The sequence below is a fragment of the Dipodomys merriami genome, unplaced genomic scaffold (assembly GCF_024711535.1).
Source record: "Dipodomys merriami isolate MVZ:Mamm:240054 unplaced genomic scaffold, mDipMer1.0.p SCAF_27, whole genome shotgun sequence".
Classification (NCBI taxonomy): Eukaryota; Metazoa; Chordata; class Mammalia; order Rodentia; family Heteromyidae; genus Dipodomys; species Dipodomys merriami.
In genome coordinates, this window is record NW_027204159.1 from 9135911 (window position 1) to 9257893 (window position 121983).

General features: G+C 41.6%; 2 protein-coding genes and 1 long non-coding RNA gene across 11 annotated transcripts; 2 read left to right on the forward strand and 1 right to left on the reverse strand.

The window, feature by feature from the left end:
• Positions 1 to 8336: 8336 nt before the first annotated feature.
• Positions 8337 to 35191, forward strand: Rnf14 (ring finger protein 14). Of its 6 annotated transcripts, none has more exons than XM_070036278.1 (9): positions 8337 to 8418; positions 15693 to 15854; positions 17894 to 18055; positions 19090 to 19241; positions 25393 to 25920; positions 27131 to 27359; positions 29024 to 29196; positions 31272 to 31402; positions 32814 to 35191. In XM_070036278.1, exons 3-9 carry the CDS (start codon positions 17902 to 17904, stop codon positions 32869 to 32871), a joined length of 1425 nt encoding a protein of 474 aa, XP_069892379.1. In that variant the 5' UTR covers positions 8337 to 8418; positions 15693 to 15854; positions 17894 to 17901; the 3' UTR covers positions 32872 to 35191. The 6 variants fall into 6 exon arrangements, with proteins under 6 accessions (XP_069892379.1, XP_069892377.1, XP_069892380.1 ...); XM_070036276.1 differs by lacking the exon at positions 8337 to 8418 and adding an exon at positions 12877 to 13024; XM_070036279.1 differs by lacking the exon at positions 8337 to 8418 and adding an exon at positions 12877 to 13024 and having other exon boundaries at positions 15751 to 15854.
• Positions 35192 to 43703: 8512 nt separating this feature from the next.
• On the reverse strand, positions 43704 to 56443 carry Gnpda1 (glucosamine-6-phosphate deaminase 1). 2 transcript variants are annotated; one of them, XM_070036282.1, is made up of 7 exons: positions 56374 to 56443; positions 55440 to 55569; positions 51479 to 51580; positions 49303 to 49485; positions 47955 to 48139; positions 46405 to 46579; positions 43704 to 46151 (listed from the first exon to the last, which is right to left on the reverse strand). In XM_070036282.1, the coding sequence occupies exons 2-7, from the start codon at positions 55561 to 55563 to the stop codon at positions 46051 to 46053; spliced, it is 870 nt and encodes a 289-aa protein (XP_069892383.1). In that variant the 5' UTR covers positions 55564 to 55569; positions 56374 to 56443; the 3' UTR covers positions 43704 to 46050. The 2 variants fall into 2 exon arrangements, with proteins under 2 accessions (XP_069892383.1, XP_069892385.1); XM_070036284.1 differs by lacking the exon at positions 56374 to 56443 and adding an exon at positions 56047 to 56163.
• A 60-nt stretch (positions 56444 to 56503) lies between these two features.
• On the forward strand, positions 56504 to 115536 carry LOC138837456 (uncharacterized). Of its 3 annotated transcripts, XR_011375316.1 has the most exons (7): positions 65242 to 65310; positions 65433 to 65580; positions 68193 to 68337; positions 72220 to 72400; positions 75198 to 75264; positions 112280 to 112416; positions 113745 to 115536. It is a non-coding gene; the product is annotated as an uncharacterized lncRNA (long non-coding RNA). The 3 variants fall into 3 exon arrangements; XR_011375318.1 differs by lacking the exons at positions 65242 to 65310; positions 65433 to 65580 and adding an exon at positions 56504 to 56724; XR_011375317.1 differs by lacking the exons at positions 65242 to 65310; positions 65433 to 65580 and adding an exon at positions 56801 to 57053.
• The last annotated feature ends 6447 nt before the right edge of the window (positions 115537 to 121983 follow it).

Genomic DNA, 121983 nt, shown 5'->3' on the forward strand with positions numbered 1-121983 from the left:
TAGCCCCTTCTAGCCCCTCCTAAACCTCCTAGGTTATATAGGTCACCCCAGACAATAGCTGTTGCTTCTTCTCATGCCTCCCTTGTGAGGAGTCTTGCCGGCCCCCCTCTCCTGGCAATAAACCTTTCTTTGTTCTATTTACCTGGATGTCTGAGTGGTTCTCTGGCCAAGTCTATTAATCTTACTTTTGCTAACATCCTGCCTTCCAACTGTCTTCTTAGTTCCATAGCCATCTCATTTAATGAGTAAGCCATAGCAAGAGAGCTGAATGTATGGGGTCATTTTCTATGGCACAACTTGGGGGATACCAGATCCTGAAACTCTGAGAGATTACATAGATGTCTTACCTCTCAGAACCTCAATGTTCCTCTCTGAGAACATGCTGCCACTCCTATCATGAGGTTATGGTGATGACAAATGAGATGATGTGTATTAAGGCTTCAGTGCAGGACCTGGAGATACTGCTCAGCCCAGGGAGATAAGGTTTTCCCTTTCAGTGACTTCCAGGTTTTATGTCTCAAATGTGATTGTGAAGATGGTGTGCATTTATTTGTCTGCACTTTTTCCTCTGATTCCTTGACCAGGAATGATGCTTACTTTACCTCAGATCAAAGTGGAAAAGCTGCTGCTGCACCCCAAAAGAGAGCCAAGGGATCGCTCAGAGTTCAGGGACATAATAGGGACACCTTACCTTCTGATGACAGCCAACCCATGTAACAGCTCTGGAGAAGACCCCATTTAAGAAGATCAAGGGTTAAGAGGAGTGTGGAGGTGATCCAAGCTGAAAATGAAAAGAAAAACAGAAAACCAAAAAACAGGCCATTGAGAGGCATAAATAAGTCAGATGTGCAAAATGGACCAGAATGAATGTAGACGTGAAGACTGAGCTTTCAAGATGTTCTCGCACGTAAGATGTTCAAATCATGCTCAAAAAAAAAAAAAAAAAAAAAAGAGAGAGAGAGAGAGAAAAGCCTTTCAATGGGCCATGAGAAGGAAGATAACCAATCAGTAAAGTCCCAATGACCCCATAAAAGCTTGTCCCCAGACTCATATTGATGTAGCAGCAGCAGCACTATGCTCCTTTATTTATCTGCCTGCCATTTTTCTATAATATCATCCTAATGATTAACCTTTGTTTCTTCTATTCTCTTGTCTTCATAAATTCTTTCACCAACCTGCTTCTCCAAAGGAAACCACAATAAACAACAACAACAACAACAAAATCCACCCAAATGACCCCATACTGGCTTTCATCAGTCCTGGTATGTTGCTTAGCAGGGAGCTTGTGATCTAAGGCAGGGTTGGGGAAATGAAAGGAATGAGCCTATTGCTGTAGGCCTGGGGTGTTAGGGGAGCACCTCATGATGGTGCTTTCTGAATCACAATGGATAGGAGAGTTAGCTATAGGGAAGAGGCAAAGCAGGTGGAAGGAGCAGAGTGGTCAAAGGCTCTGAGGTAAGCAAGCTGGCTCCTTGCAATACTTCAGGAGGACCCATGTGGTAAAGTGGGAAGGAGGAAGATGGGACTGGGAACAAAGCAGGGGTCATCAGATGTGGAGGAACACTAGATAAGGATTTGATGCCTGCCCTGAGGACCTTTAGAAAGGCTCACAGCAGTGACATGCCAGGACTTGTCCTGCATGCTTTCCCATGTTCTCTTGTGTCACTGAAGAAGCTGAGCAGGAAAGAGTTGGGAAACTGGACCAAGATCAGGCAGAGTTGTTCTCTGGAAAGCCCTTTGGGCTTCATTCTGTTAAATGAACTGGAAGGGAGCAGAGAGAAGGGAGGGGGGCAGCTGAGAGTCCTGCAAAGGAGCTTGGGTGCAGAAAACACTAGTGGTGGGAATGTTTCCAGAATGCCATCTGGTGGCCAAAGGCAGAGAAAATGACACAGATGCACCGAGCAGGGGCTAGCTACCAGGACAGGAAAATTCATAAAACAGTGATGCACCAAAGAACACAAAGAAAGAAGTTATACTCACGTGACAAACAGTACCTTTTAGTTGAAAATCTAATGTGGACTAATGCCCCAGAAGGGACAAATAGAGTTGATGATTTTACCTGTGATGTTTATATTCTTGAAAAGACATTACATGTATATGTAATGAAGGTATAGGTATAACCCGTTATGGGATATATAATACATATAATAATTATGCATAATAAAATAATGTATGTGTAGGTACACACATGTGTGTTAAGACTGTGGATACAAACAAACGGGAACAGGTCATGAGACCGTTTAAATTTGGATTGTGAATGTGGGTTTCATTTTTGAAACAAGGTCTCTATGTTTTCCAGTCAATCCAGGAATCATCCCAGTCAATTTTGGATCTTCCTTCCTTAGTCTTCAAACACTGGGATTACAAGTATGCCCCCACCGAGCCTAACTTTTCATGTGTAGAATTTTTGTGTTGTTGTGTTTGTTTCATTCATATTGGGGCATGAAGCTAAGCCACTCTTTCAAAACTTCAAAACTAGCAAACAAGGCACTAGACTTAGTCATTTTCTCTCTCCCCTTTGGGCTATAGTCATCAGCTGACCATTAGCAAACAAATGTCAAGGGTGAATGGGGCTATCACTCGAGTTTGTTATTTTCCTCAGTTTTGAAAACAGGTTTGGAGGAGCAAATGCACCTCCTCCCTAAAAGTGCAAGATATGTTAAAAAGAGGGTAGATTAGGATTGTTGCTTGAGCTTTGCTTAATTTCAAGCTTGAGGTGAATCTCTGGCCATAGAGGTGAGGTAAGGAGGGTGAGAGTTGAGAGAATCTCCTCAAAATACTTGGAATCAGGGTTGGGAGCACAGCTCAAGTAGTAGAGTACTTGCCCATCAAACTTGAGGACCTGAGTTCAAGCCCCAGTGCTGTCAAAAACAAAACAAAACAAAATGCTTGGTGTGTGTGTGTGTGTGTGTGTGTGTGTGTGTGTGTGTGTGTGTGTGTGTGTGTGTGTGTGTGTGTGTGTGTGTGTGTGTGTGTGTGTGTGTGTGTGTGTGTGTGTGAGTGACAGTATTGGGGCTTGAATTTAGGATCTCACACTCTGGCTGGCTTTTTCTACTCTCAGCTGGTGTCTACCACTCAAGCCACACCTTCCGTTCTGACCTTTTTGCTAGCTAATTGGAGTTGAGTCTTTTCGACTATTCTGTCCAGACTAGTTTTGAATAGCAGTCCTCAAAACTCAGCCTCATGAGTAGCTAAGGATTACAAGTGTGAGCTATTGGTGTCCAGGCAAACTGTTTAAAATCTTGAGGAACCATTGGGACTAAGAACATCAGACTGCAACTCTGCCCCTTGGGAGATTCACAGGCCAGCTGGATGAAAGCTAAGATAATATACTACCAATGTCTTGCTAGGATGGGTGTACAACCCAAATCATGGGTCTTCTGGGCTGGGTCTTTCTGGATCTGCCCAGCAGCTGCCATAGCACCACCAAGGCTGAGAAACAACATCCTCAAGGGCATTCTTTTTGGGAAGGTGTCCAGAACATTCACATTTCCCATCCTTCTTCAGCCTTGCCTTGTTGAAGTTAGAGCCAATCTAGCCAGGAATCTTCACAGGGTATTTAGCTCAATGTTCTGGGTCATCTGCTTCTGGTACAGCCATTGGTGAACTTAGTTGGGACAGGAGATGGCCACTTCTACAAACACTGCTTTCTGAGTGTGATGCAGAAAGAAGAATGCATTTTGTGAGGAACTTTCCATAAAAAATAGGACTTTTCAAGAAATGAAAAGGCTTTCTGTCTTGATTAATCACAATCATTCTCAAAAGGGGCTATCAGCATCATTGGGAAAGTTTTGTAAATTACCAGGGGATAAGGTAATTTCATCATTTTTTCTTTCCCAGCCTACTAAAGACTATTCCCCAATTTCCAGCTCAATTTTCCTCCCTTCTGAAAGCCCTCATCTTTTAGATCATTTGGGGCAGGTTTGGAGAAGTTGGTTGGAGCTTTTGGCAGGAAAGAGCTGCTAAATTGATCTAGACAATAAATTTTTTTTTTTAAAAGATGAAGGGTTGGAAGCATGGCTTAATGGTAGGTCACTTGCCTAACAAGTGTTAGGCCTGATTTTAAAACTCCAGTACTGACAAAAGAAAAAAATAGATGAAAGGAGGGGAGTTGCTAAAAGTTGAAGAAATTATGAAGAGGGCTATTCTAGAGAAAATAGAGGCTGCAAAGAAAGGTGGCTAGTGATGAACTGTTGAGAAAGCAGAGCTGTAGCTCATGTGGTATAGCACTAGCTTTGAGCAGTAAGCCTCAGGAACAGCATCCATACCCTGAGTTTAAGCCCCAGGACCAGCACCCCCACCAAGTCTCCCCCAGAATGAATGAGTAAGTCATGAAGTATGTGGTATTATTTTAGGGCTGTGGTTTATAGCTCAAGTGGTAGAACACTTGTCTGGAAAGCCTGAAGTTCTGCATTCAAAAAAATAGTTTGATGTTATTTTTAAAGGTTATTTTGGGCTTTGGTCATCATATCAGTCCCCAAAATGGACATCACCAGATCTGGATTATAAACACATCTCTTGCAACACCCTTGAGTATTCACCTAGTTCTCTTCCCATATTTGTGCATACTCCTCTATCTACTTTTTAGACTCATCCTTTGCTTTCCTTCCTTTTTCTCTGTCCAATAGTAAGTTTTGAACTCAGAACCTCATGCTCTTGCTTGCTTTTTCTCCTCAAGGTTGGCACTCTAAACTTGAGTCACCCTCCATTTCCAGCATTTTACTAGCTCATTGCAGATTGGAATCTCACAGACTTTTCTTCCCAGGCTGGCTTTGAACAGGTATTCTCATATCTCAGCCTCCCGAATAGCTAGATTGCAAGGCATGAACTCTCCTTCCTTCTGACTCCTGGCTACAAGCATATCCCCTAGATAAATGTCCTCAATCTTGCCTTTCTGAAGCAAGAAGAGAATTAGGCTGATTTGATTTTATAGGAAGAAAAAAAGGGCAAAAAAAAAGGAAACCCAAATACATAGTTTAGAGGAAGGGAAAAATGTGTTATTGGCTCAAATATAGGCCTTTAGACTTAATACATAATAATACAGGGTGTCCAGTTAAGTTAGAATTCCTCATAAACAATAAATCTTCCTTGTGGCATTCAGAAATAACATATGCTCTCAATTCGCTTCTTTCCCCACCCCCACCACCTCTGCCTAAACTTTGGTTTACACAGTGAAGTTGAAAATGTATCAGTAAACACCAAAATCAAACATATTGACTGGGCGCATCATCTGTGCATGAATATTCAGAAGCTGCCTCTGTTGATTGGCCTTGTTATATACTCAGCATTTCTGGGTCATTCCAGTATTGAATTGTTCTCACACTGAAAGAACCGCCCCAGAGGAAGCCTGCATCACACTCAGTCATTAAATCATTCCATCATCCAATCACTCATTTATTTGGTGGAATTCAGCATGTTCACTGTTTACAAGGTCAACATTTTCTGGCAAGGGAAGTAAGCTCAAGTTGACCCACATTTTTCCCTTCCTCTAAACCATGGGTTTGGGTTTCTTTTCTTTTTTGTTTTGTCTTTTTTTCTTCCTATAGAATCAAATCAGCCTAATTCTCTTCTTGCTTCAGAAAGGCTCTTGCAGGAAGGAAAATGAGTCTTCCCACCGTTACATAAATTCTCATGGGACTTCCCTTCACAAGTTTATGACAGCCAGGAGTTGAGCCTCGAGCTCTGAGAGAAAAGCCGTGCACTGATTTATGATGGCAGCTATTGCTAAATCTCACACTCTTGCCTTCCTACAGAACCATGTTACCTTGGGGTTACAAAACTCTTTTCACTGTTATTCAGGGGAATAATAATAAAATGCCAGGTTGCAAGTATAAACATGATCATTCTGTGCCTATTATTGTAAATCAAATTTTACCTCACATCAGAAGCACAGAGAATGTTTTTAGGCTGCCAGCCACCTCCAGCCTTTGTAAAGGTCTCTCTTTACATCACCCTGGGATGACCTGTAGTGTTGTTTGGGCTGCACTGACCAGAGAAGCTGGTCCCACCAATGGTCTGTCTGTTCCCTTCTTATGAATGCAACTAATTGATCACTTACCAGGAGAAAAGTGTTGACTTGGTCCCAGGATAGCATTGCAATTAATGGTAGGGGCACACTGATGGCCTGGGTTTAAAACTTGGCTCTGTAATTTAAAATCTGTGAGACAATGACAAGCCAGTATTAGTTCTTTATGACCAGTTAGTGTAGCTTTAAAATAAGTGTGATGGTGACCAGGATAATGATGATGAAGATGATGACTGTAAGGTTTCTGTAAGGTTTAACTTAGTGGAAACACAACATTTAGTTCCAAAGCGACACGGCTAGCACCATACATATTATTATTATTATTTTGTCGGTAGTGGGGCTTGAACTCTGGGCCTGGGCGCTGTCCCTCAGCTCTTCAGCTCAAGGCGAGTGCTCTACCACTTGAGCTACAGCGCCACTTCCGGTTTTCTGGTGGTTTATTGGAGATAGGAGTCTCACGGTCTCTCCTGCCCAGGCTGGCTTTGAACCGCGATCCTCAGATCTCAGCCTCCTGAGTAGCTAGGATTACAGGCGTGAGCCACCAGCGCCCGGCTACCATACATATTATTTATAATTGGGCTTTTAGTGTCATAGCTTGGCAAGCTTCATTTGTAGAATGAAACCTCCATTTAAACAATCCACTGAGTTTTCAGATTTCCACATGACAATAGACATTTTGTGTGTATCCGTGCCAGTATTGGTTCTTGAACTCAGGACCTCACACTCTTGCTTAGCTTTTTCTGCTTAAGGCTGAGGTTTTACCACTTGAGCCACACCTCTACTTCCAGCTTTTTGCTGGTTAGTTGATGATAAGAGTTTCTGCCAAGGCTGGCTTTGAATTGCAATCCTCATATTTCAACTTCCTGATTAGCTAAGATTACAGGCATGAGCTACTGGTGCCCAGCAACTTTTAAGATCTACTTGGGAAGACAAACGCATCATGGCAAGTGACCTACAAGAATCACTGGTAGTTCTGTGCTGGGTGGACTCACCGCTATACAGAATATTAAGAGTTTGGCAGGGCTCTCCTCTCCATACTGCTGTTACTCTATGTATCTTTGGGCTTAGCTTAGGGGTACTTGTGAATGATGACCACTGAAAAGGAGGCTGTGCCCACAGGGAACACAGGATAAGCTCAGTAGACTCTGGATACTTGCTGGGTGCCTGTGACAGGGAAAAGTGGAAGGTCTGTTGACCTCTGTACTAACAAGCCCTACTTTGTGCCTTGTTTCTATTCTCTAATCCACGGACTGATTTCCTCACTTCTGGTGTAGCACACACGTCATCCTCTTCTTGCATTAGGCCCTGTTATCTGGGGACAAGGGATGAATTTGGTCTCTTTCTCTCTGTTTATTCACATTATAACCTGTCTATGTCTTAAACCTTATAGTCATTCCCTTAGGTTCTTTTAATTATCCAGGCCAGAACTGTTTTTCTCTGTGTGTATTTGCTGCTGCAAACTATAATTCTTTTACAAGCTACTGCAGAGGGTCAGACTTATGAGAAATTGATCCTACTAATTCCTGGCTCATATCACTTTGTCATGCTTCAGTTTCTTCCTCTGTCAAATATTATCAAAGTCATGGGGTCCCGGGCATAAATGAGATAATGCTTATGTAGTAGAGGGTGGACACAAGAGAAAAGCTCAACTTAAAAGACTATCCAGGGCTGAGAAGGTGGCTCAGTGGTAGAGCGCTTGCCTTGCATGCCTGAGGCCTTGGGTTTGATTCCTCAGCACCACATAAGAAAAAAACTGGAAGTGGTGCTGTAGCTCAAGTGGTAGAGCGCTAGCCTTGAGCTGAAGAGCTGAGGGACAGCGCCCAGGCCCAGAGTTCAGGCCCCATGACCGGACCCCAAAAAAGAAAAAAAAGACTATCCAGGCACACATGCTCTCTCACACACATTTTTTCTCTCTATCTCTGTCTCTGTCTCTCTCTGCCTCTCTATCTCTGTCTCTGTCTCTCTGTCTGTCTGTCTCTCTCTCTCTCTCTCACACACACACACAGAAAACTCCAAAGACATAAAGGTCTGCAATTTTCAGAGTCTAAAGGCAAAATTTATTAGTGTGTACCACTGCTGCATTTGTTCACCATTTAAAGACAAAATTTATTTAAAAAAGGACTCTTTGTAGCCAATTATTTCCTTAAAACCAGACAAATTTTAATTCACCTTTAACATCCTCTAAGTTATTAATACTGCTTTGAAATGCCTTCTTCTTTTCTTTCTTTCCTGTGACCTCTGCCATGAGGTCATGACATGATGTCACAATTCACTTTCTGCTTTCAACTTTGTGAGACTTTCTTGAGCTGCTTCATGAGTCCCCTGGCCCCCACAACTTTTGCATCTGAGAGGTCTCTGGGAGATGTCTGGTCTCAGCTCTCTGAGCACCTGAGGTAGGGTTGCCGGGCATTATGGTCTCGGTTTTATTCCTTTGGCTGAATAGGAATACCAATATTGGTGAATGGCTTTGGAGATTCTTCTTCCTCCCTTTGCATTTTTAAGGGGCATGTTTCTGGTTTTGCTTTCTGTTTCAGGGCTAGTTACCTTTCTCTTCAATGACAATAGATTTATAGTATAGAAAATTAGGAGCGATGATTAGGTTTTCAGGTTGTCTCTCTGCAGCAGCCAGGTAAATACTGGCTTAAATAATTTGCAGCTGCTAGGGTAAAATAAAAATGCAGAGTGTCATGCTCATAAATTATGAAGAACTTCAAGATGGCGACAGCACAACATCAATCAAAAGCAGAGCCCTTCTAAGCATGTGGCTCTTCTATGTGACTGCACAGGTTGCTGGCCTGTGAAGCTAGTCCTGCCTGAAGGCAGGTAGATAAGAACTCTAGAATCCTATCGGTTTGGGTTGGAGTTAAAGCTTTGTACCTTATATTTTTGGGACAAGAAATACAGGATGAGGAGGACACAGGAGCTAATTTAGAATGTTAGAGGCCCTTCAGTTTGAGGCTTCCAGAAATAGGAATGTTTCTATATTCCATTCAAGTTCTGAGAACAATGCTTTGTATCCCCTTCCAACTGAATTGATATAACTCACATATGATAAAAGCAACCCTTTAGAAGTATACAATGCAGGGTTGGATGCTGGTGAGTTAACACCTGTAATCCTAGCTACTTAGCAGTCTGAAATATGAGAATCAAAGCCAGCCTGGGCAGACAAATCCAAGAGATTCTTACTTCCAACTAACCAGCAAAAAGCTGGAAGTAGAGGTGTGGCTCAAGTGGTAAAGAGCCAGCCTTGAACAAAAAAGATAAGCAAGAGTGTGAGGGCCTGGTTCATGTCAGAGTATCTGTGTGTGTGTGTGTGTGTGTGTGTGAGCATGCGCATACACACACAAAGTATACAATCCAATGGGTTTTCAAAGTACCTTCTTAAAATAATTCAACTATCACCTCTATAATTCCACAATGTTTTCATCCACTTACAAAGCTAGGTGTTGGTGGCTCATACCTGTAATCCTAGATACTCAAGTGGCTGATATCTGAGGATCAAAATTTGAAGTCAGACCAGGAAAGAAAGCCCATGAGACTCTTACTTACAGTTAACTACCAAAAGAAAAATCCAGAAATGGAGCTATGGCTCAAGTAGCTGAGTGTTAGCCTTCACCAAAAATGTTCAGAAACAGCAACTGGGCCCTGAGTTCAAGCCCCAGGACATACATACACACACACACACACACACACACACACACACACACACACACACACACAATACCCATTAACAGCCCCTGCCTCAGCCCCCTGCCAACCACTAATCTACTCACTGTTGCTATGAACTTCCCTATTCTGGATGTTTAATATAAATGCAAAATATACCATGTGGCCTTGTATGTCTTAATATCTTTCACTTGACATAATGTTTTTAAGGTTCGTCCATGTTGGAAAATGCATCATCTTTTTTATTATTGAATAATACTCCACTGTTAGATATAGCGTTCTGTTTATCTGTTCATTAGTAGAGATTTGATCTTTTTCCCTTTTGGGGCTCTTGCACGTATTGCTGCTAGGAATATTCATATACAAGCTTTTTGTGCGGCATATGTTCCATGAGAACATCAATTCTGTTGGGTATGTACCTAGGAGTAGAATTGCTGAATATTATTGTAAATCTACATTGAACTTGTTGAAGAACCATTAACTATTAGAGTGAGGGGATGGGAGACCCAGGCGCTGGTAGCTCACGCCTGTAATCCTAGCTACTCAGGAGGCTGAGATATGAGGGTTGTGATTCAAAGCCAGCCTGTGCAGGAAAGTGGAGACTCTTATCTCCAATTGTCCAGCAAAAAGCCAGAAGTGGAAGTGTGGCTCAAGTGGTAAAGCACCAACTTGAACAAAAAAAGCCAAACAAGAGTATGAGGCCCTGAGTTCAAGCCCCAGTACTGACACAAAACAAAACAAACAACAACAACAACAACAACAAAAACCAAAATGGCAGCCGGGCGCTGGTGGCTCACGCCTGTAATCCTAGCTACTCAGGAGGCTGAGATCTGACGATCGCGGTTCAAAGCCAGCCCGGGCAGGAGAGGCCGTGAGACCGTGAGACTCCTATCTCCAATAAACCACCAGAAAACCGGAAGTGGCGCTGTAGCTCAAGTGGTAGAGCGCTCGCCTTGAGCTGAAGAGCTGAGGGACAGCGCCCAGGCCCAGAGATTAAGCCCCACGACCGACAAAAAAAAAAAACAAAAAAAAAAAACCAAAATGGCTCTAGCACTTTAAATTCTAGTCAGCTGTATATGAAGGTACCAATTTCTCTACATCTCCCTATTTTGGTGGGGGAAGGTGGGAGATACTGGAGATTGAATTCAGGATCTTGTGCTTAGTAGCAAGCACTCTACCACTTGAGCTATGCCCCTAGTCCTTTTAATTTTAGTTGTATTTTTTAGCTGAGATCTTGATTCTGGCAGAAATGTTTTGACTTCTGCTTCTTGAATAAGTAGGATTATAGACATGCACTACCACATTTGGCTCATTGTTGAGACAGAGTCTTGCTAACTTTTGCTCAGGTCGGCCTTAAACCATCAGCTTCCTATTCCTGTCTCCAAAGGTTGAATTTTTTTTTTTTTTTTTTTTGTCGATTGTGGGGCTTGAACTCTGGACCTGACCACTGTCCGTCAGCTCTTCAGCTCAAGGCTAGCGCTCCACCACTTGAGCTACAGCACCACTTCTGGTTTTCTGGTGGTTTATTGGAGATGAGTTTCATGGACTTTCCTGCCCAGGCTGGCTTTGAACCACAATCCTCAGATCTCAGCCTCCTGAGTAGCTAGGATTACAGGCGTGAGCCACTGGCACACAGCTTTAAAGCTTATGTTAGTTATACAGGGGGTGGTTTTTTTTGTTACATATCCACATATTTACACTATATTTCTTTCTTTCTTTCTTTCTTTCTTTCTTTCTTTTTTTTTTTTTGTGGTGCTGGGGACTAAACTCAGGACCCCAAGTGCTCAGCAAGCAAGCACTTTTCCACTGAGCTACACGCCCAATCCAGTTTATACTGTATTTCAGTCACTCACTATCTCTATCACTCTACTTTTCCCCATCACCCCCTAAAACATCCCCAACATGTTTTGTTATTCTATTTTCACAGTTGTAAATAATTTGTTTCAATAGTGCTCAACCTTCTTTATTCTTTCTACCAGACCAGCCCCCTCCCCCTAGTACCTACCCACCAATAGAAGACTCTCTTTCCCCCATCTTCCATCTCTCTATAGTCAACAGCTTTCATTTAGTTGTTTTTTGTTTGTTTGTTTTTGTCAGTCATGGGGCTTGAACTCAGGGCCTGGGAACTGTCCCTGAGCTTTTTCATTCAAGACTAGCATTCTACCACTTTGAGCCAAAGCACCACTTCCAGTTTTGTGGTGATTAATTGGAGATCAGACTTTCCTGCCTGGGATGGCTTTGAACCTCGATTCTCAGAGCTCAGCCTCCTGAGTAACTAGGATTACAGGTGGGAGCCACTGGTGCCTGGCTTGAGTTTTTCTATGCTGCCCTCGTACATACCCCTCCTTTCTCCTAAATGGTCTCTTAGTTTAATTCATGTTCTATGTTTAACCATATAAATAAGTATATATGTATGTATTTATACACCAATGTACATGTCCACTAGTATGTATATCTTTTAGGTCTAGCTTCCACGTATGAATGAAAACATACAGTATTTTGTTTTTTGATCTTGGCTTTTCCACTCAATATGATGTCCTCTAACTGCATACATTTTCCTGCAAATGCCACGATTCCACTTTTCATTATGGTTGTATTTCATTATATCCATCTTTCCACTTACACAATCGGAATGTGTATATTGTGTAATATAATGAAATATATAATAAAATATATTATAGAATACACATATATCACATTCTCTTTATCCATTAATTTGTTGCTGGACACTTCAGTTGATTCTATTGTTTGGCATAAACATAGATATGCAACCCTCCCTCCCTCCCTTCGTTCCCTCCATCCTTCCTTCCTTCCGTGAACTCTGCCAACCCCTTATGTGGGTTATTTTTTGAGATAGTGTCTTGTTGTATGCTTGGGGCCAGCAGGGGCTGCCATCCTTCTTTTTGTGTTTCCCTTTGTCAACGGGATTACAGACGTGTACCACTGCACGCATCCGTTGTGCTTCCCCCAAGCTTGGGACTCCAGATACTCTCCTGGGCACAGTGCTCCAGAGCCTGCATTTGCATCAAATTCTCTAGAAGGGTACATCGCCTCGCAGCGGTGAGGGTGAGCCGCACATACGGTTCCACGTATGGCCTGCAGAGGGCGCATGGAGACCAGATGATGGCCACTGCGGCTGCGCATAGCGCTACCCAGCCCCAGGGGCGGCCCCTCAGCATCCGCCCCTCTCAGCTGACAGCTGTTGGAACGGAAGAGGCGGTGCACGGATTTGAGTCTGGAGTCTCTAGGCCTGGCGGGCTAGTGTTGGTGCGGGGCTCCGGACAGGCGCAGAGAGCGGAACTTTAGGACCCAGCCCGGCGGGACGGCCGGAAGGTACAGTGGGGGCAGCGTTATAGCGCTGTGGGCGCGCGAGGCCGAGAGGGTCGGCCGGACCAAGCCTGGTCGGTCCGTGGACCCTCGGTCCCCCCCCCACCCGGAGCCGGCAGCCCGGCCCGGTTCCTCCTGGCGCGCCGGGGAAAGAGGGCGGTCCAAGCCCCGCTGGGCGCCCACGGTGCCGGCGCCGGGCGGGTAGCGGGACTTGGGCCCGCGCGGGGTGCGGTGAGCCGCACGCCGTGCGGCTCCGGGCCAGGCCGACCGCCCTGGCGTGCGGGGAGTCCAGGGCGGAGTCCACGCCGGGGTGGCGGGGCAGCGGGAGCAGGCTCTTCCCGGCCGGGAGGGCCTTCCCCCGCTGCGGGCGCGGCTTCCGGTGTGCAGCTGCTAAGATTACATTTGAACGTCTTCTGTAGTCATGTCAGGCTGTATTCTTGTTCCCGTGGCACGGATGAAGAAACCGGGCGTGGTAAATGCATGTTTAGCCTCGTCTCGTGCATGGAAAGGGCTTAGCACCATGTCTGACCCTGGGTAAGAGCTAATTGTTACTGTTCTTACTGTTACTGTGACAACCTACCCAACGTCCGGCTTCTGATCCTATATAGCGACTGGTTACTGAACACTGTGCACCTGCCTGGCCCCTCCTTCCAGCGTGTTCCAGCGCACTGCATTTCACCCCGGCTCAGTTACAATATTTCCAGGTGTCAAGGGCAAGGTGCAGCCAGATGCTGAGAACAGTAAGCAGATGGAAAAAGACTCATTAGTCCCTCACCCTTGAGAAACTTGTAGGCTAGCAGGATAGAAAGCGCAAATTTCATAACCCAATTCAAGATGGCAAGTGTACTAGGAAAATTGGGCTGGAATTTAATGACATGATGTCTAATAGGAAAGTGTTGTCTGGAGTAGGGTCTATGGAATGGATTTAGAAGGCTGTTGAGTGGGTAGAATCAGAAGGACCTAGATACTAGCTAAGTGCAACCTGGAAACTAAACTCACTGGCAGCTTCAGAAGCCAGATCGTTTTGAAGGGCTGTTCAAGGGAGACATTGATTGGTATAGATATTGGATACAGAGTAAAATGATCTGGAGAGCTTGAAAAACAATTGCTTGGGATGTGAGGTAGGAATTAGGATCTTAAAAAAGTAGCTCCTTGGGAGATCCAGTATTCAGACAATTTGGAGATAGCTAACTTAAAGCCGTTAACTCTCATACTGTCTGCAACTGTTTTAACACAGAAAATTAATTGTGTTTGTGCCTGTTTGAACTCAAGGCCTGAATCCTGTTCCTGTGCTTTTTTGCTCAAGACTTGTACTCTACCACTAGAGCCACAGCTCCATTCTACTTTTTTTGGTGGTTAATTGAGATAAGAGTCTCATAGACTTTCCTGTCCCAGCTGGCTTTGAACCTCCATTCTCAAATCTCAGCATCCTAGCCAGGCGCCAGTAGCTCTCGCCTATAATCCTAGCTACTGAGGAGGCTGAGATCTGAGGGTCACAGTTCAAAGCCACCTGGGCAGAAAAGTCTGAGACACTCTTATCTCCAATTAACCACTAGAAAACCGGAAGTGGTGCTGTGGCTCGAAAGGTAGTTGAAGAGAGCAGGGATAGGTCCCAAGCCCAGAGTTCAAGTCCCATGACCGACAAAAAAAAAAAAAAAAATCAAATCTCAGCCTCCTGAGTAGCTATGATTAATTACAGGTGTGACTCACCACTGCCCAGCAAAACTTAATCCTTTTATCACTACCTACTACCACTTGTTAAAATGATTGAAAATTCAGGAAGGTAAATGGGAAAGGACCTACTACAGTACACAGTAGGTACTCAATAAATATGCATTGATTTTGCATATTTACTTATTATTAGCTTATTTAAGAATCACAAATGTGAGAATCTAGTTTGCAGTTTATGATTGAATACAATAGTTTTGTATATAATTACTCCACAACCCTCCGTACTTCCCCTTCTCATAAATGCCAATGTAGAAATCTGGCTCTAAAGCTTTTAGAATCAAACTTAAAAGTTTGTTTTGCTTTAAAATATTCGGTCATCAAAGTTAACCTAACCTTGAGTGTCTCAGGTTAGGTTAATTTATGAACAAAAGTAAGAACTGGAGGGAAGTAGGAAATGAAGGAGTAAAAGAAACAGAAGAGGAGGGCTGGGAAGGTGGCTTAGTGGTAGAGTGCTTGCCTTGCATGCCTGAGGCCCTGGGTTCGATTCCTCAGCACCACATAAGCAAAAAGAAAAAAAGCCGGAAGTGGCGCTGTGGCTCAAGTGGTAGAGGGCTAGCCTTGAGCTGAATTGCTGAGGGACAGTGCCCAGGCCCAGAGTTCAGGCCCCCTGACTGGACACCCCCCTCCCCCCAAAAAAAAGAAGAGGAAAAGAAGAAAACTGAGATGTTTATTTTGGGGTGTGGTGTCCTGCCCTCCCTGTGACCTTGGTGCTCCTCTGTTCTAGGGCTGCAGACTGTCAGATAAGAAGGCCTCCATCATGGCTGGGAACATGCCAGTCTCTGACCTAGAGCTATGACTCTGAATCATGACTCAGACTGTCTTAGGGGAGACACATGTAGCTGTAGATTAAGATTAGCCATATGTTAGGGTGTGGTAGAACGGCAATTCAGAATTTACATTTGGAGAGAGTCCTAACACCACTTTTCATGTTTTTTCTCTGCAGATGGTGGGATTTCCATAGTGTATCTAATATGAGTCTCATATCTTGGCCTCTTCTCCAGCTTCAGCAGTCTCAGCTCCACAGGCTGGAGAATAAATGGGATTTGTACAAATTGCAAACGGAACTGCAGTGTTGATATCTTTTTCTTCTGGTTGTTATTAACAGGTACTAACTGACCTTAAGTAGAACATGTTACTGTGTCTCAGGCATGCAGCATAAAATGGGACATTTACTTGTGCTGGGAAAATATATTTTCTGACTGTGGAATCATCTTTTTGAGAGCTTGTCTGGAGGTTTTAGTAGGGGAGTGCAGCTACTCGTATACCCTTGACTGAAGACCCGTCCTCTTCTATCAGGGATGGTTGTCCTCTTTGACCGGTAGTGCAGCTGCTGGAGGGATGCGTGTGGAGTGGTAAGGGAGGAAAGGGACACCCACCTAGCCAGCCAGAGCAGCTGAATCAACCCTGGTCATCAATGAGGTGACAGATGTTGCAGCCGGATCGCCCTCACATCCTTGAATGTGGAATCATCTTAAATGGATTTGTTTAAATTATATAATGTGAAAAACTATACCCTAAACTTTGAATTTTGTACATTTGGACTCTAGGCCTTCAACTCTCCCTTTCTACTGGCTCTACCACTTGAGCCATGCCTCAACCTTTGGCTTTTTGCTAGTTAATGGGGATACAGCTCAGCTTTATCTGCCCCAGCTAACTCCAAACCTCATTTCTCCAATCTTGCTGAATAGCTAGGATTATAGGCACACCTAGCTGTGCATTTCAAGTCTTTAAAGTTGATAATTGTGAGGAACAACTGTAGTTACAGTCTCAACATTTTAATTAACAGAGTGATTAAAAAAAAATTAAATACAGGGTCTAGTTCTGTAGCACAGGATGGTCTTGAACTTTCTATCCTTTTTTTGGCCTGGGCTTGAACTCAGGGCCTGGGCACTGTTCCTGAGCTTCTTTTTGCTCAAGGCTTGCATTTGAACCACAGTAACACTTGTGGTTTTTTCACTTTATGTGGTACTGAGGAATCGAACCCAGGCCTTCATCTATTTTAGGGAAGCACTACAAGTTTTGGGGTTACAGGCATGTGCTACCATGCTAAACTATATTTTTGTTTTATTAAGGTAGGTTTCATAGATTTTCATGTATATGTTATCTCTTTTTTTTTTGGTCGATCGTGAGGCTTGAACTCTGGGCCTGGGCGCTATCCTTCAGCTCTTCAGCTCAAGGAGAATACTCTACCACTTGAGCTACAGAGCCACTTCCGGTTTTCTGGTGGTTTATTGGAGATAGGAGTCTCACAGTCTTTCCTGCCCATGGCTTTGAACCGTGATCCTCAGATCTCAGCCTCCTGAGTAGCTAGGATTACAGGTGTGAGCCACCAGCGCCCGGCTATGTTATCTCTTTAAATGATGAAATTGTATTTTTTTCAGTCTCTGCAGTTACAAAAGCATTCATATTTTTATTATATCATGTTTTCATTCTTTTCTTTTTTTGACCCCCCACTTTTGTTTTGCTTGTCCTGGGGCTTGAACTCAGGTCCTGATGCTGTCCCTGAGCTTTACTGCTCAAAGCTAGCACCCTACCACTTGAGCCTCAGCTTTACTCTGAGCTTTTTGGTGACTAATTGGTGATAACAGTTTCATGGACTTTCCCACTGAGGCTGGCTTCAAACTGCAGTTCTCACAACTCAGCCTCCTGGGTAGCTAGGATTACAGGCATGAGCCACTAGTGCTCAGCCATGTTTTTATTCTTAGTGCTATTGAAAATAATCATCTTAAAGTTGATAACATCTTATATCTGATGACATTTAAAATTACTGCTTACACTTTATCTAACTTTCTTACATATAACATCTGTGCCTGTAGCATCATTTAGAATGTGATTTGTGCATGTAATCCCAACACTTGGTTGGCTTAGGCAGGAGGATTGTGAGTTAGAGGCCAGCCTACTCTATAAGTAAGTTCTAGATCATCCTGGGCTTTAGATGAGACAGTGTCTCAAAAAAAGATTTTTAATTGTGAAGGTGTCTTAATCCAAAGCTAATAGTATGCTAGATAGAACTGTCATTTTTTAGTATAGTATAGCACAGAAGTGACAGTATTGACTAGTACCTTGCAGCAGTACCATTAAACTTCCCCCAAATCTGCCCTTTGTACTCTTAACTGATTTGAATTATTGTCTTCAATTTCTTAGAAAGTTAAATGTCGTCAGAAGATCGAGAAGCTCAGGAGGATGAATTGCTGGCTCTGGCAAGCATTTATGATGGAGATGAATTCAGAAAAGCAGAGTCTGTCCAAGGTGGAGAAACCAGGATCTATTTGGATTTGCCACAGAATTTCAAGATATTTGTGAGCGGTTAGTTAACAATATTCTCTTACAGAGATTTTTCTAAGAGAAAACTATTCGCAGTTTTCTAGTATATTCTAAACTCTTGGTCATTTTGCATTTATAGATAATAGTATTACAGGATAGTATTGCAAAGTTAGTGCCAGTTTTAAAAGAATGTTAGAATCAAAGTAAACAATTGGTAATTTGATTCTGACTTTTGCCCACAAAATTAGGATATTATCTTAGATATTTCATGCAGCTACTCTTCTAATTAGCAGTTTATTGGCATGGGTCATTAGTAGTTAAAAAAAAAAAACCAAAGAGAAAATGAAATGGATATACAGTGTAATACAGAATCATTTCAGCTACCATAAACAGATGGCATATGTTATTACTCTGACCTTTTGCTTCAGAGAAACAAAACTTCTTTTTATATAATTAAGACTTCAGTGCACATGTTCTCAAATTGTTAATACTGTATAGCTATAAAGCACCAAACACTATTTCTCACACATTCATTTTTGCATGCCATAGAATAATAACAAGCTAGTTAAAAAAGTGTGTTCTATAGAGGCATTGAGCAAAGAACTGGCCATTCAGATGAAACCTTGATCATGTTATGTGCTGTATCATATCTGCATGATATGAATCCATTTGGCATTCATAGGTACTGGAACATACTAGTTTAAGTCAGTAATGGTTGTTTGATAAAAAGAAACATCTTTTTCTCTAAATTATGTCTTTGATCATCTACTCTAAGCCAACAACAAGACAAAACATTGTGTATTCCTAACAATAGATTGTTAGGACTTGTACTGAGAAGGGTATACAAAAATAAGTTGTCTGTCTTCTCAAACATTTCATGGTGCTTGATAGATTTTTCAAGAGCTTACAAGATTTTTTTTTTAAGGTGGTGGCTACGAAGTTAATATTAGGGAGTAGAAAATGCTTTGGGGGAGGGTTTTATGCCTTCCCCTAAAGCATTAAGTCTTTCTTGAGCACTGCTCAACAATAACAGACACTCAATTGTTGATCCTTTCTAATTTTTGTTTTTGGTTCAGGCAATTCAAATGAGTGTCTCCCGAATAGTGGCTTTGAATACACCATTTGCTTTCTGCCTCCACTTGTGCTGAACTTTGAACTGCCACCAGATTATCCATCTTCCTCCCCACCTTCATTCACACTTAGTGGCAAATGGCTGTCACCAACTCAGGTAGACCTGAAACTTACTTTCTCCTATCCATTTGTAGCAGCTTACAGAATCACCTGTAATTGAAGACTAACTTGGTGATCTTAAATTTAGTGCATGAAGAATAAATGGCTTTGATTTTGTAATTTTTCCCTTTGCCTTCATAAATCTTAATATTAATGAACTGAAAATGCTTGACACAGTAAAGGCAGTGACTGAAATGCTTAATCACTATGAATTGCAGTAGCAGTAATTTTTAATCAAGTCTGTTTCTTTGCTTTTCCTTCTGCTTTTCCATTTAATCTGTTTCATAATGGAGACTATCAGGTCTTCATTTTCCTTAGATGTTGATATTACTCTTTTTCTTAGTTTCTTACCCATTCTTTTTTTTTTTATTTAATTTTATTGTAAAGATGCTGTACAGAAGGGTTACCGTTACATGAGTAAGGCAATGAGTACATTTCTTGTCGAGCATTGTTAACCCTCTCCCTTGTTGTTCTCCCACTATCCCTTCCCTCCCCCACCCTCACTCCTTCCCCCCACAAGTTGTAAAGTTCATTTCCAATATTTTGTCTTGTGTCTTACCCATTCTGTAAGTGAAAGATTTAATTGGAATTAGAACTGAAAATTGAGCTAAGATAGTTACAAATTCCCTGTGTAAATGTATTAAGTGCTTTTCTTCATGGTAATGTCTACATTAGTAACAAATAATTGTTGTCTGGTGTTATATAGTTGTAATCTTTTAGAGACAGGTCTTGCTGTATTGCCCAAGCTGGCATTGAACTTGAGATCCTTCTAAGTTTTCCAAGTCTTGGGATTACAACTAATATGTATAGAAATTAGCTGCAGATCTGGCTTGATCATACAGTTTTTATTTCCCTGCCTTTTAGATATATTATTTTGTGAAATTGAGATTGTGAGTTTTAAAGAATATTAAACTAAAGAAAGGATAACACCTATAGAGAAAGGAATGGTCGGGACTGGGAAGGTGGCTCAGCGGTAGAGTGCTTGCCCCTCATGCATGAGGCGCTGGATTCGATTCCTCAGCACCACATAAACAGAAAAGGCTGGAATTGGCACTGTGGCTCAAGTGGTAGAGCGCTAGCCTTGAACTGAAGAGCTCAAGGACAGTGCCCAGACCTAGAGTTCAAGCCCTATGACTGACCAAAAATGTTCCTTTACCTTGTAGCATCTGTACCTGAAACAACAGATGCAAAGCAACTAATTCATTGCCCAGGAATATCAAGAGTGTTTTACAGTGAAACCACCGATTTTTAAAAATGTATTTATGTATATTTTCATTATCTTTAGATAGTTGTACAAAGAGGCTTAAATTTAGCATGTTAGTTTATGAATACAATGCATCTTGATCAGTGTCACCCTTTCCTCTCTGTAAAACTCATGACCCATGCATGTGTGTATGTACCCATACATGCACAAAAAAGGTTCAGATTAACTGGATATGTGGTTGTACTTTATAGCATCTACTTAATCCTGGTCTTTAGTAGGCTGTTGGTGAAGATTCATTATTTTATGTTTTACAGCTAAACTTACAGTAGGTTTCTTCCTTCCTTCCTTCCTTCCTTTCTTCCTTCCTTCCTTCCTTCCTTTCTTTCTTTCTCTCTTTTCTTTCTTTTTGAAGTTTTAGCAAGGATTTATTCTAGTATAACGGGCAGAGTAGGGAGAAATGAAAGAGAAAAACATTTTCTACTTCCCATGCAGGAAATAGAACTTAAAGACTCTACAGTAAGACTCTTTATATCAAGTTTTTACACATATAATCTACATTTTAATTAGTCTCTTATATTCCTCCTTGGTCCAATTCTTGTTGGATGCTACACCCTGACTTCATGGCTTTATGAATTTCATTGTTGATAGTAAAATTGACACATGAACCTGTCATTCACTGAACTAGGGTAAGTAAATAGGATTTAGGAGCAGTTTCAATTTTCCAGTATTTTCTATTTTCTTCCCCAGTATACAAACCCAGTAACCTTTGCTGTTTTCCTCTCCAACTCTCCATTCATGTTTACTTGAACCCTGCTGCCTCTTTGGGGAAGAAAGGGAGTAGAGAAGTAAGGATGGAAGAGAATGGATTTTATCATTGGACTTGGTGCTTACACGAATAAGCAGAACTTCTCTTTAAGTATTTATTACATTTTTCAGGTTTTAAGCATACTCTAAAGTATGGTTGATAAGCATCTTTAAGCAAGTGTGAAAAGGCATGAGTTGTTAATCAGTAAGTATCTAAATTAGTGTCTGTGCAGGGCTTAGTCAATAGCACTACACAGAGCAAGGGACTTCAGAAAAATATGGTTGGTTTTCACTTGCTATTTAAATTTACAAAATTTATTTCCAGCTGGCAGGCTTATTTTTGGTTATTTACCTAAAAGGAAAAGCAGCTTATAATTCTTGTGCTCTACTTACAAATATTTTACATTTCTAATGGAAAATCCTCTTATGTTTGTCTTTCAAATGAAACAGAGCACTTTAAAAGAAAAAAAATCAAAATAATTTAACTTTGGTTGTTTAGTTTAGAGAAGTGTACTTTCTCAGTGGCAGCCAAACCAGGAGGGCTGGTACTTATGTGAGAGTTGATTTCAGTCTGCTTCCCAGATGTAATGTAATCTGATGTAAACCCATATTCACAGTAAAAAAATAGCTTGTAAATCTGAATAACAAGGACTCTTGAGGTTAAATTCAGCTAGTGATTCCTTCAGTTAAGTCTTTGATGAGACTGAAAGTTAAAATTAATTCTAAAACTTTGATGTTTACATCTTTCTGGAGGTAAATAGGGTATGCATTGTCTGTGTACACTGTGCAGTGTTTAGGACTGGACAACAAATGCTTTTTTACCATCAGGGTAAGCATACCTCACTCTTCAGACATTTTACCTTTTTTTATGGTGAAAACATTCAAAAACTTTTCTTCTGGCTCCCCCCCCTTCAAGCTTTTTGAAATGTATAGTTCATTATTAGTTTTTTTGGTTTTGTTTTGTTGTTATTTGTTTGGGACCAGTACTGGGGCTTGAATTCAGGGCCATGTGCTCTTGTTTGGCTTTTTCCACTCAAGGTTGGCACTCTACCACTTGAGCCATGCCTCCAGTTCTGGCTTTTAACTAGTTAACTGGATTGAAGTGTTTAACTGATTTTTTTTTCTGTTTGGGCTGGCTTTGAACTGTGATCCTCAATTATCAGACCCCTGAGTAACTAGAAGTACAGGCTAAAACATGAGCTGGGTTCTCAGCTAATAATACATTATTGTTTTTATAGGCACTCTACTCTGCAATCATACACCAGAACTTCTTGCTCTTAACTAACTGTCACTTAATATGTACTCACCAACTTTTTCTTATTCTGTTCTCTCTCCTACTCTCCCCAGGTTTTGGCAACCACCATTCTACTCCCAACTTGTATCCACTTGATTTAAAAAATTTTTAATTTTGATTTTTGGTGGTACTGGGTTTTAAACTCAGGGCTTTATATTAGCTAGGCAAAGCATTCTGTCATCTGAGCCATACCTCTTGTCATTTTTCGCTTTAGTTTATTTTTTAGATGGATTCTTATGCTATTCCCAGGGACAGGCCCTAGCTGAGATTATAGGAGCATGCTATCACAACCAGATTGGCTGATGAGATTAGAGACTCACTAACATTTTGTCTGGGCTGGCCTCAAACCTTGAACATTCTGTTCTGCCTCTTACATAACTGGGATTTCAGAAACATTCCACCAACCTCAGCCTGAGATTAACTTTTTAATATTACATATATTAGTATGATCATGTAATACTTGTCTTTTTGTGCCTGGTTTGTTTTTTTTTAATCAATATGCATCATGTGCAGGTACCTCATTATTCTTTCCTTTTGATGGAAATTTAGGTTGTTTCACTTCTTGGCAATAATGAATAGTGCTACAATAAACACGGGATTGAAGATAAACACACACACACACACACATACACACACATACAATACACACACACACAGTAGGGTAAAAGCTAGGTTATATTGTGGTTCTGTTTTTAATTTTTAATTTTCATTTTTGTCAGTTGTGGGGCTTGAACTCAGGGCCTGGGTGCTATCAGTTCCCTGAGCTTTACCACTTTGAGCCACAGTTCCACTTCTGGTTTTCTGGTGGTTAATTGGAGATAAGAGTCTCATGAACTTTCCTGCCCAGGCTTGCTTTGACTACAATTCTCAGATCTCAGCCTCCTGAGTAGCTAAGATTGCATGTGAGCCACTGGCACCCAGTTTGTTTTAACTTTTTGAAGTGTTTCCCATAGTGGATATATTGACCTATATATACATTCCTACCAACACTATGTAAGTGTTCCCTTTTCTCCATATCTTTGCCAGCATTTAGGCTTTTATTATAGCCATTCTTAGTGGGATGAGGTAGTTTTGATATAGCATTTCCCTGATAAGTAATATTGAGCATTTTCTCATGTGTCTTGTTAGCTATTTGTATGTCTTCTTTTGAGAAATGTCTTTTAGGTTTATTGCTCCTTTTGGGGGGATAGAGGGTACTGGGGATTGAACCCAAGGCTTTTTGTATGTTAAACAAGCATTCCCACTGAATTGTACTTCCAACCCCTTGTTGCTTATTTTAAAGTCAAGATTATATGGAGTGGGGGTTGCTACTGAGTTTTGGGTTCCTTATTATCTGAATTTTTAACCTCTTACCAGATGTATACATTGTAAATACTTTGCCCATTCTGTAGATGGTTTCTATACTTGGTTGTTTACTCTGCAGTGCAGACGACTTAGTAAGATGTAACACCATTTGTCTATTTTTGCTTCTGTTTCCTATGCCTTTGGGATGGTGTACAAAAATCTGTGTCCATTCCAATGTTCAAAGCATTTCTCTTGTGCTTTCTTCTAGTAGTTTCATAATTTCAGGTGTTACATTAAAGTCTTTTAATTCATTCTGTTTATTTTTGTAACTGGTGAAAGACAGGGGTCTAACTTCATTCTTCTGCTTGTGGATGTACAACTTCACAGTACCATATATTGAAAAGACTGACTTGTCCTTTCTTGGGTGTTCTTTTGTTTTTCTCAAAGTGTTAGGGATCAAACTCATGGCTTTATGCATGGTAGAAAGCACCCTACCACTGAGTTCTATCACTAGATGGTATTTTAAACTATTTTTTTTCTAACCATTATTCCACGGTATCTGCAGGTCTAGGACTTTGAAAGGAAAAAAAAGTAATAGTTCATTTTAGAACTAGGTGTCTTTCTCATACATGAGAAATAGAACAATGCTAAAACAAGATACAGAACAAAGCCCTGAAAGCAGCTCCAATGCAAATCTAGTTAAAACAGTTTAGGGAGTTTTGCCATTTCTCCTGTCATTGTGGAACTTCTAGTGTCTGAGCTTGAGTTTTATTCTGGCTGCTGTTGCTAAATACCTTAAGAAGTACTTTAGAGGTAGCTGGGAATGTGGCTTAGTGGTAGAGTTCTTGCCTAGCATGCATGAAGCCCTAGGTTTGATTCCTGAGTACCACATACAGGGGGAAAAAGTGCTGGAAGTGGTATTTGGCTCAAGTAGTAGAATGCTAGCCTTGAGCAAAATAAGCTCAGGGCATAATGCCTAGGCCCTGAGTTCAAGCATCAGGACTGGCAAAAAAAAGAAAAAGAAAGAAAGAAAAGAATTAGGTCTGGGAAGGTGGCTCAGCGGTAGAGTGCTTGCCTTGCATGCCCGAGGCCATGGGTTTGATTCATCAGCACCACATAAACAGAAAAGGTGGGAAGTGGCTCTGTGGCTCAAGTGGTAGAGCACTAGCCTTGAGCTGAAGAGCTGAGGGACAGTGCCCAGGTGTAGAGTTCAGACCCCACCACCAACCAAAAACAACAACAACAACAACAACAACAAAAAAGAAGTACTTTAGTAAGAACATTGAACTTTGATACTGTTTTGTAGTGTAGGTTATCACAGTAAAAAAAAAATGTCAGGAAGTAGAAGTGGTGCTGTGGCTCAAAGTAGTAAAGTGGTAAAGTGCTAGCTTTGAGCAGGAGCTCAGGGACATTGCCCTGAGTTCAAGCCCTACAATGGAATAACTACAATAAAAAAAGGAAGTATAATGGCCTAACTTATGCATTTAAAAAGACTCAAGGAATATCAGGAGTTGGTGTTGTCATCTTTCCAGACTCACAGCATCCTTATGTGCTTTCTCCTAGCTCTCTGCTCTCTGCAAGCACTTAGACAACCTGTGGGAAGAACACCGAGGCAGCGTGGTCCTGTTTGCTTGGATGCAGTTTCTTAAGGAAGAGACCCTAGCGTATCTGAATATTGTTTCTCCTTTTGAACTCAAGATGGATCCTCAGAAAAAAGTACAGAGAAGGATGGCTCAGGCCTCTTCCAACACAGAGCTAGATTTTGGAGGAGCCACAGGATCTGATGTAAACCAAGAGGAAGCTGTAGATGAGAGAGCTGTTCAGGATGTTGAATCATTGTCAAGTCTTATCCAGGAAATCTTGGACTTTGATCAAGCTCAGCAGATGAAATGCTTCAATAGTAAATTATTCCTGTGCAATATCTGTTTCTGTGAGAAACTGGGTAGTGAATGCATGTACTTTCTGGAATGCAGGCATGTGTATTGCAAAGCCTGTCTGAAGGACTACTTTGAAATCCAGATCAAAGATGGCCAAGTTCAATGCCTCAACTGCCCAGAACCAAAGTGCCCTTCAGTGGCCACTCCTGGTCAGGTAACTCTTCTGTTAATGGTAGTTTCTCAGTTTTCTTTCACAAAAGGAGTCATCTTCTCAGGAACTTCATGGTGTGTGTGTGTGTGTGTGTGTGTGTGTGTGTGGTGTGTGTGTGTGTGTGTGTGTGTGTGTGTGTGTGTGTGTGTATTTGAGTGCACATGCGTGTGCTTGGGAAACAAGCTGGCCTTAAACGTCTGATTATCCTGTCTCTGATTCTCAAGTGCTTGGATTGCAAACATCCACTGCAATGCTCATCACAAGAATTTAAAAATATTTGCTGATTGATTGCAGTGCTGGGGGTTCAAATCTGGGGCCTCACATGCTAGACAAGTGTTCTACCACCAGGATCTCAAGATCATCCTTGATAGGGATCCATGGGGTAATCTAAAGCTCTGGAACCAGTCCCCAAGGTTTTTACTGTATCCATTCAGAATGCTATGGTCTTATTCTACCATTCAAACAAATGTGACTGTTTGCTAGCTTTGGACTGAGCAGTCTTAGACTGATTAAAAAAAAAAAGTAATAATTAATCCTGAGGGTATATTCTGTCTGCTAGGAATCCATCAGCCCTGGCAAATCGTAAGTCTTTCTTGGTGTGAGGTTGGGACCTGAAAGGGATGGCCCTTGGAATAATTAAATGCATCATTCACAGATGTTACTATAACTACAATGTACTTGTTTTTATTAAATAATTATACAAAGAGGGTACTATTCCTTAAATCAGATTATGAGTGCGATGCTTCTTGATCAGTGTCACCCTTTTTTCTTCATTCTCTCTTGTTTTCTGCCTCCCATTCCTATCCTCAAGTTATATAATTCAATGACTGCATTTGCTCACCCTTCATTTGTTTCTCCCTCTTTGCCCTCCCTCTACAACATGTTTCCACTTCTTAGTATTCACTAAATTCTTCAGAAGAGTTACACTTTTGGACTCCTCCTTTACTTCTTTTTTAAAGTTAACTTTATTAAGATACAACATAAAATTCACTGAACCCACTTAAATTACACAGTTTATATTTGACAGATGTGTAGATTCATGTAATCACTACTTGTCAGGATAACAGACTATTGTAATATTTGGTTTGATTCTGAAATGAGATGAGTTTTAATTTCTGTGATCATCTATTTTACACCATCCTCCTAAGAATCTCTTTAGGATTGGAAATGGTTAGGGAAACTCAAACCTATGCTGTTTTATATTTCCCTCCAGGTCAAAGAACTAGTGGAAGCAGAGTTATTTGCTCGTTATGACCGTCTTCTTCTCCAATCTACGTTGGACCTGATGGCAGATGTGGTGTACTGCCCCCGCCCTTGTTGCCAGCTACCTGTGATGCAGGAGCCTGGCTGTACCATGGCTATCTGCTCCAGCTGCAATTTTGCCTTCTGTACCTTGTGTAGATTGACCTACCATGGTGTTTCTCCATGTAAGGTGACTGCAGGTATGTTTTAATCACATGAATTTCAGCAGTATCCATTATCTATCCCTCCTCATAAATGCTTAGGACTTCAGTTTATAAATTTAGAAGTACTCATCATTCAACAGGTATTTCTGTGTTAGTTTTTATACTGGGTTCTGGGGATATTGTAGTCACCAGAAGAGACAAAATTTTTGCCCCGTGGGACTTAATCTTATGATGGTAACAGTCAAGCAAAGTAAACGTAGATTATTAGGTGGTAGTAGGTGCTAAGGAGGAAATGTAGGCAAGCACAGGGACAAGATGTGAAATTCGAAGGGAGAGAGGACTTGGGCTTTTACTTAGGCAAATCAGGAGAAACCCCACGGCAGAATGGTTTAAAAACTTGAAGGAAGCCAGACATTGGTGTCTCATGCCTGTAATCCTAGCTATACAGGAGACTGAGATCTGAGGATCTGTTTGAAGCCAACCTGGACAGAAAGGTCTGTGAGACTCATCTCCACCCCTATACCAGAAGTAGAGCTATGGCTCAAAGTGGTAGAGCACTAGCTTTAGAGGTAAAAGCTCAGGGACAATGCCTAGGCTCTGAGTTCAAGCCACATAGACTGACCAAAAAGAAAAAAAAAAGAAAAAAAAAACACAAAAATTTGAAGGAAGCAAGGAAAAACATGAAGACATTCAGGATGGCATTCCAGAAAAAGAAATGGTAAGGTAATTTCTACCTGTGAACACAGAATAATGTAGATCCTTGATAACAAATGTTGGGAATCTTACCTCTTATTTCCTCTGCATGTATGTGTGATCAGTAATCAAATGTTTTCTCATTGAGCCCAGAGAGGCCATGGAATCTCCCTTCCTATGGTGTTTCAGAAATAAAAGGTTGCCTTTTCCATTTCAGTTAGGTGGTAGAGCACTAGAAGCCTGGTGAAAAGCTTCCAGGAAGAACTTTTTAACACGTGTAACAAGCATAGTAATAAATATGAGGGTAATAAATATGATTTACTGATTATGTACAGAATTGAACAGTTTAGTCAGTCTTTACCCTAATCCAAAGTTACCTTGTATTGGTAAAATTTGTTCATTATCAAATGGTGAATAAAGGTGACTTAGTGAAAAATCAGTGTCCAAATTTTTGACTTAGTGAAAAATCAGTGTCCAGGTTTTTGTGTCTATCTGTTTATTTTCTGGTGTGGTGCAGGGGTTGAATATAGGGCCTTCTACACACTAGGCAAATTCTTTGTCACTGTAATACATCAAAAGGCCCTCTATGTCTTTTATCTGTGCTACCAGTTGCATAAACATTATCAACACTAAGAAATCAAAGGAAAGAACCTTCTATTGGCATTAGCAACTAATTGGGGAATTGTTTCCCCTCCTTTGTCATTTGTACATGTGTAAAATTTTCATGTAGTTGTAAGTTTTTTTTTTCTGGATTCTGTAATGAAGTTTGAGTCAGGGTAGTAGGTATCCTAATTATAAGTTTCTAATAACTAAATATTACGTCATCAAATGACTTTTGATGAATTATTTCCTTGGAAATGTGTTAAATGCATCTCCATGTAAATGACTTTAGGCTGTGTTCTTCTGCTAAAGACCAAGAATAACATTGAACAAAGATTATGATCATTTTAATGACTTTTAGCATTGCAAAGTTACATGAAAGTTACTTTTCTATTTCAACTTTCTAGAGAAACTAATAGACTTACGAAATGAATACCTGCAAGCAGATGAAGCCAATAAAAGATTTTTAGAACAGAGGTATGGTAAGAGGGTGATTCAGAAGGCTCTGGAAGAGATGGAAAGTAAGGAATGGCTGGAAAAGAACTCAAAGAGCTGCCCCTGCTGTGGGACTCCCATAGAGGTGAATGCTTTGGAACACACTTGGAAGCAAACACATTTGAAAGCATGTGATGATTACTTTAGGAAATCTAGTAGTCAGTCTTATGACATGCATTTTAATATTTACTAAACCTTCCTACTTGGAATATGCAAAGTTCACAACTAAATATTATTATTGACCTTTAATGTACATAGACTTCTTTTTCAAAGTGCTTTTGTATGGAAGCAATTGTCTTCACATTATATCCACCTCAAAATGGAGAGGATTATTCTTTAGCCTATTTCTATTGCTAAAAAAGCAATAATAGACATAGACTGGTTAAGTTACAAGGATAAAAACAATTCTTTCAGCCATGTTATGGTCCAAGGTTGAAGGGCACCATTTGGTATTGTCACCATGGTGATAGCCTTGCTGGCAGGTCTGAGGCAGTACAGAATATTACATGGTGAGAGACAGGAGAGTGAGTGTGATCTTGGTCTGCTCTCTCTTTCTCTCCCTCCCCTCCCCTCTCTCTCCCACCCCTCTCCCCTCTTCCCCTCCCCTCTTCCCCTGCCACTCTACTGTCCCTCTCTCTCCCTTTCCCTCTCCCCCTCCCTCCCTCCCTCCTTCTCCCTCTTTCCTTAATAAGCCATCACTATCCAGTCAAAGCTCCCCCTATACCATGACTATCTAATCCTAATCTCATCCCAAAGGTCCTACTTCTAAAAACCATAGTTGGATAACATTTCAACCTTTTTAATATCTCATGAGGAGAATTAAATTCTTAACAAGAGTTTCTGAGGATTCAAACTATAGCAGGTTATAGGGGAGCATCCCAAAGCTGCAATCAACTCTGAACTCTTCTATGTGATTAACAAAAAGTGTATCTGACTTCCTAGAAGTATTTATCCTGGAAGACAGCACATCTGTTTAACCAATACACTCAAGAAGTAGAGTCATGTTTTTCATTGATTTGTAGAAAGTAATTAGACACATCTATTGCTTGTTCCCAAAATTTTAACGTTTTAGAATTAGAATGTATCTTTGCATTTGATTCTACCTTTCTGATCCTTTGTGTCTGAACTGAACTGATTCCTGTTACCTTAGTATTGTGTACATTCATTTATTTTATTCATTTATTTATTTATATTGTGAAAATACTGTACAGAGGGGTTACAATTACATGGGCAAGATAGTGAATACATTTCTTATCAAGGATTGTAGCCTCCTCCTTTGTTTACCCTTCCCATTCCTTCCCAGCCTCCCTCTGCCCCCCTCAGTCCTCCCCCCCAATCCTTCCTCCCCCCCCATTCATTTATTTTTAAAAAATGTTTACTTATTTACTTGGACTCAAGGCTTCTCATTCTTGCTTGGCTTTTTCACTCATGGCTAACTCTTAGCACTTCAGCGATGCCTCCATTTCTTTTTTCTCGTTAATTGGAAATAATCTCACAGACTTGACTGGATTTAAAGGTGTTTTCAGAGCTCAGCATTCTGTATAGCTAGGATTAGATGTGTGAGCCACCAACACTCAGCTCTGACTTTAATTTACTGATGACATGGCTTAGCTCTGAGACTTGATACCAAATATTTAGATTTATGTAAAAAATTTAGTACTAAGCTAAACTACATGTTCCAGTCATCAATGTTTGAGTTGTATCCACTATTTATCAGAAAAGATTTTGCTGGGTATCATCTAGTTGTAGGAATTTCATATTTTTTCTGTATTTTATTAGTAATATAAAATATTAAGCATTACTTTTCAGTATGCCTCATGCATGCTTCAATTTTTCATGAGAAAGGGGAAGCTGAGTGCTGTGGCTACTCAGGAGGCTGAGATTTGAGGTTGGAAACCAGTTTGGGTAGGAAAGTCCATGAGATTCTTATCTCTAATTAAGCACCAAAAAAGCCACGAGTGGAGCTATGACTCAAGTGGTATAATGCTAGCCTTGAGCCAAAGCAGCTCAGGGACAGTGGGTAGGCCCTGAGTTCAAGCCCCAGGACCAACCCAAAGAAAAATAAGGGAGAAGATTGAGACTATTATACTGAATCTTTTGGTTTGTGTGTTTCACTTCTACTTTCACATCCTTGAAATCTTTTTTTCTCTCTCCTATCAGAAACTAGATGGGTGTAACAAGATGACGTGTACTGGCTGTATGCAGTATTTCTGCTGGATTTGCATGGGTTCTCTGTCCAGGGCAAACCCTTACAAACACTTCACTGATCCTGATTCCCCATGTTTCAACAGGTATGTATAAATAGACTTCTTAGACTCTGCAGCAAAATTTTAATATCTGATTTGTAAACAAAAGTCTTTTTTTCCCCCAACATTTTGGCTGATCTACCTGAAGATAAATTGGAGTTAGGATAATACTTCAACCCTTAATACTTCCATATGTGTCTCCTGAGATAATATATTACTAAGGGCTAATAGAACTCACTATAGTATGTGTGCTTATTAGCATATGCAAGGGATGGGTTCAGTCTCCAGGGCCTTCCTTCTTCCCCATTCCTTCAAAAAAAAAAAATGCTTCTATATAATGACAATACTTTTTGTTATACTAGGTGTGAACAGAGAGCCAGATGCTCTACCCCTTGAGCCATATGCTCAGCCCATGATAATACTTAAAAAAGATTAATGATAATTCATGATGCTATCATCTAATAAATATCATATTTAAAACTTCCCAGTTATCTGTCAAAATTCCTATTTAAGGTCATTTTATTGAGCCAAGAGCTAACCAAGTCCAGTCAATATAATTGGTTCTGTCTCTTGTCTCATGATACAGAAAAATTTGGGGCTACCTTATTTATTGAGGTGAACATTGGGCTTTTTGAAGAATCCGTATGATATCATGCTTTCTAGAGTGTTCTGTTCCTTTGTGATGTGTTTTAGCTTGTTTCTATTTGCTTTCAACTGGAAGTTAGGTTTCAATGAAGTTTGATTAGATGTAGAGTACCATGTTTGACAAGAATACTTAAGGGATGATTGGAAGCCTATCTGTCTCTTTTTGTTCTATCATTTGCTTCAAAGGGAAGTGTTCCCTTTGTTATTAGTAAGTAAAATCTGTGGAATGATTCCTTGATACAGTGTAGATATTCTGTTCCTTAACAGTGCTCTAATTTTACCATCAGTTGATAGGCTCCTGTTAGAGAAGTAATCCCTACCCTTGAATAAGCTTTTCCCAGTGTTGGAAATTATATACATTTTAGGTAGTATAGGGGAAGAAAGACAAATTGGCAACCACAAGAGATTCTACCAGTGAGGCTACAAAGACTGTGAAGATAATGGAAGGATTAGTATGGAATAGAGTTAGTGTCTTGAAAGTGTTCAGCTTCTTCTCCCATACCGGACTCCTCAGTCTTGGCTTATTCCATACATTGTATATATTGGGTATCAATTTTGTAATACTCATTCTCCATATTGTTTATCCTTGGCTCTAAATAATTTGTCTGGATCCTAAAAGGAATGTTCTTATATATTTTAAGGTAGCTTATTCAGAGGGACTCAAATTTCAGCCCTCTTCAATGGAATGATTAAAAGATACATGAAGATATTATCAGAAGAGTACAGAAAGTGTTTTTTTGAGAGAAAGAAAGGCAGATTATCTTTAGTTTTGTCCAAATTCATAAATTTATACTGTATTTTTTACTTCTAGGTTATTCCATGCTGTAGATGTTAATGGAGATGTATGGGAAGATGAGATTGAAGACTAGTTCACTTCTGCTTATGATATGGAAGTGGAATGGTTTGCCCTAATCTTCTGTCAAGTATACAAAGTAACCTTGCAGGATATTTAGGGTGCCATACATTCACTCCTGTGAAGAAGATAAGAAAGAACAAGGTTTATATTTTCATTGATACTACTGATTAAGGCACATTCATACATTTTTCCATGTAACATAAATTGATAAAATTATAAGCCAAAGGTTCAGAAAGTGAAAAACTATAGGATATTAAATATTATAATGTGCCCAGAGCTCTGAATAGTTAAAAAGTATTTATTTTCTTTCCCAAGCCTTAGGTAGGGAGAAGGGTCAAACTTAGACCAGTCTCAGGAAAGCATCCCTCTGAGACATTCTGTTAGGGCTCACTCCTCACAACTAAGGTGGATAAGCCTTGAGAACATTGTACCAAGAGCTCCCTCTCATTCATGCTACTCACATTCCTTCCAACCCCAGTTTCTGTAATAATCTCTTTGGATGAAACCATCTACTCTCTAATTGATTGGATGGCCTGGTGTCATTTCAATCTCCTTTTCCAAATATTTATAATGGTTTTAAAAATGTTTTTAATATCACAAACACTAGCTCACTAGATTATTCATGAGTGGTATACATAGTCCATGGATTGTGAGCCAATTCTAGAAATTAGTGAAACTGGCTCAGAAGAATTTTAGCCCTTTCCCACTTTCCTGAATAATAGAGCTTAGACTAAAAATGTGTCTTTGTTACCTCATTCCACATTTTCTCCCTTTCCCCAACCTGCCTTGTTGGAAAGGACAGCAGCACGTTTTTATTTCCTCTGCTGAAACAGGAGAAAGCCTAGTATTTCCAAACCAAGCTGAATAAATTATATGTTCTTTCAGTACCTGGGTTTGAACCTGTACACAGCACTATAGTTCTAGTCCTAACTTTCTGAATGCTTTTTAAAGATCTTTAATGGCTTGTGGGAATTTGGCTTCTTACTGTTTCTTGCAACCACAGTATTTTGGGTGATAATTTTAGCTTGATACCTAGATTCTTGTTTTCTGGTTTGGTTGGCTTTTTGGAAAATTGTCTTTTCCTCATGGTTTAGCAAGTGGCTTGCTAGCCACTTGGTCAATAATTTTGAAAAAGAGGACAGAAGAATTCAACTGCACCTTGTGAACATGTTTTTTTCAACCTAACATTGAAAATTAAGGAATCCTTTTTAACTGTCAGCAAGGATTGTGTTTCTGGATTGTCAATGAGGACAATTAATCTTAAAAATAAAAGTGATTTTTAAAACCATCTTATGATTAGAACAGAGTTGCTGCTATTTATTTGTTCCGTCACCAGGACAACCTATAACATTTTTAAAACTAACTTTTGGGGGGAGCTGGGGATTGAACCCAGGGCCTCAAGCAATATGAGCATGTGCTTTTTTTTTTTTTTTGTGCTGAGCTACATTCCCAGCCATATAACTTAAAAAATGGCTAGATGAGCATTATTAATATTGTTCTAACTAGTCTGGTGCATTTTTCACATTATGTATCATTATTACCTGGGCTTGTGACTGAGCTTAGATTTTAGGGTTCACATTCTTTTTAAACAACTTAGTTTCATGGGCTTCCATTGATCATATTTATATAAGATCTGAAGTTAATTTAAGTAATAAGTTGATAAGAATTAAAAATACTTAAGGAGAGTGACATTTGTGCTTGAACAGAACTTTGTTTTGGATTTTTTTTCTAATAGTGGCCAAGATTTTATTTTAGCTGTTACAGATGATGATAATGATAACGATGATGATGATGTCATAGAAATAAGAAGAAACCTCTGTAATAAAGTATTTCAAAATAAGTAGGAGGGATTTTTTTCCACTTAACATTTTAAAAAACCCAACAAGGGGATAAGTTTAAAAGACTTGCTTATTTGCCTGTTTCTTTCTTTCTTAGGTACAAATTGTTCATCCTTTTATCAGGGACAATGGGGCTTGTAAAACATTGTTTTTAAGACTTGGGCTAATTTTAAGATGGCACAGTTTTGTCTCTGGGTAAAAGGGAATATTTGAGTAACCCTAACTATCCTTTGCAGTACATGAGGTTGCTGTGTCAAAAAAGTACCAGATGTAATCAACAGTTCTGTAACCAGCTTAATTTCTTGAGAGTCTACTTTATATATGAGCTTAGATTTGACGCAAATTGACATGAACCTCATGGGTCCTTTGGTAATCATTTAAAGAGGACATGTCTTGATTTTTATAACAGATTTGTGGGTCTAAAACTAATAAGTGAGATAAACTTCCAGTAACTTTTTCCCCCTTAAATCAAAATAAAAGCTCTGTGACTTTGAAGGTTTGTGTTTGCTATAATTTAAGGGACTGCATTTGTCATTTGAAATGTATCGTGTTTAAAAAGAATCTAAATTTTAGACAGTGCAAAACTGCAAAGATAAAGCAGTTCCTCAACATCCCACACCCAGTTTTCACACTCATGAACCAACACATTTATCAGCCCCAGTCCATATTTTATTCAGATTTCCTTAGTTTTTTCCTTTTTCCTATCTCTATTCCAGGATACCACATTATTACATTTAGTTATGTCTCCTGAATTCCTGTCTCTGTTGTCTAATCCATTATTTTTCCAGCATGAACTCAAGATCTTGTAATCTTTTGTTTTTTCTTTTTTTCCACTCAAGGCTGGTATTCTACCTCTTGAGTCAGGCCTCTACTCCTGGCTTTTGGTTGGTTTTTTGGAAATAGTCTCAAGTTTGTCTGCCCAGGCTAACTCTGAACTGAGATTCTGAGATCTCAAATCTCCCAGGTAACTAGAATTACAGGTGTGAGCCATCCATTTTTGGTAATGTTTGTAATATGTATTGCATCTTGATAGACTGAATTGTCTGGGAGCCAAAAAACTTGTCAAGATAATCCCAGTATGCACAGCAAATCAATGATTGATTGACTGGTGGTGGTGGTGGTGTGTGTGAATCCCAGTATGCCCAGCAAATCAATGATTGACTACTGGTGGGGGTGGTGAGGGTGGTGGTGGGGGTGGTGGTGGGTGTGAGGGTGGTGGTGGTGGTGGGTGGTGGTGGTGGTTGTGTGTGTGTGTGTGCTGGTCCTGGTGATTGATCTTGGTGCGGGTAGTCCCTGAAATTTTGTGCCCAAGCCTAGTGCTCTATGATGAGCCCACTGCTGCGCTTCTAGCTTTTTGGTGGTTAATTGGGGGTAAGAGTCTCATGGACTATACTGCCTGTTCTGGCTTCTAACCAAGACCTGTAGATCTCACAGCCTCTTGAGTAGCTAGGATTATAGGTTTGAGCCACTGATGTCTGGCTTGAAATTATTTTTGAAGTTTTTCTGTAACTTTAGTAAATCATATATTTTTCAGGACACTTCGCTTACTGCCTATGCAGTTTTAGGCTGTTTACCTGAGTTATTTTCTAGCCCATGAAAATTGAAACATCAAACACTGGACAAGTTGATCAAACTTTTTATTTTTTTGGTCTGAGATGAGGACTCTTAACTTGCTGATTCTTTTTTTTTTTTTTTTTTTGGGTCCGGTCGTGGGGCCTAAACTCTGGGCCTGGGCACTGTCCCTCAGCTCTTCAGCTCAAGGTTAGCACTCTACCACTTGAGCCACAGCGCCACTTCCGGCTCTTTTCTTTTTGCTTATGTGGTGTTGAGGAATCGAACCCAGGGCCTCAGGCATGCAAGGCAAGCGCTCTACCACTGAGCCAACTTCCCAGCCCAACTTGCTGATTCTTGCTTTTACTCACTGGCCACATCTCCAACCCATGATCAGACTATACAGACTATCTTCTTGGGTCAGTAGGACCCACCCCCCATTAAATCCTGAGATGGCAGATAGAAGACTTGGAAGTTATCTTCCCAGACCTTTAAGCATGTTCAGTAAGGTCATTTTTTAGGAGAGGAGTCTATCATAATTATTTTTTCTGTCTAGTTTTTCTTTTTTCTTCTATAATTAAGCTGTGTGTGATGGCTCATGCCTTTACTTCTAAACCAGCTCTGGGGAAAGTCTGCGATCCTCATCTCAGTCAATAACAAAGTGTTCCTGGGAATGGTGATACACATCTGTCATATCTCAGCTACAGTAACAGGCATAAATAGGACTTGTGGCCTAGCCTGATATTGGCAAAACCTAGTTAACCAGGTCTTAAAGGCTAGAGGTGCGACTCAAATGATAGAGGACTTGCCTAGCAAGCACAAAACTCTCTTGAGTTTAAATTCCAACACTACCATATTGGGGAATCATGAAGCTGTTCACAAAGTCATTTCAATTTTTTTTTGCATTTGGAGCTGTCATAACATCACCAGCAGGTGGCAGCAGTTCCCATGTTATGAAAACTAAATCTCCACACTCTGGAAACTGAGACAAGAGGTCTGGTGTATGACCAGTAGTTCCAGACCAGCCTGAATGATACAGCAAAACTCTGTCTTAAGAAACAAAAAATACTAGTTAAGCCAGGAATAGCATTTTGTTACAGAACCTGATTTAATCCTGGGATTTAATTTTTCCTCTCTGTATTTCATTACAGTCTCTTACACCTTGATAAACAGAATATAACAATATTAGCAAGTAGGAACAGCAGTGTTAACAAAGCTTTTAAGGCTATTTAAAAGTATATTTGATCATAGTTGATGGCTTATGCAATTGTTGCATAGCAAAGTGCCACACCTGATAGCTGGATTGATCTTTAGCCACTGACTAATTGAGTTATATATGAAGCTCCTAAGTAGAGCCAAGGAATTGGAATGCTATTATGCCACCAATAATGGCAATAATAGTCAACAATCTGTTCCTTAAACTTCACTTTGAAGTCAGGCGCCAGTGGCTCACGCCTGTAATCCTAGTTACTCAGGAGACGAAGATCTGAGGATCACAGTTCAAAGCCAGCATGGGCAGGAAAGGCCATGATACACTTATCTCCAATTAACCACCAGAAAATCGGAAGCTGTGGTTCAAATGGTAGAGCACTCAGCCTTGAGCTGAACACTCAGCCTTAAGCTGAAGAGCTCAGGACAGTGCCCAGGCCAAGAGTTCAAGCCCCACAACTGACAAAACAAAAAACTTGGTTGAGTAAACGTTAGCTAGCAGGTCAGGCTGAGGGTGTGTGGTCAGAAAGCAGATATTAAGGATGTTCTTAACCCATTAGCACCCATAGTCTAGACTTTGTACTTATTCTACTGGCCTGAAGATTTACTACCCCAAGGATCTCCAAAGTTCTCCCAAGCCGGAGGAGGCTTTGGTTAATTAGATACATTGAAAACTTAGTGCTTTGGCCTCAGAGCTTCACTGAATCCAAAGCCAGCACAGCCACTCTCTTTGCTTGGAAGAAAACAAGAAAATAAATTTGTACAACATAAATACAAAGCAATGGGGAGGGACTATACTAATAATTGTGCTTGCATGCTTAGCTAACATTCTACCACTTGAACCCATTCCTCCAACTCAGGTTTTTGCTGGCTGATTGGACTTTTCTGCCTGGGCTGGCTGTAAATTTCAGTCTTCCAGGTCTCAGCCTCCTGAGTAACTAGGATTATATATAGACAGGAGCCACTGGCTCTGCATAGTTGCATAGTAATTTTTTTTGTTGGTCATGGGACTTGAACTCTGGGCCTGGGAGCTGTCTCTGAGCTCTTCGGCTCAAGGTTGAGTTCTCTACCACATGAACCATCACACCACTTCCAGTTTTCTGGTGGTTTATTGGAGGTAAGAATTTCATGGCCTTTGAACTGTGATCCTCAGATCTCAGCCTCCTGAGTAGCTAGGATTAAGGTGTGAGCCACTAGCGCCCGGCTTGCATAGTAATTTTTTTTTTTTTTTTGTCTGTCGTGGGGCTTGAACTCTGGGCTTGGGCGTTGTCCCTGTGCTCTTCAGCTCCAGACAAGTACTCTATCTACTGCATGAGCCACAGCACTACTTCCGGTTTTCTAGTGGTTTATTGGAGAGTCTTATGGACTTTCCTGCCCAGGCTGGCTTTGAACTGTGATCCTCAGATCTCAGAGTAGCTAAGATTACAGGCGTAAGCCACCAGCACCTAGCTCTGCATAGTAATTTTTAAAGTGATGTATCTTACCCTTAACCCTCTTCTACTTTTTGAAACTTATTGTACTTGAATAGAGCTTACTCATACAAGAAATATTTAACAAGCAACTTGCAGTAGTTCTTACTATTTTTCTAGGTGCTGAGACTAGCAATGAATTTAACAGACATGATCTTCTTGCCCTTTTGGACTTAAATTCTGATGGAAAGAGACAAATACTAAGCAAACTCTATGCATCACTAGTAGATAATGTGTCATGGGGAGAAGTCAGGGGAAGAAATAGGGAGTTGTGGTGGGGAGGGTGCAGAGTAGTACTACAGTTTTAAAGAGGGGGGGAAATTTCATTATGCTTACACTTATCAAAGGTTTGGCATGGTAGGAGTGATCCTGGGAGGAAAGGATTCTGGCAGAGGGACAGCCGAGGTGAAGACCTTTGGAATTAGGAACATGTTAGAGGGCTCCAGGAAAAGGTTGGTAGCCTGTAAAGGCCAAAGCAGACTGAGCTCAAGAGAATAAGAAGAGATGGAATGTGAGAGGGTAGGACTGTCCAGGCCTTGTATAAACTTCGGCTTCTGTTTTGAGATTTAGAGTTCTGTGCAGAAGAGTGGTAGGGTCTTATTCTTTTGGTATTTTTAGTAGCCCAATGGAGAGGGACTCCACTGCAACCCCAATGGCTGGGGTTATGGTACAGTGAGTGAGTGTACATGCCTGTCATCCTAAGGGAAGCACAATGACTGGGAGCAGTGGGACACACTTGTCCTCCCATGACAAAGGGAAACACAAATAGGAGTACAGAAGTCAAGGCTGGTCTGTGTGTAAACCAAGACTCAAAAATAACCAATGCAAAAATGGGACTAGTAGAGTGGCTCTAGTGGTTAGGAACCTGACTGGTAAGCATGAGGCTTTGGGTTCAAATGAGAGAAAAAAACAGGATTTCTGGATGTTTTTATCAGAGCATTTGAGATGGACATAAGCATGGACAGATGTAAGTTTGAGATGCCTGGATCTTATTTCTTTGGAGTATGGAAGACAATATATAGATAGCCTTTAAAGCCGTGAAATTAGATGACAATATCAAAGGCATAAACCTCATCTTTGTGTATGTAGAGAAAGGTCCAAGGATTGAGGAATGTTGGGTCTCTTTACTCCAAAAGCTAAGAGGCCAAGGAGATGAGAGGAACCGGCAAAGTAGACAGGAAGAGCTAATAAGTTAAGAAAACCAGTGATGTATGGTATAAAATCCAAACCAACTTTGAAGGAGTAGTCTTTGTCCAGTGCTTGCATATAGGTCAATAATTGGAGTTCTAACAGTAGCCCTAAACATTCAATGTTAAGGTCACTGGAGGCTTTGACAAGTGCTGCCTGAATGGAAGGGAGATGAAAAATCTGGCATGTGTTTGAGAAACAATTGTATATTCCCTTATAATGGGAGGGAAAAATGCTGAGCAAACAAAATTAGCAATTTTTTTTAGATCCGTTAGAGAGTTGAGGTCATAGGTTAATGACCAGAAAAAACTAAATGGACAGAAAGAGACACATAGCAGCTTATCTAAAGAAGATACTATTGGAGCCAGTAACTACAATTTAAACCAACTGTTAGGGACTGAGTGTGAAATGGGGCTGAGCCAGATACTAGTGGCATATGCCTATAATCCTTGCTACTTAGTAGTCTGAGATCTGATGTTGTGGTTCAAAGCCAGCCAGGGAAGAGAAATCTTTAAGATTCTTATCTCCAATTACCCATCAAAAGGCCAGAAGTGGAGGTATAGCTCAAAAGGTAGAGTTCCATTCATGATGTAAAAAAAAATCTGAGTTCAAACTACAGTACCTGCACACACAAAACAAACAAAAAAACCTCAAAACCCTAGGGTCTTAAGGGACCCTCACACTTTCATAGACTACCTCCAGGAACCCCAGCAAGTTCTCACTGTGGAGATGGGAAAACAAAACAAAACAATAACACCTCTGTACTCTGGACAGGAAGAAGGAAAATTAGAAAGTAACCCCAGACTTCCTGTTCTCAAGGTAGAAGGGTCCATACTTGGGGAAAATTATTTCCTAAATCCTTTTTTGTTCTACTGGAAAGGCAATTGAATGGCTCTAGGCCTCTGATCCTGTCTTGCATCAGGGAAACAAAAAACATGGAAATTTAATTCGGATGGTCCCAAGCCCAAGGGACTCACCATCTGGGGTGGGGAAAGACAACAGATTTAATCATGAGATTTTAGAATGCTTCCCCTCCCCAATACTTACCATCAGTAGGTCTCATGAATAACAGTGGATTTCCACTGAGGGAGCTGCAAGACACAGACTGTATTTTAAGGAGTTTCTAGGGAAACCCCAAAACAATAGGGGAGACCAAAACAAGAAAAGTGAGCTCTCTAACACTGCTACAGCAAACATTAAACACACCCTGATTGTTGTCAGGTAAACATTTACAATAAAGGTTTTGTTTTGTTGTTGTTGTTGTTGTTTTGTGTTTTTTTTTTTTTTTTTTTTTTTTTTTTGCCAGTCCTGGGGCTTGAACTCTGGGCTTGGGCTCTCAGGAAACTGGAAGTGGTGCTGTGGCTGAAGTAGTAGAGCACTCACCTTGAGCTGAAGAGTTGAGGGACAGCACTCAGGCCCAAAGTTCAGGCCCCATGACCACCACCACCAACAACAACAAAAAGAGTATGTCACAGAATTTCCTGCCTGGGCTGGTTTCAAACTGGGATCCTCAGATCTCAGCCTCCTGAGTAGTTAGGATTACAGGTGTGAGCCACCAGTGCCTGGGTCCGCTTTCCATTTTAAAAAGTGCAAGGCATGATACAAAGCAAGCATCAGAACCAGACTCAGATGATAAGATTTGGGAGTTATTGGACTGACAAATTATTTTTCATTTGGGGTCTGGTAAAGTCAAGGCCCTAAGATAACTAATGCAAAAAATGGCTAGAGAGTGGCTTAGGTAATGAGTGCCATCTGACAAGCATGAGGCCTTGAGTTCAACCCCCAGTAACACACACACACACACACACACACACACACTTTGCGATGTGTAGGGGGAACGCTAGTATGCTGATGGGAGTGGTTTGATGGGCAGTTTGATGCTGCATGTCAGAGGGGAAGACTTGCTGGAGCAGTACTCTGGAGCAAGAGAGGATGGGAGGTAGAGGGCTCAGCCAAAGGGCAGGTGATGACGGTAGTGTGAGAGCTGAGCTGGCGCAGTTTGTGTGATGGCACTGGACATTGAATTCAAGGTCTTTGTGCATGTTAGGCACTCTACCACTAAGCCACACCCCCAGCCACATTCTTTTCTAATTGTTTTCATTTTCAAGGTTCAGCCAAGGGAAATGCTGAGGTGGAGGCATTTCAGCCTTGAGGCTTTTGAAGACAGTAAATGGACTAGCTGTGATTAATGGTTTGGTATGATTGCCACTGGTGTCAGGCTTCTTTGAGGTGCAGGTGACTATGTTGTATTCTATTTTGCTTGCCTTTTGTAACTTAAAGATCTCTCAAAGTATACAGAGTTAGAACGTGGCTTCACTTCATCACCTCAACGATATTGGCTCCTAGGAAACAGGCATGAACTTCACAAAGTTAGATCTCCTCTATAGGCTAAAGTAATTCATCATATAATATGCTGCTATTTTTCCTTGGTTATCTCCCTTGGGGAGAATGATCTGGCTTATCACTCAACAAGTAGTGAGGTTTTTTGATGCACTGTTATAAGGTAGGATTGGGCAGAATTTAGCAAACCATTTGTGTATATTGCCACTTTTTACTGAATGTAGAACTTTGTTTCTTCTACTCTTCCTGAAATAAACTCTGAATACATTTATATTACCTTTTCTTTTCTTTTTTTTTTTTTTTTTTTGGGTCCAGTCGTGGGGCCTGAACTCTGGGCCTGGGCGCTGTCCCTCAGCTCTTCAGCTCAAGGCTAGCACTCTACCACTTGAGCCACAGCGCCATTTCCGGCTCTTTTCTTTTTGCTTACGTGGTGCTGAGGAATCGAACCCAGGGCCTCATGCATGCAAGGCAAGCACTCTACCACTGAGCCACCTTCCCAGTCCCTACCTTTTCATTTCTATCAAGATTGTTTCACAAAGTCAGCTATGGCTGACTCTTTTGCCCAAATTGTCATAGCCTGGCCAGGGAAAATTCATTGAACTGGCTGCTTTGTGTTCTCAACAGTCTTAGACATCTTGGAAAACATTCTTCTAACAACAATGTTTTAGAACCAACCACCTGTGAGCCCTGTCCCAAAATGTATACAGATCCAAAAGCCCAGGTAGATACCCCAACCTTGATCTGCAGAAGTACACTGCTGTTGGGCTACAAGGAAAACAGACCTGAGGAATCAGATCTTTTCAAGGTTCCAAGTTCATAGTCTCTACTTTAGTTCACTAAATCCTATTTCATTTCATTCTAATGTTTTTTTCATAATAGACCACCTTAAAATTGAAACCCTTCTTGAGCAGACAAACAAAATTTAATCACACAGTGGAATACTAAGCAAGCAAAGGAATGGACTATTGGATACTGGTGGCTCACACCTAAAATCCTAGCTTCTCAGAAGGCTGAGATCTGAGGATCACAGTTTGAAGCCAGCCCAGGCAGGAAAGCTCATGAGATTCTTATCTCAACACCAAAAATCCAGAAGTAGAGCTGTGATTCAAATGGTAGAGCACCAGACTTGAGCAAAAGAGTACACACACACACACTCTCTCTCTCTCTCTCTCTCTCTCTCTCTCTCTCTCTCTCTCTCTCTACTGCTATGTGGATGAGCAAAGACAGGCTTAATGAAAGAAGCCAGACACTAGAGAGGTCACATAATCCCACTATATGAAATGTCTAGTTGGGAGTGAGGGTGTAAGTTCATGTTATGGCATGTGATTAGCATGTGCAAGATCTTAGGTTTAATCTCAAGCAAACACTTCCCCAAAACAAAAAAGTCAAAGGAAGGAATCTATAGACTATGAAAAAAATGGAAACAAGTCAGTGATTACATGGGGCTGGTGTAGAACCCAGGAACTTTTTGAAGTGGTAGAAATGGACAGGAAGGAGTCACAGCTCCATAAACTTAAAAAAATCATTACATTTCCATTTAAAATGGGTAGATTTCATGGGCATATATATTGTACCTCAATAAAAGTTAAAATTTGGGGCTGGGAAGGTAGCTCAGTGGTAGAGTGCTTGCCTTGCATGGATGAGGCCCTGGGTTCGATTCCTCAGCACCACTTAAGCAGAAAAAGCTGGAAGTGGCGCTGTGGCTCAAGTGGTAGAGCGCTAGCTTTGAGCTGAAGAGCTGAGGGACAGCGCCCAGGCTGAGTTCAGGCCCCATGATGACCACCACCATCACCACCACCAACAAAATAATTATTTTAAAAATTAAAAAGTTAAAAGTTAAATTTTCCCATCTCCTTACTTGTACCTTATAATTGGTTATTTTGACTCAAGATACTCTACTGCATTGATTTTAAACAACTGAAAAACTTTTCCCATACTTTGCAGTTATTATTACTGGTATTATTACAACGCTGGGGAGACAACCAGGCCTTGTGAATACTAGGCAAGCACTCTACCACTGAGCTACATGCCCACACCTTGCCTTATTCTTTGCACAGCTATATCCCTGTTCAGATTACAAGTATAGCCAAAACATCACAATTGATTGCTCATCTGTTCATTCCCACCTTTTTCCACATAGGTGCTTCTTTTGTAGAAAGTCTTTTTTTATCCTGATGCTTGAAGGAGAGATCAACAGATGGTTGGTATCCCTGTCACCTTCTTGCAAGGTCTTTTAAGGATGGAGTGTGAAGCTTTTCTAACTGGCTATTTCCAAAATAGATGTTTTAAGAAGATAGTCTTCCACACTCTGAGAGTGGGAACCCACACATGACATTTCATTTGAAAATACTGAATTTAATACAAAATTTCACCTTGTAAACAAACTCATTGAAACCATTAGTTTAACACAGAACATCACAATTGTGTATAAAAGCTAACGACAAAATGCTGGTACCAAACAGTACTTAGAGAGGCCTGGAAAAACCTTTTCTAGAAATAGGCAGCAGTAGCTTCAAACAGGCACAAGAACAGAGAGGAGGCAGCAACCACTCCACAAAGACTTACAGGGTAAAAGGAAGGCAGAGCAGTGGACCATGTTAGGAACAAGGGCTGAAGGAAGGTTGTATTTCCTGACATTCAGAAAGGTCCACACAATATGGACCTGAAAAGGCTGCAGGAATGGGATACTTTAAGTGGAGAAACAATAATAGAAGCATTTGGAGTGTGGCCTTGGCACTCAACTCTATAGGAAGCAGGAAAGGCGAGCATGGCACTTGTGTTCAGCCAACTGCTTGCCAGCCTGTCACCCTGGCTGAACACTGAAACCGTGGCAGTGTGTTGCTCCATTGCATCTCCTCTTACTGATAACTACAAAGGAGACCTTTAACAAAACACAAAACTGTGGGGAAAGGGTCCCAGGATCCATAGGAAGAAAACTGTTTGGTGTGATGGTTGGGTACCTTGAAGGCTTCTCCTCACCCACCCAAATCCTCCCCACGGAGGCCTCCTAGATTGTGGGAAGGCCAGCTGTGAGAGCAGAACAGAACCAGCCAGGGAAAGGGAACAAGGAACAACATTCTTCCTGCAGTACTGGGTACTCACCGGAGGAACAGCTTCCTTGTATACAATTAGGGTACTGAAAGAGTTTGTTCCTTAATCTGGAATAAATCTTAACTAAAGAGCAGGCCTGCTCAAGAGGAGCACTCACAGTTCTTCAAAGAACTTACTCCAAAATACACAAGCCCCTGAATCCTGCCCACAAGTGCACATGTAGAAAGAAATTCCTGATGGGAGTGTGTTGTACTTGTGAAAACTGGCTGAGGCAGATCAAAAGCTAAAAAAACTAACTTAGGTGTGGCAGACACTAACATGATAGTATACACTTTTCATAGATTTTTTTTTCTAATTAAGTTACAAACAAGTCATTTTCACTATAGCTAAACTCCCTGACTAGGCTCCACGTCTCACAGACAAGAACCATAAGGTCATGTATTTATCTGTGGAAAACATTCTGAATTAAGAATTCCATTTGAAAGACAATTTTCAGAAGAACCTGCCTGTCCCTATGAGGTACTTGATACTAGTTTCCAATGCAGGCTAATCGCTGTACAGTTTCTTAGAAGGCTGGCTTTTCTCAATTTCTTTCTCCTTGATACTGTACAGAGGGTCCACCAATTTATTATGAACAAGCATTAAACCTAAAAAAAAAAGAAGATACCAAAAGTAGTTAATGTAAGGGAAAGAGTTTTGCCATTCTCAACAGTAACATCCAGTGGCTGGGGTTGTGGCTACAGTGATAGACTGCTTCTATCACCTGTTAATTCTAGCACTTGGGAGGCTATGGTAGGAGGATTTTGAGGTTAAGGCCAGCCAGGGCTACATAGAGATACCCTGTCTCAAAACAAGTCACTCCTCCTAGAACACCTGAACATGCCATCCCTGCCCCCTCACCTTTGAAATACTTGACAGTCTTCACTTTTAGCTCCAAGGTGGCATCCTCATCACATACAAACACAGAGCGGGGATGCTGCTGGAAGGCAGACACAGTCCACATATGGTTCACTCCCTCCTCAATGGCCTTGTATAGAGCAAATGCCTTGTGAGCACCTGTGATGAGGATCATCACCTGTGGATCAGAAAACAAGCCCATAAAGGAAAAGTCCTTACTTCAATTCTAGTACAGGCATACCACATGGTGGTACAGATTATTGTTTTAGTGTCACATAAGTGGTTATCCTGCAACATCCTGTGTTTGGTGTTTGTTCCATATACTTTATCACACAAATAACCAGAGGTAAATAGCATCATTTCCCCAAAGTTTTGGGACAAGGAAATGGGGTCTCCTAACAGTAACCCTGCTTCCAAGCCAAACCTTTTCTCCCAACAGCTAAGTACTCACTTCAGTCTGGGAGGCAGGGGAGCCTTCAGCAGTCTTCAGAAGCAATGTGGTTGTTATCTGTGAATCTCTAAGGCTAAATCTCAGCAAGGCTGCCAGTTAAGGTAAACCCTGTCAGTTCAGAGCATTTAATGTGTTAAAGTGCCTTGGTGTGGTTTTCTGTTTCCATAAACCAAAAGCAGAGTTTTCTCTAACAGTTAAAGTATCAAGGATGTTAACTGCTGGAGAGTGAGCCTAAAAAAACATTTCTACTATTATTAGGTCAGAATGTCTCAACAAATCAGAGCTCATGTTGGAAAGTTTCCTTTACCTCCCCAGATAAAGATGGTTCCTAAACCATTGTCTTTACAAACAACAAGTAGAGCAGCCTCTAAGGTACTGATTCAAGGTTACCTAATGGAAATCTGGGTGCCAGTGCTCATTTCACAAAAGCTCCCTTTATAAATAAAGAACTTTTCCCTGATTTAGATACTTATTTACAGACTTAAGCAAAGAAATATGAAGGTAAAATACCTGAATATGCCTCAGAAAGCAAGAAGAAAATGCTTCTAAAATTTAAGCAGAAGGAGTAAAGACACTGGAGCTACAAAAAACTTATATTGAAATGATATCCATTTTTCTAGGTGACAATTCCCTAAGTTCAAATTAAGACCTAATACAACCACACCTCACCACATTTACCACCCTTGGGCACAAGGATGGTAACCACAGCATCTCTGGGTTGTAGGTAGGGCATCCTTTCAAATAGTGACCACCTATAAAGATAGAGGGCACCTCCCAATATATAAATTCACATTAGTGGTGCTGTGCTGCTCTCTGGCACATAGCAGAGGACAGAGAGACTGCAGTGGAAAATTGTGTAGAAGATTTACCTCACCCTAGAAATAATGGTTATTTCCCAAAGCAGAAGGCTTGTATGGTACAACTTGCTGGAATTTTAGCCTTTCTTACAGTTTCTCCATTTTCAGTAAGAATGTACTTTAGGAGGTACCTGTATAATTAAAATTACAAACAAAAGACACCCATCCCCAACTTCATAATTAAAATTACAAACAAAAGACACCCATCCCCAACTTCATAAAGGCTAATACCCTCATACTCTTACCTCTCTAGCATCCATGACAGTGCCCACACCCACTGTCAGGGCCATAGTGGGCACCTTGGCAAGATCACCATCAAAGAACCTAGCATTGGCCAGGATGGTGTCCATGGCCAGTGTCTTCACACGAGTCCTAGACACCAGACTGGAGCCCGGTTCATTGAAGGCAATGTGTCCATCGGGCCCGATACCTGCAGAGAGACAGGCAGAGCAGCCATGTGAAATTTATAAGAGAACATCTTTCCAACTAATGTTGAAGAAAAAAAAATCCTAAAAATGGTCTTTTCTCTTTTGTACTCGAAGATAGTTACACCTTCAGCACATGATCTGCCCCCTCCCAACTGCTGCTACCTGATATTGTTAACTTGCTATCACTCAAAAACCCAAGGAGCACTCAAGCTGTTTCTGCCTCCCTAGTCTGTTGGGAAGTATAAGTTTTTTGTCTTTCAAACTTGGAGTTGGGATCCTATTCTTGGGATAGAGTTGCAATGAATAAAACACACACAAATACCAAGGCAGAGGCTGCCATGTTTATATGATCTTAGACTATGCAAGTTCCTACACTCCTTTGCCCTAGTGTGCTGGGCACCAGTCCCTCATGCTTGTAATTCTAGCTACTCAGGAGGCTGAGATTGAATATAGTAGTTTGAAGCAGGAAAGTCCGGAGACATCTCTAATTAACCAGGAAATACCTGTAAGTTGAGCTGTGGCTCAAGTGGTAGAATGCTAGCCTTGAGGAAAAAAAATCAGGGATAGCACCCAGGCCCTGAGTTTCAAGCCCCAGAACTGGCACCAAAAAACAAACAAAAAAGAAAGGTTATCCAACTAAATACCTCCATGGGTGGCTCCCCAGGCAGCAACAAACCCAGAGCTGGCAGCCTAAATCTGAGAAGTCAACACTATGGGTTCCTGACTACTCACCACTGCTCCTGGCTAGATGATCTTGGAGAGTCATAATACAGAGAAACTGTGCTTCAGCTGGCTACTGATAGCATGCAAGAGGCTGTATAGAACCTTCTGGAATGACATGAGGTCCATGATTTAAAATGTTTTAGATGTTATATTGACTAATCGGTAAAGCCTTAAGAGTAGAGAGTATAGAATCTCAAGAGTTCAAATCCACAAAGTATTAAAGTTCAGAAAGAGATGTCCACACTTATAGTTCCTGAGCTGCAGGGCCAGGATAGGAACCCAGAGCACCCAGTCTCTCTGCCTTCCCTGCCCCCACATGGTGTTAGATGACCCCAGTGTCAGGAGCAGAGGGCACATGCAGACATGGTAGTGTCTTGTTCTTCCAATGCATGCCTGTCCTCAAGTCTTGTCCTGGTCATATGCAGGACAGCACCAAGCTCACCTCCAACAAACAGCTCAATGCCCCCTGCAGCATTGATCTTCTTCTCAAAGGCATCACATTCGGCCTGCAAGTCTGCAGCATTCCCATCCAGAATGTGTGTGTTTTCTGGTTGGATGTCAATGTGCTTGAAGAAGTTGTTCCACATGAAGGAGTGGTAGCTCTCTGGGTGTTCTCGAGGAAGACCTAGAGGCCATAGGACACTCAGTCAAATCAAAGCTGAGCTAGAGCCCATTTCACAAGTAGGACACCAAGCCAACCCACAAGGACAATCAGGGGACTGACATCAGGGATCTTTAGGCACTAGCCATCTGACCCCTAACTATGTAAGGTAGGCTGAGATGGTATCAATGAGTGTCTAATCAGTTACAGCCACTCTGTTACCACAGAGCTGGGCTGGAAGAGCTAACCCCTAGAGCCTGGAAGTCTCATTCTATCACCTCCTCACAAGGGAATGACCACAGGCTGGAGGCTTGGCCCACTCTTGGCTTTTGGAGGTAGCCTGGCCACTTGGGGTAACACCAGACCCTTCGGGGAAAGTAGCTAATACAATGGGGCTAATATAGCTGACTCAGTGGACTATATGCATTAACTGATGAGAGATGTGGGTGCCTCTCATCTCACCATTCACTTACAGTTGTACTGCACTCAAGCTGAACCCCAGCTTAAAATATTAGGTGGCTGAGAACAACTATCTCAGTATTTATCAATGGACTTTTCAGGCACAAAGAAAAAGAATGTTAATAGTAAATACTCAGAAAATTTAAAACCAGTCTTAAAATGAAATTCTGACAAATATTACAATATGCATGCACCCTGAAGTCTTTTTTTTTTTTTTTTTTGGGTTGTGGGGCCAGAACTCTGGGCCTAGCACTGTCCCTCAGCTCTTCAGCTCAAGACTAGTGCTCTACCACTGGAGCCACAGCACCACTTCCAGCTTTTTCTGCTTATGTGGTGCTGAGGAATCGAACCCAGGGCTTCATGCATGCAAGGCAAGCACTCTACCACTGAGCCAACTTCCCAGCCCCAGAAGTCATTATATTAAGTGGTCACAAAAAGTTAAATACTTCATGATTCCACTTTTATGAGATACAGAGAGGAGTCAAATTCATGGAAACATAAAATGGTAGTTTCCAGAGCCCAGGAAGAAAAGATAGGAGCTGTGGGTTGATGTTTATAGTCTTTACAAGATGAAAATTCTGCAGCTTAGCTAGTACAACAATGTGAATGAATGTACCTAACATTAATGAGCTGTATATATAAAAATGGGTCTTTTTTTTTCTTTGAGCCACAAGTTTTGTTATGTTGTTCAAGCTGGCCTTGATCACCTGGTTTAAGTGATCCTCCTGCCTCAGCTTCTTGAGTACCTCACAAACCACACCCTTTGATTTAGTAAATCTGATATTTATATGTATTTTACAACAATTTTGAGAAATGTATGTTAAAACTGAGGCCATTAAAAATGATTGGGGGACAGAATGAAGTGACAGAAAGCTAGAATTTCAGCAGTAGAAAGTCTAGGAGTCTCAGTGCCCCTCCAAGTATACATGGCAAAAAGTAGAGCTAACGGATGCATACTGGAGAGAAAATTCAGACCCAGATCCTGAAGACACACCTAGGGAGAGCTCCATTTATAAGAATATGAACCAGAAAGAAATGGAAGCAGGGAACTGGGGGCCCATATTTGTGATTTTAGCTACTCAGGAAACTGAGATCCAGGGGATGGGTTTGAGGCCAGCTATGTAGAGAAGTCCAAAAGACTTTATTTCCAATTAACCAGCAAAAAAGTTGGGCCAGAGGCATGACTCAAGCCGTAGAGCACCGTCTAAGCAAGCCAAGCAGCCAACGTGAGCAAGTGTGAGGGCCCCTGAGTTCAAAACTTTGTATCAGGGAAAAAAATTTGGTGAGCTGGGCAGGCAGAGGGGAAGGAGGTACCTTAGATTCATTAAAGGTTCATTAGTTACAAAATGCTCTCAGGTCCATCTCATTTAATGCTTACAATCCATGAGGACAGTTTTATTAGCCCTATCTTACAACTCTATGAACCAAGGCTGGAAGAGATAGGTATTGATAACTGAGCCTATCACCACCGATCACTGGCTCTCTGTGACATATCCATTCCTCTCCAGAGCTAGGCCTGTAACAGGCAAAGCTTGACAGCTAGACTCAAGATACTCACCCACATACTCGTCCATATTGAAGGTCTTCACATATTTAAAGGACAGGTCTCCATTCTTATAGTACTCAATTAGTTTCTTGTAGCAGCCAAGTGGGGTGCTCCCTGTAAGAGAGACCTTAGCTATAAACACCACCACAGCCACGAATGCCTCTTTAGCACCAAGCTTCTGTAATGCCAGGAGTAAGTTGGGGCTGCTCCACACAGAGAACTTGCCAGGCCTGCAGTCCTTCCCCATACTTCAATTCCAACTGACACTCATCTGCTACTTGCTTGTACAATATCTACTATGTCCCAGACTATTTACCTATGCCCAAGAGCAGGGCTGTGTCTGTCTTGCTGCCAATTCCCCAATGCTTGACATACTGATGACTGAAATCACTCTGATCAGTATGTGAATGAACATCAGACTTACCTACTGACATGATATTCTTTGAGCAACAAAGTGCTAGGGCACAAGGCCATGGATGGGGGTTCAGAAGAGAGATAGCAGTCACCCTAGAAGGTACTGTTGTCTAGAAATGGGGACAAAGAGCAAGACTATCCCCAATTATGGAATTACCCTATACTTCAGGGATCAGGAAAGACATCCCAATCCAATTCCTGAGGTGAGTCCCTTAGCAATTGAATACCATAGGACATACAAAAGGCATCACAGTAGATTAAAAGACTAGCTGGGCGCTGATGGCTCATGCCTGCAATCCTATCTACTTAGGAGGCTGAGAAATGAGGATCTTGGTTTGAAGCCAACCTGGGCAGGAAAGGCCCTGAGACTCTTATCTCCAACTACCTACCTTAAAAACAAAAAACAAGGGCTGGGAAGGTGGCCCAGTGGTAGAGTGCTTGCCTTGCATGCATGAGGCCCTGGGTTCGATTCCTCAGCACCACATAAGCAAAAAGCCGGAAGTGGCACTGTGGCTCAAGTGGTAGAGCGCTAGCCTTGAGCTGAAGAGCTGAGGGACAGTGCCCAGGCCCAGAGTTCAGGCCCCACAACCGGACCCCAAAAAAAAAACAAAAACAAAAACAAAAACAAAAAACAAAAAACAAAACAACCCCCCCCCCCCGCACAAAAACAGAAGTACAACTGTAGCTCAAAGTGGTAGAGTGCAGCCTTGAGCAAAAAAAAAAAAGTGCTCAGGGACAGTGTTCAGGCCCTGAGGTCAAGCCCCATAAACCTCCTCCCCCCCCCCAAAAAAAAGATGGAGGTGGGTATTAGTGGTAAAGTACCTGTCTAGCATTCACAGGGCCCTAACACAACAAAACAAAACAAAAAGTTCAAGATGCAAGGACCCTGACTGACTGGATATTGGATTAGCTTAAAAAGTAACTATCCATAAATGATAAATGTGGGGAATAAGGACATTTTTTTTTTGTTGGTCATGGGGCTTGAACTGTGAACTGAGCGCTGTTTCTGAGCTCTTCAGCTCAAGGGTAGCACTCTACCATTTGAGCCACAGCATCACTTCCAGTTTTCTGGTGGTTAATTGGAGATAAGAGTCTCATGAACTTTCCTGCCCAGGCTGGCTTTGAACCGTGATCCTCAGATCTCAGCCTCCTGAGTAGCTAGGATTACAGGTGTGAGCCAGTGGTACCCTGCAGGAAAATTTTTGAATATAGCTTATAGATGGTATTGTAGAAGGAGATGGTATACCTATTCTTAGGTCTATGATGGTTAGACAATGCTTTCATTCTCAGGAGATAAGTGTTGAAAGATATATAGAGAGGTAAAAATGTCAGAACTTTTCAGTGGTTTAAAAAAAATTATGCATGTACAGATAGCCTATGAATCAGAGAAAAAGAAAACCATAGAAAAAATTGGTAAATCTAGGTGAATGGTACTACACCGTTAGTTCAATTTTTCCAAATATACATTTTTTTGGGGGTGGGTCCGGTCATGGGGCCTGAACTCTGGGCCTGGGCGCTGTCCCTCAGCTTTTCAGCTCAAGGCTAGCACTCTACCACTTGAGCCACAGCACCACTTCTGGCTTTTTGCTTTTTGTTTATGTGGTGCTGAGGAATTGAACCCAGAGCCTCATGCATGCAAGGCAAGTGCTCTACCACTGAGCCACTTTCCCAGCCCTCAAATATACATTTTTTAATGGAAGGAAAAAACAAACAAACCTGCTCAAGTAAGACCATGTCACTCCTCTTTTCAAAACCTATCAAGAACTTTTCATTTCATTCTCTAATAACCAGTCCTTAGTGATACACCCTGTAATTGGGTCTCTGACTACCCCTCTGCTCTCCTTATCTTGCACTGGGCACTTCATCTCAGGGCTTTTGCACCTGTTTTTCCTCTCTATCAGTAATCTTCTTCCTTTAAGTGTCCAACTCACCTCTCAGGTCTTACTTTAAGTATCATTTTCGGAGAGACTTTCCCTGACACCAACATATCAAATAGTGCAACCTTCTTACCTTCTTTCCTGATTCATGTTTCCTTTTCTATCTTACAACCATCTAACATACTCAGATTTTTATCAATCATCTTGTTTATTATGTCACTCCCAATGTAATTGAAGCTTTTGAAGGCAGGATTTATACCCTTTGTTTGTTGCTTTATCTCCAAAGTCAATAACTGTATAGCTTACAGACATCACTTAATAAATCTCTATTGAATGTGTGAAGGTGGTAGGTAGTGCCACTCTCCCCCCCCCACCCACACACACAAAAAAACAGCCAGTCCCTGTGATGAGACCCTAGCCATGCCTAAGCTGGACAATTTACTCCTTTTCTTCCATTTCCCGAACAGCTTTCCCACAAATTCTGTGAGCTCCCCACAATGAACTACTTTTCTGCTTAACTCAGCTGGTTGGTTTCTGTGCTTTCTACCCAGAACCATGTTCCTATTCCCTGGTGCTACATCTAACAGAAGCAAACAATTCTAGCTCTGCAGGCTGAAGCTTGAGTGACAGGGAGAAGCTGGGTCTTGAAGAGCCTCTCTGAGGAGCTTGTATCTGATTCTGCCAATGGGAAGTAAGGAGTAGTTACAGTAGAACCCAACTCTGACATGGTGAAAGCTGGGTGGCTCTAGTTAGGAGAAACTCTGTTTATGCAGCCGAGACACTGGTGGATTTACAAGTACAGGAAGACAATGCTCCTGCAAGCTTTTTCTGGTACAGATCTAAACAAACTTTGGCTATAAATGGAGCCTATTACTGGTTTCTGTAAAGCTCATGAGTTGTTTAGTTTTACAACTTTAATTTTTAAAAATCAAAAGAATATTTTATGAAATAAAACTTGCATGTGAGTTCAAACTCTGGTGTCCGTAAATTAAGTTTTATCTGTAGTTACTTTCACTGCTACAAAAGCAGAGTTGAGGAGTTGTAGCAGTGAGGCATAAAACATTTACTGTTTAATCACTTACTGAAAAAAGGTCAAGTCTGTAGTGGATGGGACAGTTAAGATCACTGGTGCAAATCCGTCCACCTGTGAATTTATTCAGAACATTTACCAGGAGACACTAGGTCCAAAACATGCTCCTATAAATGCAACATTCTGCCCTTTTCCAGAGGAAACTGGGGCTGTTTTTTCATTTATTTTTTGTGCCTAATTAAACCATATAGAAAATTATTTGAGTGACTGTCTACCTCAAGTCTTCCAAGAATAGTGCTTAGCAAGTATTCCTCAAAATACACAATGAGGAGAGAATAATTGATTTCACAAAATGAGTATTTTAAGGCACAAGGCTAATTCTTTTAAGAAACTCTGGATGATGAGGCCAGAGATATAACCTAAAAATCAATTTTTCCTGTCTAACCAAGATTCCATCTGTTCCATGATTCCAGTGGAATAGGCAGCAACTAAACCAACACATAAAAGAAGCCTAGTTCCTTCCCAGGAAGGACCCTGCTGTTGTCTCCTAGTACCTGAAACCCTTCTTTCAAATCTCCTTAGCCCCTTAAACTCCACTTATGCCTATTCTCTCTACTCCTATTCACAGCACCCCCTCCACACCACGACATACCAGTGGGGAGACCCAGGGTGAAGTACTTGTCTGGCCCTGGATGAAACTGGATAATGCGGTTCCTGATGTATTTGGCTGCCCACTCGCTGGCCTGCAAATAGTTTTCCAGGATGATGAGCTTCATCTTGTCCTGACAAAAGGAATCAATGGTAAGGAGGGGCAGCAACAATCTCTTTCCCAAATGGACAAGGGAAAGGCCTTGTCTTTCAGCTCACAGAGGAACTAAGAACTGAGGCCGAGAGGCCCCATCACCACCAGGAGGCACTACTGTGGAACAGACCTGGGTGGTAATCTCAGCATCCCCATTTACAAGCTCGAGGACCTCAAGAGCACCAGAGTTCTCTGGGACCCTCTTGGCCGGTTTCCTCCTATGTCAAAGGGGGGACAGTACTATCTCCCCGGTCTAACTCGGGGGTACAGTGAAGAATGCACGTAAACCAAACGGTTTACTAACGGCTGTGAGTATGGGCTCCCCGCACCCTTCACCCCTTCCACCCCTCAGAGTGGAGGAGCCCCAGGGCCGTCTCGGGCCGCAGAAGCAGGTAGGAGGGACAGCTCTGCCTGGGGAGGTGTGTCCTCTCCCGGTATTAGAATGGGGTGATCTCACCGCCTGCTCGGCTAGGCGAATCCTTTCGGATTTTCAGTTTCCTCCAAAGCACAACCAAGAGAAAGGGTGCTCGCTCCAGGAGGTGGGCGTCCGGACCCACAGCACTGTGGTCGCCAAGGGTGGGAGGCCCAGAGCGGAGGCGGCCTGCGCGGCCGTCGGGGGGGGGGGGGGGTCCGGCGTTTCCCTCACCCCGATTATGATCACATCCACCCTAGCACCCGCCCAGGGAGGGGCGAGAGCGGACTGCCGGGGTCCAGTCCTGGGGTGCCGGGGCCCGGGGACGCCGTCCGGGACACCCCCCAGTCTCCCGCTCCGCTCCTCACTTACGCGAACGCCTTCGGCAGCTGCAACAGCGAAAGCGCCGGCGGCCCCGCCCCACCCCGCACAGGTCACGTGACCACGGATCACGTGGCCGCGAGTCACGCGGTGCGCACGCCGCCTCCCCGGGCTGACTCAGCGGCCTGGGCCCCCGCCGGCGTCGGCCGGTCGTCTCCGGCAGCCTCCACCTCCTCCCGCCCCGAGAGGGCGAGAGGGAACCGGCCGCGCCGGGCCCTGGCCCGCGGGAGGCGGGGTCGGAGGCTGTTGCTGTGCCGTGGAGGGCGACGCGAAGGGCCAGAGCGTTTGGAGGAAGGAAAGAAGTCTCCTGGCCTGGGGCCATGGCGAGGGCAGAACGGCTCTGTGAGGCTCCGGGCCTGCCCCCCCGCCCCCCCCAAGCTTGCTGGTTTAAATGCCGCTTATGGATGTAGGTGTGCAGTTATCGAAGTGCAATGGATTTTTGCTGGTGTGTGGCCAGCGTGCACGCACGGCCTGGCGCACGCACGCACGCACGCACGCACGCACGGCTGGCGCTCTTCACTCGGGTCACACCTCCACTTCCCTCACTGGGGTCTTTGTGTGAAAGAGCACATTTTGCAGCAGTATATACTAGAGAGAAAGGCAGGCCTCTGTGCACACATCCGAAGACGCCATTGCTCACAATGTAGAGGACGTGCTAACTTGTGTTTTCTGTGAGTATGCTGGGCTGTTCCTTTACAGAAGTGGAGAGACACTGTTGTGCACCAAAGGTCACACATTTGACCTTTCCTATATCACCAAACATATTAAATCTCAGCGAGGTGGGGTTACTTTTCTATTACTCTCTTATTTGTGTGTGTGTGTGTGTGTGTGTGTGTGTGTTACTGGGGTCTGAACAAAGGGATTTGGCACTTTGCCACTTGAGCCACCAGTCCACTTTATATTATTTTTATTGGTCTGGGAAACTGAGGCTTAGAGAAATAAATATGACTAAGAGTACAAATGGCTTCAGTTATACTTCACTCATCACTTCATCTATACCAAGTCAAAACCATAGTTTTACCTATCACCTGCGTTACCTCCCATCTGCTATGATGTGGTTTGGGACACTATCAACAAATGGACCATCTTTCTCTTCCAAATCAACAGTTAGGCGAGGACATTTGGGAGCCAGCCATCAGTTCTTATGGTTGCAAAGACTTGAGTGGTCACCAGTAACACCTTGCATTATACAGGGCTTTACCTGGAGCTTTGGTGCTGTTGGCAGCTGTGATTATTTTATACATGCAGAGAATGGGGTTTATGGAGTTGAGATTTAAGGTCTTAATGGAACCAATGAGGTTCCAGGGAAGGGGCCTCCCTACTTGGAATACCAAATTTGTGACCAAAAAAAAAAAAAAAAAAAGCTCATGCTTACAATCCTAGCTACTCAGGGGACTGAAATCTAAAAATTGAGGTTCAAAACCAGCCCAAGCAGACAAGTCAGGGAGACTCTTTATCTCCAATTAAGCACCTAGAGCACTAGCTTTGGAGCAAAAATTCTCAGGAACAATGCCCAAGCCCTGAGTTCCAACCCAAGGACCAGCTCATGTGCACACCAAACACACACATCAAGGTAGAGACCAAAGAAGTTTATCAATAACAAAAAAGCAAGGAAAGGACATTACACAACTCAAACATGGGTATGGGCAAATCTGATAACAGGTACAATAAGTAGTGCTCTAACATCAGGGGTATTTATAGTGAAAGAATGGGTTGGGCTTGGCTTAAATTGACTTTAGGAAAAGGACAGCTTATTTTCGCATGGTGTACATTTAATCATCCTTGCTGTTGCAATGTTGTATTAATTAATCCCAGAAATATTGGGGCTGGTCTGTTTATTAAATATGGGTCATTGTGACACATCTGAGCATCCCTATAAATTATGATTGTTGTAAGCCACTAAGTTTGGGGATAATCTGTTACAAAGTGATAGTTAATAAAATATCCTTCCAAGATTTCCTCTAACTACAAAGAGAACAAAATATGTTAATGTATTCATTATTCACCCAACTGTGTAACTAACCCAAAAGGATATATATTTGGGTGTCCATATGAATCTCCTAGACTGGTTAGGAACCAGTGGTTCACACCTGTAATTCTAAACTGCTCAGGAGGCTGAAATCTGAGGATCATGGTTCAAAGCCAATGTGAGCAGGAAAATAAATTTTTTAAAAGCTGTGAGCTGTGACTCAAGTGGCAGAGCTCCAGCCTTTATTGAAAAAGCTAAGAAACAGTGCCTTGACCCTGAATTCAAACCCCAGTACCAAAATACACACGCATACTATGTATATTTATATATATTATGTATATGTATATATATGTTTATATGTGTATATGAGTATATATGCATATATGTGTGTGTGTATATATATATATATATATATATATATATATATATATATATTTGTGGCCCCTCTCAGAATGGAGAGTCTAAATACTTTTGTGGCTTTCCTTTCACTTTTAGGTAAACTTGCTCTGTCTCCATCATTTTTGTGAGCTAGAAATTCAGATGGCTTAAAGAGGCATGAGTGGTCACACCTGTAATTTCAACAATCAGAAGGCTGAGGATCTTGAGTTTTGGGCCTGCTCAGGCCACATGGTGACACCTTATCTAACAAAAAAAAAGAATGAATGAAAGAGAAAGAAAGAAAAAGGAAGGAAGAAGAGCAAGAAAGAGAGTGAGGGAAGGAAGGAAGGAATGAGAAAGCAAGAAAGAAAGAAAAGAAAGAAAGAAAAAGAAAGAAAGAAAGAAAAAACCAGGGCAAGGGGCTGGGAAGGTGGCTCAGTGGTAGAGCGCTTGCTTTGCATGCATGAGGCCCTCAGTTCGATTCCTCAGCACCACATAAGCAGAAAAAGCCGGAAGTGGGGCTGAGGCTCAGGTGGTAGAGCGCTGGTCTACAACTGAAGAGCTGAAGGACAGTGCCCAGGCCCAGAGTTCAGGCCCCACAACCGGCAAAAAAAGAAAAAAGAAAAAAACAGGGCAAAGTATGTATGTCTGGAGCTTTAAATAAAGACTCAAAGTCTAGAACTGAACTGATAGGAAAGCTCATTGACCCTCACATCTGGCAATTGGTGTTCACCAACTGGCCTCTTTTTATGTCCTGGGCTTTCTCATAAATGGTGCCTGGGGTCCAAAAGCAAACATACAGAGAGACAAAAATGGCTTTATGACCTAGTCTGAGAAGTTACGTAGCACCAATTCTGCTAAGCTTTATGGGTTGGTGAGATCACAAACCCCTACCCAGGTTTACAAAAGAACATAGTTCCCATATCTCTATGTCAGGAGTTGATTAAATATAACTGCCTTTATAAAGTACAACTTAAGCCTCTCTGAACTCTAGATGATGCTGAAGCATTTCCACCCAGACCCAAAATGGAGCACTTTGTGATGGTTCAGCAGAAGTCTCGTGACTGGTACAGACACAGCATTTCATTTGTACAAAGGGACTACCCTCGGTGTACACACTCTTGTGACACCCCCTTTCTGGCTATGTAAGAAGGCATTGGTAAGCAGCCAGGAAAATTCTCTATTGCTGCCCCCTGGTGTTGCAACAAGAGATCCAATAAAGACAAGATAAGAAAAAGAGAAAGAAGGAAATAAAGAAAAGAATGTTCCTATACTGTTTGAGCTTCTAAAGCAATAACAGTAAACATCTCATACATATTCTCACAGATCTCTAAGCTCTGGAAATTAACTTTTTTAATGAATTTTAGTAATTAGGTGTGATAGCCAGCCTCTGAAGTTGGCCTCTAATGTCTTACCCTCTTAGATAGTCCCAGCCCACAATGGCTGGGGACAACGAGTGCGGCCAGTAGAACATAGTGGAAATGATGAATGTATCTTCTGGGATGGGTCACTTTAAAGATATGAAAGCTTTCTTCTGCTCTCTCTGGGATTACCTTCTCTGGGACATTACAAACAAATTCATTATTTATCTGAAATAAATCGCAAACAAATCACATACCTCTCTTTTTAGATTTATTTAGTTTTTCTAGATTCATCTTCATTATTTTACAGAATTTGCTTATAAAATCCCTTGCAGTCATAGTCTGTTCCATTTACATTTAATTGGATTCTGCAGTGGTCTCATCCAACTTACTTTGTTCTTTGGGCTTGAATAGTCTTTAATGAGAAATCACACTCAGGTTAGCATTATGAGCCTATATACTGGAACATATACTCAATACAACTGTGATAATTGCTCTTTATATTTGACCAGTTAAAGTACATAATTCCATCTTTCCTGGCATAATTTGCTTTCCTATTCTTCAGGGTTACAGTGAGTATTCTGATCAATAACTTTTGCCCACTGACAAAAAGGAGTGATGCCATTCAACTTTTATTCTTTTAGCAGTTGTGTACTCAGATGGCATTCTTTTTTTTTTCAGTTTAGACAATCTTGTTATTAAATTGACATTGAAAATACAAAAGAAATAAGTAGGCTTCATTCAGGAGATTGTTTTAAAAGTCAAGCATTTGGCACCCTTTAAAATTGATTCCTTTAAGTGTTGGTTGCAGTGCAATTTCTCTAGCTTTTATTTATCCTGGTACATTTTGATTTCTTCATAAGTTATGAAGGTTACTTTTCTGGGTACAATAGTCTAGATTGGCAGTTGTCTCTCAGGGTTTGAATCATGTTTGTCCATGTCCTCTTAGTGTTTAGTGTTTGTTCTGAGAAATCTGCTGTTATTCTAATGGGCTTATCACTGTAAGTTACTTGTCTCCTCTTTTGTGATTTCAATATTCTCTCTTTACTCTGTATATTTAGTGTTTTAACTATAATGCATCTAGGAGTGTTTCTTCTCTGAACTTGCCTGTTTGGTGTTCTGTCACTAGGATGACTTTCTTGAGATTAAAGAAGTTTTAAATTACTTTATTGACTAGGCTCCTAATGCCTTTAATTTTTATTTCTTCTTTTGATGGATGGCACCTGAGAGGTCCTGTAAGTCCTCTTGATACTTTGTTTTTGTAAATGTTTTTAAAATTATTATAAAGGTGATGTACAGAGGGGCTATAGCTATGTAAGTCAGAGAAAGAGCATGTTTCCTTTTGGACAGTATCACTCCTTCTCTAGTGCTCTCCCAGTTTTTCCCTCACATCCCCATCCACAAGTTGTATAGTTCATTTTCAGCACATTGCTTCATTTGTTAATCCTTTGTCCTTCCATTTCTGTGCCCCCCACTTACCCTACCAAAGACAGATAAATAAACAAACATGACAAGAAAAGAAAACAAAAACAACAAAGTAAAAATCCTTTTTTTCTATTTCCAGGAGTTAATTTTGACAAATGCTATTTTATGTGACCAGAGGCCTTTGTGTTCCTCCCCTGAGAATATCTTCCTTTGGTCTCACTGTGTGTGATTGCCTAGACTCCTGTATTATTTAACATGTCCTAGTGTATTTTAGATTGAGCTTTCTTAGAGAAAACATACGCAATTTGTCTTTCTGAGCTTGGCTTACCTCACTTAACATGATTTGTTCTAGGTCCATCTTTTTCCCTTTCTTGGCATTTTCTAAGTAGTTTTGTTTTGTTTTTGCAGGGGGTGGTTCATGGGGCTTGAACTCTGGGCCTGGGTACTGTCTCTGAGCTCTTTTTGCTCAAGGCTAGTGCTCTACAACTTTGAACCACGAGCTACTTCCAGTTTTCTGGTGGTTAATTGGAGATCAGAGTCTCACAGACTTTCCTGCCCAGGCTGGCTTCAAAATGTGCCATTCTCGAATCTCAGCCTCCGGAGTAGCTAGGATTACAGGTGTGAGCCACCAGTACCTGGCTCTAAATGGTTTTGACTGGATGAAATTCCTCTGCTTTATCTCCAACTGTTTTTCTTTTTGTCTGTGGTGGTCTGGACCTTGAACTCAGGGCCTAGACACTGTCCCTAAGTAGTTAAGGCTAGCTAGCACTCTACCACTTAAGCCACAGCTTCACTTCTGGCTTATTGGTGATTAATTGGAGATAACCCTCACAGTCTTTCCTGTCTGGGCTGGCTTTGAACCATCTTCCTCAGCCTCCTGAGTAATGAGGATCACAGGCATGAACCATCTATGCAGGGCTTAACTTCAACTTTTTAAAAAATTTAATTTAGGGCTGGGAAGGTGGCTCAGTGATAGGGTCCTTGCCTTGCATGCATGAGGCCCTGGGTTTGATTCCTCAGCACCACATAAGCAGAAAAAGCTGGAAGTGGCACTTTGGCTCAAGTGGTAGAGTGCTAGCCTTGAGCTGAAGAGCTGAGGGACAGCGCCCAGGCCCAGAGTTCAGGCCCCACGCTGACAAAAAAATGTTGTTATAAAGGTGATGTTACATGAATCAGGGAATGAATAAATTTCTTTTTGGACAATGTCACCCCTTCCCTCACTTTCTTCAGCTCTTGATGTCCTCTTTTCAACTTCTGTTTAGCTGGGCTTTTGATTATTTTATCTTGGCAACTGAGCTCTTCATTTTTAGAATTTTAGTTTGATAACTTTTTCTTTTGCTAGTCCTGGGGCTTGAACTCAGGGCCTGGGCAGTGTCCCTGAGTTTCTTTTGCTCAAGGCTAGTACTCTAACACTTGAGCCTCAGAGCCAGTTCCAGCCTTTTCTGTTTATGTAGTACTGAGGAATGGAATCCAGGGCTTCATGCATGCTAGGCAAGCACTCTACCACTAAGCCACATTCCAAGCCCCAGTTTAATAACATTTTGCCAACGGGTTTTTGAATGAAAAATGAAAACTTCTTAATGCCAATGAAAACATAAAAACCTTGCAGTTTTTCAGTTAGAATACCATAAATGCAAACAATTTCATGGAAGGCATTCAGTGCTATTTGTGTGACATTGTGGGGAATATGGCAAGACTGCTGGCATCTTTCATAAAATCATTCATGTTTTGCTTCAATTTTTTAGACTGTATACACAAATCTTTATTAGATTTGTTTTCAAATGATTACAAATAATTTATCACATTAGTTGTTTCCTCATCATCATTTTTTTTTTTTTTTTGGTTGGTCATGGGCCTTGAACTCTGGGCCTGAGCTCTGTCCCTTAGCTCTTTAGCTCAAGGCTAGTGCTCTACCACTTGAGCTATAGCACCACTTCCGGTTTTCTGGTGGTTTATTGGAGATAAGAGTTTCAGGGACTTTCCTGCCTGGGCTAGCTTTGAACCTCGATCCTCAGACTCATCATCATTTTATCACAACTAATGATTCTTTTTTGATTTATTAACTTTTTCTTAAATAAGTTTTTTATTGTGAAAATACTGTACAGAGGTGTTACAGTTACATGAACAAGGTAATAAGTACATTTCTTACCAAGCACTGTTGCTTCCTCCTTTGTTTTTTCTCCTACCATCCCTTCCCTACCACCTCCTCAACTATACTCCTTCCTCCCCCCCCCCGCAGCCCTTCCACTTTGCTTCAATTTTAAGAAAGCATTGTTTGTACCTTTATGCAAGCATGCACCAAAGGTTTACTTGTATTACATCCAACAAAAGCCGTATAATTGTCTCATTAACTGCTAACACAATGAAAATGTCTGCAAAAATTTGCTAATGAAGGGTCATCTGGAAAGGATTCTATTTATAAGCCTTATAAATAAGTCTTTTTCAGGAGATAAACACTACATTAAGGGAATTTTTTGTTATTAAAAGGTGTTTCTATATTTGTGGCTATGATATAAAATAAGGGGTTTAGATATTTAATAATGGAACTGTTGCTGTTTATTTTATTTTATTTTGTCAGTCGTGGGGCTTAAACTCTGGGCCTGGGTACTGTCCCTCAGCTCTTCAGCTCAAGGCTAGTGCTCTACCACTTGAGCCACAGCACCACTTCTGGTTTTCTGGTGGTTAATTAGAGATAAGAGTCTCACAGACTTTCCTGTCCAGGCTGGCTTTGAACTGTGATCCTTAGTTCTCAGCCTCCTGAGTAGCTAAGATTACAGGTGTGAGCCACCGGTGCTTGGCTATTGCCATTTTTTGACAGTAGATTTTTATCCTAGCATCTGAAGATGGACTTGCAATTTTGTAGTAAGAAAATGTTGCTGATAGTACATCCAAACATTTATTTTAGCTGAAAGACTCATGACAATATACGGTGTGGAAAGCCGTTATAACTATTTCTCCTACAGTTTTTCTTCCCCTTTCTCTTTCTTGTTTTTCTTCCTATTCCCAGCCCCCTCTCTCTTTTTGAGACACACAGCCTTGCTATGTACTATCCCAGTCTGACCAGGACTTGCAATCCTCCTGCCTTATCCTCCCAAGTGCTGGGACAAGTAGATTTGTACCACTATACCAGTCTGAAAAAAAATTTAGACTGAATTTCTGTAAAAGATGATGAACTTACCAGTTCCTTTCATACTAGTTGAGGAACTCATACATTTCGTTTATGATTAAATTTACGTGCTAGTTTACTTCCCACCATTTTTATATTAAAAATTCCATTAAACCACAAAGAACTTTGAAATGAATTTTTCTTCATTTAATAAATATTCATTAGAAAATTCACACCTGTTCTTTTGGCATTTGGAGATTTATATATACACAAATAAACATAGATAACAGAAACCACGGCAAGAATAAAAGATAATGTGCTAAATTCACAGCCCCTTCTTGCATCTGTCTCTCCCAAGTCTGGACTCATAACAAATCATAAATGATGTATGTAGGGGAGGAAGAATCCAGATGTTAGAAGTGTTGCACTAAATTGAATGTAGCATGTGGTGTAAAAGAAGAAAAATTCCTATTTCCCTTTAAGAGAAACTGTACTTTATAGCAAAATCTTCACAACACCCTAAAACTGACTTTTTACTTTTAGCAGCTGGTGGGGTTTCAGAAGAGGAAGTGTTGAGGGATTTAAGGACTTCCAGCTGTAAACACCACACAGGAGTAAAGCTGCCTTTGACTCCCTTTTGGAAATTCCAGCACCAGCTAGACACTTGCTGATTGGCTGCCATATAGCAGGTCTGCCATGGATTGGCTGTCTTTCTGACTCTGCAGCCTAGTTACTGGGGTGAGGTTTTTGCTGATTGGCTGTTTTTCAGAACATGTGTACTGAGTGTTAAATTTTCTAATTCATGACTTAGGACTTGTGCCAAGAAAAACTTTCCTGAGTAGGAAGATGGGTACCTTTCATTCTCGGTCTCTCTAGCTGTTCCTTCAAAGCCCACCTTGCAGCAGACCATCAGAGATTGGTCACATCCTAACTTGGCAGCACTTTTAACAAAATGCTATGTAAGTGACTTAAGTATTCATTATAATTACCTTGGAAGAAAATTTGCTCTGACAAAATTTTGAATGTACTGAAAATAGCTGCACACAAGACCTTTAGAGTATCCTGAAAAAAATCAATACAAGTCACAGGAAAAAAATCTAAGATATGTCTTACATATATGAGCAACTCTGGGGTAAAGTGGGAAGGGAAGGGAGAGGAAGCCCAATTTTCACCAAAGAAAATTGAATTCTTCCCGTCCCCCCAATCTACTTAATTTTAAAGATTACTTTCATTACACCCATTTTTAATGAAATTTATCACATCAAGGGATAATATACTTGAAGAAGAATGTTAGGCTATCTGTTATTTTTGTGTGTAAATGCTTTTCTCTTTAAATGTTGCTGAATTTTTCATTTCATATAAATTAAAAACCTTTCTAAAATATATGCATTTTAAGGTAAAGCAAAAGTTAATCTTTTTTTGTATATCCTTATTTTGGGGTTTCCTTTTCCTTTGTATGATTAGGAAACCTTTACAAGCATTTAATATGGAAGATAGAACTAGCAGAGAGAATTTTTCCAATAACAATACTCAGTTACAATACAAATAAAGTTTTCAAAGGTATTCAAATTTTAGTTACATTTAAGAGTGTTAAATTTCTCTTTCATATAAGATATATTACTGACACTATTATTTGTTGTCTTAAGGTAGCAATGATTTTCTTTTAAAATTATTATTGTAGTGGGGAGGGACAATGAGACCACTCAGTCTGCAGTGAAAATGTAAAAGATTTTATTGAGCAAAAAGTGCTAATGTGCCTGGACTGCACCTGGAGTTGGGAATCCCAGGAAATGGCCCCTACTGCCAGCCTACATCAGCTTTTAAGCATTTTGGGCTAGGGCAGAGAAAGGGGGAGGCTGGGTGTTGGTTTTAGCCAATGATTGTTACAAGAAATCTGCACCTTAAGTTTCCCACCAAGGTTTTGCTGTCGGGAAGCAGGGGACTAGAACAAAGGGTGGTGATGGTTCAGCTGGGTTAGGGCTCTCATTGCTCAGAAAACAGCAGAAGTGGAGTTACAGAATTACAGAGTTACGGAGTTACAGAGTTACAATTACAGTTACTAGCTAAAATAGCTAGTTACCAGGGAAGGCTTATCCTTAAAATCATTCATTATCCATTTTACATAATCCAAGTCAAATATTATATTCCATTTTTAGTTCCTCCACCATATCATTATTATTGTTATTATTAAGTAGTTGTACAAAGGAGTTACAATTCCCATAAATCAGGTTATGAATATGATGCTACTTGGTCAATGTCACCTTTTCCTTCATTCTTCCCTACTTTCTCCCTCCCATCTCTACCCTTAAGTTGCATAGTCAATTTTTTACATAATATACATTGACTATAACGACTACATTTGCTCACTCTTCCTCCATTTCTGTGTCCCCACACTCCCCAAAACATGTTTTGGAAACGAAATTCCTTTTTAAAATTTTTTGGCCAGTCCTGGGGCTTGAACTCTGGGCCTGGACAGTGTCCCAGAGCTTTTGTGTTCAAGATTAGTGCTCTACCACTTGAGTCACAGCTCTACTTCTGGCTTTTGTGGCTAATTGGAGATAAGCATCTCACAGACTTTCTTACCAGGGCTGGCTTTCAAACTGCAGTACTCAGATCTCAGCCTCCTGAGTGGCTGGGATTACAGGCATGAGCCACCTGCACCTGGGTGGAGTTCTTATTTCCTTCTGAAAAGCCATTCATTGTGACTTTGCTTGTTAAAAACAACAACATTGGAACCAGAAATGCCCATCAGAAACGGATAGGTTTTTAGGCCTATAAAACAGAATAAAATGTAGCCATGAAAAAGAACACAGTCCCATAAAACATCTATGAAGATTATCACAATAATTAAGTAAAAGAAAAAAAGCAAGATGCAGAGCTCCCTATATGGTATAGTTGCAATAATTTTTGCTAAAATATGCATAAGAGAGGCAGTAAGAATAAAAACACATGCCTATCTGCACAGAAGGATAAAAGGGGAAGGACGGTGCTTCTTTCCTTGACAACAGGGATCTGAAAGCGGGAGCATAGAAGTTTTTCTTGTCATGGCATATTCTTTTGATACCATTTGTTTTCCTGTCCTTTGGGATGCACTATCATACTAAATAATTTTAATTATTTTATAACAATGATTTTTAAAAAATCAAAGGTGTAGCCTAAGCATGGGCAGGAGATAGGTTTAGAGATGTGGGTGAGATGTTTCCTAAACCTCATGACTTCTCTACAGGGTAGATCTGTGAGCTTAGGGCAGCTGTGCATGGGATGTTTCCCCTATTTCCAAGTCTCTAGCACATCATAGAATACTGATGTCTTGCTGGTAGGGGAGGGGCAGGACAGACCCATCGTCTTGCATGGGATAACTGAGAAAGAGAGCTTATAATAAATGTGCTAAATTGTACAAGCAGCCAAAGAGAACAGAAACTATTCTAATTATTTTGTATAGCATCTATTCCCTGGGAACTTTGCTTTTGATAGTGATAAAAGTCAAAAAAGATGTTGCTGGAGCTTCCTTAGAATTTCACAAGCAGCTTCCTCATTTTATGTTTCTAATTTTTTGTTTTTGTAATTGCAGGGTTGAGAATTGAACCCTGGCCCTTGCACATACTAGCCTTCTACCACTGAATTATTTCCCCAGCAAACTTTCTCATTTGGACATCAGCCTGATCTAAAGACAGTGGCTCGATTCCTATCAAAACCCGGTATCTGCAGCACAAGAGGTGAGACAGAAAGCTAGTGTGGTAAATATTGGTGAAAATGGCCAAGTTGGGAGTAGATTACTACCCTCATTATAGCAGCTGATATTTGTTGAGTACTTCCTGTGTCCTAAAGACCATTCCAGGTACTTCACACACTTGGACCTTAGAAACAACCCTATGAGAGGCATGGTTACTCTAAAGTACTTTGAACAAGACCTACACAGAAAGGGATACAAAGGTGGTTAGTCTGGGATTTGAATCCACGCTCTCTGTAATTCTCTGCTTTCAACCAAAAGAAGGCTTCTTTAGCACTACCTTTAAAACAGTTAAGGCTAGGCATAATGGCTCATGCCTATAATCCCAGCTTCTCCAGAGGCAGAGATTAGAGGATTGTGGATTTGAAGCAGGTTAGATTAGGGAAAATAAGGCATGGGAAACTGGAACCAGGAATTTAGAGTTAAACCCTGTATTAAAGAATAGCACACCTCTTTTCCCCCTTTAAACCTTACGATCCCTCATAAATCACAAAATTTTGTAAAAAGAAAAAAGAGGGTGAAGGGTGAAAGAACAGCTCTCTTCTTCTGATTCTGTCTGCTTGCCCAAATAATTAGTTTTGTCTGGGAACTGAGCAAGGATATGATGCTTGAAAAAAGTGACTCTTGGACACCAAAAAAATGTTTGCAAAAAAAAAAAATCCCAAGGGTGGATAACTGTTAAGCCCCTCTCACTGGAGTGAAAAACAAGAAATGACTGGGACGTGGCTCAAGTTAGTAGAGTGTTGGCCTAGCAAATGTGAAGTCCTGAGTTCAAACTTCAGTAGCGCCAAAAACAAACAACAACAACAAAACAAAACCCTTCCACCAAACAACAGCAACAAAAAGTTTCACATAGCAACTAAAATCATCAAACATCATTGAGCAACTGTTGTGTTCCTGACTGCCAAGGTAGCTCCTGGCCCAAATTTTATCATTTTGATAACTGTAAAGCATATAGTTGAGTAGCTTTAAGATTCTTTATTATTGAGGTAAATTTCACATAACCAAATGAAAGTATCTCTCTGCCACTGTCTCTATCTTTCTCTCTCCCTGTATTGAGAATTGAATCCAGGCTCCCAAACATGCCAGCCAAATATTCTACCTCTGCCCCTGAGCTACATTCCCAGCTTGGAAGAAACCTATTATCATGAGACTAGGTAGAATGTAGTCTCACATGGACCTACATATTATTTCTGTTTATCCCAGCACTCAAGAGAGGGTCTACAGAGAGAACATTATTCGGGGTTTGCAACAGAAACTGATTGGATTGGTTAAAAAGGATGACTAGGGAAAGAAGGAGTAAGAGCTAAATTATTTTCAGAGGAACCCAGAAGAGCCCAGGCAGTACAGCTAAGTCTCTTTTGGGGGCTGTGCCTCATATGAGCTGCTCCATCTTTCTCCCACCCAGGACTGCCAGAGCCTAGTGGCTCTCTGACCCAGGTAAAGGCAAGTGGGCCAAGGCTGCTACCTTACTGTAGTTAGACTTAGTATACAGTCTCGGAGTTCCTGTTAGAAAAAAAAAATAGGGACACTCCTTGAACTCCACAAAGCAAAATTTACTTCTGCACTGAAGGGCTTAAAGCACACCACACACAAACACACTCTAAAGTGAGGCACAGCTGTGAATTGCTCTCAGAGCCTCTGAGTGGCTACTGACTGCCCTATTAACTATGATAGTAGACAAAAGCAAAGAGCTTTGCTTTCCTTTTGTTACCAGAGTAACCAACTACTTGGGCCTCTAGCTTCATGATAACACCCACTCCTAAACTAACCTCTGCTTTCTTTCTTTCTTCTTTTTTCTTGTGCCCATCCTGGGGCCTAACTCAAGAGTCTGGGCGCTGTCCTTGAGCTTTTTGCTCAAGACTAACATTCTACCCCTTGAGCCACAGCTCCACTTCCAGCTTTTTTGGTGTTTAACTGGAGATGAGTGTCACAGACTTTTCTCCCCAGGCTAGCAAAAATCAGACTCTTGTTGCGTTATTGGTAGGGATTGGAAATATGGCAATTTCAGTGCCTGTGGGTTCTTATACTCTGTATCAGAAGAATCAGACAGACACAGTTACCAGGGACAAGATTCTTTATCTTATGCTCAAGCTAGGGAGCTATCATGTGGGTGACTCAAACAGGGGAAGAATGAAGGTTCTGTGGACTTTCCCAGGTGGGTAGCACCTGGTTTTTCAACACAGCCACATGCAGAGGTGGAGTGTCATTTGTGCCTGTGCTTTCCCTTGTCATTTTTCTCTATGCATCAAATCTCATAATAATAGGAAATTTTCTCCTTGGGATTTGATTGTTATTATTACAATAAAGCAAAGGTTACCATGGCCCACTGTAGTGAGTATTCTACCATGCATGTGTTATTTATCACCACAGGCAAATGGCTTCCAAGCAAGCTATTTAAATGTCTTAGTATATTTGCACATGGAATCTAAATTTATTTTTGTTATTGGTGTTACTGTTTTGTGGGGTTTTTTTTTGTCTTTTTAGGGGAGGCAGAAGAGGGAAATAGAAATGGAGAGAGGAAGGTGAACAAACGCAGTCATGATGTTCAATATACACTACGTAAAAAATGAACTATGCAACTTGTGGGCAAGTATAGGAAGGAAAAAGAAGGAAGGGGTGACATGGTCCAAGAAGAATTGTACTCATTATCTGACTTATGGAACTTTAACCCAGCATACAACTCAATAATAATAATAATGATAATAGTAATAATAAAATTATATTTTAAAAATTGAAGATAGAAAGTGGGTGCCTATGGCTCACATCTGTAATCCTAGCTACTTGGGAGACTGAGATAAAAGGATTGTGGTTCAAAGCCAGCCTAGGCAGTGTAGAGAGCTGCGTGCAGCCGCACCTTAAAGATGGCGCCGGCTTCCGCCCTCCGCCTTCCCGATGGCCAGCGCTCTCTGTGGTAAACAACTCCTTATATGGCTAAGGCATAGAATCTGGCTTGCTTCCGTGCACCTGGACCTATTGATGGCTCCTACGTGGCGTATCAGGGTTGGCTACCCAGCGAGTACTTAAGGCTGTGTGGGATTCTCCCCGGGGTCAGAAGATTGCTCAAAGGTCCTGAATAAACTGCTGAGAGAAGAGCTCAGTGTTGCGTCTTCCTTGCTGGTCGAGGTGGTCGTGACAAGGCAGGAAAAGTCTGTGAGATTTTTATCTTTAGTTATCTGCCAAAAATCCAGAGTGGAGCTATGGCTCAAGTGGTAGAAAGCTAGCCTAAGGGGAAAAAGAAAAAAAAAAAAAAGCAAAACACAAAAACCTCAGGGATGTAAGGGTTGGAGAAAGGAGACCTCTACATGGTTGTTCAGGCAAAGGAGAGTTTGTTTGGAAAAACAAACCTCTGGCCTGCACCAGATGTTTATATGCAGAGTCTGCATCAGATGGAGGTGAGAAGGGGGTGAATTTATGGAGAAAGATTATATGGGGGAGGGCAGGGAAGAAGTGTGGCTGAAGTATAGGAAGAAGTGACCTCAGAGGATGAGCCTGGGGGCCTGCCCACTGTCCCCAGGTGTGCCAGTTACAGGTGACAGGTGTTGGGTGAGGGAATCTTGCTGGATTCTAAGGTTCCTAAGGAAACTCAAGCCTTGGGACAAAGCCCGCCCTTGTGGCTGATCTACATAAACTTGACTGCTAGCTGTGTATCTAAAGGTGGTTTTATCCAAGTTAGGAAGCATTTCAGTCAGAAATTGGAAGAAAAGCGTTAAGGATACTGATCAGAAAAAGAAATTCTTAAAATGCAACAACAGATAAGATGAGAAAGAGAGCAGGCAATCAAAGATAGGCTACTGTTCTATGTTTTTCTGTCAAATTCAGTATTCATAGATGGTCACTTACCCATGATTTTCTTACCTTTTATCAGGCTACCAGCTTGTCAGATGCCTGGGCCCTTGGTCAGTTCTGCAGACAGCCATTTTGTTTGCAGACAAGACTAACAGGAAATACCCAAGTGACAAGACAACTAGGCGGTCCATGCTCTGAGGATATCACTTTTGTTAGGAATGAGGACCTTTACTCCAGGACAGAACTCTGTTTTGACTACAGTGAGTTTCTTGACAAATTGACACCATTGTTTAAAGTTGTGATTTTTCTAGGAAATATCTTCTTTTTTTTTTTTTTTTTTTTGGGTCCGGTCGTGGGGCCTGAACTCTGGGCCTGGGCGCTGTCCCTCAGCTCTTTAGCTCAAGGCTAGCACTCTACCACTTGAGCCCCAGCATAACTTCCAGCTTTTTTCCTTTTGCTTATGTGGTGCTGAGGAATCGAACCCAGGGCCTCAAGCATGCAAGGCAAGCACTCTACCACTGAGCCACCTTCCTAGCCCCTAGGAAATATCTTCTAACCAAACAGTTTCTGTTGGTTCTTAGAGAGACTCTAAATACATTGCTGATTTTGCTTTCCTCCTGATTTATCTCTATGGTTCTTGTGTTTATGAATCTCCTTTTTCCCCACCCCTCAAAACCTATGTCCAGAATCAGTTTATAGAAGAGGAGTAGTAAAAACTACCATTTTTTAAAACTTCAAACATTCATGTATTAATTCACAATTTAGTTTTGCTATCTCATGTACTGTGTGTTATTATTTTAATATTTTCTTTGAAGTCATTCTTTAAAATTTACCATTTTGCTAATCAGTTATTACATCCATGAATTTTATATTTCATTATACACAGATGTATACTTATAGACCCACATCTTTTTGTTTCTTTTTTTTTTCTTTTTTCTTTGCTGACGATTGAAACTTGGGCCATGTACATGCTAGGCAAATACTCTACCACAGAGTTATACTCCCAGCCCTACATATATCTTTAAATAAAAACATAACTATTAAAAATAAAATTTATGATATACCACTAAAATCATCTTGTATGTGTACCTCACCTCAGGAATAGATTATGGTGCTCAGTAGATTGATATAGGTAGATTCTTTCATGCTTGAGTGGACCAAGAACTAGCTCTATGAGAACCTTTCTGGCCAATGAATGTGAGCTCTTGCTTACCCTCTCCTGCATGATCCCATACCATATTCCTGAAGCATTCTGTTCAACTCAGGACAGTTAAAAGGTGCAGTGTACAAACTAGACAGTTAAAAGGTACAGTGTACAAACTGTTAGAATCCCTCCATAACCGTGTTTGCATCTGGGCATTCTTCCCAAGTTTCTGATCTTTCTTGTTTTAGTGGAGCTACTTTCACCTTGTCACACCCTGGGTCATATTTCTACAGGGCAGACAAATCAGCTGACTTGAGAAGTTGCCCTTGAATTATTGAACTGTGTCCTTGGTCCCAAAAAGGGCTAATCAGCTAAGCCGAGTGGGCTTAGATTGCTTTTATGCTTTCTAAAAAATGTTTTTTTATGTTTTTTAAAAGCCTCTATGCTTTTTGTGTGTGTATGTTGGTCCTGGCTCAGGACCTCGGCTCTGTTGCTGAACTTTTGCTCAAGGCTAGCGCTCTACCAGCTTGAGCCACAATTTCACTTCAGTCTTTTTAGTAGTTTATTGGAGATAAGAGTCTCACAAACTTTCCTATCTGGGCTGGCTTCAAACTGTGATCCTCAGATCTCAGCCTTCTAAGTAGCTAGTGTTGTAAGGAAACTCAGAGAAGCCACCACTTCAAAGGCCAAATCATGAGTCTTTATTGAAGGGTCGGAGGACTGCTGGTAGACTCTTGTCTCAAAGACCAGCAGCCTGGAATGCAGCTAGCACAAAGCTTATATAGGTCTAAACCTCACAAGGTATGTGGAATCAAACCCAAGTGTTATACATGAGCAAAACAAACCAGATAAGGACACTTAAACCTAATAGAAAAGCAAACCATCTACAGAAACAATCAGGGGAAATCAAGGGCTATTTATATAGGGGAAGTATAGACCCAGTCTCCTTACTAGGATCTTTTTATGCTTTTCTAAAACATATTTTTGGCAATTTTTTGGCAATACTGAGGATTGTTAGGAAGACAGTCTACCACTTGAGCCACTCTGCCAGTCCCTTTGTGTGTTTGTTATTTTTAATATATGCTCTCATGGCTGGGAAGGTAGCTAAGTGGTAGAGTGCTTGCCTTGCATGTGTGAGGCCCTGGGTTCAATTCCTCAGCACCACATAAGCAGAAAAAGCTAGAAGTGGCACTGTGGCTCAAGTGGTAGAGTGCTAGCCTTGAGCTGAAGAGCTGATGAACAGTGTAGAGGTCCAGAGTTCAGGCCCCACAAATTAAAAAAAAAAAAAAAAAAAAGATATGCTCTCACTTTATGCCCAGTTGGGCCTGAACTGCAATCCTCCTATTTTGTGTTTTCCTTTCACAAGTATGACAGGCATGCACCACTACAATTGCCGTTAGTGTCCCTTGAAGTCTTGAAAACTTTTTTGCTCAGACTGACCTTGAATCACAGTTCCAAGATTTCTGTCTGACAAGTACTAGGCGTAGAGGCATGAGCCACTGCATCAAACTATTTTTTAAAATTTTTATTCATTTTATTGAGGTGTGAGTTTTGTATATTGAATGTATAGCTTAATTTTTATTTAAGTATATATTCATCATGCCACCACCCAGATGATGATATTGTCCTGCACTGTTCAATACAATGGCCATCACCCTTGTGTAGGTATTAAGGGTAGCTAATTGTAGTTGAGATGTACTGTAAGTATAAAATACACTTTGACAACTTAGTACCAAAAACAGTATGAGTGAGCATGTAGTTCAGTGGTAGCATTTGCCTTAAAAACATAACCTCCAAAATCACACACATACACACAGAAAAATCATTGAAATTAACGTCCAATTTCTATCTTTTAAAATACAACTATAGAACATTTTAAATTATATATGTAACCCCATTTTTGTTTTGTACAGCCCTGATGTAGAGCTGTCCCAGCACCCTAGAACTCAGGTTCCTTCTTCATCAGTGCCAACTCTAAAGGTAAACCTTCACCTGTATTATCCTTGATGCACTTGTGCTGCTCTTACCTTTCTTCTGGATCAGATAGTTTTCTCTCAACATTGAATCTGTGAAATTAATTCATGTTGTAGAAGTTTGCTTCTTCACTATTCTGTAATATTCTGTGTAATGAACAGGTAGTGTCTTTTACATGCTCAGTTGCTGATTAACATTGGTGGTGTTTCCAGCTGGGTACAATTTCTATGGGGGAGGCTGGCCCTGGGGTTTAAACTTGGAGCCTGGGTCAGGTCCTTTAGTATTTTTGCTCAAGGGTGGGGATCTACCACTTGAGCCATAACTCCATTTGTGAATTTTTGCTGGTTAAGTGGAGATAAGAGTCTCATGAACTTTTTTGTATGGGCTATCTTTGAATCACGGTCCTCAGATTTCAGGCTTCTGAGTAACTAGGAATACAGGCAAGAGCCACTGGTGCCTGGCTTAGGGGTGTAATTAATAATGCTAAAAATGAACAATGTTGTGCATTTGCCTTGATGTATAGACAATCCACGACAATGGTTTTTAACTGTATTATGGTGTAAATGTGATGTACGTTCAGTACTTTGAATTTTGAACTTTCCCAAGCTGGTGGGTATGTGTTTCTGTACTCGCTCATGATGTGAGGTAACACTAGCCAGCTACAGCAACCAGCCAGCCACGTAGTCATGAAAGAAAATAGCTGGTATTCTACAGTGAATTGTGTTGCTAAGCTACAATGTTGAGGTTAGGTGTATGAAATGCATTTTAAACTTAGAGTATTTTCACTTTACAGTGTATGTTTGTAGGGATGCAATCCTGTCACAAGGCAAAGAGCTTCTGGCACAGCACATGTTTTTGTTGGCATGTCTCCAGAAAGGAATTGCTGGGTCGTGGGACTAATGTGTGTTTTTGCCTTAGCAAAAAGTTTCCTAAGGTAGTCATTACAGCATAACCTTCTATCAGCCATGGGACAAAGTCCTGGCTGTTCTACATCCTTATACATTTGGACATTGTGAGTCCTTTTGAGTTTTGGTTAGTCCAGTAAGGAGATTGCCTCGCTTAGAATGGAAACTAATTTCTATCATTTTCTTCTCTTTACAAAGTAACAGGTGTCCATCCACAAAGAACATACACATAAGCAAAAAAGATTTTAAAATACTCCTCATCTTAAGTCAACTTCTGTGAAGATTTGATATATACCCATCCATACATTTATCATGTGTATATTGATTTAAATGGCATCAGAGTTATATTTTTCCTAACAATTTTACTTTGACCATCTTTCCATGTCTATGAATATTCATGTAGCACGTAACTTTTAAAAGCCAGATAATGTTCCATTGTATGAATGTGACATCATTTAATCAATTCCCCTGGGTCTGGAGCTATTGCCAATTTTCCACTATCATAAACAATATTATTTGTAATGAGTGCCTTGGCCATTAAATCTTAGCTCATGCCCTTAAATTTTGCCAACAGAGGATTGCTTATTCAGAGGATGGTTCACCTGATTTAAAGGCTGCCAGCTGCTTTCCCACCCCAGGCAACTCCCTTCTCAACCTTGAAATAGGGGAGAGCAAGAGAATTCCCTCTAGAATACAGGATTGCTCCTTGACTGGATCCTAAGTGCAGGAGACAAGATCCTTGAGACTGCTTAGTCATCTCTAATGCAAATACACAAGCCACTGGTAGTTTTCTTTGGGCAGACAAGAAGCTGCTGGCCTTCTCAAAGAGATTCTTCCTGAACTAAGCAAAGGGAATGTAGATCTGTGAGCTAACTAATGTCAAATGCTAACCAAGTGTATCTGGTCAATTCAGCTCTACGCAAAGAGATCAGGAAATACTCAAGCAATATAGCTTGGCAGTTGTTAGTTCTGGTATTTCTTGTCCACTGTAGCTTTCATTGGTCTCCTTCCACATATATGGGAAGTTTTCCTCAATGGGAGGGAGAGGTGATACTTTAAAATAAGAGGAAAGATTTCCCCACTCTTTTAGAATAATAGACTTAAGCTTTCTATAGACAGAGGGGCCATGGTGAGCAATTGATAGGACAACTTATGATTCGGGACAAAGTAGAGCTGTTCAAGGGCACAAGTAACATAGACTGGGTAGCCTACATAAGACCTCTGGGGAGGGTCACCTGACTTCAGTAAAACACAAAGGACAAGAAGTGGAGGTATAGCTCAAATGGTAAAGCATCAGCCTTGAGCAAAACAGCCAACTGGGAATTCAAGGCTGAGTTCAAGGTCCATTATTGGTGTATGCGCGCGTGTGCACGCGCGTACACACACACATACACATACTGAACACAAACAAGGGAAGAGAAACAGAAAGAAAACAAGCTACAGGGCTGGGAAGGTGGCTCAGTGGTAGAGCGCTTGCCTTGCATGCCTGAGGCCCTGGGTTCGATTCCTCAGCACCACATAAGCAAAAAGAAAAAAGCCAGAAGTGGTGCTGTGGCTCAAGTGGTAGAGTGCTAGCCTTTAGCTGAAGAGCTGAGGGACAGCGCCCAGGTTCCACGACTGGACCCCCCCCAAAAAAGAAAGAAAATGAGCTACATGGAGAAGGGGCTAAATATGTAGGGTAGCTTTATTATGCAACCTGGTCTCATGAGAGTTAACTCACTCACTCCTTAGTAACTGCATTAATTCCTTCTAGTGGTGAAGCTCCTGACCTAATTATCTTGTACTAGGCCCCACCTATGAAAGATTCTCTCACCTTTCAACATTGCTACACTGGGACCAGGATTCTAGATCCTGAATCTTGTGGGGGAGGCAAGCGACATCCAAAACAATATAAGCTGAAATTTTTTGTACCTTCAATGTGGATAACCCTGTAAGATAGAATGATGATGGAAATAATGCAGACCTGCGCTTCCAGTGTACTAACTTCTAGCCATGTGTAACACTTAAAATATAGCTAATCAGTTGTTATTGGTTTTTTTTGTTCCAGTTCTAGGGCTTGACTCATGCCCTAACCCTTAGCTTTTGTTCAAAGCTGTGCACTATCACTTGAGCCACAGCCTCACTTCTGGCTTTTTATTTTTGGCTGCTTAATTGAAGAGTCTCACAGACCTTTCCTGCCCAGGCTAGCTTTGAACTGTAATCCTCAGATCTTAGCCTCCTTAGAGTCTAGGATTACAGGCTACTGGCACAGAGTTTAAGAATTGACGTTTTATTTGTTTGTTCATTTTATCTTTCATTCATTCATGTATGTGCTAGGAATTAAACTCAAGGCATTGTGTTCCAGAGATACCCCCAGACCATTGTATTTACTTACCTAGCATAGCTCTTGGAAATGCTACCACAAGAAAGAAAGCATCCATCCAGGGTTAGGACTACCTCATGAAACAAAACTTAACCTGTCCTCCAGACTTTCTAAGCTCAGACTTTTACATGGCTACACTACCACTGTTTTAACTGCTGTTGTTTGTTACTGGGACTCGAATTCAGAGCCTTATACGTGCTTGATTTCTTTGCCCATAGCTGGCCCTCTGCCACTTGTAAAATAGACAAGAACTAAATCTATAAGTAAAGAGCTTTTAAAATTTTATGAGACAAGAAAAACTAAAAACTTCAAAACATCCCAGCAGTATCTCTGAATAACAGGGTTTCAGGCTGATCATGCAGTTACAATATCTTGGTGCTGCTCACAGACCATCATGTGTGCCCAGCATGCAGATTGAATGTGGATTTCAGCTCCTGAAGTCACTTCCAAAAGTGCCCCTCTCTGGGTTGCTCACGCCCAGGGCCCTGCTTCCCTAACACCCAGCCATCTCATTAAGATGCTTCCTGTGCAGGCTGAGTTACCACAGGGCCAGGGCTCTGGCAGTTCTGGCTGATCTCAGCATGAGATCTCCCCAAGGCATTGAAGGTGTTCTGGCAATGCCCAATCTGGGAATTAATGCTAGCCTTAAGGAAGCACCATTCTCAGGCCTTTCCAATGTATCTGGAGCTGGGTTTCCTCTGGGTCTGCACTTACAAGGGAGAGGAGAGTACACCTAGCTGGAATATCTGAATTTACAGCTAGCTGGGCCACTGGATCACAGAGGGCCCTTGCAGCCTGAGCCTCAATTTCCCCTGGTGCAAAACAAGTGGGAGAACTATGTGCTCCCCTTGGGCTCCTCTAGCTCTGACATTCCAGGATTCAGCTCATTTCCTCTTTTTAACGTGTGGGCTCAAATACCTATTTTAACTTTATTTGAAAAGTGTTTTGAAGCCCCTGAAGAGCCCTTCTCAGATTTTGTAACCCACAGAGAATAAAGCAAGTATTTCCAATTACTGAAGCCATTTCTCTGTATTCTAAAACGGATTCTGCTCTGCTTACTTGGAGAAAGTACAATGGCACACCATGAAATGGTGAAAGCCACCGGGAAAGTGGTGGCCTGCCCAGGCTCTGGTTTTGCTATATTAATGTCCATTGCTCTTCAATTCAAAAAGAGCCTGTCAGGTTTCCCAGGGCTCTGCCTCCTGTTTCCCCTGGAGACTGTGCTGAGCAGGCTGACTCCAGATACAAAATGAGAAAGCTAGGGGTTAATTTCAGGTTCCTCTGGTCCCAAAATATCCTTCTACCTGTCAGCCACAGAGTATGAACTTTCTCACACTGGTGCATTGCCTTTGAATTAAAGACTTTGCCAGCAACTATTTTTGATTACCCACCATGTGCCTCTCACCATAGGTCCAGAATACCCACTGCCTTTTTTCTGATTTGGGCACCAATATGGGCCAGGGAGGTGTGGGGCAAGCATTAGACTTCATTTTCCTGGACACCCTACCTATTTGATCCAGGGATGAGGATGATATTTGAGGTATGTTGGGAGATGGGGCCTGGTCTTGCTTTTATTAAGCTAGGAAGAGGTGAGTCTGAGAACTTATCCCAGACACACAGAAAGAGAAACAAAAGAAATTGTTCTTCCTAAAATTTTCATTCCTGTAACTACCCCCTTAGAATTTATGTTACCCCACTGTCTTCCTGGCTACATAAGTAAATAGCTTGAACTCAGAGCCTGGGCATTGTCCCTGAGCTGCTTTTGTTCAAGGCTAGTGCACTACCACTTGAGCCACAGCGCCACTTCTAGTTTTTCTGTTTATGTGGTACTGAGGAATCGAACCCAGGGCTTCGCGCATACATTCCCAGCCCTCTAGGAAACTCTTGTTAAAATATTTATCCTGAAAGAATGGCACATGGAACCAGTGATAATGAGTAGGTTTTCACATAAGCTGAGAGAGGTACTTAGAACAGATAGGTTTTGACAAAGAAAATAAAGTAAGGTTATAATAACAACAAAATCCCCTTATACAACTAATATGTATATAAAATGTAAAATAAAAAAAGAAAAGAAAGTAAGGGTATTGCTAAAGAAAGGACATATTAGCCAAGCACTGATAGCTCATGCCTGCAATTCTAGTTACGTGAGAGCTGGAACATCATAATTTGAAATCATCCCTACTACAAAACTCCAAAAGGACTCTACCTCCAATTAACTGGCAGAAATCTATGCTGGTAGAATGGCTCAAAGTTAGAGTGCCAGTCAACCAAGAAAGAGGCCCTGAGTTCAAACCCCAGTATTGCCAGAGAAGGGTAGGACCCTCCTTTTGTACATTCTTGGTGGGAATATAAGATGGTATAGTCATAGTGAGAAATAGTCCCATCGTTCCTGTCAGGGAGACACATGTTTACCACATGAGCCAGCCATTTTACTTCTTAGGTATCTTTCCAAGAAGACTAAAAACATATGTTCACACAAAAATCTGTGCATGAATATTCAGAGCAACATTTTTCATCATAACCAAGTGAAAATAACCCAATTAATCAGTAACTGATGAATGGAGAAACAACCAATGATGTATCTATACCATGTAATATTATTCAGCAATAAGATTGAATAAATACTGATAAATACTACAATATGGTTAATCTTGCTGGTATTATCTGAACAAAAGGAGCCAGTCACAAATGACAACACTTTGCATGATTCCATTTAAAATGTTTTTATTGTTATCATAAGGGTGATGTATAGAGGGGTTACAGTTTCGTAAGTCAGGTAATGAGTATGTTTCTTTGTGGACAATTAATCACACCTTCTTTCGCTATTCCTCAGTTTCCCCCTTCCATTGCTGCCCACAAGTTGCATTATTTTCCACATAGTGTCTACTGAGTACCATGACTGCATTTGTTCACCTTCTGCCCCAGATCAGTTTTCTTAGGTCATAAGTTGCTTGTAATCCTGGTCATTTTATGTTTATATATGAATACATTTTGTGGTTTAACTCTGATTCTCCCTCTGACATCTGTCTTTTAGCTCTTTACCCCATTCTACCCTGAGGCTTCCAAAATCCTTAGAATCCATGGGGTCACTGCCTGGTATAAATAGGAATGGGGACAGATTTGCCTTACAGAGGAACTAGGCTTTTGTTGTTGTTGTTTTTGTTGTTGTTGTTGTTTATGGGGTTTGTACTCTGGGCCTAGGTGCTGTCCCTCAGCTCTTGAGCTCATGGCTACCACTAGAGCCACAGTGCCACTTCTGGTTTTCTCAGTGGTTTATTGGAGATAGGAGTCTCAAATACTTTCCTGACTGGGCTGGCTTTGAACTGTGATCCTCAGAGCTCAGCCCCCTGAATAGCTAGGATTACAGGTGTGAGCCACTGCCCCGGGGCTGGCTTTTTTTTTTTTTTTAACTTGCTTGGGTTATTTTGCTAAAATCCAGTCTTACCAACTCAAAGAGGACAGGCAGCAGTAGACTGAAACTAATTCACAATTTTGTTTAAATTTACTTATCACAGGCAGAAATACTCAATTTCATGGATGGTCCCAATTCCCTGCACTGGGAGCTGACTTCCAGGAAGCAATTATGGAGAACAAAATGTAATGGGTAACAGGGGTGCCTGTGAATTATTCATAATCTGGTAATGATTTTAACCCATTTTTAACACGACCTGCTATTGATGTTAGCTTCTGGAAAGTTCCCAAAGTAAGCAAGATAGAGGTTTCCTTTTCCATGCTTATATAACCATAACCTTCCGGCCTGGTTCCCAAATCACTTGAATAATCAAAATCAAGGAAGCCGTGGGGTACCATTTCTTCCTCCAGTAAAGCGGAGTTTAGGTAGAGGTAGGTAAAAGCTGCTTTTTGTTGTTGTTCTGTTTTAGTGTGTGTGTGTGTGTGTGTGTGTGTGTGTGTGTGTGTGTGTGTGTGTGTGTGTGTGTGTGTGTGTGTGTGTGTGTGTGTGTGTGTGTGTGTGTTAATGCTGATATTAGGCCTTAAACTCTGAGTCTTGCACCATCACTTGGTTTTTTACTCATGGCTGGTGCTCTACCACTTGAACTACACCTCTGCTTTGGCTTTTTGCTGGCTAATTGGAGATAAGAATTGCACAGACTTTTCTGCCCAAGTTGGCTTTGAACCTCTATCCTCAGATCTCAGTCTCTTAAGCACTTACAGTTTACAGGTATGAGCCCGTAATTACCAAGTACTTGAGGACTTCAGTTCACTCATCCATCTCTAGTCTGGTCTGCTAGGGGAGTGGGTGTGGTCTGTTTCCAGCTGAGAAGGCTATGCTATAGTGTTCTGGTTTGAACGTGAATCATCCCCCACAGCCTCATATTTTACGTGCTTGATCCCCAGCTGGTAGAGCCATTTGGGAAGGTTCTGGAAACCAGGAGGTGGGACTTAGCTGGAGGAAGTAGGTAACTGAGAGAGCAGGGTCTCTGGAGGAATCTTCCCTTGTCTCCTTCCTAGCTTTTTGTCTTACTTGCTGTCTGCCTCAAGATGTGAATCTTGCCCACCTCATAGTCTTCCTTCCATGATGCTCTGCCCAAGCACATAGGGAGAGCCAAGCAACCATGGATTGAACCCTCTGAAACTGGGAGCCAAAATAAATCTTCCTTCCAGTTGCTTATGTCAGGTATTTAATGATAGCTATGCAAAAAGTAATTCATTTGTTTTTAATTGTTACATGCATGCACGCATGAATGAGTGAATGATTGTGAGAATGAGTTACTTGTAGCAAGGGAGAGTTAGTTGAGCTAAGTAGTTTGGCCAAGGGGTATCTGGAATGTGCCCTCAGCTTCTCTGTAAAACATAGATTAAGCACCACTTGCTTTGCTGGCCTGGGGAGAGAATTTGAGACTGTAGTAAGTACAGGAAGTGAGAGCTAAAGTCTTCCTGCCTAGTTTCAGCTGTGCAGCTTACTGTGACTGAGTAGGCCAAAGCTTCCTTGGGAGCAATGTTCTCAAACGTGGCTGTGTACTAGAACCCCTGGGAGGCTTTTGAAAATATACATTTCTAGTTTTTCCTTCTAGGGACTCTGACTCAGTAGAATTTCAGCAGGATAGGAATGTAGAATGTTTTTTTAGTTTTGTTTTTCAATTGAGTATAAAATTAGTACCCTTCAGAGTAAAGCTGGATGAATTTTGACAAAGTATGCTCTTGTCTATCCTTCACTCCAGGCAGGATGTAGAACATGAATCCCATCTCCCCTCCACGTCCCCCATCCCCCACTCCTGTACAGAATATTTCCCTTCTTTCATCCCCCTTCCTGCACCACAGATTAGATTTGTTTGTTCTCAAGCATTGTGCCATTTAAATCATATACTGTGCACAGTTCTATGTGCCTGGCTTCTTTTGCTGTTCATGCTGTTTTGGGATTCATCCACATGGTCTCATGTATCATATCAACAATTCATTCATATATGTGTCTGGTGTTGTTAGGGTTTGAACACAGGGGCTCCCACTTGGCTAAACAGACACTCTGCCACTTCAGCCATGCCTGCTCCCTGCCCTTTTCTACTTGTTCCTTTTTTTATATGATCTCTTGCTTTGCTTGGGGCTGACCTTGAACCAAGATACTTGTAACTCTCATGTAGCTAGGGTTACAGGTGTGCATTACCACGTACAACTTTTTGGTGCCCAGCAATTTGGTGAGATGGAGAGTCTTGCTAATTTTTTTCCCAGGGCTAGCCTAGAATTTCAATCCTCCAGATTCCAACTCCTGAGTAGATAGGATTATTACCATCATGATCCCTCATGAGCTATATCTGGCCTTTGTTTTGTTTTGAGGCAAGGAACAGGGAGCATAAAGGTCTATGTAGTGTGAGTGATCCTTCTGACTCTTGAAATTATAGGCTTTAATTCATTTCTTTTTATTGCCAAATAGTATTCTTTCATAGGATTACAAATTAACTTGCTTATGTACATGAACGTTGGAAGGTTGTTTTGGGCATTATGAAGAAAGCAACTGTAAGTAGTTGTCATTTCTTACTAGTAAATACCTACTAGTGGAAGCAAATCCTCCTGCTTCAGCCTCTTGAGTAGCAGGGACTACAGGAATTAGCCACTATGCCTGGCTTCTGTCAAATTATTTTTGAAACCCTTCAAATGTTCTGATAACCAGCCAGTTTCAGGGATTCCTGAGGTAGTGAAAGGTCTGCCTTGATGACTGCATCAAGGATTTGCTGGATGATTGTTTCACTTGCAGGCATCAGAGACAAGTACTTCCACTAGGAAGATTCCTTCTGCTCACTACTGCTTCAGCTGAGGAATCCAGCTTTCCTCTCTTGATTGCCAAATTCTTACCAGAGAAGAGAGTTCCCAGCTGAGGATCCCATGAGTCTCTTAGCTCACATCATGCAAACAGGTCTAGGAACCAGCAGGGGTAAAGAGAACCAGAGGAGGCTGCCAACCTCAGCAGGCTTGCTTAACTTTGAGATTGCACATGAAGGAGGAAGAGGATAACCCTCTTAGAGGCCTTTTCCCATGACCTCCAAAGCTAGGCTTGGCACAGTTTGGATGGGCGTTTTAGGTAGATGACACATAAGTACCGTGTGGGGCCCCTGAAGGTAGAGTAGTGAGCAAGGCCCAATTCAGGCTCAGGACATGGAGTTGGGAGTCTGTAACTATGAGAGAGAGGAAAGAGAATAAGCTATCAAAAGACAGCCATTGTGCTCCAAGGCTCATGCTAACTTGTGGTGTAGGAATTATACATATATTTCTGTTCTGAAGTTTTATTCCCTTTTGGAGACATTATAGTTCACAGCAGAAGTGGAGACATTTGGAAGCTGAAGTTATCCTCAAATGCAGTGTTTGCCAAGGGGTGGACATTCCGTGTGGTCACACATGTGAACTTGATTAAAATAGTATGTGTTTAGTGCATTGGAGAGAAACTACACATTAAATGTGTTTCTTAGTTATACTGAAGCCAGTTATACTGAAGCCAGTTATACTGAAGCCTCCTGAGTAGCTAGGATACCGATGGCCTGTCTTAAACACTGGTTAGGAGCCCTATAGTTCCAAGGCTTCCCTTGACTTTCACGTGCTTCAGATTGAGGAGTGTTTTGTTTAACATGGCACCATACTGTGTTTTTTAGGATATGTATGCTCACATAGGCTCAGGTACTTGATTTGGGTAGAGACTAAAAGTAATGGAATAGGTTGAGGTGGGAGGATGTCCATGCTAAGGTATTCTGGGGAGAGTTCAAACAAATGTAATATCCTTAGTCTGAGCGCAAACAGTGGAAGCTGGTAAGAAATGACTCTGTAGATGGAGCCTAAATTGGTCTTGTGAGTTATGAGGTGTTTCCCATTTGTCATCCCAGACCTTCATTAAAGTCTCCTTACCCAGCAGCCCACTGATAATGGTGACTTGGGTACACTCATGGAGTAGATGGAACTCTATGTGAGGGTAATACAGAGGACCTTCAGGGTTGGGCCTGAGCTTGGGCCCATGCTTCAGGGTGGCCACTTGGAGACAAAAGTGAGACTGTTACGTACAGAAGCAGGAGTCAGGGTGAGGTAAAGTTGCTGAGAACACACACTAGCACGGGTTTCACTTTGTAAAATGCTCTAGACTGTTGGTTTTACCCACCAAAGACAGCTGCTCAGGAACTAGGGAGCTTCCTTGTCTGGTCCCTATGACCCCATTCTTGGCCTCAGCTGAGAGTCCAGTGATGGGAATTTCTGACTTGTATGAATGAGTCTCTTCCTTAGATATGTTGGTCTTAGAATTGCAGACTTCTTGAGGTCAAGCTATATTCCAAGACTGAAAAGTAAGATTCCCAGGATCTACCAGCAACCATGCTTCTGTCTTGTGGGAAAAGCCACGGTGAGGAGGCAGGAGGAAGCTGATATCAGGAGAATCAGTGATGGAGCCCTGTGACTTTCAGGCCTCAGAGCCTCAGCTGCATCCCTGACCAGAACATTTTTTCCCCTAAGCCTATTGAAGTTATGTCTCTGACACTTGCATCTAAATATGCCCAACAGACACCTCGTTCCCCTTCCTCCTACCCCTCATATGTTGTGCCCTACAGGCTAGAAGGGGATTGTTTAAGCAAGGTAAAAAGAAAATGTTTGTTCTGGGGTTGGAACTCCTCAGCTTCTTTGCCTTTACCACTCTTACCAGAAGCCAAAGTTCCATTTGTTTATTGCTTCAATGCCTGATGGCTTTCATCAGTCTGTAATCTCCAAGAAAACGGAAAGTTCCATTCTGTTGTATTGTTACAGAAACGTCTCAGTGCTGGACACTGAGTGCGAGATGTAAGAAATTTGTGTGTCTAAGCTGTCTGCCCAGTGGAGCGTGTGGGTGAGCTGAGTGCAGAGCTGGATGCACAATTCATGCTTCAGAAACCACAGATAAAGAGAGCCAGAGGTCAGGGTGACTATCAGGCTGTTGGGAGAAGTTCAGTACAGAGCACAATGGTTTGAGAAAGAAGCAGAGAATTGAGAGGCAGCAGTAATTAGAAAACATCGGCATTCAGAGCTGCCTGAGGTCAGAGGCGCTGGGTGAGCTGGGATGGGGAGGGTAAGCAGGAAATGAGGATGGAGGTCCTGCAGTGCAGGGCTAAGGTAATTGGACAGAGACCAGCTGCTAGTTGCCATGGTAACAGCCAATCAGTGGGACTGCTCTTGTGGCAAGGAGTAAAGGTTTCTAAAGAAGGGGCTAAAAATGCTGCCTTTGTTCCCACTTTGAGCAAGTTGCCATCAAATCCCTGTGGGGGTAATGCAGTTTGGGGACAGAGCCAATAGCTACTGGTCACTGTGGCTGAGAAGAAGCCACATGAGGACCCAGGGCACTGGCTGGGGCTGGAGGTGGAGAACCTACATATGTCGTTCTAGGTAGCTAATTTATGCGGTGGCTGATCGCTTGGGTTTTAGCATAGACATGTGCAGGGTTCAGATTATAGCTGGGTCTCTTAGCTGTGTGACCTGAGGAATGATCAAGCCTGTTTCTTCACACATTAGGAGTCATTAGTAATATCTCTTTAGTGTGGTGGATAGAAGAATCGACAGAAAGGATGCATGCTATACACTCACTTTCATGGAGTAGATGCTGTTGCCATAATTTTGACAAATGACAGTAGTTGTCCCAAGTGTTCTTGGCTTCTGGGGGGGTGGGGGAGCCAGATTTTGCTTCTTTAGAGGCACCAAAAACGGTAGTTCACAGAGGCTCAAAAGCTCCCAAGAAGTAAAGAGTGAGACTAATGAAGTGAAATCTAAAAAGAAACTAGTCTAAGGCTGTCTTGAGAGCTGTGATAGATCAGAGACTCCTTTTATTCTTCTACTCTGTTGGTGGTCCTGGACAGAATACAGAGATGAAGCCATACCTTCCCTCTTCTTCCATAGTGGGAGAGCAAAACAGAGGAAATGTTTCCTCAGGTGTTCAAGGAGGAAGTGAGATAAGGGTGGAAGGGCAAAGGAGAGCCCTTAACAACTAGGACAGGCCAGCAGCAGACAGCACAGAGGGCACAGCTGTGGACTGGTCACTCTCACCCTCCCCAGTCAGAAGTACCAAGAGATACAGACATCTCTATTTGGACTCTGGTGCAGTCCTCTGTTGCTATGGCAACTCAGTGGGCTGTGTGGTGGGCAGAAGGCGGCAGCAGCTGGGTAGAAATCAGCTGGGTAGGAGGCAGCAGCTCTGCCCTTTGCTGTGGCCACCATAGCATTTCTTTTTTCTTTTTCTTTTTTCTGGTCCTGGGCCTTGAAACTCTGGGCTTGGGCGCTGTCCCTAAGCTCCTTTAGCTCAAAGCTAGTACTACCACTTGTGCTACAGCACCACTTCTGGCTTTTTCTGTGATTAATTGTAGATAAGAGTCTCATGGACTTTCCTGCCTCCAGAGTAGCTAGGATTACTGGTGTGAGCCACTAGTGCAGGGCCCATCAAAGGATTTCTGAAAGGAGTAGGCCTGAGGGGAGGGGAGGTATCCCTTTGACATCTCAGGAGTCAATGCAGAAAGTCCCTGGGTTTCAGGGCCTTCTTGGTTCCTGGCTCAGATCTACATCCCATTCACAATGAGGAAATAGACTTCTGTCCAGAGGAAGTGCTTTGGGACCCCCATGTTGGAGTATATCTTCAGATGCCATGTTCACTTGGGGTTTGCCCTTCATTTTCCTCATTGACTCAAGTCTTTTCTTTTTTCCTCACTCATTAAGTAGGTATATATGGTGCAAGGTGCTGGCTCAGAGCACTGAGTGAGACAGACAAGGCTTGTGCATAAAGTCTTGTGGGGGAGAAGGCAGTAAATGAATAAATCCATAAAGTCTGAAGAAAACACACAGGGCTGGAGAACCTGGAGAGAGTGTTAAGCCAATTTGGATGGGCGGCCAGGGAATGTCCTGAGGATGGCAGCGACGGCAGGTGAGGAGTGATGGGGAAGAGCAATGTAAAGGACAGAGTACTGCTTGTTACATGTAGGGGATGAGGAGGCACATTGAGGGCAGCAGAAGCTGGATCTAGAGAATCAAGGGTGAGACCTGGAGAGCTTTGGCAGCCTTGCCTTGGAGTCTGGCAAAATTCTAAGACTCTCCAAATCATAGAGAATTTGCAAATACACCCCGCAGGCTTGCTGTGGGCCTGTATGTGGTGGATAAGGGAAAGGATGATTCCCAAGTGTTTGATTTGAACTTTGTGTAGGTGGAAGTGCCTCCTGTGAAGGGCGGGCAAGCTGTATTCCAAGAGGGTTTACTTATACTGCCTATCAGCTCCGGCTTGAAGAAACACTTTTAGTTGGCCAAGAGCCTCTTCATGTTCACCAGGGAACCTCTGAGAACTGGTCTCATTCTAAAGAGTCAAGCACCATGTCTAAAGAGTTGAACCAAAAGGAAGTTTCCATGAACATGTAGTTCATATCTGCAAATCCCAGCACTTCGGAGGCTGAGGCAGGAGGCTGATGAATTTGAGGCCAGCTTGGGCTACATAGTGAGTTCTGTAAGTAAATAAACAGGGAAAGAAGGAAGGAAGGAAGGAAGGAAGGAAGGAAGGAAGGAAGGAAGGAAGGAAGGAAGGAAGGAAGGAAGGAATCAAGGAAGGAAAGGAGGGAGGGAGTAGGGAAGGGAGAAAAGGATGAAAGAATGAGAGTTGCTGGATTGCCTAGGCATAGGGGCAGGGAGCCTTTATTCTTCCAAGGGCCATTTGGCATGTGATATTAGTTGGTATTTATATTTATGTTGCTATGATAAAAGCTCCCAGGTTATTGAATTTCAAGTCCACTATTGAATTGCCAAGGTCTAAAGGCCATTCCCATCCCTGTCAGGTGATGGCAGGACCCTCTTAGGGCACCTCTTAGATGACCACTTTGATGCATCATTTCCTAAGGTGAAAGTAGAGATCTCTAAGACATAAGACCTAACTTACTGAAATCATGGTTTTAGTCCCCAGGACCTAAGTTTGGGAATTACAAGTTAGGTCTAGACACTCATCCCTATATGCCAAATAAAGAGACTTGATGAAATGCAGAGAAAGGAGGTTTTTTTTTTCCATAGCAGCCATGGGAAGACAGCACTTCAATATATGTCTTCTGGGGATACAGACATTGGCTTCACGTTAAATAGGGGAAATTAGGGGTAGGGAGTGAGAAAAGTATGCATCATTGAAAGTCTCAAGCCAAAGGTATGGGCTGGTTGAGTATTAGCTCAGTCTTTGTCTACAGAGGAATTTCAGAGAAGTTATCATTTTTACCACTGGAAATGAATAGGAACAGGTTGTCTAGCAGGTGGTTTCTGAGTTTTGGTTTTTTTTAAGACTATAAATATATAGCATTGCTTGTTTGAGGGGTGGTTTTCCCCATTACAAGATGCTTATCCTGTTTTTCCTGGAGCCCATGGTGGTTGTAAAGTGACTGTAGCAGAGAATAACCCAGATCAGAGAGCACAGATACCAAGTGGCAAGAGTGGGGGAGTGTGTCCAGATTTTAGTTAATTCACAAGGCCAAGGAAAAGCATTGCTTGGGGTTGCCTTTTACATTACTGTCTGCCAGGTCCTGTGCTCAATGCTCAAACATAATCTCTGTTACATGGTAAAAACTGGAGCTGAGGGAGGTTCACTTTCAAAGGTCACACAAGCAGCAAGCAGCTGAGCCCCAAACTTAAACAGATGGAACTTGTTCAGAACTCTGCAGTTCAATTGCTGGATCAAATAAAGCCATAGGAATTTAGGAACTGCTCACTGGGAAATGGAGGAGATGGGAGGTGGCAATCTAGTAGGCTGTCACAGGCCAGGACTTGCCACTGCCCCTTCTTTTTCTACAAACCTCATGAAACTGATAGGCAGTACTTAGCCATGAGTGATGTGAAATGCAGAGGGCACCTAAGATGGAGGATAAGGTGAAAGGGATAAGCCAGATGCTGGCAGCTTGCACCTGTAGTCCTAGTTACTTTTAGCAGGCTAAGATCTGAGGTTCAAAGCCAGCTTAGACAGACAAGTCTGAGAGACTCATATCTAGTTAATCAGCAAAAGGCTGGAAGTAGAGCTGTAATTCAAGTGATAGAGTGAGAAAGTAGAACAAGTTCAAGGCCCTGAGTTCAAGCCCCAGTTCAGATATGCGTGCATGTGCCAGCAAGCACACACACACACACACACACACACACAACACACACACACACACACACATACACACACACACACACACACACACACACACACACACACAACTATCACACAGAGAGAGCTTCTCAACTTACAAGAGACTGGCCAGCCTAAATGTCATAAAATGTCACAAAATGCTTTTTTTTTTTTACTATTCCATCCACCTCAAGGATTAATGATAGGCTTCATTCCAGCCTAAGGTGGGTGAACAAATAGTTTTTAAAGCAAAAGATGTTTAGCTTACTTACCTTTGCCAGTAAAACTGTGGCATATAAGTCAAATGTTAACTCAGTAAACCTCCCCATCCCTGGGACAGTGACTACCCTATGTGTTGGTCCTGGAAAGGGACTTAATGTTACAGAGCCATTCTCTCCTGCAGTCACTAGGCAGCCATCTTGGAATCTAGGAAGGGCTGGATGCTGGCTGCCATGCATCAGTGACTCATTATAATAAAACCCCACCTGACCAATCTGAGACCATGGACATGAGACCTCTGAACCTGCCAGTGACTTACAAGTGTTTTAACTATACATGCATTCTCTTTCCCTGCCCCCAACTCTCTCTATTTAACATAAGGCCAGTGTTTGTAATCCTGATGACAGGAAAGGGGGAATGTGGAAATGGCTGACATGGGCTGAAGTGCCATCTTCCCAAAGCACATCTAGGCCACATGTCATCTTTTTCCACCATATTTCTGATAAAACTTTCCTATCCTTTTTACCATGGTTTCATCTTACTTGAATTTTTTACCTGCTGGATGCTAGGATTGAGGTTGATTATCTGAGCCAAACTTCTGGTAACAAACCATCAGTATTTAGCACAATTAGCAAGGAATGGTGGCAAGAAAACAAAGATGCCAATACTCAGTTTCAAGGGCAAGAAGTAGTGGCCAGCAGTGACCAGGACACAATTCTGGGGTCATAGAAATGCTGGTCTTACTGGTCTGGTGAAGTGGAGAAAGACACTCTTTTGTTTGAATGTAGAAAGAAAGGGTAGTTTTCCAAGGCTGGAGGACTTGAGGAAATCAAGTTACTTTTGGTTTTATTACATCACAAATCAAGGGGCAGAGCATCTCAAATGACTCTCAATGGGATGAGCCTGTCTGTCCAAGTCTATAATTAACCATTAGCAGTTTACCAGAGATGGCAGCCTCCTGGAGTCCAGTAGAGCAAATATCCACTTTTGTATAGCATTGCTCCACCACAATTCCTATCTACAGTCTTGTTAAGTAGATTTATAAAGAGTATGTGAGAGCTTTTTACAAATCCTGGAAGCTTTTTATAAATCCCAAGTGAGGAGGGACCTATTCTCTGGACTACTACTCTTTGGGCTCTATTCTTTGCCCCCTTAACCCCTGACCACAGCAGAGATGGTGCCTTATTTATTGTTTAGAGCCTGCCATTACCCTCTGCATCTTTAGGCTTCCCTAGCCTTGTGAATACTGACATCAGTTATGTGGGGGGTTTTTAAATCACAATTTTCAAAGGCAAGATCATAGTCCTTTATAATTTACTATGTTCATGCCTATTGGGGACCCTGGAACTGTCTTTTTTGGAGAATCATTTTCTTACAATTTTAAGTGTGCATACCTTTTACCTCAAAATCCTTTATTTTACAAAAATTATCTTTGCATAGTTTTACACACACACACACACACACACACACACACACACACACAGAGAGAGAGAGAGAGAGAGAGAGAGAGAGAATATTGTATGTAATAACAAAAGTTAGAAGCAACCAAAATATCCACCAAGAGGAAAATCCTTAAAATAGTACATCCATGAACTAGACTAGAAATATAGAAAGAAGGAGGACATGAAGAACTAAGTAGATCTACATATGTTGAGTGGATAAGGCCGAGACAAAATGTTAAATGAAGAAAACAATTTGTAGAGTATATATAATGGTGCTCCTATGTAGAAAAACAGAACAAAAACAATATCCCTATAAAACAAAAGGTTCAAAACACACCAAATACCAAATTGGCTATAGTCAATGTTTGAAGTAGAGAGTAGTTTGGATATGCAAGTAGAATTTTACTTTATTGTTTAATCATTTATCCAGCAAGAATACGTTTGAATATTTCCTCTGTAATGAAAATTTTTTTTCTGTATCTGGAGTTTGAATGCAAAGCCTTGTGCTTGCTAGACAAGTACTCTACTACTTGAATCATGCCTCCAGCTCTTTTTGCTTTCACTTACTTTTCCTATAGGTTTGAATTTGCCCAACCATTCTTGGGTAGCAAGAATGTACATGTCCTACATCTCTTGCATAGTTGGGATTACAGATACTCATCATCATGCCTAGTTCATGGCATTTTTTTTTTGTTTTGTTTTAACAAAGAACTTTTTAATCTTTTATTTTTTATTATTTTTAAATAGTTGTACAAAGGGGTTTCAATTCAACATGTCATTATGAGTATAATGCATCTCTCCCTATACCCTCTAGCTTGTTTTGAGATAGGGACATTTTGCTTAAGTTAGCCTCAAACCATGGTGCTCTAATCTCAGCCTCTTGAGTCACTGGATAATGATACCCTGACATAAGCCCACCACTCTTGGCTAAAAAAAGTTATTAAGCTCTGAAAATAAGTAAGTATCCCTGAGAAATGTACTCAAGAAGGCTGGTACTGACCTACCTACCCTATCCTGCCTGCCTTCTGCTGCTGGCTCCTGCTCAACCTGAGTAGATATAGTTCTAGCCTGAGTCAGGTTGTTTCCATTTAGAAAGTCCTTCAGTGCTTTAAAAACAAAATTTCTCTCTCACACACAAACATAATATACTGCCACACAAACACACTCACCCCTAAACACATACACACATACACATACACACACTACTCTACCTTAGTTTACACAACAGTAATGACGAACAAAACTGGGCCTCTGAATGAACTGCCTAGTGAAGGAACAAGGTGGAAAAATTTTGAGCTACATTGTGAATAGAATCCCACACCAGAATAAAAATAAAAACCACAGGCATCAGGTCTGTGTATGCACAGGCCATTTTCAGAAAGTAGTAACAGTGATGGCTCTGTAAAGGGCCCTGGGGTGGCAAGGAGGCTTTGTCACAGGCACTCTTGTTCCTCTGGAAACTTGAAATACCTTGTGCTTCCTAGAGCAAGTGACATTTTTCTTTTTTGTTATTTGTAAAATAACCTAGTTTTCATTTTTTGGTAGTACTGGGACTTGAACTTGTGGCCTCCCACTTGCACAGCAGGTACTCTACCATTAGTGCCTGTTTTTTTTGTTTGTTTTTTTGTTTGTTTTTGTTGGTTGTGAGGCTTGAATTCTGGGCCTGGGCGCTGTTCCTCACCTCTTCAGCTCAAGGCAAGCACTCTACCACTTGAGCCACTGCACCACTTCTGGTTTCTTGGTGGTTTTTTGGAGATAAGATTCTCACAGACTTTCCTGCTCTGGCTGGTTTTGAACTGTGATCCTCAAATCTCAGCCTCCTGAGTAGCTAGGCATGAGCCACCAGCGCCCTACTTAGCTCCTGTTTTTTGTTTTGTTTTGTTTTGGGTTTTTTTTTGCTTATTATTTTGAAGAGTCTTTTCTAGCTTAAACTTTTCTGCCTGGACTAGCTACAAACCTAGATCCTCCAGATCTCAGCCTCCAGAAGATTTAGGATTACAGACATGAGCCACTGGCATTTGGCCAAAAATATAAATAACTTGTTTTTAATGCATTGCTCTTCTAAGAGTCCTATCAGAAAGAGCCCTTTAAATATGGGACTGGACTAAGCAGGATGGGTGAGGACTGTAATAGAAGCTACTTGAGAGACTAAGATTCAAAAACTTGAGGTTCAAAGCCAGTCTAAACAAAAAGTGTGAGACCCCATTTCATCCAATAAAAGAAGTTAGGTACAGTGCTATACCGCCTGTCATCCCAGCTAAGCAGGAAGTATAAATAGGAGGATGGCAATCCAGGCTAGCCTGGACAAAAAGTGAGACTCTATAAACAAACAAAAACTCATAAAGCTTTCTGTGACTCAAGTAGCAAATTACCTGCGTGGCAACCTTAAAGCCACGAGTTCAAGCCCTAGTAACACCAATAATAAATACATAGTTGGCAGAAGATCTCCTTGACATGAGTAAGGGGAGGGGCACTGCTAGGATGATACTGATGCAGTGAGCTACTTTCCAGCTGAATTCACTTGAGATATTCTTTTAACCATCCACAAATTACCCTTCCTTAGGCCGTGACTCAGCACCCTTGCAGGTATCTCTCATCTCTCAGCTTCCGTTCAGTTCTCTTAGAATGATGGATACCTACTTATTATTTCTCTATAGTTGGTTCATACCGTAAGAGGTGTCTGTTTTTTGTGGAAGAACAGTGACTCCTTACTTAGGTCCAGAAATTAACTAGGAGTAAGATGAAAGCTAGTCAGAAGCACATCCTCCGCCTCCCTCCCTCACCTTTGCATCTGTGTCCTTTGATCTGCGCCATTATGAGCCATTCTCTCCTGCAGTCAGTTTATAATCACCTTGAGCTTTAAGAAAGACAGGATTTTCCAGTGACCATGTTGTGACACAAAGCAAACTGACCCACAGACAGGCAATTCCTTTTTACTGTCTTGCGGCAAAAGATGAAACTGGGGGCTGGGAAGATGTCTCAGTGGTAGAGCACTTGCCTTGCATGTATTAGGCCCTTGGTTTGATTCCTCAGCATCACATAAGCAGAAAAAGCTGGAAGTGGCACTGTGGCTCAAGTGGTAGAACATTAGTCTTGAGCTGAAGAGCTGAGGGATAGTGCCCAGGCCCAGAGTTCAGGCCCCATGACCGACCCCCCGAAAAAAGATGAAACTGCCCTGCCCCTAAAGGAAGGGAACATCCAAAAACCCAGGTCAGATCACAGATCTTCCAAACCCCAGTGATCAGGCAATAATGAGTGACTTGTTCCCTCTCCCCTCAAGTGATGAAGCAGTAAATTTTCCTGTATTCCTCTAGACACAAGATCTGAGATAATGGTTAACCAGGCCACATTTGTGACTGAGACTCTTTAATCATTATTTCTCTCTCCATGCTCTGAGTTCTTTGTTTATACAAACTAAAGCTCATATCTGTACTCTGAAGATGGCTGAATATGTACTGAAGTGCTATCTTCCTGGGACAGCCCATGACATGTAATCCACCCTCCTTTTTCTGCCTTTCACAATTGTCTCTTTATTTGGAGTATAGGGTGATTGGCTGGACAGGACACATAGAACCCCAGGAGTTTGGGCCTGAGGTCTAAAAAATCTGATTTCACGACTACAGGAATAATTTTTCTTTTCTTTTCCCTTCCTTCCCTCCTTCCTTTACTCCCTCCCTCCCTTCTTTCTTTCTTTCTTCCTTCCTTCCTTCCTTCCTTTCTCCCTCCCTCCCTCCCTCCCTCCCTCTCTCTCTCTCTCTTTCTCTTTCTTTCTCTCTCTCTCTCTCTCTTTCTTTCTCTCTCTCTCTTTCTTTCTCTCTCTTTCTTTCTTTCTTTCTTTCTTTCTTTCTTTCTTTCTTTCTTTCTTTCTTTCTTTCTTTCTTTCTTTCTTTCTTTCTTTCTTTCTTTCTTTCTTTCCTTCTTTTTTCTGCCTGAGGCTTGAACTCTGGGTCTGGCCTCTGTCCCTTGAGCTTCTTTTGTTCAAAGCTAGCCCTCTACCACTTGAACCACAGTGCCACTTCCAGCTTTTTCTGAGTAGTTTTTTAGAGATCGGAGTCTCATGGACTTTGCCACCTGGGCTGGCTTCAAACCTTGATCCTCAGATCTCAGCCTCCTGAGTAGCTAGGATTACAGGCGTGAACCACTGGTGCCCAGGCAAGAATGACTTTTCTAAAATGTAGGGGAGAAAGCTTACTGCTGCCTGCCCAGGAAACATAATCTTACATACCCAGCCACTCCAATTCCTTTGTGGCTAAGCCAGACCTAAATAAGCATGCATAAATAAATAAATACAGCATGCTATATAGCAAGTGGAGTTTGTTCTAGTGTCACATTACAATTTAAATGCTGTAAATCATTGTCCTTTGAGAACACACACCCGCACCCCCCCCCCCCCCCCCCGCCATCCCCATCCCCACACTTTGTCACTAGTAAGTGCTCTTCCCACCCATTCTACAAACAACTGAAAGCTCTTGAAAGGTTTTTAGTGAGAGAGTGACCTGGTCAGATCTGCATTATTTAAAGGTCTCTCTGCAGTGTAGTACATGGCAGGGCCCTTGGATCTTCACAAGATTCTGGAGTTGCTGAGAGGAAGGAGCAGAGGGGTTTATCACGCAGGTCTGGCTAGACTGATGAAGGTTATAGGTAATAAAAGGACCTTTCCTTGTAGATTCACTGTGACCACCTTCTTCCCAATGTTGGTCCTTTGCTTTGCCACCCTGTATTCTAGTCCTAGTAGAGATGACAGGCTTTCATTAGGAAGAGCTGAGGAAGAAAAAGGAAAGGGTCATGCTCAGGTCACTGCAGATCCAGCAAACCAAAATGGAGCAGGAAACTTGAGCCCCGAGCATTCAGGATTACAGACCTCTACTGATTCAACAACAATGGAGCTTGTTAGAAATGATATTAGGAAAGACAGAGGTAGAATTCAAACCCAAGGGTAGAAGAACTATTCCTTCTTCCTTTGAAATTATTTCATCTCACTCTCTTCAGAAGGCTATGTTCAGCCATATAGTAAATTACTCTGTGGAACTGAGGGCCCAGTGGCTTCCTAGCTCAAGAAACCCAGAGGACAGTTCTTGACATTATCTTTCATCTGTCATGAGTCTAGAGCTCATTGCTTCATCTTTTTGGGCCTGTTTCTGCATCTGGAAAATGGTGATTATCTTTCCTCTTGTGGAATTCAGCATGTATGAAGGATCACATGCTGTCCTTCTTGACACATGGAAAGCAACAATCTCACAAAGCAGTGATTTCTCAGGTGGTGTCCCTGGTGGTGGAGAGGAAGGTGAATTGGTGAGACACTAGGTCCCTCAGTCTCTTGCTTGAATGAAGACAGCTGCACTCTTTCATACATTGGAATTCTGAGTGTGATTTCATGTAAATAGATGGTTTTGTTGCTAAAATACTTTGAAAACCAGTGTTGTAGAGCATTTCTCCCTGGGAAGTTTAAGTATCTCATCTTAACCCAGGAATGGCAGGTAATCAACTATCACATACTGAGCCTGTGGCAGACATCACTAATCAATCATAGGACCTTTGCTGTTGAACCATAATAAAGCAGTCAGCATTACTAGCAGCACAAGAATTCTAGTAGCTAGTTCTTCAGTGGCCATATGTGGTGAAACCAATTTTCTAGGAAGAAGGGAGAGTAATAGAGTGAGACTGATTAAAACATTGTAAACATTTAGAAATCTAGCAATGAAATGTCCCTTTGTATAACTAATGTAAAATAATTTTTTAAAAAGTCTACTCCTTTCCTACTCCTTTTTTTCCAAATAAAAAATTTTTATGTGGCCAAGATTGGTTTTGATCTCACCACAATGCTTTATGTTTCTGAAAGATAACAAAATATATACCCAAAATAGGCCACTTTGGCATAAGAGTTATTTTGAGTTCTGAAGGCTACTGAAAGAAAGCAGATACAAGAACAGCTCTCTGTTCACCCCTTTTGCCTAAAAACAAGATATAGGTTTGTAAAGGTTCTTCCTCTCCTCTCTACCAGTAGGGACAGAAATTAGTCACCAGAGACAGCTCTAGCTCTTTATCCCAGAAAAGAAGAAAATAAATCTTACTATCTAGGCCTTTTCTTTCCATAGTTCCTCTATATTAACCTGCCTTTAGTTTACTACCCTAGGAATTCAGAATCCTTTCCCTTTTTCTTGTCATTTCTAAAAAAAAACATATATTGTTCTTTCCTTAAGATTTTCTATTAGGACTGGGGATATAGCTTGCTAGGCAGGTAGATCACTTGTCTAGCAAGCTTAAGGTCTTGTCAAGCTGCAGTGTTGTTCCCAACAAAGACACTCTATAAGCCTAGGTTCTGAATCTCTCCCCCTCCCCGGGCCCTCATCACTTAGTATTCCCATAGGTATGTACAAGGTATATGTTAATAAACTTTGGGTTAATTTTCTCCTGTTAATCTGTCTTTTATCAGATTCAAGGCCTCCTGCCATTGAACCAAGGAACCTGGGAGGGTGAAGAGAAAGAATTTCCTTCCCCTACATTCTCTCCCTTATATTCCCACCTAGATAGCAAGTGCATGATACCTAGCACCTCCATATTACTCCAAAATAGCTGAAGAGTTATTCAGTAAATACTTCCTGACAGAATTAATCAACAATGTAAGCTAAGTCTAAGAGCTAGCCCAAGTGGTTATTTCCTTTAAAATTTATGTTTTTAAATTATGTTTTAGCAATACTGCAATTTGAACATACAACCTTGAACTTGCTAGGTAGATGATCTACCTCTTGAATCACACCTCCAGCCCAGCTTCTTCTTTTTATCTAGATATAAAGGGAGACATTCTTAGTTGAGGTAGTTCTCTTGGTGAATTGAAAGGAATCACTCACATACAAATTCTAGGAAGGCAGGTGATAATTTGTTTTTTTCATGTTTCATGCTTCAGTGAATGCCTAGAACAATTCCTGGCACATTGTAGACCCACCTTTTGTTTCAGTTACAGGAATGGAAGACATAAGAGAATACCATTGGCTGGAAAGGATTTCTGTTTATCTTCTGTGGGGCTAAAACACTAATGATTAATAGGCTCAGCCATATTTGAATTCAGCTGGACAATTGCTTCATGATTGCTATAGAAACCTCCACATTTCACATTTTTCAAGCAGTTAAGAATGGGGTGGGGAGGAAGGCGATGCAATGACTTTGCCATCTAACTGGTAATTCACTTACTCTTGCTTGTGAAACTTGACTGGATATGCCCCATTAAGAAATGAAAATATTCTGCAACACGTTTCTATTTATATTCATTATCAGAATATCTCCCAGAAATGTTATTCATTTGGCAAATGAAAGTTCCTATTTTAAAGGGTCATTCTGTTCAGCAATTGTTGAAGTTGTTGAGGAGTATAGTTTGTTGTAGGCAGAATTGTTTGGTCATTTGGTGGTTGGATTTATAGTTCCTTGGGCCCTTTTGGGTGGAAAAAAATCTACATGTAGCATTGCTACATTATAGCATCCACAAGCCTCCTACTCAGATATTGAGATCAGAGAGGTGGCTCAATAAAGCACCTACTATGTGCCACAGTCTTGTACATAGTAAGTGCTGAAGCAAACATCAAATTCTTACATTTAGCCATTCAACAAATACTTATTTATTGGCTATTCGCTACAATTTAACAAGATTAAACTCAGGTTCTAACAACCTCACTGGTACTCCCTCTAATTAATCTGGCATGCTATTCTTTTTTTAATCTGCCCTAATATTGCCAAATAGCTCAGTGAAAACAATAAAAGAGAAGAGGGTTTGAAATTCATTTATCATTCATAATCAACAGGGGCTCAGTTTAAGGTTTAGGTAGAGCTTTTATTGGACCCTTTGGCTTATCAAACTAGTTTATAACCATTGACTGGTTAGTCTAAACAAGCCCCCTGGGAGGCTTGGCTGAGTCTTTACTGTGTTGGCAGTCAGGGCTGCTTCAAGGCTGCTCAGTGATATCAGAGCTGGTTTATCAGACCCTTCTGTGCCAGGATTGATCAACAGCTTCCCTCCCCTTCTCAGGTACTTAAACATCTATCTTTAATTTTCTGATGAGGAGCCCCATTTTGCTGCCTTCCGGTCCTGTTCAGTGGTAAACTGGTTCCCTCTGTCTTCTCAGACACCTTGCGCCTTCCAACGCCCACTAGAGGAATGGCTGGCTCTGTAAAGCTAGGCTTGATGGTCTTAGATTTCAGAAATTATCCCAACTTGCATGCAGACCTCAGCAAATAATGCTTTGAAGTCAGACAAATCTTGGGTTCAAATCTTGGTTTGGTTGCTTAGTAGCCATGTGATTTGGAATGTATCACTTAATCTTTTGCCAACTTCAGTTTCCTTCTCTGTGAAATGGAGGTGCTAGTAATATTTTTTATTATGACATTGTTGCAAGAGTTAATTTAAATATGTACTATGTGTAATTATTTTGTATCATTTTGAGGTGTAATAGTTGCTCAATGTATATGAGCTATTACTACAATGTATAGTAGAAATCATTACAACTTTCCAGCAGAAGAAAAATGAAGAGGCTTCTAAACCAGTTACATATGATCTTTGCAATAAAATTCATCTGAAAAATCTATAGGTATTCTATGACTTATACTCTCAAAATGAGAGAGATATGGATTTTTTGTTGTTTTGTTATGCAGCTCAGGCTGGTTTTGAGCTCATGACCCTTTTACCTCTATTTCTGGAGTTCTGGAATTACAGGTGTGCACCACCATGCCCAGTGGAGATAGGCAGGTTTAACTTGTGCATGTCCATGCTATCAAACTTGGAGGCAGGGGGAATATATGCATGTATATATAAATAAATACATGTAATTATGCACACATTCTCTCTATTGCTATGAGAAAGGAATATGTCTCCTAGAATGCATTTGCCTGAAACCAGCTAACTGAAGAGAATGAGAACATACTTTGTAGAAATGCACTTGGGAGAGAGAGCTGAAGTACAGCTGAGAAAGTAGTACTTGGACATTTATGTTTTCCTAGTGCTTTATGGGCTCCATATAAAGCCACTCTAATGACCTGTCCTCCAAGCCTGAACAATTTGTGGATGGAACTGTAGGTTTCCATTGGCTTTGTGTATATGGCTTTAATTTCATTGCTGGGATAAAGGCAGTACAAACATGTTAACTCTGAGTCCATCAAAGGAAGAAGTCTGTAATTGCAATTTGCCAGTAAGTGTGCTTCTACTGTGTGCGGTGTCAAAGCCAATGATGATAAATCCTGTGCATTTATCTGAGCCCAGGAGCAGATACACAATAATGACAACTGCATTAGGCAAGAGAATTGTATTTGATCACTGCACACTGGTAGCAGTATCAAGCAGACCCCAGCCAGGGAATCTGCACATTCACTATGATAACCACCAGCTAGCTACATATGGCTACTGACCCTTTGAAATATGGCTAGCCCAAACTAAGCTAGGTTGCAAGCATAAAACTCATGGCCTTTAAAGTAAACAACAAAAAAGAATGTAATGTATCTAATTTGTGGAGCTGAACATGGAGATTATGTCTATAATCCCAGACTGAAGCAGGAGGATTGAATCTGAGATCAGGCTAGGCCACATGGCATCTCAAACAACAAACAATTCAGTTTTATATTGAGAAGATGTTAAAATTCTGATATGTTTGATAGGTTAGGAATAATAAAACATGTCATTAAAATGAACCTCACCATGCTGGATGCCAGTGGCTATAAGTCTTAGCTATTCAGGAGGCTGAGAATCCCATTTTGGAGCCAATCCAGGAAGACAAATCTGTGACTCTTATCTCCAATTAGTGCTGGTAAAAAGCTGTACATGGAAATATGATTCAAGTACTAGAGTGCAGTCATGAGTGAAAAGGAAAAACAGAGTTTGTGTTCCTGAGTTCAAGCTTCAATACAGGCACACGAAAAGGTAATAATCTCACCTCATGGGTGCATGCTCATGGTTCTACCTATTTGTGAAGCATAACTAGAAGAACTGGAAGACCTGCCTAGGAAATTGCAAGACCCTATCCTAAATATAGTTCTTCTTTTTTTTTTTTTTGTCAGTCATGGGGGCTGAACTCTGGGCCTGGACACTGTCCCTCAGCTCTTCAGCGTAAGGCTAATGCTCTACCACTTGAGCCACAGCGCCACTTCCAGCTTTTTCTGCTTATGTGGTGCTGAGGATTTAAACCCAGGGCCTCATGCAAAGCAAGCGCTCTACCACTGAGCCAACTTACCAGCCCTCAAATATATATATATAAAAGGCTGGAGGTGTGACTTAAGAGGTATAGAGCCTGCCTAGTAAACATGAGACCCTGAGTTTAGACCCCAGTACTGCTCCTCCCCCCCAAATTAATCTTGTCTCTACTTCTTTGTCTGACAGAATTTTTAAAGTAACATGAATGGCATACATCATATTTCTCTTTGGCAAACCAGATAAACAGTAGGAAGCTGACAGGTAAGGCAGACAACTCTTAGGTGTGCACCCTTGAAGTTACTGGTGTGCCTGCCTTTCTTCTAATACTAATAAGGTTAACTGGGCACCTGGTTGCCATGGTGATGGCCTCCTGGTTGCCATGGTACTAGTTTTTGACCCAAGAATGGACTTGTGACTTAAGATTGTCAATCAGAGTGCTTCCTCTGGTATTTGCACTAGTGATTGGAGTGGCAACATTCTGTATATGGCTCAGAAAAACACATGGAGCTGATTTACAAAGAGAGACAAGAATGAAACACATATTTAGGTTTAAAGCATGGAGATAGAAGGTGAAGGGTCCTGGAGGTGTTTGAGTCTCTGGTTGTAATATGTATTATAGTCAGTTCTTATCCTTGGATCTCATGGGATAGATCTTATGAGTTACCTAAATTGCATATTCTCTCTTTCCTCACTCTCCTCTCTCCTCTCTCTTCTCTCTCCTCTCTTCCTTTTTCTTTCCCTCCTTTCTCTCCTCTTCCCACCCTCCTCTCTCTGCCCTCCTCTCCTCTTTTCTCTCTCTTCACTTTCTTCTCTCTCCTCTCTTCTTTCTCCTCACATCTCTCTCCTCCTCCCTCCACTCTCTCTCTCTCTCTCTCTCTCTCTCTCTCTCTCTCTCTCTCTCTCTCTCTCTCTCTCTCTCTCTCTCTCTCTCTCTCCTTCCTATACTGGTACTCGGGCTAAAACTCAGGGATTCATGCTCATGCTCTCACTGGGTATTTTTCATTCACAGCTATACCACTTGAGCCACACCTCCACTTCCAGCTTCTGCTGGTTAACTAGAGATAAGAATCATTTGTCACGTTTGTTTGCCTGGGTTGACTTTGAACCCGGATCCTTAGATCTCAGACTTGTGAGTAGCTATTCTTTTTTTTTTGGAGGGGGGTCCGGTCATGGGGCCTGAACTCTGGGCCTGGGCGCTATCCCTCAGCTCTTCAGCTCAAGGCTAGCGCTCTACCACTTGAGCCACAGCACCACTTCTGACCTTTTTCTTTTTGCTTATGTTGTGCTGAGGAATCAAACCCAGGGCCTCATGCATGCAAGGCAAGCACTCTACCACTGAGCCACCTTCCCAGCCCATGAGTAGCTATTCTTATAAGCATGAACCACCAGCACCAGGCTTGTGTTTTATTAAAGAGGTCTCCCAGATTATACAAACTCTACTCCATACAAAATGTAGGTTTTCCTTGCATATACATTCATCCCTGTGGTTGCAAATAGAAACAACTGGTGCTTTTAGGGACACCATTCCTCCATGACCCCAAGCACATGCTTGCTTTTGTTGAATCTCTGTTATTCTTCCCCCAGATCTTTGAAGAGTTGCTCCTTTCTTGTTTTGTTGTTTTGTGGGGAGGTCTCAGTATATTGCTTTAACTGGCCTTGAACTACCAGGCTCAAGTGATTCTCCTATTTTAGCCTCCTGAGTAGTTGGGATTATAGACAAGAACCACTGCTATATGAAGTTGTTGCTTTGCATTTTATTCCTGTTGGTGGTGGTGCTAAAAGTACTCTTTTCACTGAGCTATATCTCCAGCTCATTCAGGAAGTTGTTTATTGGCTCTCCTATCTTTAAGATCGTTGGTCTTCTGGAGCTTTAGTTTCTTATGCTCTCTCAGAACTGGAAGATAGATCTCTCAGGAGGGCAGCATTTCAAAGAGAGGGCTTCACTATTCTAGAGGAGATATTTCTGGGAGATAGCAGATTTACATCTCAAAGGGGAAGGGAATGGATTTATAATTGCAAGCTTCCTAAGCTTTCTAAGCTCAGCCTGGGTACAGGAATGCTCACACAATCCGTTACTTATGAGACAGAGGCCAGAGAATGGTTGGAGCTTAAGAATTCCAGGCCAGCCTTTGAACACTGTGAAAACCTTGAGACTCTGATCTCTCAATCAAAGAAAAAAGAAAAAAGTGCTCTGTTCCAAGACAAGTCAGGTTTTGGTTGAAATAAACAATATATTCTTTTGGCAGTGTGGTACTTTCTCAGGCAGGCATTTTAATGGGGCTAGGATCAGAAGAAGTCATAGGCCAGTTGGAGTCAAGAGTTTGGTCACGGGCTGGGAAGGTGGCTCAGTGGTAGAGAGCTTGCCTTGCATGCATGAGGCCCTGGGTTCGATTCCTCAGTACCACATAAGCAGAAAAAGCCAGAAGTGGTGGTGTGGTTCAAGTGGTAGGGCACTAGCCTTGAGCTGCAGAGCTGAGGGACAGCGCCCAAGCCTAGAGTTCAGGTCCCATGAACCACAGGAAAAAAAAAAAGTTTGGTCTTGCCAGCACAGGGGATGGGGATGGATAATGGTGTTGGATAGAGTCATTTGTTCCAGGAGTTCTCAAAAGATGATATCTTAGCTGGATGCCTGTGGCTCATGACTATAATCCTAGCTGAGATCTGAGAATTGAGGTTCAAAACCAGCCTGGACAGGCTTGAGACTGTTATCTCCAAATAACAACCAAAAAGCCAGAAATAGAGTTGTATCTCAAGTAGCTTTGAGCAAAAAAGCTCAGGGACAGTGTCTAGGCCCTTAGTACAGGCCCCAAGAGGGGTACGTGTGTGTGAGCACGTTCGCATACACACACACACACACACACACACACACACACACACACACACACAGATGACATCTCTATGCCTTCCAGAGAGGGCTCACAGTGAATGTCTGTGTCTCATCACAATATCTTCTTTTATTTTTATGACAATTTTTTAGTTACTGATTTATTTGCTTACCATTTTTCTTCTCCTACTCTTTTCCTAAGTACCATCAGAGCAGGAACCAAGCTTGCCTTCTTCACTGTAATAGCCCCAGCTTCTAGAACAGGAGCCTGACCTATTGGAGGTATTCCTGACACAATTGTTAGGATGATATGTATGTGTGGAGCACCTGTGTGCTGCTTTTATGCTGAGAAGTAGTTTAAGCTCTTGATGATTGAACAAAGTTCCCAACTTTCTATTTTAGCTTATACTCTGTGACAAATTGTTAATTTCTAATTCCCATTTATGAAGAAATTTGGGACATATGAAGACACACTTATGAAGCTATCCTTATGTTGGAGGTACCTTCCAGACTGTTTGATAAACTGATATTGTGGCTTAAGGTATAGTATAATTCAATGATAGACGGTGTGCTTAGCATTTGAGAGGCCCAGGTGATCCCAGCACCTGGAAACAACAAAACAAAACAACGGTACACTATTGTAACTGAATCTTCACAGCAACCTTTGAAGGTAGTATATTTATTCAGGGCTGCTTTTGGCTGTGTGCAGTAGCTTAAGTTGAGGAACTATGCTGAAGAATTTGTACAACATCTTTGTGAAGTCATCAAAGGCTGGGTTTCTTCTGCTTTCCTGTTTTGTCATTCTTATCATGAACTCTTATCTTGGACTCAGTTGTGAAGATGGCAACTGCTACTATTGGTGTCTTTTTCTTACTTCAGACTGGAAGAATGGAGGGCAAAGTGCTTTTACCAGTTGAATGTATTCCTTCTAATTAGTGTTAAAAACAAAATTTTGGGGGCTGGGAAGTGGTACTGTGGCTCAAGTGGTAGAGTGTTAGCCTTGAGCAAAGAGGGGCTCAGGAACAGAGCCCAAGTCCTGAGATCAGGCCCCAGGCCTGGCAAAAAAATTTTTTTGGAAGTACCTTAATAATAAAATGCAAAATTATGGTTTTACATTTCATTGATCTCTAGGTCATAGGGCCATACCTAGCTGCAAGTAAGTCTGGGAGGCATTTTTCTTTTCTTTTTTTTTTTTTTTTTGGGTCCGGTCATGGGGCCTGAACTCTGGGCTTGGGCGCTGTCCCTCAGCTCTTCAGCTCAAGGTGAGCGCTCTACCACTTGAGCCACAGTGCCACTTCCGGCTTTTTTTTTTTTGCTTATGTGGTGCTGAGGAATCGAACCCAGGGCCTCAGGCATGCAAGGCAAGCGCTCTACCACTGAGCCACCTTCCCAGCCCCTGGGAGGCATTTTTCAATGGACAAATTGTGTCTTTGCATAAAACCCAAGTTCTGTTGGTACAGAGCAAGGGAAGATAGATATTGCATAGAGAATGAGCTGTGTTGGCCTTGACTAAGTGCAGTGGTTCTGAAGAATGGTTAGACCTGTCAGTAGTCAAGACAGCTGAGAGGTGTGGTGTGGGGTTAGGGCAATTGGATAGGATTAGGGCAATTGGATAGAGTTAGGGCAGTAAGATAGAGGAGAAAATACCTTATTGTTATAGAGTGTTTTCCTCAAAGTACAGCGTCTGAAAAGATATGAGGAAAAACAAAAATGACTGTAATTCAAAGATAATTCCAAAGCCTGTATTATATTCTTAAGGACTGGGATTTTGTGGGTCTTAAATATAGTTTGATGATTTTTCTGGGATGGAATAAGCCATCACATCCTGCTAGCTTTTCATAGTCATAATACCTGCGAGTGATTGAGCATTTAGTGTGTGTGATTTTTTTATATATATATACATACATTACTTCATCTTGCAAAATGGCTTTATGGGATTTTTGTTGGTGGTAGTAGTAGTGGTCATAGGATTTGAATTCAGAACCTGGGCTCAAGGCTATTACTCTACCACTTTGAGCCACGGCTCTACTTCTGATTTTCTGGTGGTTAATAGGAGATAAGTCTTAGGGACTTTCCTGCCTGGGCTGTCTTCAAACTGCAATCCTCAAATCTCAGCCTCCTGAGTAGCTAAGATACAGATGTAAGCCACCAGTACCTGGTTCTGGCTTTATGTTTATACTTTTAAAAATTATTCCTAACCATTGTATAAACAAAATGAAGTAAACAAACCCAAACAATAAGGAAATGAAGGGGAAAAATCTAGAAATCTCACTCCCAGAGAAAATCAAGATTGATATTTTGGTAGGTGTCTTTCTAAATATTTCTTTGCGGATAAATGCATGTTTAAATATATAAGTGAATCATATTTTTGTGGGCGTAAATTGTCCTACTTACTTATCCCAACAACCCTATGAAATAAGTATCATTATCTCAATTTAATGGGTCTAGAATAATTAAGTGATAGGCCCCAGAATACATAACTAACACGTGGCCAAATGAATATAGTTGGGTTTTTTTTTTCCTGAACTGACTATCACAATTCTCTGGCAGACTAGAATTTGACAGGGTAAAGGTCTTTTCTTGGAGAATTTTTAAGAATATATATGTACAGATGGCCTACTGTCAGGTATCTTAGGAATAGGAAAACACTCTGGCTCTATGAGCTCAGCAGTTTTAGTGAATACTCCCAGTGTGAGTAAAATAAAGCAGTATTCTGGAAAACACCATTAGTCTGAAGTTTGGATGAAGCTGCCTTGATGGCTCCCACGGTGATGCCCTTTCACCTCCCCACATGACCAAGTCTTCTGGAACTGTCAGTGTTCATCCTTCTTACTCACTGCAAATGATCCTTGTTTTGGTTCATTGAAAGTGATTTTTTTTCATGTCATCTCCCACCCCTACCCTCATTTTTGCTTGGTAGTTGCATTCCCCAGATATTGTGGATCAGGCTGAATTATCTTTGGAAGCATCAAGATTTTGAGAGAATAAATGAATTGTACCTCTGCTTCCCTTATTGTAAGTCAAGGGAGTAATGGAAGTCCTTAAAAGATGTTTTGTTTTGTTTTTGTTTATAATGAATAGAGCGCTAATTAAATAAATCATGGTACATCCATGTGCTAGAAATCCATAGTAATGAATAAATGAGAACACAAAGAAAGAATGTATTATTTAGTAAAAAGAAAACACGCAAGATACAGAACATATTGTAGAATAACCTCTTCCCCTCTTTGGTAAATTCTTTTTTTTCTTTTTTTGTCAGTCATGGGGCTTGAACTCAGGGCCTGTCCTTGAGCTTTTTCGCTCAAGGCTAGTGCTCTACCACTTTGAACCACAGCACCACTTTCGTGGTTTTTTTTTTTTTTTTTTTGGCTGGTTAATTGGAGATAATAGTCTTATGGACTTTCCTGCCTAGGCTGGCTTCAAACAGCAATCCTTAGATCTCAGCCTCCTGAGTAACTAGGATTACAGGTGTGAGCCACTAGTGCCCAGCCCTTTGGTGAATTCTTTTAAAAGAATGTATATGATTTGTCAAAGGACAAACTCATGGACTTTTTAATCTTACTTGGCTTTGTTTTTGGTTCAGAATGGGGCAACACTTCAGTGAGTACAATAGAATAAGTGTTCCAGTAATCCAAAGAGAACAGGTTGATTTTATAGACAGAGAAAGGCTGAGGAAAAGAACAGAGACCACAGAGTGGGTTATCATTTCAGACATACTTTCCTTCAGTGTTCTGTTCTGGGGATAGAGAACAAGAGAAATAACTGATTTGTTAAGATCAGGTTACTTTAGATAAACTTCTTTGTGGAGGGAAATTTCTTATCATTTTAAACTAGCCTGTTTGGGAAATTTAGCTGATAGCCCTCATTTCTCTGGGTTCTTGGGAAGTTAGGTAAACAACACAGTTTTGGTTTAGTGATGTGGAGCTTCAACATGGTGACTCCATTTTGGTTTTTGATCTGATCTGTCTGGATCAGTATAGGACCCTTGTTCAATCTGTAGTTTTCACTTGAGAATACATATGTCTTTTCTACACAAATCTGTAAGAATCCATTGCTAATTAATAGGACTTACTATAGAAAGGGCAGAAATAGAAGCTGTCAGTAGTCATTTTATACTTACATGCTTAAGTATGTTATTTATATGTTAATTTGAACAATATATAATTATTACCTAATACCAATAGGAACAAACAGAGCAATAATATGGGCCAGTAAGTGTTTTCTTCCCTGTATTTATTCATGCTTCAAAAAATTCCATGTTACTTATTTATTTTTGGTCCTGAGGATTGAGCACAAAGTTTGTACCTTTGCGCGCGCGCGCGCGTGTGTGTGTGTGTGTGTGTGTGTGTGTGTGTGTGTGTGTGTGTGTGTATTTATATGTATGCTGTTCTGGGGTTTGAACTCAGGGTCTAGGAGCTGTCCTTGAGCTTTTTTTTTTTCCTTTTTGCTTTCTTTTTTTTCCTCAAGGCTAGCAATCTACCACTTGAACCACAGCTCCATTTCTGGCTTTTTGGTGGTTAACTGAAGATAAGTGTCTCACAAACTTTCCTGCTCAGGCTAGCTTCCAACCATCCTTAGATCTCAGCCTCCTAAGTAGTTAGGATTAAGGTGTGAGCCACAAATGCCCACCTGGGTTTATACATATTAAGCGTACATTGTACTAAGATAAACCTCTGAGGTTTGAACCCAGGACCTGTACTTGGTATGCAGATACTCTACTACTTGAACCTCTTTACCAACCATTTTTGTGTTGGCTATTTTGAGCTAATATCTTGCTTTATTCCTGAGGCTGACCTGAACCATAGTCTTCCTACTGTGCTCCCGAGTAACTGGCATGACAGGTGCACACAACTCTGCCCAGCCATTGATTGAGATGGTATCTAGTGATTGATAAAATGATAAAAATCCTCCAGATAGATCTTCACCTTCCAAGTAGCTAGGATTATAGACTTAAGGTACCATATTAGCTAAATTTTAATTTTATTTATTTATTTATTTATTTTTGAGTCCGGTCGTGGGGCCTGAACTCTGGGCCTGGGCGCTGTCCCTCAGCTCTTCAGCTCAAGGCTAGCGCTCTACCACTTGAGCCACAGCGCCACTTCCGGCTTTTTTGTTTTTGCTTATGTGGTGCTGAGGAATCAAACCCAGGGCCTCATGCATGCAAGGCAAGCTCTCTACCACTGAGCCACCTTCCCAGCCCCTAAATTTTATTTTTATATGTTGTTGGACATATCTTCTTTCTCCTTGGATGGTCCAGCAGCCACTTCACCTTACAAACTTTAGGTGTTAGAAGAAATTCACAGGATGGCCCTGTGAATAGGGCTTTGTGTGATAGAAAGGATCTGAACAGTAATACAGTTTGGAGGATAGATTTTTTTTTCTTAATTGTAAGAAATCAGGAAGGAGTAGCAAATAGTGCCATTAGTTTCACAGGCTGTGGCAGTGTTAAGAAAAATCCAAAGATCATCTTAGTCTTAGCTGGAGTGATGAACCCCAGTTGTGGGAAGTAGAGTGTGGTGGATTTCCCTAGCTGGGAGAGCAAGCATAGTGTGTGTAGCAGCTTCCAAGTGACATGTTCTTGGGAGTTAGTTACACCCTGCCCCATTGCAGTGTGCCATCCCATCATACTGTGTTCCCATAGTGTTTCAACATCCTGGGAGGGGGGAGAAGCAAAGAAACAGAAGAGAACAGCAAACCTAACGGTGCATGAAATTAGCAATGAACACTGGAAAACCGATCACAGTTCTGTTCTGGGAGAGGGTGGAAATCACAATCATTTTATTAGAATAGAAGCTAAAAGAGAGAAAAACAGAGTGGCAGCTGAATAAAAGCATTGCTGCCACCTTTTCAAGTGGTGGCCCTACCACCTATCACCCATAGTGGTCTCCGAATTGAGTGGTCTCAGACGGGCTGGATGGGAAGGAGACACCTCTCTCATTCTTTTAATTGATGGTACAGTATGTTCATTATGTGTCAACTACATTTTCACAAACAAGATCTAATCTTTTTTTAAAATGTGTTACTGGGGCTTGAACTCAGGTCCTTGAGCTTTCATTTAGCTTTTATGCTCATGAGAGGCTGCCATTCTGAGCTACACTTGAGCTATACCTCCACTTCTGGGCTTTTTGCTGGTTTCTTTGTCTTCCTGGGCAAATTAACTCCATTCTCCACAGTCACCCATGACAGCTGGGGTTCTTCAGCCCTCACATCTCAGCCTCCTGAGTACTTAGATTACAGGGATGAACCACTAGCACCCAGCAATATCTGATCTTTGCTCTCAAGAAGTTAAAAGTCTGATGAGAGAGTCAGGCTCAATAAAATCCGTGTCTGAGCCCAGCACCAATGGTTCATCCCTTCTCAACTCATCATCAGATGAAGTGGCATTTGGCTGTCATCCTATGTGGAAGGCTGAGAGCAGGAGGATCATGGTTCTAGGTTAGCCGAAACAGAATGTCTTATGGACTCCATCTCAAAGAAGAAGCTGGATGTGGTGACATGTGCTTTTTTCCTTTTTCTTTTTTCTTCTATTTTTGCAGGACCAGGATTCAAACTCCATACCTGATTCTTTGTTCCTTGGCTGGCGCTTTACCAACTGAGCCATAACCTCCAACCCCAGCATATGCTTTTTAACCCAGCAATGTGAAGAAGCCTCAAATAGGTTGATGTAGTCCAGGTACAAAGGGGAAGTGAAATCTTATCTCAAAATAACCATTGCAAAAAAATGGCTGGAGGCATACTTTAGTGGTAGAGTACCTGATTAGCAAGCGGGAGGCCCTCAGTTCAAACTCTAGCACTGAAAAAAAAAAAAAAAGATGGAAAAAGGAAGACACTGAATCCATTTTATTTTACCAATTCCAGACAAATGATGAGGAAATGTTGAGGATGATTTTTGGTTATATCTGACCTCAGTGGGAGTGTTGTGAGTGATTACTCCTGAGTACCTAGGATTACAGGTATGAGTCACTGGTGCCCACCTTGTTCTTAATGGTATATTTTTGTTATTATTTCTATATTTCTTCCCTCAACATGGAGCTAAGCACAAGGTTATTTTAAAAAAAGAGACTATAAAGGCTGTGAGGGTAGCACAGCAGTATGAGCAAGGCCTTGGGGTTAGATCCTTAGCACAGGCATCCACTCTACTATTCTATATAAAAAGTATGTTAGCCTTTTGAAAATAATAAAAGAGCACACTTGTTCTCAGGTACAGAAAATATCTCCGGTTTATAGCCAGAACCAGAGAGTGGCAGGGATGGATACAATGGGAACAGGGATATCTGTGTGTGTGTGTGTGTGTGTGTGTGTGTGTGCCCGTGCGTGTGTGCGCGCGCGTGCGCGCGCACTGGTCCTGGGGCTTGAACTCAGAGCCTGAGTGCTGTCTCTGCCCTTTTTTGCTCAAGGTGAATGTTCTACCTCTTGAGCCATGTCTAGCTTTTTTAGTGGATAGAGATAAGAATCTCACAGACTTTCTTGAAGTGGCTGGCTTTGAACTCTGATCCTCAGATCTCAACCTCCTCAGTAGCTAGGATTATAGGTATGAGCCACTGGTGCCTGGCAATATCTTTTTATACCTAGACAAATAGGTAGAAGACTAGACTTTGTACATAGACAGAAATGGAAGGGTGTTTTGTTTTGTTTAGGAGAGGGGAATGTTGGAGAATTAACTAAAGGCCTTTTACATACTAAGTTCCTGTTCTACCCCTGATCTCAGGCCTAACATTGAAAACGTAGGTTTGTTTGTTTTGTTTTGTTTTGTTTTTTTGTCTGTTGTGTGGCCTAAACTCTGGGCCTGGGCGCTGTCCCTCAGCTCTTCAGCTCAAGGCTAGGGCTCTAGCACCACTTCTGGCTTTTTCTGTTTATGTGGTACTGAGGAATCGAACCCAGGACCTCATGCATGCAAGGCAAGCACTCTACCACTGAGCCCCTTCCCAGCCCAAAATGGAGTTTTTAAACAGAGAAAACTGCTTGTAGAGTAAGAATTAAATATCTATTTGTTGAACACAGGAATACAGAAGTAAAGTAAAAGAACTGACAGCACAGCTGTGCACTGGTGGCTCCCACCTGTAATCCTAGCTACTCAGGAGGCTGAGATCTGAGGATCACGGTTCAAAGCCAGGCTGGGCAGGAAAGTCCGTGAGACTCTTATCTCCAGTAAACCACCAGGAAAACTGGAAGTGGCACTGTCTTGAGCTGAAGAACTGAGGGACAAGTGGCACTTGCCTTGAGCTGAAGAACTGAGGGACAGCGCCCAGATCCAGAGTTCAAGTCCCACGACCAACAAAACAACAACAACAACAACAACAAAACTGACAGCGTCTCTAACAAGACAAGGCTGAAGCACTTCAAGGTCCTGGTAAGAAGCCAATGGACAACCCCCAGTGTAACATGGCCACTGAATCTTCCCACAGCTGAACAAGTCCTAATCCTAGCTCCTGAATTCTGTGGCTTGCTTGAAACCCCTTTTAGCTGGCATGAGCTCAATTTAGGGCTGAGTTCTGGATTACTTCTAATCTCAATTCACCAGGAGTTAGCCATAAAAGGCCCTGGCCAGGTGCCTGGAAAAAAAATCAGTGTCACAGGAGATATTATTAGTGACATTTCCCACTCACTGTGATTTTTACCCCCAGTGTTGGATATGGAACCCAGGACCTTGCACATACCAGGCTCTATAATTGAGCCCCACTCTTAGCCTACTCACTAATACTTTGAAATTTTTGAAAAGGAAGAAAACACCTGAGATTTTCAGTTTTCTAGAGACTGTCCCTTTTAGGTGATTGTATATGAGGTAAAAGACTGGATTGGAGACTCAGGCCTTTCTCTTTGAAGTTATTCTGCTTTAGAGAGAGCAGGGTTTTGTTGTTGTTTTTTTCTGCCAAAATTCCCAGGAAAGGGCCTTCCTGCCTGGTAAGAAATATTTTTCTCCTTAGCCTACAAAGGAATTCTCTTCCTGAGGCAAAGGAAGATTCACTTCCAGGCCTTTCCCTGGGCACACCGTGAAGCTGTGTTTTGGAGGGGAGAAGGGAGTGTCCGTTTTAGGTTGCAAATCACTTCTGGGAGTGTTAGTGATGAATCAACTTTTAGATATGTTCTCTGACATCCACAAAGAATTTCAAAGCTAACCAAGCACCTCGCAGGTCCTGGAGGATAGCATTGTTGTCAAGGGCCAGGGAACGCTGCCTGTTCTGAGACATGGTGTTTGAATTCTCCAGCCTGATGCAGAGTAAGCATGATGCGTTTTGCTTTGATTTGATTTTTTGAATCATAGATTGGTTGGACCAGCATACCAGCGAAGGGCACATCCTCCACTTATAAAAAGCTATCCCATATTCTTGCAGAGCTCAGGAGGCCATGGTGATGCATAGTGACCTTTAGCTACTTCCTGGTTGTATGATTATGGACATGTGAGTTCGCCTCTCTGAACTTAGTTTTCTTATCTCTAAAATGGAAGCTCAAACCCAAAAATTTATGCCTCCCTCCCTTCTTCCTTCTCTCCCTCCCTCCATCCCTCTCTCTCTCCCTCCCTCCCTTTCTTCCTTCCTTCCTTCCTTCCTTCCTTCCTTCTCTTCCTCCTCTTCCTTCCTTTCTTTCTGAGAGAATCTCACTATATAGCCCAGATTGGTTTTAAACAAGAGATCTTGAGTTTCTTAACTTTTAGAATTACAGGTGTGCTCTACCACTTTGCTCAAATAAATTAAGTCCATTTAAATCTAGTCTCAATCTCTCACTCTCTCTCTCTCTCTCTCTCTCTCTCTCTCTCTCTCTCTCTCTCACACACACACACACACACACACACACACACACATATTTCCATATTACCTGTTTCACCAGCCATAGGCTGAGATAGAAATAGACTTTACCCTTTAGGTTATTATGGGTTAAAAATGGTACTAAGTATATGAAAATTGCCCTGCAGAGTCCCTGGTATAAAGTTATTAAAGCAGTGTTTTTGGGGCCAGTGACCTCAGAAGCACTTTTTCTAGGTCATTGAACAATAAAAATGTGCCTTTTGATGGAGGAACCTCGGGGACAATGGGATCCTGGATGAGCTGTGAACTGGTATCTTGACCTCATATATTTATGGTGTATGACCAGACAAAGGAGAGATGGCCAGAGGTGTCTGGTATTTTAAAAAGCCAAGAACATAGCCCCCACTCAGCCACTAGGCAGGTGACTCTAACACCATCTGATGATAACACCTGAAGTTTGTGACATGGTTTGTCATAATCAACTCTGGGTAAGGCCTTGTTTTTCCAGGGTGCCAGTCCACCTATGTTAGTCAGCTTTTGTTACTATAACCAATATCTGAGCTATCTCATAAGGAGAAACCATTTATGTATGTATGTATGTATGTATGTATGTATTTCTTGTGGCTTACATTTTTAGAGGTTTTCAGTTCATTTTTGGTTGGTTCAGTAGTGTATAGGCCTGCAGAACAAGGTAGCATGTCATGGTAGAAGCACAAAGTAAAGCAAAGCTTCTAATTCTGTGGCTGGGACTCAAGAGAAAGAGGAAGAGGTTAGGATCTCACAATTTCCTTCAGGGGACAACTCCAATGACCTAAAACCTTCCACTAAACCCTATCTCTTTATATTTGCAGGCTGGGAAGGTGGCTCAGTGGTAGAGCGCTTGCCTTGCATGCCTGAGGCCTTGGGTTCAATTCCTCAGCACCACATAAGCAAAAAGAAAAAAGCCGGAAGTGGCGTTGTGGCTCAAGTGGTAGAGCGTTAGCCTTGAGCTGAAGAGCTGAGGGACAGCGCCCAGGCCCCGAGTTCAGGCCCCTCAACCGGACCCTCTCCTCCCCCCAAAAAAGAAAAGAAACTGAGTCTTGCTATGTTGCCCAGGCTGACCCTCTTGGACTCAAATAATCTTCCAGACAGCCTTCTACGTGTCTAGAGCTATAGGTGAGTGCCATTGTGCTTAGCCATTTTTTGTTGATAATGGTGAGGAAGGACTATCTCCTGAAGGTGCTGTACTGGGGACCATACCTTTACCACATGGGTCTCTGGGGGACAGTTAAGATCCAAACTACAGAACCACTGCATACTCCAAATGGGACATGAAAAGGCGCTTGTCTTTGGGGGTCTGTCTTTGGACTTTGGTTATTGAAGATGTTGTGATGGATAATTTGAGTGAATTTGACCAGGATTCCAACACCACCTCAAAAACTAAGGTATTATTTCTTAGCTCTCGTGTATTATTTAGAGCTGGAGAGTTCTATCATCATCATCATCATCATCATCATCATCATCATCATCATCATATGTGTATGTGTGTGTGTGTGTGTGCGCCCACACAGGTGTGAGGGCCACTCATGAGCCTTGAACACATGGTCTGGGCACTGTCCCGAAGCTTTTTTATTCGAGGTCAGTATAATACCACTTGAGCCACAGCTCCACTTCTGGATTTTTGGTGGTTAATTGTAGGTAAGAATCTGGCAAAAATGCTGAAACAAGGACACAGGATGACTCATTGCAACAATGATACCTACAAGACAGTGTATTGGAAATGAAGTTTACAACTTGGGGGGAGGGAAGGGAAGGGATAGTGGGAGAACAACAAGGGAAGGGGTAACAATGCTCAACAAGAAATGTCCTCATTGCCTTACTTATGTAACTGTAACCCTTCTGTACAGCATCTTTTTTTTTTTTTTTTTTTTTGGTTGGTCCTGAGGCTTGAACTCTGGGCCTGGGCGCTGTCCCTCAGCTCTTCAGCTCAAGGCTAGCACTCTACCACTTGAGCCACACCACCACTTCCCGTTTTCTGGTGGTTTATTGGAGATAAGAGTTTCACAGACTTTCCTGCCCGGGCTGGCTTTGAACTGTGATCCTCAGATCTCAGCTTTCTAAGTAGCTAGGATTACAGGCGTGAGCCACCAGCGCCTGGCCTGTACTGCATCTTTACAATAAAATAAAATAAAATAGCGTCTGGCAGACTTTCTTGCTGGGGCTGGCTTCAAACTATGATCCTCAGACCCATCCTCCTGAGATTACATATGTGAGCCACTGGTTCCCAGCTGGCTCTATTATTATCTTCTAAGTAGCTGTACAAAGGACTCTTCCTTGTACTTTGCTTGAGACCTGCTGTAAGTCACTTGGGCAGAGTTCCCTGGAGACCTACAGGAACCAGTCTTAATCCCCACAAGCTGCTGCTGTGTTTAAGTTAACATGAGCTTCTTCCATTGGGGGCCCCTGCAGGTGGCCTCCCTATGTGTCATAATTAGCACATATTGCTTGTCCCCTGACACACCCCAGGCAGTACAGAGTTCCTAGCTTTACTATATCCCTTTTGTAATTGTGTTTCTTATAATACTCTAAACACAACAAGAAAACTACTATCTTGGGAAATGTGGAAAACTCAATTTGCCCTAACAGCCTGAGGGCTTAGGGAGTTAATCACCTCTCTTACTCCAGGTTCTTTATTCAGGGTACTTAGTTAACTGATTGGAACAGTGTGTTCAAAGATAAAGTTCAGAGACTTGATTTCCTTGTAGATGGACATTTTGCTCTTTTCTAATTTTCTAGTTGCCCACAACCACTAGTAGGAAAGGGGAAAATAAGTTCCCCTATATTCTGCTAAGTTCTTCACTGAGACCCCTGAAGCAAAAGACAGAGTAATAAGAGCAAAACAAGTTTACTAATATGTATATCTCATGTATATGGTAGAGATACCCAGGTGAATGGGCATCCCTCACAGAAGACTGAAATATCTTCAGTGAAGTCAATAAAGAAAAAAAATTAGGGAGGTAAATGATGAGGTGACTAGGAAAAGTAAAGGAAGGTTAGTTATGTAGTTGGGAAGAGCCTCTTGTGATTTAGAACACTCTTCCGGGTATAGAGAATTATTCTTACAAATAGACATTTCCTTTTGTCTGAATCATTATGTCATCAACATGGATGTGTTTTTTGTCAAAGACAAATATATTGAATAACAATAAACAAGCTATTACTATGTTATCTTTTAAGTTACCAGGTATCCTTAATTTCATTTGGAATTCATGACCACTGTGGCAAACATGTTCTTTTATTCCATTTAAATCTTAACTATCAATATTAAATCACAGGTTGCTCATTAGGCTTCACACAATGGTTTTTAAGTTACAGAATAGGAAGAATTACAGTGGCTAGCTATCACATCTGCAGGAAAGGTTCAAAGGGACCTATTAAAGACAAGGAGTTTCTGTGGTGATTAAATATTAATATAATGAACCCAGTCACAGAGATGTTCAGAAATAGGGCTATCAAAGCATTGCTGGGTTTGAGACAAATAACACTTTGAGAAGGTATGTGTCTGTGTCCAAGAAAGGATCATGCTGAGCTGAAGTCTCTGGGACAAAATTGGGACTTAGTCAATGGTGGATCCCATGACATATACATTGAATGGCCAGATGGTAGATTGGAGGACACCACTGAATCCCAGTATTTGGTGCTTTTCTTTATTATCCAGGTAAGGAGGCTGAAGCATTCCTCCTCCCTCCTCCTTCCTCTCCTTCTTTTTCCTATAAGCTCACAAGCCTGGTTTTTCTGAAATGTGTGTGTGTGTGTGTGTGTGTGTGTGTGTGTGTGTGTGTGTGTGTGTGTGTGTGTGTGTGTGTGTGTGTGTGTGTGTGTGTGTGTGTGTGTGTGTGTGTGTTGGTACTGGGGCTTGGGCACTGTCCTTTGTTTGTTTATTTAAGGCTAGAGCTCTACCCTTCATCTACAGCTGAACAGCTAGCTTTTTGGTGGTTAATTGGTGATAAAAATCTACAGACTTTCCTGCCAGGTCTGTCTTTGAACTGTGATCCTTACATCTTATCCTTCTGAGTAGCCAAGATTGCAGGCATGAGCCACCAGTGCCCAGCCTGGTTTTTGGCTTTTTGAGCCAAGGTCTTGCTATGTATGATTATCAGGTTTGCCTTGAAACCTGGTACTACCAGGTTTTAATGTACTACCATACCCTGCATTAAGAATGAAGTTGGGGGATAGATTCAGACTCTAGCAGTAGCCATGCCAACTTGGTATCATTTATGGCTGATTTGCAATACAATGGCAATGTAGAGTCGTCATGACAGAATGCTAATGACTCACAAATTCTAAAATATTTATCCTGTATGCCTTTACACAAAAGTTTGCCAAGCCCTGTGCTAAGCTTTTACAAATGAATCCACAACTTGGTATGCTTTCCCCTCTTCCCGTCCCAGCAAAGCCTCATTAAAAACATTTTCTCCAGTTCTCATCTGATTATTCCATCTGGCAACATAATTCTCTTTATTATCTCTCAGCATTACATAATATAGGAATCTAGGAATCTAGCTTATGCCAGGCAAGTGCTCTACCACTAAATTATGGTCCCAACCCCAGCTTGCAAAATTTTTTTTTTAATTATCAACTATTGGGCTGGGAAGGTAGCTCAGAGTGCTTGCCTTGCATGCATGAGGCCCTGGGTTCAATTCCTCAGTACCACATAAGCAGAAAAAGCCAGCAGTGATGCTATGGCTCAAGTGTTAGAGCGCTAACCTTGAGCTGAAGAGCTGAGGGATAGCGCCTATATGCCCAGAGTTCAGGCCCCATGACCGGCAAAAAAAAAAAAAAAAAAAAAAAAAAAAAAAAAAGTTATCTAGTATTGTACAAAAGGACTTTAAAATGTCCATTTGTGCAGACAGTGCATCTTGATCCGTGTCAGCCCTTCCACAATCACCCCTAACTTGCAATTTATATATTAAAAATATTTTGACTATATGTTACTGTGTTCTCTATTTCATAGTGAAGACCCAAAGATTAGCCCTTTCTATATCCTGTATCTATTTCCGCACACACAGTAGTGCTTACATTTTGAATTTGCATTCAAATTGTGGCTCTGTCACTCCCTAGCTGAGTAACTGATGGAAATTTCCTAAGTCCCTTCATCTTCAATATGGGATTATGAGCATTAAGGAGATGAGCTATGTTAGATTCCAAGACCCAAAAGGGGCTCTACCACAATAGTGATTACCAGTGAATAATTTCTTTCTTTGTGATATGAGGAAATTACTTGTTGCCTAGGGTAATATGGTGAGAATTTAAAGAAGTAGGAAGACAATAGAAATTATACAATTTAGTTGGTGCTCTGTAAAGATTAACTGAGACATTCAAGATTTCAGATGAGATGTTAGACTAATAGGACTTTGAACAGATTTAACAGACACTTATTAGTTACCAAGCACAGCACCACCTAGGTCAAACCTGAGAGTAAGAAAGCCCAAATCAAGGGTGAGAAAGACAGAAGATTCTTCTCTAAATTCAAGGAAAAAAGCAATACACAAGATATGTTCTTACTTGCCTACAATGTTACCCTTCTCTCTCAGAGCAGATGATTCAGCGTCAGCAGTTCACATAAAAAGTATTTCACATGGAAAGTATTAGTGATTCTGTGGGGAAATAAGTTTCTAAGTGCAGCAGTCTGAAATTAATAACTTTCTCAGTGGAAACTCTCTTGACAACAACTCAAGATGAAGTCACAGTGCAATTTTTCCAGTCTTGGAGTGATTATCTTCCCTGTCTGCTTGATTTGTACCAGGCATGGATCCACGGGACAAGAAATTCAGTTTCCCCTTTCCTTGTACAGCTGGCCTGCCAACTAGAGGCTTTAGGCAATGGTTATTCTATTTTTCAATTTCCAATCTATCCACTTATTAAACCCAGGCCAATCCTTTCTATTTATTTATTTATTATAGGATTTGGGGAAGACAGAGGGAGTGGGGAGGGGGAGAGATAGAGGGAGGAAAAGAAAGAGAAATGAAGAGGAGAGGAGACCCTCTGAGTCTTTACTGTTAATATAAAACATTTTGATTGAGGACATCAGAAAAGGAATAGGAAAAGGATATTGGAAGTTGTAGATCAGCTTTCTTTTGCTTTTGAGAAATATATTCCCATAAGAAAGGATTTTATTTATATTAAAGACTTGTGTCCACGTGCAAGCAGTATATAGCTCTCAAAAGAAAAGGCAATTTAGGAAATAAGTAGACAGAAAGGAGAGCAGTGTCTTTGCCAGAAAAAGCCACAGTGCAATAGACATGCAGAAAGATAACAAGATGTTCCAGTAGCCATATGTGGCAGGACATACATATTTTTTATTCCTTCTTCCATGTAAATTTAGATAAAGTAGATCGACTTCTATTTTCCACCAATGATTTTTTTCAAATAATTCCAAATTAGACTTTTTTCCCTTTCTTATAGAAGGCATTTTTTATTCATAATACCTTATTACATTAAAAGATATAGACTTTCTG

Excerpts from the sequence above, each read along its gene's own strand:
- Gnpda1 (XM_070036282.1), bottom strand. The coding sequence starts at position 55,563 with ATGAAGCTCATCATCCTGGAAAACTATTTGCAGGCCAGCGAGTGGGCA. Across the intron at positions 49,486-51,478 it reads CAATATGGACGAGTATGTGG|GTCTTCCTCGAGAACACCCA; the intron begins GTGAGTATCTTG and ends TATGGCCTCTAG. Across the intron at positions 46,152-46,404 it reads GACTGTCAAGTATTTCAAAG|GTTTAATGCTTGTTCATAAT; the intron begins GTGAGGGGGCAG and ends TTTTTTTTTTAG.
- Rnf14 (XM_070036278.1), top strand. The coding sequence starts at position 17,902 with ATGTCGTCAGAAGATCGAGAAGCTCAGGAGGATGAATTGCTGGCTCTG. Across the intron at positions 19,242-25,392 it reads AATGGCTGTCACCAACTCAG|CTCTCTGCTCTCTGCAAGCA; the intron begins GTAGACCTGAAA and ends GCTTTCTCCTAG. Across the intron at positions 31,403-32,813 it reads GATTCCCCATGTTTCAACAG|GTTATTCCATGCTGTAGATG; the intron begins GTATGTATAAAT and ends TTTTACTTCTAG.